Source organism: Perissodus microlepis, chromosome 7, assembly GCF_051167445.1.
Source record: "Perissodus microlepis isolate ML-2025 ecotype Zambia chromosome 7, ASM5116744v1, whole genome shotgun sequence".
NCBI lineage: Eukaryota > Metazoa > Chordata > Actinopteri > Cichliformes > Cichlidae > Perissodus > Perissodus microlepis.
This window is the reverse complement of record NC_140467.1, coordinates 61,034,741-61,178,919: the sequence shown is the minus strand read 5'-3', so window position 1 is coordinate 61,178,919 and position 144,179 is coordinate 61,034,741. Positions and strand designations below refer to the sequence as shown.

The 144,179-nt window shown below is 41.2% G+C and overlaps 2 protein-coding genes across 6 annotated transcripts; one reads left to right on the top strand and one right to left on the bottom strand.

Moving 5' to 3' along the window:
• Positions 1-60,665: 60,665 nt before the first annotated feature.
• Positions 60,666-142,766, top strand: LOC146384448 (voltage-dependent calcium channel subunit alpha-2/delta-4-like). Of its 5 annotated transcripts, XM_084936405.1 has the most exons (40): positions 60,669-61,671; positions 71,028-71,109; positions 76,603-76,719; positions 78,163-78,222; positions 79,340-79,502; positions 79,594-79,725; positions 80,728-80,788; positions 83,834-83,984; positions 84,761-84,835; positions 85,253-85,342; positions 86,241-86,354; positions 86,824-86,902; positions 86,976-87,109; positions 87,312-87,329; positions 88,621-88,698; positions 89,131-89,211; positions 89,303-89,377; positions 89,609-89,695; positions 90,604-90,675; positions 90,773-90,834; positions 91,443-91,510; positions 91,660-91,705; positions 91,890-91,987; positions 92,106-92,196; positions 92,416-92,508; positions 96,622-96,743; positions 96,859-96,927; positions 118,961-119,022; positions 122,782-122,796; positions 122,920-122,964; positions 123,069-123,131; positions 137,405-137,475; positions 137,601-137,676; positions 137,862-137,914; positions 138,659-138,714; positions 139,983-140,003; positions 140,124-140,241; positions 140,396-140,516; positions 140,886-140,963; positions 141,961-142,766. In XM_084936405.1, the coding sequence occupies exons 1-40, from the start codon at positions 61,544-61,546 to the stop codon at positions 142,054-142,056; spliced, it is 3,321 nt and encodes a 1,106-aa protein (XP_084792531.1). In that variant the 5' UTR covers positions 60,669-61,543; the 3' UTR covers positions 142,057-142,766. The 5 variants fall into 5 exon arrangements, with proteins under 5 accessions (XP_084792526.1, XP_084792527.1, XP_084792529.1 ...); XM_084936400.1 differs by having other exon boundaries at positions 60,666-61,671; positions 140,396-140,963; XM_084936404.1 differs by lacking the exon at positions 60,669-61,671 and adding an exon at positions 61,680-62,407 and having other exon boundaries at positions 140,396-140,963.
• Positions 97,822-108,577, bottom strand: LOC146384449 (leucine-rich repeat-containing protein 52-like). The gene is made up of 4 exons (XM_084936407.1): positions 108,087-108,577; positions 100,489-100,628; positions 99,364-100,029; positions 97,822-99,115 (listed from the first exon to the last, which is right to left on the bottom strand). The coding sequence occupies exons 2-4, from the start codon at positions 100,532-100,534 to the stop codon at positions 98,646-98,648; spliced, it is 1,182 nt and encodes a 393-aa protein (XP_084792533.1). The 5' UTR covers positions 100,535-100,628; positions 108,087-108,577; the 3' UTR covers positions 97,822-98,645.
• Positions 142,767-144,179: the final 1,413 nt, after the last annotated feature.

Below are 144,179 nucleotides of genomic sequence, written 5' to 3'. Positions count from 1 at the left end.
TACCTGGGGATCCCACAGGTGAATGGGAACCATGAAGAGGCCGCTAGGAAAGCTGCAACCAGCAAGTACCTGCAGAGGGTCAGGTAAGTCCTGAGGAGTCAGCTGAATGGTAAGAACAAGATCCAGGCTATCAACACCTACGCCCTGCCCGTGATCAGGTACCCTGCTGGGGTAATAGGCTGGTCAAAGGAGGAGATAGAAGCCACTGACATCAAGACAAGAAAGCTCCTTACCATGCATGGAGGGTTTCACCCCAAGTCCAGCACCCTGAGGCTGTACGCTAAGCGGAAGGAAGGAGGCCGGGGACTGGTGAGTGTCAGCACCACAGTCCAGGATGAGACAAAAAACATCCACGAATACATCACGAAGATGGCCCCAACTGACAGCGTGCTCAGTGAATACCTCAGGCAGCAGAAACCCAAGAAAGTGGAGGAAGGCGAGGAACCATCATGGAAGGACAGGCCCCTGCAGATGGCAGATGGCAGATAGTGGAGGTGGCTGATATCCAGAAATCCTACCAGTGGCTGGACAAAGCTGGACTGAAAGACAGCACAGAGGCCCTAATCATGGCACCACAGGAACAAGCTCTGTGTACAAGATCCATAGAGGCTGGGGTCTATCACACCAGGCAAGACCCCAGGTGCAGGCTGTGTAAAGATGCCCCTGAGACAATCCAGCACATAACAGCAGGGTGTAAGATGCTAGCAGGCAAGGCATACATGGAACGCCATAACCAAGTGGCCGGCATAGTGTACAGGAACATCTGTGCCGAGTATAACCTGGAAGTCCAGAGGTCAAAATGGGAGATGCCCCCAAGGGTGGTGGTCATTCTCCACCACCCTTGGGGGCATCTCCTGTGATCCTGTGGGACTTCCAAATACAGACAGACAAAATGGTGGTGGCTAACCAACCGGATACAGTGGTGGTAGACAAACAGAAGAAGATGGCCGTAGTGATCAATGTAGTGGTCAGCAACATCAGGAAGAAGGAACGCGAGAAGCTCGAGAAATACCAAGGGCTCCGAGAAGAGCTCGAGAAGATGTGGAGGGTGAAGGTAAGACTGGAAATGCAGTTTTACCAGAAGTTAGAGTACTGAAACTTGAAATAAACCAATAATGAAATGAAAACTGATTGTAATTTTTTTTAAAAAATGTTTTTTTTGTTTAAACAAAAAAAAAACAACAGAAAGTTAGAGGTCATCCAGGTCTTTATGTCTTTAAGACATTCCTGTAGTGTTATAGAGAGCTTTATAGATACATTTACAGATAAAGGATAGATAAAGCTGGGTATCATCTGCATAGCATTGAAAATGTGCTTTGTATGTATGTTTCTTCTAATGATTCTGGCTAGGGGAGGTATGCATAATGTAAACACGATTGTTCCTAGCATGGAACCCTTTAGAACTCGAACTTGTGAGAGTGAATGAATAGTGGAATTGTAAAGCGCTTTGAGGGTCTCGAAAAGCGCTATATAAATGCAATCCATTATTATTATTTATTATTAACTCCATAATTAGCTTGGTCTATGCTCCGGGGAGTCTCCGTTTACATGAACAAACTGGAGTTATAAGATGGATATGATTCAAACCACTGCAGCGCAGTATTGTTAATGCCTATGACATGCTCTAAAGGCTGTAGTAAAATATTATCAACAAATAAAATTGAATTGGACAGATTACTTCCAGGCTGGACTACTGTAATTCATTATTATCAGGATGTCCAAAAAACTCACTGAAAAGCCTTCAGCTAATCCAAAATGCTGCAGCAAGAGTACTGACAGGGACTAGAAGGAGAGAGCAGATTTCTCCTGTTTTGGCTTCCCTTCATTGGCTTCCTGTTAAGTCCAGAATTGAATTCAAAATCCTGCTCCTCACATACAAGGTCTTAAATAATCAGGCCCCATCTTATCTTAATGACCTTGTAGTACCATATCACCCTATTAGAGCACTTCGCTCTCGCTCTGCAGGCCTACTTGTTGTTCCTAGAGTATTTAAAAGTAGAATGGGAGGCAGAGCCTTCAGTTTTCAGGCCCCTCTTCTGTGGAACCAGCTTCCAGTTTGGATTCGGGAGACAGACACTATCTCTACTTTTAAGTTTAGGCTTAAAACTTTCCTTTTTGCTAAAGCATATAGTTAGGGCTGGACCAGGTGACCCTGAATCCTCCCTTAGTTATGCTGCAATAGACGTAGGCTGCCAGGGGATTCCCATGATGCATTGAGTTTTTCCTTTCCAGTCACCTTTCTCACTCACTATGTATTAATAGACCTCTCTGCATTGAATCATATCTGTTATTAACCTCTGTCTCTCTTCCACAGCATGTCTTTTATCCTGTCTTCCTTCTCTCACCCCAACCGGTCGCAGCAGATGGCCGCCCCTCCCTGAGCCTGGTTCTGCCGGAGGTTTCTTCCTGTTAAAAGGGAGTTTTTCCTTCCCACTGTCGCCAAAGTGCTTGCTCATAGGGGGTCATATGATTGTTGGGTTTTTCTCTGTATCTATGAAGCGCCTTGAGGCGACTTTTGTTGTGATTTGGCGCTATATAAATAAAATTGAATTGAATTGAATTGAATTGAATCAACAAATACATATTGTAACAGTTGCTACTGTTGCTGTTGCAATACAGTGTATCGCCACATGGTGGCGCCACTTGTCTTATGACCATTAGGTCACCTTTTTTTCACTCTTCCTCATTGTTAACCCTCATGTAATGGATTCCTCCACCTGTAGTCGCACTAGTGTGCTCTCCAGTGTGGTAAAGCTGGCACTTTTACTTTTGATATGTAAAAATAAATAAGTGCTTGTGGAAAGTTACAAGTCGTTGCTCGATGCACCCGCACACCTCAGTGGCTAGCTTCATCTCCACGTTATAATATGTATTGCATACATAATTGTATTGTATTACATAATTACATAATTATGTATTATATTAATTTGTTCGTGTTTTTATTATATATTTTTTTCCACTGAAAAATGACACATTCCCACAGAAACATCATTTACTTTATCCATAGCACTCCTCTTTTAAAAACACTAATTTTATGGTTACCTCCATGTTTTTCTTTTAAGGAAGATCTGTAAACTGTAGCATCAAAAAATAACTTGTCAAAAACAACAGTAGTCCCATTCTCTGAAGATAAGAGTGAATATGTGATGATATGAATATGTAACATTACATAACATTAAAAACATTACCTTGGACTTAAAACGACCAAAGTTCAGGGATTTCATGTTATTGAATAAATAATTGTAACATTTGATCAGTGTATTGGCTTTGGCTGAGGTTTCTATATATAGTGTTTCTGCTTTTATTTTTTATTCATCATAACCAGGTCAGATTTCAGTTCATTCATACATTCAACTGTTTATATCATTAAAATGTTTGAATTTCAGCCTCATAAAGCTCCACCTGCTGCAGTCAGTGCCCATCGCTCTGCTCTCTCCCCAGCTGAATACCTCAAATGTTCTGTAATGGTGTTTCTGGCTCTTAATCAGACACCAGCCGCAGAAAAAACACAGTGAGAGCTTTGCTTTTCCCCCAGTCAGTGGATTTAGACAAACCGCAGGACATAATCCCATTTTCCACTCGCAGACAGAGCTCTGAACCTGGTGAATTTCGTTCTCTAAGTAGTGAAGGCGCCGTACTGCCCTCCGCAGTCCGGCACTCAGCCAGGGGCAGGGTGGGGGGTCCCCAGTTTGAACCAACCAGGGACAGCAGGAACACACCCACCCGACAGGCTATCTGGGAGTGCAGTGTGGGGTCCAGATGATGATAGAGATGAAGAAGCTGTGAGAACTGGTTCAGGAAAACTTTTGTTTTCCTGAACCAGCGTTTGTGGTCAGAACTTTCCCCTCAGTGAACCGGATCATTTTGATATAAATATGTGTGATTCTCACCATGGCTCAAAGAAAGGGGATTTTGAAGAAGGAAGCTCAGTTGTTTAAAAAACATATATGCCAAATCAAACTGGAATCCCACCTGCTCTAAAACCCTCTCTGTTAACAGGTGGACTCTGAGGAACTTGATTTCTTTCTCAGACTTTGCATTAGCACTGGACGGCAGGACCACCAGTCGGCTTCGGGTTTAACATCAAACCTACTGAAGCTCACAGAATCAGTCGATCGAGCAGTGCTGCAGGGTCTGAGGGTGTAACCTGAGCAGGCATGGAGAATTAGACTGCAGCCTCAGGTGTGTTTTGACTCAAACTTCCTCTTTAATGTGAGGAGACAGAGGGCAGCACTTGTTTCATCCAAATGTCGCAGCAGAAAAAAAAAACCCTCAATCCCATTTTTCCGGTTTTCAATAGTTTTAGTCAGCCTGTGTGAACCTCAAGCCTCAGTTTCCTTTTCTTCGGAGACAGGAGTGGCGCCTGGTGTGGTCTTCTGCTGCAGTGATGCTCTTCTGCACACCTTGGTTGTAACAGGTGGTTATTTGAGTTACTGTTGCCTTCCTATCAGCTGGAAACTGTTTGGCCATTCTACTATTTCAATTCAACTTTATTTATATAGCGCCAAATCACAACAACAGTCGCCTCTGACCTCTGACATCAACAAGACATTTTTATTTCCTGGAGTCCAGATACAGTGAGTCAAAAAGCATCAGTACTGAAACTTAACAAATAAACCTATAAATGAAAGCTGATTGTAATTAAAAATACTGATCAGTGTCAGGAGGATTTTATTCATTGCATTATAGCACATATAGCACTACTTTTAAAGTCTTTGCACTGGCTTCCTGTCAACTTCAGAATAGATTTCAAGATTGTTTTATTGGTTTCTATTGTTTCATGATTACAGCAGAAAGGATGCTTGAATTAATTTTACCCTTTTACTTCTGCTCACACCTTTGACCTTGTTTAAATTCTTTATTTATTTTTGGTGCTTTGTTATCTCAAGCATATATATATATATATATTTAAAAAAAATTTGCCTGGTCTCTGCTTTTCACTCACTGATAGCGCTTCATGAAGTTCAGTTTTAAGTGTTTTATACAGTGGGTCCAGTAGGAATATATGTGTCTCTGTGTGTGTGTGTTTCATTGTTATTTCTTCTTTAGTACTTTTTGTACTTTATTTGAACCTTTTATTAAATTACTGTTCATTTTCTTACTGGCATTAAATGAAAAAATAAAATAAATTGCAGTCATTTCTGTGCTGTGTCCAGTTTTTCCCCCTGTAGGATCCCTACTTTCTCTCGTGCTTTGCTGATGTTTTGGGTTCCCAGGCTGGTTGTGGAGAGAGTGGTCTACCATATTGAGTCTGATGTAGAAAACAAGACTTCCAGGTCACGTCACCCTGATTGGTAACATGGCACGATCGTTTGGCCTCCCATGGGAGTTTCCTCCTTGCACACTTCCCTCGGGTCCTCAAGCTTACTGTTGTCCCCTTCCCTCCCTGTAGGTTCTCAACCTGCGGCCTTCAGCCTGTAAAGGGGGTGGTGGGTGTTTGCAGGCTGGCAGCAGTGTCAGAGGTGGAAGTGGATGAAGTTTCCAGATGCTCCACCAGTGTTTGGACTGCTGACACTGCAGCTTTGGTCTGTTTGTGTACACTTAATCCTCAGTTTAGGGTTTTATATTGTTGGTCTGACACAATCTCCGTCGTTCACACTGTGCAACAAGTGACAAGCTGAGGCTGATTGTTCTATTTATTTGTCATAAATCAGTTATTTACTTTGAGATATCCATATTCCTTGTGCATATGCAAGAATGTATAATAAGAATGCCTCCAGACAAAAATCTGAAAGTTCCCAAGTTAATGTGGACAAAAGTGCAGTGACATCATAAAAGATGATTTCCTCTAGCAGCCCCATTATTTTATTCTGTGCAAATATACAGTATCTAGCACTATCCAGTATATGTCTAACATATATATGACATATAATATTCTCTGTGTTGTTTCTGAGTTCTTAATTCAGTAAAGATGAATTATATTTGTATGCCTGTATTTCTGTCTGTTCAGAAGTCGTTCATAGTGTTTGCATTTCCTTATGACCTTTGACCTGCTAACAGTGGCTCCCTGTCTCGGTATAACAGGTGTCTGCCCATCTGTGAAACATATAACAGCTCTGATTCACTGTGAGCCGTTAACAGCCCTGACTGATCCTGATGGATAGACTCATGTAAATTATGTATATACGTAGTGAATTATCATCATATCTCTAGAGAATTTGATTTGAAAAAAATAATAACAGTGGCAAAGCTGTCTGTATAATTCATCTATAATTTTATTTAATGAGTGTTGTTTTGTCTTTTGTTTGTTTGTTTGTTTGTTTTGCTGGTGTGCAAGTGTATGGAAGCGGCAAGAGAACCTGTAGCCATAACTTCACCAAAGCACACAGAAAGAGCACAGTTACAGTGTTTCCCAGCATATTTCTGATTGGATTTTAGGATTTCACCTTTAGGGCCCTTCACCACCTTGCTTCTATAGTGAGACCTCTGGCCTCTGAGTACCACATGCATCTTCCTGCTGAGGTCTTTTGTCTGATTCAGCTGAAAACTAAACAGGTGTTTGTAGTCAGGCTCTGGAACCACAGAAATCAGGTTGGTGGAGTCACTGGAAAGTTTCAACTTTTCATTTAAGGCAACCGTGAAGGTACAGGGTTTGTGTAATCTTCTTCTAGTCACTTATTTTTGTGCTGTTAGAATCTTCTGTTCATGACAACTGTCGACAGGTATTTTAACCCTCTCAAGGCAGGCGTTGCAGATTTGCAACAGTTAAAAGCTAACAACCTGATTACCCCACATACATATTTCATGAGTTTTTTTTACTCAGAAGTACCACTGCAGGTATTCTTTTGTGCATTAGCAACTAAAACTTAATTTGAGCCTGAGAGGGTTAAAGTAGATTATACAGTTGATTGTAAGAAATAAAAAAAATAAAAACTCTGGGGAGAAAGACTCCATACTCACACGCATCTGTATCCTGAGCAGCACAGAATGGTAACTGGTTGACCAGGTTTCCCCTCTTTTGCATCTCATGCAGCATTCGAATGGTTTGAACTCGTGGGGTGTATTAGAATGAACGTAAGGTGTCCCTGGTTTAGACAGCATTACTGTCCTTTACAGGCAGCTAATCAGACGAAGTACAGGAGAGCAGATCAAACCAAATATCAGATCAGTACTAGAATCCATATCCATATTTTTGTTTCTATCCTCTAAGTTCAGTATGTAGTCTGCTAAACTGTGTTAAATATAAGAATATACCTCAAACATGCACTGTGAAAAATATCTGAACCGTTTTGAGGAGGAACTGAGAGAAAAAATGATAGTTTTCAGATGTGCATAATGTGACGCAACTCTATAAGAATAAAAATATAAAATGTTAACCCTGCACCACATATTCTTTTTTTCTTCCCTTTTTCAGTTATTAGAAGTGACTTTTAGGCCTTTAGAGCTTCTCAGTCCACTTTTAAGGTGACATTTCCCACACTGGCTCATTCATCTTTATTGCTGAGACACCTAGCAAAAGCCTACATCATATACGCTGAGTGTTTTGTCTCTGTAGTTTGAGAGTAACCAATGAGAGGATAACTTTAAGTTGCAGGTTGCTTCCTGTGGCCCCTGGATCTCCAGTGTAGGCTGCTTTGTGTGACTAACAGCCTCATAGTCTTCACAGGCTTCATGAAAGCAGAGGTATTACAGCTAAAGAGGATTTAAATGAGCTGGATACAGATGTAGAGTGTGGTCATGTGCTTTGTTTGTTTCATGGAAAGTTGTTATTAACCAATGTTAGACATGTCCAAAATCTTTACTTAATTTACAATATAGAAGATAAAATATATCCCACTTATTTCTGCTGTTTTTGCAAAAACAACATGTGCAAAAGCTGGTCAAAGTTTAAAGTCTCACTGCTCACAAATATTCTCGGGTCCACCAAAGCTATGAAGTAGTGTAAAGTGTAAATACCTTCAGAGAACACCTCTCCCTCCTCAGAACGTCTCTCTTCACCCAATACGCTATTTTAAGGAGGAATCTGGTCCCAGGCTTAGAGGGTGTCCATAGTGCACATTCCCAACTGAAGACATTCAGACCTTTGGGGTTTATTTTGGGATCATGCAACTATTCCGGTTCTCTGCTGCAGAGCCATGACTCCTATTTCAACACAGAGCTTCCTGTTATGTCATTTACTGTAGTTAATATTAAGGATTTTGCTTTACAGACTATAAATAATAGCTTGGCTAACATTTCAGATTTTAATTAAACTTTTTTTTAATCAATGAATTGGTATAAAGCTTTCAATATTCCAGTATGGGCTTCCTTTAACACAAAGCCCAGTTGAGGTGCCCAAATCACCTCAACTGGCTCCTTCATATCAGTCGAGGTGATTTGGGGAACTGATTAAAGTGCATCCTGAGCACATCCCTTTCTAGGTTTTCCAGACACACCCAACCGGAAGGAGGTCCTGGGGTAGACCCAGAACCCACCGGAGAGATTATATCTGTCATCTGGCCTGGGAATGCCTTGAGATCTATTATTAGGAAGTGTTGCTGGGAAGGAGAACTGCAATACCTGCTTACCCTGTTTCCACTGCAACCCGACTTTGGAACGGCAGAATATGATGGATGGATTCCAGTTTTGTGTTTTACTTTTCATCTGGAGATGCCATCTCAGTTAGATCACTTCACATCTCTCACTAACGGCGGTGATTGTTCATCTCAGTTTCACAACTTAACAGTTTCATCACTAAATTAATTAACTTTCCCAAAAAAAGCATGTAGCACAAAACCTATGGTCAGTACTTTATTATTAACAAAGCTGCTGCTGCTGCTGCTGCTGCTGCTCTCTCTCGCTTTGCTCTCCTCTGTGAAAACATCCAGATGGAGGACATTCTGCTGCTTTGAGCTTTCTCGCAGCCTTTAACTCTAACTATGCTGCATGGAGATTTTTGCCAGTTTTAAAAATGTGGTGTCACTACGTCTACAGAATTTGGATGAGTGAAAATGTTGGTAAAATCCTGTCTTTGGGTAGTCAGTAAGATTATTCTTCAAGGGACCCATTTCTAGAAAATGTCATGGTGGTCCATGTGTTAGTTTGAGATATTAACATTGCCATCCACAGAGACATGCCTCTGTCATGGCTGGGCAACAGCTGGGCTGTTCAAACTTCAGGAACAAATTGTACCAGATGTTTGATTTCCGAAAACATTTAAGAAAAAACATTTGTGGCAGATCCTTAAAAGGATTGGGGCTTTTAGAGTTTTGTTTTCCAGCTTTAAAAAACTGTCTGAATTATGTGAAGCTCACAGGTTTTTTCTGTATAAAGTTATAAGTTCAGCTTCAGTTGTCTTGGAATGGTGTAAATATGAGGTGTCTTCTATATTTCCTAATGGTGCTTTCTTCTGGGATAAGTTCAAACTATTAAATACAGCAATATTTAGTGTGAGTGTGCTTGGAGGATTTGCTGCTGGCTCATTTTTAAATGTACACATGCAGAGAAATGCAGGTTTCTGTACTTACCTTCACCCAATAGCTTGCTCTGCCTTGAGCAGCTGCAGTCAACACTCAGCACTGAAAGAGCCCGAATGCAAAATACAGTTTCTGAAAGATAACCTGATAAAGATAAAGATAACCTAATAACTGCTTTTGCCAGCCTTGGCAGCAAGAACTGCAGACTGTGATAGCTGTACTTCCTGGTTCTTTTATGTTCATTTGAAGAATTGAGTAGAGCAGAAGCACCAGGAGGCAGGGCCTGAGGAAGAGAAGGGCAGACGTGACTCCCTGGAGTGGCTGATGCAGCAACAAGCTCCTGTAATTGAACTGAGGCTGGGAACTGGATTAATATTGGCAGCTGAGAGGATTTATCATAGCACAGTGGTTCTCAAACTTTTCTTGCTAGCCCCCCCCCCCTTTTGTTTTACAAGAAAATCAAAAAGTTACAGGTTACAGCAATAAAAGAAACCACTACCTCTTTTAAATAACAGAAAAACAAATCATCTTTATGGTGTAATTATTGTACGTGTAGTTGGGTTTTTTTGTGTAATAATATTCAACACTGCTATCAACATTTCTTAAAAAATGCCTCTCTGTGCAAAATGGGTTTAAAAACATAAACAACTGTGGGATACTGTTTGTGTGTGATTTGGACAGCCCAGTGCGTGCTCCCGACACGGCGGAAACAAATTCTGTCGGGGAGACCTTGGCACTGGGGCAGGGCATCGTCACTGATTTCCATAATCAATTGGATTCTGATTCGATTCCATTTTGACTCAGACAGTCAGAAATATTATAATTCTGATCATTTATCATGACTGACACTTGTGAGATTTCATCAGAGGTATAAGTGTCACAGCAGATGTCTTTGTGTCACAGTAACTGAGGATAAAACAGAAAAACATGAAGCAGATTTTCTTGGCCTGGCTTTTTATAGCAGATGACCTTAAACATTTTCTGCAGTAGATGAAAAACTGAAGAAAACAATGAATCAACACATGAACATTACCTGATGCTGCTGAAGTGAAGCAGAGCAAAGTTTTATTAGAGACACAGCTCAGTGTTTTGTTGTTTGGCACAATTTTAAAAAGTTTACATTTCTTCAGTATTGAACAGCAGAAATGAGGCTTTCTCGTCGGAGGTCATTCTTGAAAAAAAAAAAAAAATACAGCGGCCGACAGCGCTGTACACAACGGTAGACTCGTGCATAATAAGCACGCAAATAATGGAAAAAACTGAGATTTTTAGATGGGAAACTGTTTTTGAATTACACAGAGAGAGAGAGCTGTGCAGGAAGTGTGATTTTTATCGTGGTGGAAGCAAAATAGCAAAAGTAAGAGGGAATTAATGATGTTTATCAAATGTGAAGCGTAGTTCGGATCTTCTTTTGCTGCTGGTTCAGTGAATTTTGATTGGAGAGTGACAAACCCTGCAGCAACAGAATCAGTGAGATGTCGGCTTTCAGCACCGACGGCGTGTCCGTGCGCGTGTCGTCGGGTAAGAAAGCCGACATCGCACTGATTCTGATGCGTCGGGTTCGCGCTTGTGTTTACGTCTGTGTGGAATCCGTGTACCTGCTCTCATTTACTGTTTTAGCTGTTTGGTGGTTGTTGAAAAAGTTTTGTGAGCTTTGACCTGAGATTCTGAAGTTTCGGGCAAAATTCATTATATTCAAAAGTCGATTCAGTTTTTAATAAATCGATTGGAAAATTGATTATTGAAACCCACACTTGGTACCACCGTTTTGCAGGTGAAGCCAAAGGCAACATATGCTTAATCATATTTTCTAGACTTTGGCTTGAAAGGAAGTTGGTTTGGAAGCATATTTAGCAATGCTTCATCTTCTGCTTTGCGTTTGTGTGGGAGCCCCGTCAAAAAACCTGTCCATTATGCTTTTTTTTATTCATACTGCCTCCCCCCACCGCAATGGCACTGCACCCCCCTAGGGGGCGCGCTCCCCACTTTCGGAACCACTGTCATAGCAGATTGTTGATGGGAAGCAATGAAAAAGCTCCTCCTCCTGGAAAGGGAACCTGTAAAGGAGGTATCCTCGAACATGTCAGCAGCAGATTCAGACATGATCGATAAGAGGAAAGACAGCCCTAGAACTGAAAGCAACCAACACACCATTGCACGAAGGCGTCTGCAAAGTAGAATGACCGATGTGCAGATTTAAAGTACGTGGCATGACTGCTGATTGGCCTGAAGAAGGCTGGGAGAAATATGATTGGACAAGACCAGTGATGTCACAAACAGCTTGACAGCATGGGAAGGTGGAAGCGATGTGAAGCTTGGATTCAGCCAGCAACACCTAGGAGACCATCGATTTTCCTTACTGAACTTACGCATAAGCTTCATTTAATAAGTTCAAACTCATAAATGAAATTTGGGAATTCCTTGAGAATAAATGTATACAGAATATACACCTGTACCATTATTACTGTTTGCAATTTTACACATTTTGGTCAATAATTTTGAAACTCTACTTCTTTTACTGCTAGTGTTTGCAACAACACGGCAACGGCCATTCAGAATGTGGAGTCCAAAACCATCTTTTATATACAGTCTATGTAAGAATATCATTATTTTGAATTTGTCACATCTAGTTTTCACCAGTTTTGATCTTATTTTCAAATCTTTTTCAAATTCTTGAAAACCAGTTTTTAAACTTTTTTTTTAATCTTATGATTTATAATCTCGTCGTTTGTGATACACAAACTCCGGCAGTGGATCAGTGCTCTCCACTGAATGTCACACATCACCACAGGAGAAATCCTCGAGGATAGCTGACCTGTCAGCAGGTGGCCGGCCTTGGTTCTGAGTGCTTTTGGATGTAAGGAGAGAAAAGTTGACCCCCATCTCGATGAAAGCTCATTTAAAGCTCTGAGCCGGCGTACATGGCTGCACCATTTTTAAGAACCCCTCTTTTAACACTTGCAGAGAAGTGCAGGAGAATATGTGCTGCCCTGCGAGGCCTGGGTTGGGGTTATAAATGGATCTCAGGGGACCGCTTCTGACTGACGAGGGCCAAACTGCGGAGGACGCTGATGCTCCTGTGGCCACTGCCTCACGGGACGCCAGAGAGAAAGCTGCTGGATTCAGACCGGAGAAGAACTGAAACCCAAGCATCATTGAATATTTCATCGGCCATGTGGAGAGTCACTGCTGTTTTGGAAACGTGATAGTTTAGTGTCAAACAGTGAGTCACAGACATGCAGGAGGATGCCAAGTTCAATGCCAAATTAGAACAGCAACAAACAATGTGACGTATCAAGTTTCATCAAGTTATTTATGAAAAGCAGCTCATCTTGGCCTTTTTGATCCCAATTGGAAGACGGTAAAGTTGTAGCACTGAAACAAATTTTGAAATTCTGAAACTAATAAAACTATTGTGTGGGATTAAAGTAATACAATTGTACAAATACAGTTGCTCACCTTCTTAGTTGTGGAAATTTTTTTAACAAGCATTAATGTATATATGCATTACTGTGTATTATCAATGAGGACAACATGCATCCGTCACTGGATTTCTGTATCAGTCTCTCGCTGGCCCACTCTCCTTTATAACAATGCTTTAGTTCGCTGAAGCTTCCAGACTTTGTCTATGCACAGCTCTCTTATGGTCCTGCCACAGAATGTCAGGACACAGCATTCTGTTGGAGATGTGCTGTTGTGCTTGGGGTCATTGTTGTGTTGCACGACCCTTCAATTTGTTCAGATGCAGCTTTGTAAACCTAATTCATGCTGCCTTGCTCTTTATAGAGAAACAAGGTTTTCTCCTGGCAACCCTTCCAAACAAGTGATACTCATTCAGTCTTGTTCTGATTGTATTTTCATGAAATTTAACATTTAACAGTTTTCTGAGGTCTGAGGTTATTTGCAACTTAAGCACGATATAACTTTGGGACAAATTTACTGACAAGTCCAAACCTTAAAAGATTGTGGCATTGTGTTAATATACACGTGAATATTTAAGACCAACAAAGTGCCAAAACATCTGCTTTTATAGATGTGGTTACAGAAGCTGATGATCAGTTAATCATCTGTGATTAGCAGCAGTGGGCTAATTTTCAAATTCCACAGCACTGCATAGAGTCCTTTTGAAATCTGAAAATCGCTCAAAACAACACAGGGAAGTCTGCATTGTTTGGAGTGAAGTTGTTTTCCCCTGAGTGTTTTAGGTCCTGACAAGATTGGATTAACTCGCTGATTCAATGACAGACTCAGAACTGCAAAAGGATGGTCGCAACAAGGTCATGACCTTTCTGTTCATTTTCTCTTTTTAGCTTTAAAGAGTGGATAGGGAATTCAGAAACACAACTAGGATACATTTTCTTTGATTGACTCATTGAATAGGAAAAACATTTTAAGATTGCTGGATCTTTAGCCACAGATCTGACATCAAATCATGATTTTGTACCAGTACCAGACTTTCCAAGTATATATTTTTTCTGAATGTCAGGTTTGGAAAGTTGGCTTTTGGTTTGCTTTTGTTGTACTTTGAATGACTAGAGTTGTGCTCACATCCTTGGATACAGTTTTTGGATATTGAACACTGAATTATATCATTTAACACTTCCTGCTGCAGTGTTTTAGCCTCACTAAAGTCATTTTAGTTGTGTTTTAATGGAACCCAATGCCAGTATTTTAATTAGACAAACATGTAAATCTTTCTTGTCTGTGGTTTAAGTTTGGGGGGAACTTTCATGTCCAGCAGGTCACAGGTTGACCTGCAGTGAAGCCTCCACTCAGACAGGATCCTAGAGGAGACATAAACACCCCAGCCACGATCTGTCTACTCTACAGTCAGTGGCACAAGTGAGAAGGTTTTTTTCTCTTTTTTTCCTTTTTTTGCACATTCGTATGTCAGTTTGATACGTGACAGCAGAACTCAGATGCTGCCTGTGTTTACTCTGAGGTGAGGCCAGCAGCCAGACTGAAAGCGATACCCCAACTGATGTTTACTCAACTGCTGTGTCCTAACCTTGGTACCTACGGTGGCTCCTGACATGATCCACCTTAATACTGACAAATGACTTTCTGACCAGGAAGATCCAGAAGCAGAGAGGGGAGGACTGGTTGATCAGTCTGTGAAGATGTTAAAGAATTTCATTGGTAAGGTGAAGCCTAGCTGTGCATCACTGATCATAAAGACTGTGATCAGGTTGAACAGCAAAATCATTCTGATGATAAAAGATGAACAAAAACAGTTTTAAGGTTCTCTCACATTAGTTTATTTCGGTTAAAGTCATCACTCACTTTTTTGGTCCTGTAGCCAGAAAATGGTCCCTGCAACATTTTTGTTTCTGTAACGACTGGCAGAAACTGACAGGAGTGTGTTTTAAGAGATAAACCGTGTAAAAGTGAGCACTTTATTAGTGTTTCTATAAAAATGTAGCCTGGTCGTAAGAACTTTGGTTTCTCGCGATGGCCTTACATGTCAGATACGTGTGAATAAATGAATTTAAGAGTTTTCTTGGTAAGATTAATGACAATGCCAATCAATCATGCTCTAAATCTGGTAGGAGTGTTCCTACTGACCGTCCAAATTTAGACATTATGGATTTAGTTATATTTTAATATAGCCGATTGTACCAGGAAGTTTGGAAGCAGCTTGGTGCTCTGTGCAACCATTAAATAACTCTGTCATCAGCATACAGCTGGATCTCGGGTCAGGATAGAGCAAAGGATGGTTCCTGTTCTTTTAGATTAGACTGTTTACGGCCAAGACACAAGTCTTTGTGTCCATTGAAAAATCTATTTTAAAAAAGTCTATTTAATCTTTACTGAGATGGTGAGAAGAGAAAACAATGATACCATGGCAAACAAATGTGTTTCGTCAACATCAATTCAGAAAACATCAAATTGGGACTAACCTGGGTTTGAATCGTTTTATCTTTTTCATACTGAAACACACGTGCTGAGGAATGTTTGGGGCTTTCTTTTTAGATTAAATGCTGGTTTCTTGCCATCGTTGAACACTTGATTGCTTTCTGTAACAGAACATGTTTGTATTCAGAGTGCGAAGCCTCATTGTCCAAGGTTGTGAGCACAACTCTAGTCATCCAAATTACAACAATAGCAAACCAAAAGCCAACTTTGTCAAACCTGACATTCAGAAAAAAATATATACTTAGAAAGTCTGGTACTGGTACAAAATCATGATTGATGTCAGACACTAGTAAATTTTGGGGGTCAAACTCTTCAACTGCAACACCTTGAGCTTGTTAATCAGCTGCTCCTGATATTTGGACATTGGCCTTGACCTCTGTGTGACCTCTCCTAACTGAATCCTTAGTGTCAGGTTTCTCTGTCCAGCTACTTGGAATGAAGCCTGGGATGATGTGGCAGTGCAGAAAAACCAGATGGAGTGACTCACACTGCAGAAAAGATTCAATTTGATGAGTGATTACATGTAATATTAACTGCACTTAAAACCCTTTCAGTGAAATTCAGCTGGGTTCATGTGTTTATCTTAAATCAGGTGATGATGCTGGAGACTCACATGTTAGCAGTTGTTGCTGAAAACCCCAAGGTGAACTTGAGCTGTTCTAATGACCAGCAGTCATGAACAGTGCTCTCCCTGTCCCAATTAAACGTGATAGCTAAAAGCAAATGTGAGCTAAGTGAGCTGAAATGGATTGTTCAGCTCAGAAAAGGAAAAGCTGAACATTATAAAGTTTCAATCATGTTGCTTGGCAGTGATCACAAGGATTGACAATGGTGGTCAAACGTATAAACTATTGTATAAACTGTTAATAATGTTAAACTGATTTCAAATGTAGCAATTGTCTTTTTTTAATATTATATTTCTTACTTCATGGCTCCTGCATTTCTGTCACATGGTAGAGAAGAAGGCCGTTTGTCTCCATTCAGTAACTTTGTGTCATTGTGTCTGTGTTTGTTGGTCAAACACAGTTCCGTGTGTGCGGGGATGCCACAGAGTGGGAAGGGACAGGTGAACAGAGTAGTTTGAGAGCTGATGACAACATGCTGTGCTACTGTAAACGCAGTGAAAGCTTCTCAGCAATTTTTGATAAATCTAAAACGGTCTCACAGGGGAAACTATGGAGCAGAGTACGCAGCCCTGGGATGTCAGAGTTGAATGCTGTAAAGGCTTTTGGAAATCAGGAGTGACACGTTTGGAACTGGTTAGAAAAGTGACTTTAGAAGAGAGCGATGATGCAGTTTATATATGGTCAATCTAATGTAAAATATCTGCAGCAGTTGGTTGCAGTTACCATGTAAGCTTTCAAAACATATGTATTTTTTGGCTTTTGTTCAAATTATTTCCTGTCCATGTTTGTTGCTGTCACAAAGTTCTGTTTTAGTAGATTCTGATACACAATCTAATGAACTGTGTGCCAAATAAATGCCAAATACCTGACCTGTTTAAATCCTGATACAAATACTTGAATCAGGGGTCTGGAACTGAAAGCCTTAACCAGACTTGAAATACACTTCCATTTTTCTCCTTTTTTTGTTTTTTAGTTTGCTGTAAATGAGAAATCTGTGAATTTGTATTTAAATACAAGACAGTTTGTTCACACACTCACACACACACACACTTACACCTGTCTTTCTCTACTGAAGCTGTGTCTTGAGAACATATTAGTGTTTTACCCTAACCCCCGTCCGACCACATCAGCACTTTTTGCTGAAAGAGGTTATTATGAGTTCACTGGACACCATGTTAGAGGTGTTGGGTCACTTCCTAAGAAGCAAATGTCACACGCTGTCCCTACATCATTGTTTGGCCAATCACTTTTCAGCTTTCTCTGCATTTGTTCCCTTGGTTATTGTTGGGGTTTTGTCAAATCTCTAACCAGCACCTGTCTCCTCAGCCTGCGGACATTTCAACACCAAATGTCTGCTTTGAGTTTTCTCTCTTGTGTCTAAAAGGGTCTTTACCAGGAGGAAAAGCTGTAAAACGTAGAGAAATATCGTTAAAATTCCCAAAATTTGTGCCCCCTTCATATCTGTCAAAGATGTCTAGCAGGCAACTCTTTTTCAGGCTGGATTCTGGCCCCCAGACCTTATGTTTGACACACCTTTTTGTGCAAGCAGTATCTATTCACATAACCAAAAACATTTAAGAGCTTGTAAACAGAGTTATTTCTGCTGTAAAGTTGGACATTTTGATCTGGAACTCTACAGGGGCTGGGATACTTTGGAGGCAGCATCAACTCCCTGCTGGAGGAAGTTTGGCCCTTCAGGCTTAAATACTTAGTCCAGAAAGTTGCTTCATGTGTTCTTGTGAACTAAATTATTCCAGAGCTACTATAAGGGACCGTTTGAATTTTAAATGACTGTTTTAGACGAGCAGACACAACCTTTGAATATTATACCGGGCAGACACGTTTTGTTGATACGTGCATGTGGCAAATGGCACGGTGCAGTCGTGGTGGGGCCTGTGAGCTGGGTGTAAGTGAAGCCTTTGTCTGGTCCCAGCAGGCTCTTTACACGTCCAGCTGCTAACTGCAGGATCAGACCCAGAATTATGTTTCCTTGTTGTTGAATGTATGTAGAGTCTTTTCTTGTGCCACAGTGGGACTGAAGGAATGGTGTTTACTGCACAGAGCCAACTGGATTGCACCACTTGCACACACACTGTAACACACACATCCATTCACACACGTTTCCTGAAGTTCGTGTGTGAATCTGGATCTACATTTCACTTCAACATTTAATTATTTTCTGTCTGCATTTATTTATATTTACAAAAACAAAAGAACCGTACTGGAATGTTGTCACTCAATATGAGCGCCATTAGCTGCACAACATGCACACATACGACACACACACACACACATAAATCCACAAATGTACACGGCGACACCCCCCTCCATCCACCGCCTCCTCACCCACTCCCTCATTGGCTGAACGTGTCGTCACGGAGACAACAGCTGTCTCCAGGATGAAGAAGCTACTTTGAGGGTGCCAGCCAGTCTGCAGGCCTGCAACTGGAGAGTCCCATGGGTCCCTCATGGCCTTCAAAGACACACACGTACACGCACGCACTGGCAGTGCAACAGGATTAGCGCCCTCTGGAGACGAAAGGGCTTTTTTCGCCTCTGTGCAGAACAGTTTGCTCATGCTTCATGTTTGTCCTCAGTGCAGTGAAGGCCTGAATAATTTGGACTGCTGACAGTCATAGCATTAGTATATATGCTTGATGTAAAGTGATCATATGAAGGTAAACAAGTTCATGCACAGATTGTGTAATAACTGCAATCACGCAGCAGAAAGAACTTGTGTGCTTTTTTTAATTAAAATAATTGTGGCTGATTTCATGCACAATAAGTGCAAATTGAGCATCAAATAAAACTGCTGCTGCATCTTTCTAATGGAGTTCTCAGAGTTTTCAAGTCTGAACTCTGGGCAAACTTGTGTTTCTTTTTTTTTCTCCTCTAAGCATAAGATGAAAAAAAGATTTCCTTCATGGCCTGCAGAACTTTAAAACAAAGATTAAACTTAATTAGAAGATGAGCTGAGCTGCCCTGCCTCTGCAGGAAAAAGGAAAAAGGAAAATAGATTTTTCCACCAAAATTCTCTAAAGGGGATTGAATCCGTTTATTTTGCACTGACGGGCTGTTTCCTGTGATGATATCAAACTGTACAATTACTCAAAGATTTTATCAGTGGACACAAAAGAATTCAAGGACACCACAGATATTTTCAGGATGGGGATTAAAGCTTGGATTCTTGGAATTATAACTTGAAAGATTTTTTAATTTGTTCTTAACTGAAAATTTTAGTTTAACGTGATTAACAACGTAACATACATTTGCTTTATTCTGGTAGGTGATTGCATGAAGAATTACATGAAAAATCCTTTTAGGATGACACTTTGATTTTTCATAACTAAAACGTTATCATGCTAATGACGAGTGAAAAACAAAGGCTTGTTTGAAGGAGACCACTGTTACCTTGAATTATATATTGTTGTCTTTGAAATCAAAATGAAAGCTGTGTAATACTGAAAGTGTACTTTTGACATGACACACACACGCACACTGCTGACTCACCAAAGGGTGGATGTGTGTGTGTTGCATGTGTTGTTTGGGGTCGACTGCAACTGTCAGGACAACGGCCCATCTAATCTGCACCTGCCACTGACACAGCAAATGTATCTACACACACACACGCGCGCACACACTCACACAACCAGCCTTTAGAAGAGACAGACGGAGCCGGTTGCAGGGCATTCTGGGAAATAGTGCTTGGATAACTGGGATCATCTGTACTGATACACACTACTTTTACTGCTTCTTATTTTCCTCCCTCGTCTCCTTCATTTCTGTTGTCTGCTTTTGTCTTTTATCAGCCAGAAACTGATTTTAGTGCCTTTATTGTGTTTGTCATTGAATTATTACAGCAACTTTTTAGTGGATTATTTTGTAATAGTAAGGTGGGAAACTTCCCACAGATTCATTTCTTCATTTAATTTCCTGGTTTGTGCTGTCAGATTCAGTATAAGTAGAATAAACTGAAGATTGAAGCTCATTTCCTTCTGTTTTGTGTGCCGTTGCACTTCATTCATGTTTCTTTTTTTCTGTTTTTAATGTTTGCTAATGTTTTTTAGCTCTGAACAACCCCTTGAGTCAGAAAGATTATGCAACAGCTTGTCTTAAAATTTTGAGAGGCAGAAACATTGTGGATGAAACATATGAGATATAAGAAGCTTTACAGTTAAGCTGCAAATTCATGTGTCACGTATACCAGTTGTTGCATTAGGTTCTAAGAGTTTGTATAAGCAGAAGGATGTAGATTAGTTCAAAAATCAACCCTGGTCAGATGTCAGGAAAAACAGCTGTCATGTTGTTTAAATCTTCAGAGCAATAATCTGATCACACTCATCCTTTTTATAGTGTTCATGTTCTTTCTACATTTCCTCTTAAAGTATAAAGTCAGAGTGACTTCTCAACTCAGGATCAAAGATTTACTTATTGCACCTAAAATCTGTAGTGTCAAACCTCATGTTTACCTAAAAACCTAATTTTAAAAAAATCTGTATATTTTTTTGTTTTTTTGGTCTTCTTGTCATGTTGAAAAAAGCTCAGAATGTTCATAAAATACTCAAGTTCTGATTCTAACATAACTGCTCATAAAATCTTAAACCTTAAATGTATCTTATGTATCACTCATCTCTGGAAACTGACAATATCTCTGCGTTTGGTGCGCCTCTAAAACCAAACCCAGGTTGTTGCTGTTAGAAGTGAAAGAAGTCTAAACTATAGTTTGGTCCATCTGTCTAACTCAACTTCTCTAATCTCATTCAGAAAAACAGACACACGCACACACACGTGCGCGCTCACTCACTGTAACTGCACACTCGTGGCTGGATGCTGATTGACAGGCGGGGCAGGTGTGGCCAGTCTGCAGCGGCGTCGTCCCACCTGTCAGTTCGACCCCCTCCGTGCCCACAAACACACACACACACACACCCCGCCACCCTTCTTACCCCTTTACCCACCCCCTTGACCCTTGGCCCCGTGACCAACTACCTATCCCTGTGGGCAAGATAACGACCCCCTTGTCGCCCCTGGCAACCATGACCCAGGCCGCGGCTGTAGCTTCATAAATAAAACTCAGGCTGTACCTGCCTGCTAGAGCCCACCAAAACTGTTTACAGCCGCCCCATCTCCTATGATCTTTAACCTCTGCACTCACCACACACCCCATTCTGACACCACTGGGGGACCACAGCCTTCATTACAGTGCAGTTCAATCTTTATTTCACCCTGGAAGGACAAATTATTGAAACTTTACCTGAGCAGTCTGAAGTCCTACCAGAGATTAGTTGTTCATGTGTGACTCAAAAAGCTTTTTATCCAGTTTATATGCTTAGATCACATTTGTTTCAGGTTAATTGAAGTGGAGTTTGTGCAGGCACCAAGCTTCTTTTAGTATGACTGTTTCCTGGACATATTATCACTGCAAAGCAGCAGGTAACCTGCTGACTGGAGGATGATCATCGCAGCAGATGGCAGAGATCTGTGTTAAACCTTCAGTTTCTGGCTCTTGCCAGTGATGTTTCATGTTGTTCTGATATTCCAATATGCACAAACTACAATGAAACGTCTACTTCAGTTTTCAGCACAAAAAAACTGAAAATAGCACTTATAAATGTGGGAGCATGATTCAGCTAAGATTTTTATTTTGAAAACTTGGATTTTATGGCTTTAAGTGAATCCTGGTAAAGGTAACCACTGGGCGTCGGTAGTCATGTTTATATCCTGTGATGAATTTAAACATCTGTACTTTTGTATTCTGTTCATTTTTTCTAGTGGGATGCTGAGTGTCTCAGTATTTCGGTTGGATCTCAGTGGATGTTTTCACAAAAAATTGTCTTTCTTCAAGTTCTTTGAGAGGAAAAAGTGTGGTTTTCTTCCAGCTGACAACTGACCTTAAAACAGAGGTTCTGATATAATAACTCCAGAAAAAATACATTGTTAGTTAATTGTTAATGGTTCAGATACACTGGAGATACACAGATACACTCAATCCCATGATGCATTGAGTATTTCTTCTTCAGTCACCTTTCTCACTCCCTATGTGTTAATAGCCTCTCTGCATTGAATCATACTTGCTATTAATCTCTGTCTCTCTTCCACAGCATGTCTTTTATCCTGTCTTCCTTCTCTCTCCCCAACTGGTCGCAGCAGATGGCCCCGCCCCTCCCTGAGCCTGGTTCTGCCGGAGTTTTCTTCCTGTTAAAAGGGAGTTTTTCTTTCCCACTGTCGCCAAAGTTCTTGCTCATAGGGGGTCATATGATTGTTGGGTTTTTCTCTGTATGCATTCTTGTAGGATCTACGTTACAATATAAAGCGCCTTGAGGAAACTGTTGTTGTGATTTGGTGCTGTGTAAATAAAATTGATTTAATTGGAGTATAAGTATTCTATGTGACTAGGGAAATTTGTGGCTTTCCAGTTATTGCATTGATTTTTTTTCTGCTAGGGACTGACTGCAAGTAGTTGCAGTGACTTAGTTAAAGATTTGTTAAAGACAGCTCCACTCAGTAATGTGTGGAAAAGTTCAGGAGTACATGAATGAAAATAGCTTAATGGCTTTTGCAACTCAGTGGCGAACACAGAAGCAGGCATGGTTTTATTACTGGAGACAATGGCGTTACTAACATGGAGTTCAGAAGGCATTCTTTTCTTCGTGTTCTGGCTTCATGTCAGAGATGGTGGGTTCATTACCGTCCCAACAGTAAAGTGGAAAGAATGTCTATGTTGGAGCGTTCAGCCTCTTTACCGTGCAGAATCGGTGAGGTAATCCTGGTTTTTAACAAGCACTGACTCTACTCTCGAAGCACGAGGGTGTTTCACAGCGATGACTTGTAACTGCAGAGAGGAGACAAATTGCTGGAACAGATTATTCTCTAGAGTCCCACTCACTGGAGGTTTTTACCGTGAGTCATGTGTTGAAACCGATGGATATATACAGTACATACACTAAACACACAGGCGTGCTTTCAATCTGTAACACGGGGGTGGTGGCTTAAGGGGGGGGAGTATCATCAGGCAGATTAAAGTTGAACAAGTAATCTGTAAGTGGAATCAAAGCTCTCTAGACGTCTCAGTTCCAAGACATTTAATGTCTTTAAAATTAAATGTTAGGATGTTGGTGTGTTTGAAATTGAGGAACATGTGTCTTTAAACCAACGTCAGTTTATTTTATATTGTGAACTTCTGTTGTTTACTTGCTTGTACACTTATTTCCTTAGGACTTGTATCAATCTACTTTGGCTGGTATCAACTCCGATGTCGTCTCTGTCAGCTGAAAACTGATCACCACTCAACATGACTCAACATGCCACAGAGGGCCAGGACTGTGAACAAGGAGAGTGTGCCCAAAGCTGTCACCTGACACAATAAGTATAACATTAGTCTGTATTTGGAACTCAAATAAGTTCATATAATGTCATAGAGTGAACTAGTTATATTATTTTAGTATTTTCCTTTGATCCCAGTGAACATCATCCCTTGGATGTTCTCCTTGGATTTTCCAGAAAAGAGGAAGTTTATATGAATCAGAATCAGAATACTTTATTAATGACGTGGTTACAGTTGCTCTAAGATGGTAAGACCAGTAACCAACTAAACTAAATTAAATAATACATTACTTAACAAAGTTGCAAAATATAACAAAATGGCTCTGATATGAATTTTTTCATATTACCATTCAGATGATAATGGTGATGGTACCGTGTCAGATGATCCAGACACTCTCACTTGTGGGATGAACAAGAAACTGATGAAAAGATCCAGGTTTGTTGTGTTTACAGGTGAGATTTGCTCCATGAAGTTTACAAAGTGTCTTATTTTCCTTAGCATCAGATGTGAAATGAGTTCATATGTCTGCTGTTTTCTTCCTCCCAACCACTGACATGTTGTTGTATTTTCACGAGAAACTGCAAGCTAGGCAGATCAAACCTGGAATTGTAACTGGATCACTTCCAAACACGTCCTGCCTTTTCTACAAACCTTAATTACACTGATCGGCTCTCATCTCTCCAGAATATTTCCTTCTTGTTTTTATTTGTTGACCAAAGTGTTAATACATATTTAGTTATTGTCTTGTTTTCGTGAGACGAAAAAGGTCCTTGACAAAAACTATTGGTCAATGAGATTAACAATGCAGTCCACACAAAGTTCACCATGAAAAAAATGAGACAAAGTGTAGATGTATGTAAATGGTATAAACATGGTGTAATAGTATGTATACATTGAGTGGATGCTGTGTGGCCTTTCGCAACCACCCAATGACCAAATTAGTTTCGTCCTTTGCTCCAGTGGGGGTGCACTATTGTACTTGGAAGTATCTTAAACATCTGTCCATTTAAGGTCCAGTTTCAGCCACCAAACCTGCAAAGCTCCCCCAGTAAAACAACTGTACTGTATAAAGTGCAGTATATGGCCTCAGCAGGAGGTTCTGTGATCTTATTGGATGGGGTTTGCCTCTCTCTGCAGCTCCCCATTTGTGATGATACCTAGACATGCGATTTCTTTATATGTATATTTTTATACAGTACATTTGCTATTTATTTAGTGATGCCTACTTAACAAGGTGAGGACCTCTTTCTGTACTGCATTGTATGTTTCATTAAAATTCTCTCTTTGTAATTTGAATTACTTGCACAGCAAGAAAATCTAAAGTGCGTTGTGTGTTTTTTCCAAACAGACGGTGACTTTTTAAAAAGCATTTTTAAGACTTTGCATCTCAGTCTCTGATTCTAACGCGGCTGCTTCACCATGAAGGTTCAAGATTTAAGTTTGGGATCTAATGAGAGGCTAACCTAAATGCTAAAAACAATACATTAAAAATAAAACCATGATGTATGATCATAGCTGGAGTTATGAGATTCTCTGGATCTGAAATCGCAACAGATGTGCAATTAAAATCAAAGAGGTCAGGTGGAAAAATAAAGCTCTTTATCAAACTTTTTTTTAAAGGCCTTTATAACTAAATTTAAATAGAAACATTGAAGCGAAGCATTAACTGTACTGTAAATTAAAACAGTTCCCTCTTAAAAAGAAGCAAAAAGAAGTAAAGAAATTCCTTAAAAGTTGGATAGTGTTTCATTGTCCAACCAAGCCCTCTTACCTCAGCCTTCATCTTTTTTGGGGGTCATGACGGCCTTGGCCCAGCAAGCCGTGGCTCTGCCGACCCGCAGGCGTTTGCCCCGCGAGGGATTATCCAACCACACCCGGAAAAGACGTGTGAAATTGTGACGGGCACGAAAATAAAATGACAAAGTTTGCGAGGCAGTACATAAAGAAGCGTGTTAGCTGTTGGCACGCACGCTGCTGTGTAAGCCGATATGTATCCGTGTGTGTGTAGATGCCCCGTTGGTGGTTGGGCCAACTGTGAGGCCGGTGTGAGTCAGTGGGTTTTCAGCTGCAAAGAGCTGTGATCACAGCTAATAGCAGGTGCTCTGAGTGGGAAACGTGATCAGATCAGCACGCTGCAGCTGTATGCTGTAATTGATTAGAGTGAGTTTTACGACAGTAAGACCTCAGGCATGCAATCAGTCGGTAGCTCTTAATACCAAGACTTCACCCTGTAAATACCTTGGACCTACTTTTAACTCATTGTGAAATGTAAATGATTCAAGACAGACTGAGAGGTTGCTGACTGACGAGCGTGTGAGCCATGGCGAGACCTTGTTAGATTTTATTCATGTTTAGGAAAGAATTGTGGCAGAGGTTATGGATTTTGATATGACTCGTATCTTATGGTTAACGTGTGTGTGTGTGTGTGTGTGTGGGTGTGTCTAGATGTTTACATGCAGTTTCAGTTCAAGGTTTAAAATTTCCCCCACAGCATCACAACATCTCTTTGATCACAGACTGAAAAGCTGTCCGAAGTTTTTACTTTTGTATTGTAAAAGTAGAGACGCACTGACACCATTTTATTTTCTAATTTTTAATAACTCAGACATGCTGATTGTGATTTCTTTTTTCTTTTTATTAGGATGGGGGTTAGTTGCTAGCAGAAACATTAAAGCAAATCAAACACTGAGCAACTTCCTGAAGCCTTTCTCTAGAGTCATTTTTGAAGTTCTGGATTTGGCAATGATTGTGATGTACACATCTATAACTAAGGTCTTCCAGCTTTCAAGTGACAGCTGTGTTTATACAAATACAATCCAGCTTAAAATCACTGAAGTACATTCAAAACACCAGTTGTAGTGGGAATGCTGTGCTGTGGTCGGCTTCTTGAACAATGTTGAACAACACTTACTTTAAGAGAAATTTGTCATGATTCGACTGTGAGCAGCAGGTAGAAAAAGTCCCAAACGCAGACTCATAGGCCGTGAACTCAAAACACAGATTTATTTGCCGAGAATGGAAAATAATACAAACTATACTGAGAAAATAATATCAACTAAACACAGGGCGAAGAACACAAGGAAATGCACAACCATCAGGAAGATCACGACACAGGACCGAGGGAGACGCTGACATAAATACACAGAAGGATAATGAGGAACGTGAGAACACACGGGGAACACAGCTGACACGAATTAACAAGACGCCATAGGGGAAGTACACCGAACATGAAAACCTGAGACTTTCACAATAAAACAGGAAACGGTGGAACATTACACAGGAGTGGGGGAAAAGGCAGATGAGAGGCAGTGAGGGGACACGAGGGAGCATGAGAGGGAGGACGGGAGAGAGACATGACACGGGGACTGGGAGGACAGAACACTCGGGAAAACAAGAAGGTCTAGGGAGATAAACATAGAAGGAATGACACACACAAGGACGGGAACATGGGCACAGGAAAGGCACACACCTAAACACATACACACAGAAGGGGACACAGAGGGCAAAGACACATGGGGAGCCTCAATGTACAAAAGTTAACATGGAAACAACTCAGGATTACCAATGTAAACCATAACACAAGAGGTCATAAAAACACAAGAAACACAAAATGCTGTGTCAAAATGATCCAGAACGATGACAAAATTACCACAAAATGCAGATTTTTATACAGAGTTTATCCAACGACTGGCAGAGCTGTTGGCTGCTCTGCTTTTCATGTACTGAAAGGCTCTGACAAATCAGTTCCACCATCATTGTCCCCGGAGTAGAGGGTCACAGAGACACGAAGCTATGATGAGTTTATCCTCAGGGATCAGGGAAATCACTTTGATATCAACATGATGACTCACAACACTGCAAAATACCAGTCAAGTTTCTGGCACTTTACATTGTCACCACATCACTATGTGTCATCATGCATTCATGGATCTCATTTCAGTGTCTGTGTTAGTCATTTTTCTTTGCTTCCCTATGACAGCCTTTGATTTTTTTTTCTTTCTCCAACTGTTCTCATGAAGGTCAGGTGGCATGTGCTCAGAGATGACCACGAGTGCGTGGAAGTCGGTCCTGAAGTATAGTTGCAGTTCCTCTAATGGCCACTACTCCAAAGAAACTCTTGGGTGTTCTGACATGAGCTGGAAAAGAACTATGTTTTCCAGTGAAATTTAAATACATGGCATTAACCGACATGGACTTTTTTTATCTGGCCTACGATGCCGATCCATTTTTTTTCCCAGTCCTTATTTATTTATGAACCTTATTTATGTTAGTGATCCGTGTCACCATGCATTTGTTTTTGTAGAAAGAGCTCAACTCTATTGGAATTTTGTTTTTGAAGATTTCTATAAATACTTGTGAATTGTGGATGTTGGCATACTAACAGACTGAACTATGATGATAAATGTGTGAATTACAGCGTCTAAACACCACTGTGTCCAAGCACAGTTAAACAGCTAGCACGCCTGAGTGTTGATATAGTTGAATACTGATGCTAAATTGGATCAGGTGGGGAATGCTTTGATATACCTGGCTTTCTAAGGCAGATGCAACTTGTAACCTTTGTGATAAGACTTATGTCCTAATCCTGCTAATGCACATTACACAATGCACAGACCAAAACTCCAACTGACTTCTTTTATTATGCTAGTACATCTGGATTTTTGCATAACGACCAAAACTAGCACCATTAACCAACAATGCACCGTGAGGTCAGTTTCATAATAATTAATATGTAAACTGTGACAACAACATTACCATCCTTCCAGCAGACAAGGGTAGGTGCACAGTTTTGCTAAACCAGGAAGACTATCATGAGAATACTTTGTTACTGCTCGGTGACAAAAACACTTATGAGCCCCTGAATCAGACCCAGGTAGCGGTTACCTGAAAAGAGCGATAGATTATCTAAAGCGGTTAGAACAGGACAGCGCTGTTGACCGGCCCTCGTACCACAGATTGTACCCAGGCGAATCTACATGAAGTCTGTACGGTTTTGACTTTGAGGTTTGAACCACGATGAAGCTTAACTGCGATGGTGTCAGTCCTGGAATATTTTCTCAGGTTTTCAAATCACTTCTCCCGTGGCGGTGCATCAGTCTGCCAAACTTCACTAAGAGGTTTTAAATCACAAATCATGGGAAACACGTCAGCTACAAAGCATTTAGGGGGGGGGGAAGTAATATGCACTGACCTACCCATTTAGCTGCCATTAGAGTTAGAAAATACCTTCAATGCTATTAGTTTTGTGACAGTAAAAGGAAAAAAGCCTTTCTTGGCCCATTTCTCTACAAAAAACAAACCTAATTACTACTACTTTTTTTTTAACTTATAGTGAATTTGTGGTGTTGAAGCTGGAATTCATGTTCACAACTTGACCCTGCAGGTGTTTCGTTTTTTACACATCATCCCTCACCTTTGACCCAACACGCAGACTCTGTTTATCCCCTCCTAATGAAGCTATACTTGTCACAGCAGATGACAGTTAACAGCCACTAGAAGATTTAGTGCGACAGGTCTTTCCTCCTGCTCTCGTCTCTCTGTAGAACATATTTTTCGTCTCAGTAAGCCAATTACAGGAGCAGAAGAGGACAAGCTGTGTTCTGGGACTTGCCTGGAAGTGTCAACAGGTCTGTTTTGATCAGGGGATGAGAGCATCTTGGTTGCTGAGCTTAAAGGATTGGTGAAGAATGTAAATTCAGCTCTGGTCCCAGGAGGGATCACGAAGGACAAAATGGGAGGGGTCAGCCAGGGTAAGGTTACTGAGATGCAAAAGCACCCAAGCAGGCAGTGAATGCAGCACGAAGATACTGAAGGTTTCCAAAGGAACATGCCATGGCCATTTTGGCACACGGTTATGGGCACAGTTAACAAGTTGGCATCGTTTTTGGGGGGGTTTTGTCAGATATGAGAGCTACCCTCCACACCCTGGGCAGGTTGCTAGTCTATCACAGGGATAGCAGGGACAAAGGGAACCCTGTCCAGTTCAGAATTTCCAAATTGATCTAACTTTCTGTTGGCTAACGTAGTATCCAAAAGAAAGTTACAAATAAATATCTAATACGAAAATGAGACAAATTAACTTTGGCGACCCCCAACATGCCTGTGTGACCCAACCAAGTAATAAATTACGCTTAACCTATAGGACCTGGCATCCACATATGTGGACATCACATTTTGGGTTATTTAGACCAAAATACTCAATTTTGCTCTACAGGGGCCTGATATCCACTTACGAGGACGTTATACTGCTGCTGTTCTATCAAAACTTTAAACGAATATCCTCATATGTGGATCTCATTTTTCTTAAAAACAAAAATCTGGTTATTCTTTGTTTTTACATTCATCAGGTCCCAATCAGCCCAAATATCAAAGAGAAATTAAAAATGCTGCCGTGGAAGAGTTCGGGTCTTAAATAAATGTAATGTCATGATTAACTGTAATATTTTTTCACACAGTTGTGGATGAAACCTGGCTTCAAAGCCGATAGTTCTATTGCATTGTGCAATAAACAGAAAAGCCCTATTCTGAGCTCCAACACGGTGCATCTACTCTTTAACAACTCAGTCGGCCTGTTGAACTGTTGATATTTCGTCTCAGAGAGCCTTTCAGCAGCTTCAGCTTATCCTGCAGAACATCTGCAGTTTATCAAAAGTACTCATTCCTCTGTCTCTGTCTTCAGCCTCCCTCTGCTCTGGTCTCAGCAGTAGATGGTGAAATATGCACCCTACTCTACAGCTGGAGCTGAGGACTTGACTTTGAAACCTTAGATGCTTGCGTGGTTGTTTGTTTTACGTTTTATGAGTGGTTGGCAGAGGAACATGGAGGCCGTTAATTATGGGACAGGTTCTGTCTGTGTCCCCGGAGAACAGGACTTTCTTTCCTGTCCAGCAGCAGCTTCTGTTGTCCGTCTTCTCAGCAAACCTTTAAAGTGGTTCAGCCTCTGCTCTGCTGGGCACGTGTCTTTCAAACACTCAACTGACCAGTACAAGTACTCACTGGGTCCCAATGCATGCTGAGGAAGTGAACACACTGTTATACAAATTTCCACTATGAGAACTGATGGGAGGAGGTTTCTGGAAAAGTTTGAGAAACTTTTGAGTCTTTGATAAGTGTGGTGTTGTTGTTTTTTCCTTGTTACATTTCCACTATGAGTTACAATATTTCAGACATTCAGTATTAAACCAAAATTCAAGGCTACTTTCAGCCTGTTCCTTATTCACTACAGGTGTCGCAACAGCAGATCGCTTGAGAGAGGCGTCTGTCATCCCACCATCGCCATCACCCATACTGTCAAGGTCGGGCAATAACCTTTGAACTGTGATTAATCATTAATAATTACCAATTAATGTCAGTCATTCTCGATACTACTGCAGGTGAGTACTGTAGTTCTTTTGGATACAATGGCAGGTTTTCATGGTATTTTATGTCCATGAGTTTGTCCTTAAAGTTCCTCTTATCTCCTTTTCCTAACCTGTTTTTCTTCAACTCGGTGAGATTTTCATGGAGGTCAAGGGTAGAAGAATTGATAACAACTTGGGAAAAGAGAAGAGAGTTGCGCTGAGAGTCCTTTACACCAGATGACTGCTACAAAGTGCAGAAAATAGACAACAAAATTATTTAAGGAAGTAACTTAGAGGTGAATTACAAAGTCTGTGGCACAAAACTTACTGCAAAATGTTTATTTCATCAGTGTGATGTTCAGAATTGAGCTGTGTGTTTAACATGCACTTATTGGAACATAAAGATATATCATGAAAAAGGGTGTCCCCAGTGTATCCTATGCTAAAGGACGTGTTCAACCCCAGCAGAGGCAAGAGCTGACTGAAAAGATTAATTCTAATCACTCTGTTCTTGTTAACATAAAGCCCACCCGACACACGATGCTTTCCTAGATACAGAATAAAACATTGCCAGTTATCAAACACAGAGGTCAGCGTATGTCCAATTAACCTTTTGTTTGCTATTCATGAACTGCGCCAAGGTCCTGCAGATAAATAAAGAACTGCGTATCATCAAAAGTTACTCTAGGAATGAGCAGATAAATCCAGCTTGAAAAGGTCTGATGAAGTAACCTCACAAAAATTTAGTAGGATTGGTAGAATCTGCATTTGCAAGGTTAAACGTTACACTTGGGTTGCAACCAAAGCTAAAGAAGCAAAAGAGCTAATATTCACCTGCTCACCAGAAATGAACCTCTGAGGGTTTTTTTTCCTGGTGACGGCTGGTAGAAGTAGTTCTGTCCTTTCAGCCTCTCAGCATCTTGTTAACATCCAGCTGAAAGACGTTAACCAGCAGGGTGTCAACAGATGACACACGGCTGCACGTCATCACCGACAGATCAGACTGTTAGCATCACCGCAAAACAGTTGAGCCCCCCTCAGTGTTACAAAAACAAAAAAATCACAGTATCTGTTCATTTTAAACACATGAAAATCCATAAAGTAATGGTAAATTTCCTTCAATTCGCTTAGATATTAATGGTGGAAAATACTTCTGAAACTAAGAATAATGGCATTTTTAAGTTGGCGTCACGGTAATCACAGTAATCCTGTTAGAAACATGAGCTGCTCATGGATGAGTCCACATCCTGTCAGTTGTGATATTTGTGCAGGAGTGGTCACATCCAACAGGTCTGATTTTAATGTGTACATTCTGTGTGTGCAGGAAGAAAACTTGCAGAAGAAGCCCTCGTGCAAACCATGCTTCAGTTAGAGTGCATCCAACCACAGCACTGGTTACTTTCTTTGGGGGCAACTCAAAGACATCACGTATTACCACACTGGTGACCAGCTGGCAGGGAAAAGAGAAAACGGAACACTGTTGATTTGCAATAACTTAACTTTCAAAATAAGAGCAAAGGATTTTTCACTGACTGCATTCTTCTCTGATATGATAAAAATGCATTGCAAAACGTACTTGGGAAGTCATTAATAGACCTGGATTACTTGCCTAGTGAAGTGTGTGTGGAAAACAGTGACTTGAAAATAATCAGGATTATTATTATTACGTTATTCATGGAAATGCTTTAATAAAGGGTCTAATGGTGTTTTTATTTGCAGCCCTGTGAGAAAAGATGTTGCCTCTCTGTGAATGTATTTCATCAGTCTTGGCTGATGTTTCATGTGTGTTCCAGCAGTGCCAAGGTACCACTGCAGAGTTACAGGCCCCCCTCCTCCTCCTCCTCTCATTATCCCATGCAGATGTTCAGCACCGGACCCTCGCCATATCAGGTGACCACAAATCTAATTGATATCAAAACTCTGGCTGGGGAAGCCTAAGCCCCTCTGCACTCTCAGGTTACGGCCTGTTATAAACCCGGCCCGACTTCTGACAGCCACTTTCAGCGTGAAACATGCACTGTCCTCACTTCAAAGGAGGCGGGCACTGAGGGGGAAAAGAAACAGCCTGCTGCCACCTATGAAGAGCCTCACCAAGGGCCCCGTTCTGCCTGTTTCCATATTGTTCTGACCCACTTGAGACTAAATTGGATTCATCATGCTCAGGAGTTTTTATCTGCCTGAGCTGAGAGTGCTTGTTTCAGCACGGCAAAACAAAAGCATTAATAAGCTCATTGGCAAACAGTGAGTTTAATATGGGAAAGTGATCCGCAGTCGGGTATTACAATGCAGCTGAGAGGGGGAATTGGAAGCTTAAGGAGAGGATGTGATGGTAATGACTTTAAGGCGACATAATCCTCTCCATCTGGGCCCTGCGATTGTTTGATATTTATGGTTGATGATCAGCCCTAATAGGTTTGTTGTTTTCTTATGGGATGAATATGAATGGAGGGGAGCATGGGAAGAGGGTTGTGATTTGTTTTGTTTTCATTTTGTTTTGGGTTCAGACCAGAGATCAGTTTCAGACGGAGCCGTGTCTGCTCTTTGTTTCGCTGTACAGACGCGGGGAGGGAGGGTTTTCTCAGACTGGATGGACTTTCAGACTGAAGTTTTGCACCTTCTGTCTGTCTGTGTGATGTCAGATTATGGTGGATGCCGCGCCTGATTCTCACACTGAGTGAAGCTGAGTGGAAGCAGATGGAGTTCTGTGCTGCATGTAATCCCATTTGGCTTTCAGTGTTGATGTGGTTTATGTGCAGCAGCACTCTTTGAACTGCTACTGATAGACTTAAAGGGGACCTGTTAGGCATTTCACAAAATTCTGTCATATACACTGACCTGCCACTTCATTAGGTACACCTGTTCGACTGCTCATTAATGCCGATGTATAACCAGCCAATCGCATGGCAGCAATTGACTGCATTTAGACATGCAGATGTGGCCAGGAACACCTGCTGAAGTTCAAAACGAGCATCAGAATGGAGAAGAAAGGTGACGTAATTGACTCTGATTGCAACATTTCAGTTAGTGTCAGTGAAAGTATTTTGAGAATATTTAAACAAGTCACAAACGTGTGAATTACAAAGACTGTGGCACACAATGCACTGTGAATTGCATGAACTCTAATGCTGAAAAAATCATGTTTTATGCCTGTTGCGGTTGTAATAGTTGCTGCTGGCAGTGTTTATTTTTACTGTCATGTGTACTTTGCGTGTTTAATTACAAAGAGCAATGGGAATAGTGACATGAATGGAACAAAAGAAGAACAAAAGACAATGCCAGAGGTTTGAGAATACCTGTAGATGGGAAGAATGGGAGTTCAGGTAAGTGGGAAATGGGGGACTGGTTGTTTTGATAACTTTTTGCTTGCCTTAGTTGTTGTCCAGAGACAGACAATGATGGGATGCTTTCAAGAGGACAGCCTGAGTTGGGCAGGTGAGCTTTCAGAGAAAGGAAAGTTTCCCAGTGCAACACTGGGAAGGTGCAAGCAGAAGGACTGAACTTGGCTAGTGAATGGAAAATTCAAGAGGTGGAATAGGTAAGGTTTTCATACACATTATCTGGATACGACGCTCTGCAGACAGGAAGCTGCCCCATCCAAAGGCAGGGCCAGAAATGAAGCTACTCAGAGCCACCTAAAGAGAGAAGATGGAAAACAACCAGCCAGCCTGCCCCAAACCTTGACCCTGAAGGCAAAAAGGGTTACTAGTAAGGTGTAACTACAAAAATCCTGAGTTTAGTATGAACGCTTGAGATTTTGATTGTGGGCTCCTGTTTTTGGGGCCTTCTTTTGGCTGGTAAGAAAAAAAACATGAAGATTGGTGCATTTTTTAAATCTTATTTTATTTTTAATGTACCAATACTCTTGGTTGGTAAGTCAAATGCTAACTTCATACAGTAGGGACATTAAATGGCCATTGTTTATCTGTTACTGCACAGATTAGCATAGCTGTTGGTTGATGGAGCCAACAGTTTGATCAAGCTTCGATAACAACATCAAGTTTGCAAAAGGACAAAATAATTTAGACTGGTATATTCCCCAGTTCTGCGGTCACTGAACCTAACCCTTGTTCCTAAACTTTAATGATGATCAGAAATGTTTTTAATTCAAGAAAGTAATTATAATGTTCCTTTAACAACCAGAAGGCTTTTATGTCTGTTTTTGTGATTTTTATATTGTGATGCTATGTTGCCTTTAAATGATCAGTACACTACCTGCCAGGCTTTTCAAAATGCTCTCTGTATAGTGGGGCATTACAAAATAATTTTACCAGAAGTATAAATGTGTGTTGATGGCAACAGATTCTCTGGTCTGCCATCATGGCCTGGAAGAAAGTAAATCAATCTAGAGGAATTTGTAATTTGGAAATGTTCAGTTTGAGTTCCAGAGTATACCAGTATTTTCCTATTTTATCACTGAGGTTACTCTCAGCTGCCAGCTCATTCCTGACCCCTGTCCCACTTGTTTGATGGATGACTTTATGACACTATTTCAGTCCGATCGTCACCGAGGGCCCGGGCATGAGTATGTGACCTTTCTCTGGGTATGTCTTGTCAGGGAAAGATGCATCAGGCCCTAGAGTTCAGTGAATGTGCAAGATCATGTTGAGCATGCAGGGTTTTTATTGGAGGACGGGGGATTGGATATTCCACCAGCCTAGAGCTGCGTCAATGAGAAACTGCTGTTGGGAAAACAAAGAAATACTTGCTACCTTCTTTCCGTGGTTTTATTTCTGTCCCAAACACTTGAATATGAGTATGAAGGCCAACTGCAGCAATCCACTTGGGTTTCATTCTGATTTCCTAACGTGGTCGCCAGAGGACTGTGGCATGGCCTTTATGAGCATCTTTTCCCCTGAGCGTCCCAGTGCTGAGATGGTATCTGCTCTTGATACTGTAAGATATATCTGGGATAAACTCATCTGGCATTCAGAGTAAAACATGACATGTGTTTTTATCATTTTCCTGTTGACTCCTAGCGGGAGTCATTTTGTGTGAAGAGTGTCAGCAAAATGCCTGAAATGTAAGATGAGAGAGCAGATCAGAGCCAAGTGGCAGCATCACAAATCATCTTTCCGAGAGTCGCTTACGTGCCGTTCGTTTAGCACGACGCACACATGTTTGTGGTGGATGATTTGCTGAGTGCATTTTCCAAAACATCTCATTTGGCAAAGAGGTTATTTAAACTGAAAAGATGCTAGAAGGTACCAACTGGCAAATAGTAGAGTCTGTTTTCTTTTTTTTCTTTGAAATTTTCTTCATGAAGCTACATTTTTAAAGGGTCTTTAAACTTTTTATAATTTTTCATAAAGATATAACATTACAATGGTGGCTCATTGGTGTTTGGCAAAAACTTCAGTCTTGGAAGTTAAAAGCTGTTGCAGATCAAATTTGACCCAACACATTCATCAGCACCTTAACACGGGTTCTTGGTGTTCCCTGTCATTGGAGCATGTTCATTTGGACCTTGCCACTGCTGACCAGGACTACCCAACATGCTTTGCTGTTTTCAGTGGTGCTCTCGCCCAAATCTGACACACAGACTAAAAAATCTGTTTACTTACCTTCTCATATAACACAGATCCTGATACTTATAAGGCAGGCAAGCTGCAACCTCACATCTGGGATCAAAAGTTTAAGCCAATGCTGAACTGGTAAAAACTGCAGTTCCTTTAATGACCATTAGGGGCTCCAAAGTGAGTCGACCCCAATAGATGCCTGTGTTAATATGTCCGAGATGACAGCAGAAATAGGCAGGTTTACAGCTGTTGCTGTACAAAAAAGGTCTCGGCTGCTAAAACCAATTAATTCATTTATAACAACTATAAAATCAAATTAAATCCAATTTTATTTCTATAGCACATAAAATACAACAAAGTTGACCAAAGTGCTTCACAGTCAGTCAGAGCAATAGCATAAGACAGAATTTAAAAAAAAGAAACAGTTAAAAGGAGGGCAGGAAACAATGTGACAATTTTTTTTTTGAAACAAAAGCTAGCCACGAAATAACATACTAGTTTGAATCACAAGCCAGACTAAAATAATAAGTTTTAAGACGCAATTTAAAAGACTGGATGGACTCGGAGGAACGAATATAAGGAGGGAGGTTATTCCAGAGTCTGGGAGCTACGACAGCAAAGGCCCAATCACCTCTGGACTTCAGACGAGACCTCGGTTGCGTCAGGAGCATTTGATTGGAAGATCTAAGTATGAAGCTGGGAGCCAAATTATATAGAAGTTTAAAGGTAAGCAAAAGAATTTTGAAATTGATACGATAATCATGGCTATATGGGTGTTAATGTTTATATAACTAATTTATGGTAAATGGTAAATGGACTGATTCCTATACAACGCTTTTCTCACTGCACTTCTGCCTTTCATTACTTGCATTAAAACAAATTTAATTTTTGTTTGATCAAATTTTATTTTTCAAATATGCGAAATGAGCCATTACGTAATTAAAAGTGCACACATTTTGCTTACATAACGAGAAAAGGAATTTCAATATAACAAGCAGCTTCTATTTATATTATTTAAAAGTTACATTTTGTTTTAAGTCTGATTTCTGCTGTCCAAACTTATGTATCTTATTACATATTAAATATATCAGAAGATTACAGATGCTAACCACCACCACTACACAGTTCAGTGGTTGCCCAAATATGGTCATGGCTGGCTTAAAGAAAACACCAAGATTGCAGCAGTGAAAATCTTCCTAACTGTAATTCACAAACCAGTAGGTGACTTCAGAGTGACTATATCCAACAGTTTATTGTTATAATCTGTAAAGTGGGAGCCAGTCTATGAAAAGGAGACTTTTCATGGACTACTACGTGCTACTGAGCATGCAAAGCTTTGGAGAATTTGGATATTGAAGATGGAGTTTCCAGGCTTTCTTAGATTGCACAGATGGAACACGGACTGCAGACAGGTTGGATAAATGGTGATTATTCTTTATTGGGTGGGGGGGGGATCTAATTCGATCACTTCCATCTGAAATCTTCATCAGGTTTAATTTTTTTCATTTGTTTCCTCTCTGTATTCCTAACCTTTCTCTGTGTTTCTCTGGCTGAATACACCTGCAGCAATCAACCACCTGTTCCAGATGAGCTCATCATCAGGCCAGTACTTAAGGTGGTGGCTAAGGTTCATTCTTTGCTGGGTTGTTGCGTTATGCTGATAGTAAAGCCCTGGCTCTCTAGTCTAATCTAGTCTGTGCTCCTTGCAGCTAATTGTTCTTTCCTTTGTGTAAGATCCTCCTTGGATTTTCCCCTCGCTGGATTGCTGGAGCCCCTGTTTCCTCCATCACAACCCATATATATCATCTGGTGTTTCACTGTAAATAAATGTAGTAAAGCTGACCTCTGCCATTGAGTCCATGCCACCCAGTCTTCCTGACATAGAGGACCTTCTACAACTCTCTCCACAAGCTGGCTTACATTAGCAGTGTGAGGTAAACTACCTCTCATGTAAAAGAGGTTTAGCTCTTCTCTGAAAACCTGAGTTGGACATTTAAAACCTATTTTAAAAACTATTTTAAAGATGTTTAGACTTTGTTGTATCCTTTATTTAACCCAGTTGACTGAAGCGACGAGAAACGTATCAGTGCATTTCCTGAGTTGTCTGGCATGTTGGTAAATGCGTCCACTAATGCTCAGTAAGATCACAGACATGCTGGGAATGTATCTCACATACACACACGCACACACTGCAGTCTTCACTCTGGGATGAGGAGACTTAGATGCACAGAGGAAAGATATTCAGTCAAATGTGAAACCGGTAGAGTGGAACATTTGTCTCCTCCTACTGGTAGTGAGCATTATCGCACAAACACACTACTGACCCGCTTATGTTTGTGTCTAACAAAGAAAAGCTACACCAACAATGTGACTGCTAATTTTTTTTTCTTCTTTTTTAAAAATCTGGAGTGAACAGACTGTATAGAGAGACACCACTGTGCCATCATGTAGTGTTTCTGGACTTTTTGAAGTAACAAACTCATCAAATATTAACGATTCATTCATCAAAACTGACAATAAAGTTCTCTCTTTTACAATTTAACTGCTTACACAATGTTGTTTTTAGAAAATGGAATTCTTTGACAAGTAATACGCTGGTTCGTCACCCTGTCTTCCATCGAGATTAAAGCTCAGCCATTCAGGATGGGCTCAGAGTAGAGCTGCTTCACAGTTGAGGTGGTTTCAGAGAAGGATGACTCCGAGGGACCTTCTAGCTGAGATGTTTCAGGTGTGTCATACTGGGAGGAAAAACCCTGGACACACTGGAGACCCCACTATTCCTCCTGCCCCCACAGAGGAATTGGAAGAGGCTGAGAAGTGGGAGGTCTCTTACTGCTTCAATTTCTGCCCCCTCAGTCTATGCCAAGATAAGCAGCAGAGAGAGAATGGATGGGTGGATAATTCCATTCAGAAGTAGTACTTTCAAAAGTGCTTCAAACAGCATTACAGCCCAAACATGGTTGGGATTTAAAGTTCCAGTTAACGGAGACGGTGATCAGGTAGAATTGCCTTAGCTTTAGGCCTTAATATAGGTTACATATCTAATTTTATTTATAAAGTTTTTCAAGTTTGATAGAGTGCTGTGAAAGCATCAAAATACCACATGACATGACATGTAATACGCCAGTAGACGGAGATCAGGAAATGTCCTGCAGCCCAGTTTGACACCAAGGTTGGTCACCGTGGGTTTAACATACAGCTGCAGAGTGCCCGGGCCCAAGAGAGGAGCAGACATTACTGCATCTGAACACAATAACATAAGTTTTACTTTCATTGAAATGTAAATTTTTTAATGCTTTGCTTTGATATCCTTCAGACACTCCAATAGTGGTTTAGCTGATCGGACATTATTTATTTTACGGGCATGGGTTTTTTTATGTTTCAGCACCAGTGGAAGAAGGCAAAGAGGAACAACGATGTGTCGATGGCCAGTGGTACCCCTCACCCTCCTAGTGGTAGATACACCTATTATGTCAATTTGAAAATCCTGCCTTGTTCTCAAATCATCATGTTCACAAGACTTAACCTCTGACCTTGAGATCAAGGTCACTGAGATTCAAACTCTTCTCAGATTTTTAGTAGATACACCCATGGTATCAATTTGAAACACCTACATCACTTCATTCACTCACAAACTTTTTTCATTCACTAACTTGGATGTATACGTCACCTACCTTGCAGAGTGATGACCCCATCAGCCTTTTATAGCTGAAGGTAAAACAGGATTGGCCAAAGAATTGATCCTCGTGGGAATTCCACTTGACAGAAGGACTGAGGGAGATGCAGAGTCACCAAGGTGGACTGAGGTCGTAGCGTCAAATCACAACAACAGCCACCTTTGCTTTAAATTTTTTAACTCTAATACAGAGGTGACAATGATTTAAGATTCAGTGCATCTTGGGATCAGTAACCAACCAAAATGAAGCAAATGAGCATAAAATCACCCATAAAATATTAACAGCAATCATTTCTAATGTTTTGATCTAATTAAATGTCATGAGCACTGACAGATGCATCTTTGTTTTGGCTTTAAATTCTCTCTTAGATCCCAACTTTTCTCCACATCAGTTATACATTATGCCATCACTGACATGCTTGTGTTTCTGCTGTACGTGTGTGAGTGTGTACTTGGAGGAGGTAGAAGTGTGTCTCTGTGGAGGTGGACGGGCGTCTTGGTTTTTTTTCCATTTGCCCTGATCTCCAACATTTGTTCCTGCAGCTGAACATGTGCAGGACAATTTCTCGATTCTTCCAGCAGTGGACAGCTGCAGCATGAATTACACTAAAGCTGCTGCTTTGGGAGGGATTAGGTTGTGCACACTGTGTGTGTTTGTGCGTGTGTGTGTGTGTGTCTCCTGGGACGTGTTAACTGTGTGTAGTCGGAGCTTCTCCAGGCCAGGACCAGGCCCAGGATCGCTGTGTTTACTGTTACTTTTATCATTTTCTTTTCTTTTTTTTCAAAATAAGGGCCTGTTCAATATAAAAATATTTCATTGTTTATAACTGCAGAGTTTATTCTTGAAACTTGTGAATGAGAGGTGCAACTTTCACACAGACGGGAGACTTCAGAACAACTTTATCTTTTTCTATTTACTGCTGCAATGATTTTGCTTCCTCTTTGGGATTAGTTTGATACATTGTGACAAATCACAGATAATATCATGGTTATGCAAATAGACGGTGGAAGCTGGCTGCCTGCTAGTTGAGTGTTTCAGTTTAATCTGAAAGTCTATGGATGACGACTTTGAAGTATGGCCTTTCAGCAGCAGCAGCGGGCTGCCACTGAGCTCAGAATTCGCTTTGGTCGGACGTTCACTATGCATCTTCTTTTTTTTGCTACAGAGAATATATTGATCTCCACAGGAAGACTCTAAACCCCCTGAAAATCGTGCTGGGTAACAGGACACTGTGCGGCAGAGAAGGGATTTCTGCCACTCTGAGAGCCTCTTGTGCGTTAATGGTCTGCTCAATCTGTAGAATCTAAGTGTTGTGCCAAGTTGGAATCCTTTTATTGATAGTTTGAAGAGGCAGAGCGGGAGGCCATGCCTGCGCCAGAGGTTTAAAGTTCAAGCTTGGTCTGAAGCCAAGATCGCTATACTGGAAAAGACCTCTGACCTCTGAGGGGGACAATGTAGGGTTGAATCGGACTTTCCTGAGTTTGTGTATATTTATCTGTGAACTGCTTTGTGTATAGTTGTTTTCATCACAGAGTCTTATTTGTTACTGTTGAACAACAAGGAGGTTTATTAAGTCAAGTGGTAACATCATAAGCAAGGCGCATACAGAACATCCCACCGAAGCAGGTTCTTGGAATGAGGCAACTCTTTGCCATCATTGGGTTGAGGTCATTTAAAAACTCTTTGCTGGCTGGTTGCTTATGATGGATGAGATTCAACCAGAGTGAATCTGAATGTTGTGGTTTGTGGACTTGGAAAAGTTACTTCGCCGGTCGGTTATAGGCACAGCCGTGGCTTTGTAATGCCAGCAGTAACCCGGACTCATTCCCTGTGAGCGCTGAGCGGCACCACGGCCGCCCTTGATCAGAGATTCTGTTCGTGTGGACAGAAGCGTCGGCAAAGCCTCATGTTTGGTGCTGTCAGGATCACATCGATGTTAGTAAAGATTGATAGAAGTTAAAGGTCAAAATGCATGTATGAGAAAAGACATCTTGGGGGTTTTTCAGGTGTGTACAAAGATACAAATTATACTTTGAAATAGCATTGATAATTCTCCCCCAAAAAACCTTCAACAAACTGGCATCAAACAGGCTCTACTGCATTGAAAACGTTAATGTAAACATGGTGGTGATATGTCCTGCTCTAATGTATCACAAACTTTTTTCAGTAGTTGCATAATCAGACAATAAATGATTGTACGGCACAAGACAAAAAGACAAAAAGCTGAGTAAAGCATCAACTGTTACATGGCTCTGTTTGAAATACATTAGTTAAAGAGAAATGTTATTCCATCTGCAGTATTTTTATTGTCTCTGTGGCTCTGTTTTTGGACCTTCCCATCCAAAAGTGCACATACATGTAGAAAAAAAAGGAAAAAAAGGTGCAGATGGCAGCAGGAACGGGACCCATTCACAGCAGAGGACAGAGCCTGACATATCAGAAACTGCATGGAATAAATTAAGTGGGTTGCAAAATAGCTTGCACAGTAGCAGCCACCAAATGCAGATTGAAGCAGTTTAATTAAGAAGTATGGCACATATGAGACTGTCAATAGGATAAGCAGCAGGATGATCCAATACCAGCTTTCACTGAGATCTGCAAGGATGAGCCTGACCCAATGGCCAGAAGAACTAATGTGATGCTTAATTTACAGCCATATTTTTTGCTCATAGCATGACAAGTTTGCTGATAAAGTGCCGTGTTCAGATGGATAAAAAAAAAGAGAAAGTCCAGAGTTAGCTTCAGCTGTCACCTCTAAAAATACTTTAACATACTGAAGAGGCAAAGCTTCTCTGCCCTGATTCTAACATCACTTTTACAGTAAAATGGCACAAATGTTGCCCAGAATTTTGCAGTTTTCTTAACCTCCTGACTACCAGGGGAAAAAATGTTGTCCAATCAAAAAAATTTTTAAATCCCCCAATGTTTGTAAGGTAATTAGAAGACTGAAATAACTTTTTGGGAAAAAAAAGTTTACATTTTTTAGATATCACATGTCCACTGTAGAGGACATTGGAAGGCCAAACGTGTAAAAATGAACTTTGATGGCAAACATTTGCTTCAACTCTTCACCAAGGAGAAGTTTGAACTCAAGGAACTGTAGTGGTTTCTTCCCCCAAAACTGCAAGTCACTGCTATACTGAAGCCACGAGTTGGTGATTGCCAGATCTAGGGTTGCCAACCGTCCCTTAAAAAACGGAATCGTCCCGTATTTAGAAACAAAAGTACACGTCCCGTAATACAGTGAGAATCAAAAGTAGTCTATAAATGTTTATGGAATTAACGCTTTGTTTGAAAACATAATTCCCAGCCCCTCTCCTGCTTTGTGACCAATGAGCTGACAGCACACTTATGACAATTCGCGTATGACAATTCAGATTACCGCTCATCTCATTGGTCGAGGAAAGGCTTGCGGAGAAAATACCGGAAGACAACAGATGACCACAACAAGAAGCATGGCCAACAGGGAAACAAACGCCGACACTGCGGTGCAAGTCTCGGATGACAGTACACCTAAAGCTGGGCAAACATTGTGCGATTTTTTCAGTCACGTTATTCAGCTCCTGCTCAAACTGTACGGTTGACTCGCAGGGGTTAGAAGTTGGTAGGTCACGATGCAGGGTCTCACACTATACCGCCCGATGCTCTGATGCGACCTGAGTGCTCACACTGTGCCTCCATAAAATGAAGGTTATAACAGAAAATCTGTCGCTCTCTCTCTCTGTCTTTCACTCACACAGACACACCACCACCATCAACTTTGCTAAATTGCTAATGAAAAACATTGATCAGGCAGCTGTGATTGAGCAGCAATGTAAATCCAACTATTTTCACGGTTGTTGTGGTCGTGATAATTTTGTGATGCCACATCGAAAAGGCTCGGATGAGCTTTCCAAAGTTCTACAAGTTGTGCCTCCATCGCTTGTGTCCAGATCACAGGCTGCACAGCCGTGCTGCTCCGTCTTTTTCACCGACGTTTACGTGTTTGCGCGTGAGCAGTGTGAGCGGCTCACGAGCGATTGACGATCGGGAGCTGGTCGTGAGGTGTTAATCGCTTCTCGTTACCCCACGTATACTACACGATGCACGATGAAGGCCAAAATCGGGCCGATCACCAAATCGGTCGCACGACTCAAAAAATCGCCTCAAAATGGGCCAAAAATCGCACAGTGTAAGCCCGGCATTAGAGCAGCAATGTTTGTTCGCTCAGAGAAAGAAAAAAAAGGCTGCAAAAGTACAGGGAGGAATGGGAAAAGGAAAACACCTGGCTGGAAAAGTGCACGATAACACCTTTAAAGCGCACTGCACTGTGTGCCGGCGCACTTTTTCCATAGGCATGCTTCTAGTGGTGGGCACATGAAGAACATGACGGGCGGGAAAGCTCGGGGAACCCTTAACCAATTTTTTGTCCACCAGGCCACGGCAGAAGCAGATATGGTATGTAAACACTGGTTTGTTTTTTTTAAACCCTCTGGTTAAGGTTAATATGGGCATGTGCAGTGAATATCAGCGCCATGTGGCCAGAAGTGTGATAATATAATTTATTTTGTGTAATAAACAACTGCAAGGATAGATGATTACAACAAATAGATCACTAATACATAAAAGTAATACATAGATGAATAATGATGATGAGTTATGATGCGTAGTCATGGGAACAAGCAGGTTTACAAACGGGAGCAGCTGATTAGCATTAGAAAAGCTGAAATAATACCTCAACTGAAGCCAATTGTACTAAAAGCACTATATGTGCACTGTTACAAGAATATTTTTTGTTCTATTGTTTTCTATTAATTTATATAATTTTAAGTTAAGCAGGACAGAGTTCTTTTAAAGAAAGATTTACTTATATTCTCAAAAGTTAAGCATGACAGGCTTCTGTTTAAGAAAGAGACCTGTTTTACTGTGTTAATGTTGTCATTTTGAGCTAAAAATAAATGGCTAAATGATCATTTGTTTCCCATATGGTCATATCACAAAGAATATGCATATACTTAAATCAAATTCAAGTCAAATGGTTAAAAAATAATTTCACACACAAAAAAAAGAGCTACCACACTGGGAAAGGTGAAGACAACTGGGTTGCCCGGCCCTGGCCACGAGGTGTCCCTTATTTATTTTTCAGGGAGTTGGCAACCCTAGCCAGATCAAAAAGTAGAAAACTGCACATACTGTCAATTTTTGAGTGCGAGAGACCATCCTGTAGAAACTCAACATTCGGCAACAAGGTCCACGTCACCTATATTGGTAGTGTACTCAGCAATTGCCAGTGTACTTGGCACATGGACAAACCTTTTGTTTTTCTTAGACCATCTTGTGCGTCTGTCCTGAGGTTGATTGCCATAGGCAGAGGATGCCATGACAACTGTCCAACCACTTAATGACAGCAAGTTCAGGTCTGAGTACCATCCCTGATGCTCCTCCTTCTTTCTTCTTCAAGGGCTTATTCCCTATGATCTTCTTCATCAGACAACTCAAGATCTGGGTTTCCCTCATCAAACTGCAATAAATTTCTTTCTGCTTCTAAAAAGGACTCATTTTCTGGTCATTTAAAAAAACAGAACAAAATGGAGGAAATGACTACAAATGTCCACTATGGAGGACATTTTTTAAACACTTCAATACTATACTAAAATGAAGTTAGAATTAAGCATACGATATTTTAATGTGTTATTAAGAGACTTATTTAAAATATGTTAACAACATTTATAGCTAAAAATTGCTCAATAAGAAGTTTTATGCACTTACTTTTCTTCTTCCCATAAAATGTGCTTGCAGCGATGGCCGCCATGTTCCTTAATGAAAAAACTAAAGTTCCCAAAGCTCCACCCCTTCACATTTGGTATCATTGGAAAGCCCTAAATGTCCTCTGTAGATACCAAAAGGAGGCAATTCTGTAGTATGCAGTGCATGGGAGATATTCAGGTTTAGAAAGGTGCTCTACAGAGGACAAATTTGCATTGCTGGTAGTCAGGAGGTTAAAGCAGTTTGTTTCCTTGTGGAGAATAACTGCATTGGGCCCACAGCACTTTTATCAATCCTCTTCTCTAACCAGGCCCCCACTGAAAATAATACCATCCATCTTAAGTGACACTATAAAAGAAATGTTTATGGTAAACATAAACATTAGCCTGATTGAGACACAGTATGACTGTTTGTTTCCTTTAACAGGTGAGCAAAATGGTATTGATCAGCAGTGAAAGCTTTGTCTTGGGGCTAATTTGTCTTTCGAAGTTCAAAACCATCTCTGTGTGTCACCAACACACACATATTGTCCCACTCTTTAACAAGGTGTTTTTATGCATTGGGCAAGTGGTAGCCTCGTGTGCCGCCACGAGGCTGAGTTTACAAGTGACCACACAAGCAAGCCACGGAGGGGCCCCAGTCTTTACTGAAAGCCTCTTGGGGGGGCCTTTATACGGCCTCTGAAAACACAGAGAGGATAGGTAGATACGAGGATTAAGTAGACCAGGTTGAGTAGTGTTGGTGCCTTTAGGTAAAGGTTAAAGTTTAACAGATGAACAACTGCCACAATTTTACATGTTTAAACTCAGCAGATCATCATTGCTGTAATGACCTTTCCTCCTTTGTTGAGAGAAGTATATGTGACCCTTTTTCCAGCATAGACCAGCGTAAATGTTTTCTGATAAATATCTATTTCAAATTGTCAAAACCTACAAAAATAAGTGTGCCGCACACAAAGGTTTATATAATAAAACTGCAAAGGGTAACTTGTTGCATAATCAATTTCAGTCAGCTTAAAATTGAATACCCCATATGACTCCAGTATTTCACCACAGTCATAACCCATTGTGAATATAGCAGTGTATCAGTAGCAGTGTATATGCTAATATAATATGTCAGTATATTAAAATTATTTCAGTTTTATTTATTTGTAAAGTGCCAAATAACAACACCTGTCGCCTCAAGGTAATTTACATTGTAAGGTAAAGGCCCTGCAATAATACAGAGAAAATCCCAACACTCAAATAACCCTCTGAGGGTTATCTATGGAGGAACACAGCCTCAAGACCAGACAATACTTCAAACCAGGCATTTGCATTGCACACCAAAATCATGTCTACCACTGGCGAGTGGAGCTTTTTACTCGAAAATCCTTTGAACTGAATGCACTTTCTGTTTCTGCTGTATAACAGCTTCAGTGTTAGACTAAACAGGAAGAAAGTTTAAAGAAAAGCCTTCTTAATATTAATAAAGCCTCTGTGGATTTGAAACGGGTATAGCCAGCATCTGAGGGAGTTCCAGCTGTAACTTATACATTAGCATGATAGGAGGAGCAATTACAAAATAACTGGAGCAAGTTTATAAAAAACCTTGCCTGGTTTAAATTTGTCTGAACTCCTACTCAAGGTTGTCTTCTTGGGCATGCCCAGACAGCTTCCAGTGTGGCTGCTATATTCAGATCACTTTGTGGAAGTCTAACATTTACTCTGTGGTTTCAGCACAGATCCCAAACTCATGCAGAGAGCAAACCAACTTCTGCTCCATTTCCAAGCCTGAAGTCATGTCAGTTGAGACCAGGACCATACACACAGTGTTTCCTGATATGGATCCCACGTTTCCAGAGGCTGGGATCAGATAGTTAATCAAACTTTAGTATTGTTTACAATTTTGGCTTCAGGTGATTATTTAGTGGATAATTCTGATCAATGTTTATAACTGAGTATCCATACCAGATGGTTTTGTTAAATACCAAATCAAGTTAAAATTGATTTATCTTCTTAGAAATTAAGATTACCAGAATTTTAAAGATTGTGTTTGGGAGCATGTGACATGAGACTGCATATATACTCCTAAACATTTAAATTCCATTCATATTGCTGAAGATAGTTTGCTCCAGGTTTTGGATTTTGACTTTTAATGTAAAATCAGTGGCTAAACTTCAAAACCTGCATCAAGTTTGAATCAAATTCATTGTGTTTTTGCGCTAAAGTGGCTCTCTGCAGACTATCTCTGAACAGCACAAGCAGAAGCAGCAGCAGAAGTGAAGTGACAGCTCCAGGTGGTCATGGGGGGCTACAGAGAGGACAAGAGGCAGAACAGCAACTGTTGGCCCAAGGCCGGCAGATAAATAATAAACCAACTGTGAGCTGAGTGTTGCTTGTCAAGACGAACAGAGAACAAGAAGCGATGCAGACGGAGGAGGAGGGCAGCAGCTTAAACCTCTGCATTTGCGGTTTGGCACAGATTGATCAGGCCGGGATTTTTGATTAAACAGATGTCACCATGAATATATCAACTTTTGAGTAACACGATATGGATGTTGGTGGTGTAATCTTTGGATCAGCCACAGTCACACTACTGCAGAAATTCTACACATAGAGAGATCTTTCCCTTTGGTGGTGCATTTGGTGCACCAATTCAATTTGCCCTGGGTCCTCAAGGTTTGCTTTCTCCAGTGGACAATATCATGTGACTACAGTTAGACCATTTCTGTGACTTTAAACAGTATAAAAAAAACGAAGTGTTTCATTAGTACAGAAGATGGAAAAATAAAATCTGTTTCTTTGAGATTCACAGCGATAAGATGCAATCTAATCCAGATGAGCTCTGTCCTCATAGGAAAACTGGGACCTTCTCTTATACAGCAGTGTGCCAAATAAGCAAGAGACACAGTGATGGAGTGAGATGTAGTAAGAATGACATTCAGCAACAGCCAACAAGAAAAGGTGCATCTTATTATCTTTTATCAACTCTGAGGTCAGGAATTGAGTCAGCTATCAACTGGATCAAAGGATACCACCGACTGACATATGACTGTGTGCGTTACCAATGCAACGAGGTGCTGGAACCTCTACTGACGACCAGCCTGCCGTCACAGAGTGATGGCTGATGAGCAAATCCCTTTATATGTGTGTGGAACAATAGGCGCAGGTGCTAGGACCAAGCAGACCTGGGGACCGTGCCAGAAACTTTAGAGCTCTCATGGTATCAGTATCGTGACTCGTGAGTACTTTCAGTTTTAGATAGATCTACTGTGCAAAAAGGACAAAACATAATGATGAAAACAGAAATAGTTGTAATATCATAAACTTTTAATAAATATTAAAACACTTATTACATCTCTCGCAGTTAGTGGGCTTTATGCAGAACTGTTGCTCAGAGAGAGATGACCAGGAAGGCCAAGCTTCTGGTTTACTGGTTGAAACGTTTTCTGGCCTCTTTTTAGAGACCAAAACAATTACACTGAGGGCAGAACAGGAGTTTAATTCATAGTTTAGCTGAGCTCATCGTCAGAGAAAGGGAAGAACTTAGAGATCCACTGGAGCAGATGTGCTGCTCTATAAGGAGAAGGTTTAAGTTGTTTTAGGCATCAGGATGCATCCTTGGCCTTCATTTAGAGGATTTCTGGGCCACGGCCAGCTTAGAGGAGACCTCAAGTAGTAGGAAAACTGTCTGCAGAGGTTACACACTTGCTGACCACAATTTAACGTGCATCTCTTCAACTGCGAATCAAGGCAAATATTCAGTCAACCAATCACATGGCAGCAACTCAATGCATTTAGATGTCAAGGTGACCTGCTGAGGTTTAAATCAAGCATCAGAATGGGGAAGAAAGGTGATTTAAGTGACTTTGAACATGGTGTGGTTGTTTGTTGTTGTGGCAGAAAGGCAGGTCTGAGTGTTTCAGAAACTGCTGATCTTCTAGGATTTTCCCTCGCAGCCATCTGTGTTTACAGAGAGTGGTCCAAAAAAGAGAAAATGCCAGAAAATAAGAAAAAAGAAATCTCTGGGAAATCTGTGACATTCGAATGGTAGGGTTATAATTCGGTTTTGTGTTTGTTAAATGATCTCTGCGCTGCTGTGTCACTGTGTGAGACGCATCCTATAAATATACAACTTGGATTTCCAGTTATTTTTATCCAGAACATCATCAAAAGTGTGTGTGTGCGTGCGTGCGCGTGCGCGTGTGTGTGTGTGTGTGTGTGCGTGTGCGTGTGTGTGTGTCAGCTGGACAAATCCAGTCAGGAACCAGTCTGGACAGGACGGTGTCCACACAGAGATCATGTTTATTCATCAGGCATATTTGCTCATGTATCTTGTCATCTCTTTTTGCACACATTAAATGCAGCACATGTTTTTTAGTTAAAGCATTTACTTTTATTTAGCAGGAAGTGAATAACTTAAGATTGTCAGCACCTAATACACTCACGCTGTCACAGCTTCAGTAGACGCTCACATTGTACAGCAAACTGTAGTTACTATGGAACAAACAGAACACGTTCCTACAGAAAACCTGGACTTTTCTCTGGGAAACCTGCCATTTACAATATCTGTCTACAGTAGAAACTTCCTACTCCCCATAACGTTCAAATTAATAACCCTAGCATTAGTTCACGAGGCTTTTACTGTGAAACATTAGCAAACTGCTCGACTACCCCCTCACCCCCAAAGATTTGTCATTATATGAATATTCTTTTTTTTTTTGGAGGGGGGGGGGGCATCCACTGCATGAGATGAGGCTTTTTTTAGCTGACCGCTTTGTTTTAGTTCAGGAAATATAGTGTGTATATATTTTTGAAGTAATACGCTGAGAAAAGCAACCTTCTATAAAAACGAGAATCATCAACTAAAGAAGCATATCATATTTTCTCTTTCTTTGTGGCTCAGAGAAGGAGCTGTGAATCTAGGCTTCATTTTTATTGATTTGTCCTGTTTATTTACCTGCTGTTACAAAGAGAGTTTATATCCCTGAATTATACAAAGTATTCCCTATAAACTGGCAGGCATGAGTCCCCTCATTTGCAAGAGAGATTGACAGCTGCTGCTTTTGAAGCTTTGATTTGACAGCCGATCACGTGTTGGTGATATAAAAGGCTTGACGCTCAAATTGTGACACGTTCCATTGAAGCAGCTGGGTGACGTGGAGCCCAGGGGTTACAGGGGAGCGGGGGGTTCGGGCAGCTCTGTTGGTGTTATAGAGGTTGTTACCCCCACACCACCTTCCACTTTACCCCCCTTCCTCCAGATGCCCTATGATGACAGAGGCCCCCGCCATCGGCCGCACCAGGACACTTGGCATTGCTGTGAGTTGTCGGTTCTCCCCGAGACCGGAGCGTGCCAGGCGACAGCTGCAGGGCTCAGGGTCTCAGTGCATAACAACCCCCTCAACCAAAAAACATCCCCGCCATCCCCCCAAACTCCTCCATAACACTCCATCCATGCCAGGCCACGTGGGGCAATGTCCTCCTCAATGCAGCCATTGTTGTGCTCAGGGCTGGCTAAGCCCTCCATATCACAGGGATGAAACCCCCTCCTCACATGCACACACACATAGTGTTGGTCATGAGTGTGCTGGTGTGTTAACACGAGGCCAAAGATGATGGACTGGACTTTGATAGCTCAACAGCTGCCGGGGTGGGGGGCAGGCAATTCACTATTCAAAATACACAAAATTGTGCAGAACGATAATATGTTGACTTTAAAGTGCAGACGTTTACATGTGGAAGTCTTACATAAAGTAGAGTGCGCTCTATAATGACTCATCTCAGACTACTCTAGCTCATCATCTCTACCCCCACCTGGTAGAGGTTTATGGTTACCCATCCCTAAACCTGGTTCTGATGCTCTTTTCCTGTTAAAAAGGAGTTCTTCTTCCCAACTTTCACCAAGTGTTTGCTCATAGTAGATCATCTGATAGTTCGTATCTTTTGGCGTTTTATTTCATTTTCAAGCTTTGTCACTTGAAAATCCATTAGCTAATGATCATAGCTTGTAATATACTTGAGAAGGCTGCTTTTTAATAATACAGCTTCTGCCCTTGAAGAATTGGACAATAAGACAGCTTTTGTATCCACAAAAGATGATACTGTATACTGGCCAGGATATAGTTGGACAGCTGCGTGTGGAGAAAGCCAGCCAGCAACAACGGCCTGAAAAGGCAAAAGCACAAATAACCGAACTCTGAACCACTGTGTGTGTGTGTACCATGTTTACATATCTTTTTGGGGACCAAAAATTGGAAGTTTACTATACCTGTGGGGACCAACAGCCCTTATGGGGACAAACTCTCCATCCCCACGAGTTTGAAGACAGTTTTGAGGCTCAAAATGTGCTTTTGGTGTCAGGGTTATTAGGTTAGGCATTCATTTTTGATGGTTAGGGTTAGGGTAAGCAGCTAGGGAAAGCATTATGTCAATTAGATGTCCCCACAAAGATATGAAAACATGAGTGTGTGCGTGGATGGGTTCGCGCAGCATGCTGGGCAGAACCAGCGACCAGCTCATGTTACAGGGATAAACAGAGCTTTTAATCATAGCACCTGTGCATTTTCTGCACGGAGAAGTAGGCTGAATTTTACGAAAGTTTTTAACAAAGCTTTGGTACTATATCTAATTTTTTTCCTTTTTAAAAAGGGATTTTACCAAAGCGGAATAAAATGAATGAATGGATGGGACTTCATCTTGGCACAGGATGTGCTTTTCTCGTGCCCCAGCCAACATTTTTGAGGAATATGTTGGCTGGGGAGAGAAACGAGAACCCGTAACTTCGTTAAGTGGCAAAAACTGCAGTTCCTCTAATATCCACCAACCTGTCCTTTGGTTTTTAATGTTTTATTGGGGGGGGGAGGGGGGGGGGGTCTATTGTTGCACTCTGGAGCATTTTAAAAGAATTATATGACAAATGATTATGGCTTAATGTTAAGATAACTATGAGTCATGAGCCTTTCCAACACAAACCAGTGGATGATGTCAGAATGGTTATGTTCCATGTTCGGTCAGTAATCCTCTACAGACGTTTGGAGCAAACTGCTGTTTCTTAAGTGAATGAAACTCACACAAAGAATCTTGACTGATCAGCACTGATCTTAAGTATGTGGGAAGGTTGTTACGCAACTGCCCTCTTTCTGAGGACACCACCTGACCTCTGACCCCAGGATAGGATTTGATGAGCCCAGTGACGCTGTGGCATGTCACACTATGTGTCACATATCTCAGGTATCACATGTCCAACTGCTGCTGGGGGGAGCACGGTTACTCTGAGCATGTGCAGATCTCTGAAATATGTCTACAGGTTTCCTTCACTGGATCCTTTATGATGTGTTTAAATTCATCAGGCATGATGAAAATGTAGGTCTCACTGTAAATTATTCAATGCCACGAAGACAGGAAAGAGTGTAGAGGTAGTTGGTCCAGATCGCTTACTTTACTAGGCTGTTTAGCACAGTCTTGGAACGTGAGAGGAAGTCTGGGGAACTGAGAAGTGTACTGGCACTGATTTTCAAGGAAAAGGTTAATGTGCAGAGCTTTAATAACAGCAAAGGGTTACACTGAATGAGCCAAACCATCGAGATACAGGAAAGAGTTGTTGAAACTAGGTTAAGGAGAGAGGTGATGATCAGTGAGCAGCAGTATATCTTTATGCCGAAACTTCACTTCCTGTTTGCGGCTCGAGAAAAAGCATGTGACAGTACCAAGCGAGCAACAGTGGCACTGCGTGAGGAAGAGAATTATGTGAAGGTGGTGTAAGTGAGCACAGCGGGACAGTGGTACAAGTGACAGATGGGTTCAAAGTCTCCTACATTTATCACTTAAAGCATTTATGACAAAGCTAACGGTAGCGAGGACCTGATGTTGTGCATTTTTTCTTGTTCTGAAGTGAATCTTTTCAACTCTGAGATGGCCGAGTGGAGGGCATCTGATGAACTGACACGGAATGTGCTGAAGTAAATTTAATGTGCATTCTTTTTAATGACCAGCAGGGGGCTGTGATTTACTCTCTGCTCTGACACTGAGAACACACTGTTACCAGATCCTCAACGCCACCCAGAGGACCTGAAACCCACCTCATCAGCACCTTTACACACACACACACACACACACACACACACTTGCAGAGTGCTGAGGCAAGTCCCAGTGAAGAATGTGCTTATGTGAGGAATCAGTTGTTAGCCATAAAAAATGATGAAGGCAGTTTGTGTTTTAAAACCTGATCCACATCTTCATGACACCTTCATACTCTTAATTTTTTGATCAGAAAATCCTCCACAAAATGAATTCACATATGCTCAGAGGCGATCACCAGCATTCACACATGTCGATTACTTTGAGGAAGGATACACTTCCCCTCATGCTGGTTACACATGTTTCTTAAATAATCACACAGTTGTGTTTCTGTTTGTTGTGCTTGGTCTCTCAATCTTCATCTTTACTTTACTACTTTACTTTAACAAGCTTATGATGAAGGTCCTGAGGATGATTGCAATGCAAACAGGGTATCATACAGCTGATCATGCTGTTTTCCTTTCTGGAGGCTCCACATCATCACTTTGGTTGAAACTCAGTCGTCCTCTTTACTTTCCTCTCTGTCCCCTCATGCTCCAGCTGAGCCCAACAAAAAGCTGGACCTCCCTGGGCTTGGTGCTGCAGATCTCTTCCTTTTAGAAAGGACTTCCTCCTCACTTTCACCATACTTTCTCATAGTGGATCATTTGATTGTTGGAGTTCTGTCTTTAGTATTGTAGAGGTTTTACCTTGTAAAATATACATTTCTTTATCTTAATACATAATAAAGGTATTTCTTTCATTTTTGGAGTTTGTTTTAGCCATTAAAATATAATACGATGAATATACTGTCAGAATTTGCTGTCACTTCCCAGGAGAAGCACTTTCTTTTAACACCAGTGTAAACTGTCCAGCAGATGACAACACTGAGTGAGAACTGGACCTAAAAAGTCTTCTATCTTTCTAGTGCTGCGGTTCTTACACTAGAGGGAGCTGCTGGCTCATTATTATTTTTTCTTCTTCTTAGGGTCGTGTACGTGCATAAGAAGAAAAACTATCTCTTGAAAATGCTGAGGCCATTTTACATGCCTTGACCTTCTTTCAGGTTGTTTATTTCAGCAGTCTCTTACACTGCCCCAACCAAAATTTCATTCTTTTGCTTCATTTTGTTCAGACTCTGCCACCAGGGTTTGAGAAGTGACCTTGTGACCTCTTTTAGCCTCCTGTGTTGGCTCACAGCATTTTTCAGAATTGAATTTAAGACTTAATATCAACTTTAAGGCTTTTATGAGCCAGCCTGTGTGATCTGTTCCTGAGGTGAGCCCCAAAACTATGAAATTACCTGCCTGAGCAAATCCAAAACACAGTCTCAGTGACCCCTTTAAAAACTCTTCAGGAAAACGCACTTCAATCCGTCAGCCAGATTCTTGATTTTTTTTCATCTAGTTACATTTCCATCGTTTCTGTATTTAAATACCTGCTTGTGTTTATGTGTTTATCTGTTTTTGTAGTGGTTGCCCTGAGCTTATTTAAACATGAGACTGTGATGGGGAAAAAAATTACATCCAATAACCGGCAACTATTTTTAATAGTTAATTAATTTTAATTAATTTTAATTGTGTGGAGACAGCAAAATGTGGATTGTGAAGTTGTTTTAACAGAATTACCCTCCATTATTTTTATCTTCCCTCTGAAAAGTTTTTACCTACAGTAAGTTGAGTCATGACGGATGCTTTAGAGACACGATCAGTGTCGTTTCCTAATGGGTTAAAAGGGTAAGACGGCGCTGGCAGCCTTAACCCAATTTCCCTCGGAATGAATAAAGTATGATCAATCAATAATAATGGATTGCATTTATATAGCGCACCCAAAGCGCTTTACAATTCCACTATTCATTCACTCTCACATTCACACACTGATGCAGGCAAACTACAGTTGTAGCCACAGCTGCCCTGGGGCAGACTGACAGATGGGAGGCAGCCATATCGCGTCATCGGCCCCTCTGGCTAACACAAGTAGGCGGTAGATGAAGTGTCTTGCCCAAGGACACAACAACCAGGACAGAGAGAGCTGGGGGATCGAACCGGCAACCTTGCGGTTACAGATGAGCTTCCCAACCACCTGAACCACAGTCGCCCTCAACACAGAGTGGATGTGATGCGGTCACAGCAGTGAAGGTTTAGCTCTTCTCTGACACTCTGATCTATTGATCACTCTGTGGTTATTCTTGTGACTCTGATCAATAATTAATGGGCGTCTGGAAACTGTGAAACCACCAAACTGCTGCCAACAGACCTGCGCTTACAGTTCACTTTGATTTCTCCACCTGAGCACCTGACAATTTTGCTCCTGAGGGGTTTTTAGATGAACCGAGATGACGTCTCAATGTTGTCAGGAGTATAAAACTTTTGAAGTGGAGACACTCGCCCAGAAGGGAAGTAAAAACAATTGCAGGACTCTTAATGTGAAAGTCAGGATGGGACAGAAGTGTGCAGCAGGATGAACTGTGACTTCAGACTGACTCAAATTTCAGATTGATACGAGGCAGACAAACTATTTAGAGAGCCAACATGATGTGATATTTTTTGCCTCCCCCAAAAGTTATTTTTACTTCATGTCACCTTTCACAGGCAGGGGCACAAAATGAGTCAGGAGTTTTATTCTTAAAATAGTTTAGCAGTGTTTAATAGGAACGTCTAGCAGAGGCCCCAGTCCGCGAGATCTTCAACGCACACCTCCGGCAGAGCTTCAACAGCATTCCGAGGGAGACTGGGGACATTGAGTCCGAATGGACCATGTTCAGCGTCTCCATTGCCGAAGCTGCTGCATTGAGCTGCGGCCGCAAGGTGGTTGGTGCCTGCCGTGGTGGTAATCCCCGAACCAAATGGTGGACACCAGAGGTGAAGGGAGCCACCAGGCTGAAGAAGGAGTCCTATCGGGCTTGGTTAGCCTGTGGGACTCCGGAGGCAGCCGACAGGTATCGACAGGCCAAGCGGAATGCAGCTCGGGCAGTGGCTGAAGCAAAAACTCGGGTGTGGGAGGAGTTCGGAGAGGCCATGGAAAAAGACTTTCGGACTGCCTCGAAGAGATTCTGGCAAACCGTCAGGCGTCTCGGGAGGGGAAAGCGGTGCTCTACCTGCACTGTGTATAGTGCTGGCGGAGCGCTGCTGACGTCGACTGAGAAAATTGTCAGGCGGTGGAAGGAATACTTTGAGGACCTCCTTAATCCCACTGACACGTCTTCCGAGGAGGAAGCAGAGTCTGGGGATGAGGGGAATGACCCGCCAATTTCCGGGGGCGAGGTCACTGAGGCAGTTAAACAACTCCTTGGTGGCAGAGCCCCTGGTGTTGATGAGGTCCGCCCCGAGTTCCTGAAGGCTCTGGACGTTGTAGGGCTGTCCTGGTTGACACGCCTCTGCAATGTTGCGTGGAGATCAGGGGCAGTACCCGTGGACTGGCAGACCGGGGTGGTGGTCCCCATCTTTAAGAAGGGGGACCGGAGGATGTGTTCCAACTACAGGGGGATCACACTCCTCAGCCTCCCTGGGAAAATCTATGCCAGGGTGCTGGAAAGGAGAGTTCGTCCGCTAGTCGAACCTCGGATACAGGAGGAACAATGCGGTTTTCGTCCTGGTCGTGGAACACTGGACCAGCTCTTTATCCTCTCGAGGATACTTGAGGGTGCATGGGAGTTTGCCGAACCAGTCTACATGTGTTTTGTGGACTTGGAGAAGGCATTTGACCGTGTCCCTCGGGGTGTCCTGTGGGAGGTGTTGCGGGAGTATGGGGTGTCTGGCCCATTGCTACGGGCCATTCGATCCCTATACAACCGTTGCAAGAGCTTGGTTCGCATTGCCGGCAATAAGTCGGACTCGTTCCCGGTGGGTGATGGGCTCCGCCAGGGCTGCCCTTTGTCACCGGTTCTGTTCATAATTTTTATGGACAGGATTTCTAGGCGCAGCCAAGTGGCGGAGGGCTTTCGCTTTGGTGGCCTCAGAATCTCATCTCTGATTTTTGCGGATGATGTGGTTCTGTTGGCTTCATCGGGTGAGGGCCTCCAGCTCGCACTGGAATGGTTCACAGCCGAGTGTGAAGCAGCGGGAATGAGGATCAGCACCTCCAAATCTGAGGCCATGGTTCTCAGCCGGAAAAGGGTGGAGTGCCCACTCCGGGTCGGGGATGAGTTCCTGCCCCAAGTGGAGGAGTTCAAGTATCTCGGGGTCTTGTTCGCGAGTGATGGGAGAAGGGAGCCGGAGATCGACAGACGGATTGGGGCTGCAGCTGCAGTAATGCGGACGCTGCACCGGTCCGTCGTGGTGAAGAGGGAGCTGAGTGTAAAAGCGAAGCTCTCAATTTACCGGTCGATCTATGTCCCTACCCTCACCTATGGCCACGAGCTGTGGGTAGTGACCGAAAGAACAAGATCGCGGATACAAGCGGCAGAAATGAGCTTCCTCCGAAGGGTGGCTGGCCTCTCCCTTAGAGATAGGGTGAGAAGTTCGGCCATCCGGGAGGGGCTCAGAGTAGAGCCGCTGCTGCTCCACATCGAAGGGAGCCAGCTAAGGTGGTTCGGGCATCTGACAAGGATGCCCCCTGGGCGCCTCCTGGGTGAGGTGTTCCAGGCATGTCCCACCGGGAGGAGGCCCCGGGGCAGACCCAGGACACGCTGGAGAGATTATATCTCTCGGCTGGCCTGGGAACGCCTTGGTGTTCCCCCGGATAAGCTGGAGGAGGTGGCTGGGGAGAGGGAGGTCTGGGCCTCTCTGCTTAGGCTGCTGCCCCCGCGACCCGGCCTCGGATAAAGCGGATGAAGATGGATGGATGGATGGATGTTTAATAGTGTGTGTGTAACATAGATAATATTTTAGTTTAATCCTTAAGCATTAAGGGTCTTTGATGTAGTCTGTGTTTTTAAAAAATAAGGTTCAGGCTGAAGAGTTTCCTGAGAAAACCAAACTAAATGAGCTTCACTTGAAAATAACAAATCTTACATGGAAACCGTCTGGAGCTGGTGTCTGACTGTTGCCCTAAAATCAAACTAGCATGTTTTTCATCAGGTCTTTAGCGCTCTTTATTCAGGGTGGTGGAGCTTACACATAGCATAGCATTGCACATATCCATCGATCCGTCCATTCATTTTCTTCCGCTTGTCGAATTCAGCCTACCCCAGCTGTCATAGTGTGAGCGGCAGGGCACATTCTGGACAGGTCACCAGTCTATCGCAGGGTTAACACAAAGAGACGAAATGTTCACATTCACTGCTCTGGGCAATTGACCTAATCCCACTAACTGCATGTCTTTGGACTGTGGGAGGAAGGAGAGAACACAATGTGTACAACAGATCAGCTTTCTAAGAATTTTGTGTGATAGGTTGAAGGATTACTGAATATAAAAAGGTTCAGTTAATACTAACTCATATCAGTTGATATAAGGACAAAAATAACGTAAATATGGTAAGAAAAAGGTTAAGAGGTTATTATTTTTCACGTTATATTAATTGCTTTCATGTTATTTAAGAGAACTGTAATCTATACATCACTGATCGCCTAGTAAGCCTTTTCTGGGATCGATTAGTAGTGTCTCTATTCTCCACTAGGGGGCTTTCGCGCGCCGCGTTCGCCTCACTGCAATAAACGACTGCATGAGAGATGCAAGTCATAATCACTCTCGTGATTCTTTTCCCCCTTGTTTCAGGTAAAAGTGATTAAAAGTTTATGCATTTTCAGTTTGTATAGTGTTAAGGTATTTAAGAGGTAACCCTTCATTGTTTTGTAAGCTTTAGAAGCATTATATTACAGTTTTGTGCACATAGACGTGGCAGTTTTGAGCCTGAGTTTTATACTGTGTAATGGCCATCAAGATAAGGCAAGGCAAGTTTATTTATATAGCACAATTCAACAACAAGGTGATTCAAAGTGCTTTACAGAGACATTAAAAAACAAATAAAAAGCATGATTTAAAATTGATTAAAAAAACAGTAGATAAAATCAGAACAGTAGATAAAATCAGTAGTTAAAATGTAAGTTTTGAAATTTAAGCTTAAAAGTGTGGATTTGGTGTTTTATTCAAATGCAGCTGAGAACAGGTGAGTCTTCAACCTGGATTTAAATAAACTGAGTGTTTCAGCTGATCTGAGGCTTTCTGGGAGTTTGTTCCAGATATATGGAGCATAAAAGCTGAATGCAGCTTCTCCGTGTCTGGTTCTGACTCTGGGAACTGATAAAAAAATGGATCCAGATGACCTGAGGGATCTGGAAGGTTCATACTGGGTCAGGAGGTCACTGATGTATTTTGGTCCTAAACCATTCAGAGCTTTATAGACCAGCATCAGAACTTTAAAGTCTATCCTCCGACAGACAGGCAGCCAGTGTAAAGACCTCAGAGCTGGACTGATGTGGTCCACTATTTTGGTCTTAGTGAGGACTCGAGCAGCAGAGTTCTGAGTGAGCTGTAGTTGTCTGACTGATTTTTTAGGTAGACCTGTACAGATGCTGTTACAGTAATCAAGCCTACTAAAGATGAATGCATGGACTAGTTTTTCCAGGTCCTGTTGAGACATCAGATCTTTTATCCTTGATATATTCTTGAGGTGATAGTAAGCTGATTTTGTTATTGTCTTAATGTGTTTTTCTAAGTTTAGGTCTGCATCCATCACTACACCCAAATTTCTCGCCTGGTTAACGTCAGGAGCTAAAAACGCCGCTATTGTCAGCCATTTTGTCAGAAAACCTGTTCAGGTATATGTAATAGTAAGCACTTTATTATTTTGGTTTATTATTTAGCTTTTCCTTCCACCATGTGACATTAAGCAGTACAAAATGTGAAACATTTCTGTTCATTTTCACTGCAATAAACGACTGCATGAGAAACGCAAGTCATAATCACTCTCGTGATTCTTTTCCCCTGTTTTCAGGGGTGTAACATTTGCACCTCTTTTTGTCTTTTCCAGTTGTGGAGATAATGTTGTTGATGGGTTGGGATGACGATGGTGAGATAATGGTGAGCCGTAATTGGTCAGCAGCTTTACCTCTAAGTGGGTTTTTATCAGCTTACTGAAGGTTTAAAGTCTTGGTGGATCTGGATCAGACAGTAGAGTGAAACCTTGGACTGTGTGTCTCTTTGTGTGTGTCTGGTTTAGCTTCATGACTTTAAAGAGTGTCAGTAAAATGTAATTTATGTGAATGCTTGAGTGTGGGGTTTTTTGTCAATCAGCTGATTATCTGAGTGTGTGTGTGTTGGGGCATTATGTCTTGTTAGCTGCTCTCTCTCTCCCTTTCTCTCTTTGAGCAGCCAAACTGAGCCTGTGCTTTTTTTTTTTTCTTCTTTTTTTCTCTCTACAGCAGCTGTGATTGGTTGCTGGGGAGTCTGTCTCCAGAAATTGCTCTAATCCTCTCTGATAAAACAGAGCCTGCATCCAATCCCCTGCTCCAATCCCTCCCCACTCATCTCTCTCTCTCTCTCTCTCTCTCTCTCTCTCTGTGACGCTCTCTTCCACGAGGAAGAGGAGTTTTTAATCCAAGTGGATTACACCACAAATTGGGCGACAGGGAAGGCAAGTGGCCGCAGTGTCTACTGCAGACAACCAGCTTTATGTTTTCTTTAATATCTGCAAGGTGGTGTAATGAGCCCACTCACTGTTCCTGGTTCCATAAGGAGTAACCTGGAGGAACTTGCTACAGTAGTCTTTCCTGTGGACAGTAGGATGGATTTTTAACTCTTTGTCTGGGTGTGCAATGATTTTGAGTCTCTCTGGATCTTTTAGAAGTTGCTCTGATGAAGATGAGAGGCTGAAGCAAACAGAGAAGATGCTGGCAGCAGGACCAGTTTATTCAGACGTGATGGAAAGAGTTCAGGGTCAAAAGTCTGTAACTATAAATGTCACCGTTTCCTGTCTTTAGCCAACATGAGGAAACCGTTTCCTACAAACTCTTTATCATCTTCTTGAACATTCAGAGCTTCTCCCAGTTTGAGAATCTTCCTTTAAAGTCTCTTTAAAGGAGCTCCATGTCCGGACTTCAGGGATACAGGATGGACAGCATTAATGTTGTTGGAATGAGGACCCTCTTGAGGCTAATGGCAATTTTTTGCCTTTTGATCACAGCTGAGGCTCAGATGAAGATCCCACCTGAGACGTAAGTGCACAATGTTTACGTCTCATAACCTCTGCAGAGGGTTAAAAATGTTTTTTTTAAAGACCTGCATTATTGTAAGACTGTAGATATCGTTAGAAACCCATGGATGGGAAAGTTGAATGTCATTCGCAGTTATGGTAACATGACTGACATGTTAATATGAACGCATATAGAATATAGTAAGCGTGTAGCTTGTAGAAAATAGTCCTGAATGGGCTTATTCCAGCTTCTGATAGTCAACTCCCAGAGTGCACTGCGCTTTCATGGAGGTCCCGAGAGAATAACTGTGTTTCAGCAGGCTGTTTTCCCTCAGGACTCCCTGAAATCTGCTCTCCACTGTCTTTGATTTTTGCAGGTGTGACAGTTAAAAGTGATGTAACACTTATAAAAACTCAGATTTAGGAAACCCAAAAGCTTATTTTAACTCAGCTGTTCAACATGGGTCACACAAACTGGAGTACAGCATCCAGTTTGGCCAAAAAAACAGTTACTTTGCTATTAGGTTCTAAGCTGTGTAGGTTTTTTGTGTGGTTTATAAAGTTTTTCTTTTGTTAAAATAAGAAATACATTGCATTGCACATTTTTGACTACATGTCCCTGCTCTCCTCTATGTGTGGGACCTGTGGGAGGCAACTGGAAAAATGAGCAAGGAGTGGAAATAACCTTCTTTGGAAAATGCCTGGTCTCACTCTTGGAGAGAGGTTGAGGAGCTCATAATAGAACTACTTTGAAAGAAGTGAGTGGAGAAGGTTCAGACATCTGACTAGGATGCTAATTGGGTGGGTCCTAGGTGAGAAGTTTCAGACATACCCAGGGCAGAACCAGGACTCTGCCTTTCAGCTGACTTTTCAGCAGCTTGAAAAGGTTTGGGAATTTCTGCATTGATTGTTGACCCTGCAACCCAGGTGAGCAGGACAATATGGATGAATCGAGGGTTTCCAGTACATTTCTATAGTTTTCATCATACGAATAATCTCCACTATAGCAGACTTCTATCCCCTGATATTTTTTTCTGATTTTGACTTTCTGGTTTAAATTATTGTTAATATGTGCAGAGGAGGTCAGGAGAGAACTGCAAGACTGAGTGTCTACATGTGTAAAACATGCTGGAGGCTTTGTTTGGTTTGGGGCCGCGTTTCAGTCAGTGGTATCTGAGATCTTTCCAGAATTTATGGAGAACACAGATTTTGATCGACCAACACAATCTGGAAAGTGTCTGATTGACAGTGGCTTCATTTTTTATTGTGACAATTATTCCAAACACCTGGATAGAAAAACACACTGGAATACTTTAAGCCAGCCATGGATTGGCCTCCGCAGAGTCTGGACCTCAAGAGAGCCTGAAAAAAGGCAGCCAACATCCAAAGAGCTTTGAACACCCTTCAGAGAACAATTCCTAAAGACTGCCTAAGAGAGTTCAGGCTGTTGAAGAATAAAGCTGGTCGTACCAAATATTGATTTTCAAGCTCATTAAAATTGTAGCATCTTTGCTTTTCTCTTATGTACTGTTTGTGACATGCAAAGCTCTTGCAGTGTGTTTATCTACCCAACATGTTTGTGGTTTTGTGTTGTCTGTTTTGCTGCCGTTGAAGCTCATTATCATGAATCTGTGAGGCAGTTAGAGAGCAGCAGCTCCCTGCAGCTGCAGTCCTGCACGGCTACAGCTTCCTCACACGCTCCCTCTGCATCACCATCTGTGGGCCAGCATGGCTCGCTGGCCACGGTCACCTTTCCAAGCCTGACCCACATTCTCCACCAAACCGCCATAGGCCTGGACAAACAGGGCCACGTCACCTGGCTACAAATGCACCTAAACCCCTGCAAATCCACCTCAGCTGCTGTGACATGCAGAGCTAAAGAGGCAGGACTTTGTACCAGTGACACTCAGTGAGCAGTAACTGAGGTAACGCGATACTGTCAGACTATCTGGCAGGCCGTCACAGATGGCAGCACCAACAAAATGAAATAAGCTGCAGAATTCACCTTCACTGGCAGTTCTGATGTAGAAGATCAGGCATGTATTTCACACACAATAATAATATTTCTAGGATTTACTTTTTTTATTTTGCAAGGTTCATGTAAAGTATCGATCTATTGAATGTTTTGTTTTTCATCCAGATAGTTGTAGTTGTCACCTTTTACCAGCTTGCTGCTGCTTGGTTGCGTGCTCATGCACCCATGCATGGATCAAAGTAGGAAGATGCTGTGCTGATGTAGTGACCAGTTCTGCCTCATTACTGGTCACATTACCACTTGACCAAAAGTGCTTCACTAGATTAAACTGACTGTTTTTTGCCCCTTTTGTAAAGTTTGTGTTTCATCTGTGGGAGCGGCTCGTTTGTTGATGTTGGTGATTAATGGTGTCTGTTGGCTGATATGAGCTAGTGTTGCTAACTGTGATTCTATAAGATGGCAGATGAGGTTCACAGAGGCAGGAGCGAGTATAAAAGTCTTGTGCCTTGAAGCCAACCTGCACACAGTCTACAGGCTGTTAGAAGCAGCCAAGAAACTAGAGGAAAGTCTTATTTTTTGGTTGTGTTATAAACACTTAATATAAAGCAATAAAACAAGTATTTAATGCAAGTGCTGCATAGTGCACAGTTAACTGCAGCTTGTCTCCAGGCTTAATCATAAAGCTGTCTTATCGGCTGTATTAGACAGTACATTAACCCGATTTTTTGCCATACATCACCACGATGAGTTAGATAAGCAGTTAAAAAAAAACTTTGACATCGCTCCAGGTCGCTGTCTGGACTGCTGACCTTTGACCTGGTTGTGAAATGAAATGATGGCTGTGTATTTTCTGTCAGTCAGTCTGCTGGGCAGATCACCCTCGGCACAGGGGATTAGCTGAATAGACTTCAGAGGTGATCTTGATGGAGGATTTATTTTGGGAGCATTTTTAGATTGAATTGGAGACGGATGGGAGACCGTTGCTTTCATATATGCTGCAGCATTTTAGGACTGTTAAACCTAACAGTGAATATAAAGTGATCAGCTGGTACTGTTAGAACTCTAAATGTGAGAAAATAAATTGCTTTATAGGGCTCTGCCCCCTCAGACTTATACTGGAAGCTGTTTTCACAGGTGGACTGCAGCCCAGAACATTTCTACACGTTACCCAACATCGACGCAGGCGAGAACAAGTAACTGTCCAGTAACTGCACAGCGGTATGGCGTGGACAGACCTGAACTGAAGAGCGTGCTTCTAGTTCTTTTTTGGACCGACCTGGTTTTGCCAACATTGCCTGGAGTTCATGACCCATACAATTAGACTTTCAGTAGCAGGAATACCAACCCAGTATCTCAGTTGCTTCCATTCATACCTCTGAACACATGAAATACACTTTAACATTCTTATTTAGATTTTAAAGGCTCCCATGCCTGGCAGTACTTATTTTAATGTATTTTTACATTTTTATTTTATTTATTTATTTTTTTTTTTGGAAAAGGCTAGTAAGTAAAATTACGATGTTTTAAACAATGTGTCAGAAAAACAAAGAAACTCAGAGCAGATGAGTTTACAGGGATATAATGAGCACTACCCATTCTTTGTTATTGACAACTCCCAGATGTTTGACATGTGACATTTTACGTTTATAGGCAGTGTAGGTGATTCATTTATTATTTATTTTTTCAGGCCTGGCACAATTTATATTGAAAATGAAAATTTTTTTTATGTTATTACTAGAGATGGCACGATACCACTTTTTTATGTCCGATACCGATACCGATATCATAAATTTGGATATCTGCCGATACCGATATGAATCCGATATAGTGTGTTTTTTTAATATCTTGCTGCATTTTGTATAAGTTCATACTCAAGTTTAAATAAACAACAACACTAAAGCTATTCTGTTATACTTGTATGTAAAAAATACACTGCACCCAAAATATTTCATAGTTCAGCAATACTGATCAATCTAATAAACTTAAACCTGCACCTCCCTATTCTGGTATTTTAAAGAGTACTTAGCAGAAATATTAAGCAACCTAACTAATAGGGTTGCAAACTCCCAGCAAAAAAAAAATAGGGAACCACCCTTCACCTCATGATTCTTAATCGAAGTAATCAACTTTAATTTGATGCAGTGTGAAAAAAAATGCACAAAATTAAATTCTTTTTCAAGAATAATTAAATAGTTTCAACATCTTTCTTCAAAAGAATTGCAGACTGCACAGATGGTACCTTCCCAAAGGAAAAAGTACTATAGCTTACTAGGGTATATTAGACTTAACAGTTACTATATACAGTAATGGACTTCTATACATTTTACATCAGATTAAAACTTTGGGTGTAAGATTCAGATAATTATTTATTAAAAGCTCGACATTTTAAATGAGAATAAGAAAGAAAAGTGTGTCTTTGTGCCCCCTTTTCCCTGTTAATGCCCTATCAGCCCCCCTGGCTAAACTTTGCTAGATCCGCCCCTGCACAGTTACCAGCCGTCAGCTGCGTAGAAAAGGATCCTGGTGTAGAAAGTAATATTAAATAAATTCTAACAACAGCTTATCAAGCTTAAACGTGCTGCTGTTGTTCAGCCGCTGGTTTCCTCTTTCTGGTGCAAAGTGGGCCAAAAACAAACAAGAGAAACGGGAGTCGCGACAGAAAATACATCAGCTGATCATTGATCAGTTTCATGATTATGAAGTAGCAGCAGGAGAGAGAGAGAGGCAGTCGCTCCTTATATCGGTTGTTAAGCTTAACGCGGGAATGCTTTACAAACATTCAGAGATGAACTTACACATTTGCTTTACTTCTCTGTGGGATAACTTCCAGGGAGATGAAATGCTGGATTGGTAGGCTCCAAATACACACAGCCGCTCTATCAGGTGAGCACACTGCTCCGACGTGCTACGGTTATGAGCCGAGTTACGCCGTTTTGTGAGGTGCTTTTTTGATATTTAATGGATCGATTACATTTTTTATTTCTCTCCGATATCCGATCCAGTAATTTAGGTCAGTATCGGACCGATACCAATACGTAATATCGGATCGGTCCATCTCTAGTTATTACAGGTAGAAAAATGTCAGAGTAATCATTGCTACCTGTTCAGTGCGAAGCTCTGGTAGGAGTGTTGAATAAATGAAGTTTATAGTTTCAATCAATTATATCAGTCAAATGATTTGGAACACAAGGGTGCTGACAAAAACACAGAAGGTGGAGATAGAGGGGGCAGAGATGAAATGGTAAGATTTTTCTTGGGAGTCACTTGGCTTAGAAATGAGTATATCTGCGGGACAGCTCAGGTTAGAGACAAAGTTGAAGAGTTGGGGCTGAGATGGTTTGGATATGTGCAGAGGAGGGATAGTGGATACGATGGAAAAAGGATGATGTAGATAAAGCTGCCAGGCAGGAGGAAAAGGGAAAGACCTCAGAAGATTCAAGCATGTGTTGAAGGAGGACAGGATGAGCGACTGAAGTGTTTCAAAGGCAGCAAATAAAGGATTAAATACAGCAACTAAAGTAAAACGTAAATCTGCAGAGAGCTGAAGGACAGAGAGATTCATCAAAGATTGCTGCTTTAAGTTAAACAGTTTGGAAAACTAAAGGCAGACGCTTATCAAGGCATGAACACCAAAGGCATAGTGGACTCTAATGCACAACCAGAAAGAGGCTGAACTGATCAAACTCAAACCTTTATTGTTTACAAGAAGCACTGATTTTAAAACACAGAATAACGTCCATGGGGGAATTTCTCTAGGATAGAGACACTGGCAAAAGCGAAATTCCTGAGTTTCCGGAGATGCAGTTAGACGAAGGTTCACTGGGAGAGAGGAGAGCAGTATTAGATCCAGAAGGCTGGGTTCGGGAGAAGTAAGGACTGAAGGTGCAGGCTTACACGTGAGGGTTGTTGGTAAGGTCCAGGAGGGGTGCCAAACACACAGGGAAGGTCACAAGGAAGGGTTTGAATACCACACTGAAAAACAGACAATTGGGCAAAGACTGGATGTGTGAGCTGGTTTTTAAATACTTGGAGACAGGAAAATAAGCAACAGGTGTGGAGGCTGGTGTGCAGGAGATGGTGGCAACTCCACACAAAGGTAGAGCTCCACCTGCCCAACCCAGCCAAGGCCTGAGTAAGAAAACAGGAGCGAGACAGAAACACAAGCAAACCAGTGCCTACCATGACTCCAGCTCAGTCTTCCAGCAGTGTTCATCATCTCTCTGAGCTCAGATTGAATTATTTGGGTTGTTCTGCTGAATGTTACATTTTAAAATACGTAACTATAAGATGTTATCCAGCCAGCCTACTGATAACATGTTCCGGGGTCAAATTTCTATTCTATTCATGGTGGTCAAAATCTGCCATTTGTGATGTGTAAAAGAGTAAAGAGAAAATGGAGAGAAGAGTTCCTTACACAGGTAAATATGATTCAAACAAAATTATTGTTATTTTTAAAATTTTATACTGTCAAGAGTTCCGGGATTAAAGAAAAAACATAAAAATCTAAGAAAAAAGGGCAAAGCATCGAGCACTTAAATCACATGATCACTGATGGCATCGGGAGTTTTAACAAACTACAGTTTTGGCAGCTCTTTGCCGCTGAGAGTTGCTCATATATAATAAGACATGTGCATGATGGTACATAGCATTTCATAGTTTAAATGATTCATCAAAGGAATCTAGCACCCAGAATTTAAATGAACAGTAATTAGTTACATCTATAGCAGAGCAGTGTGTCTTACATGGGTTATTGTCAAACCTGTTACAAGCCCACAGTGTATTTACTGTGTGTGTGTGTCTGCACTGAACTTAGAGGATTAATGTCCAGAACAGATGGAGCGTTACCCTCCTTTTCAACACATGCTGGGTAAACTCTCTCTCTCCTCTCTGTCTGTCTGTGTGAAGTGCTGTGACTGAAGCACTTCACTATGTGTAATTATTCATCACCTGGACCTGGAATATTCTGATGATGTTTTCCCTCAGAATGGTTTAGGTGAATGTTATTCTCCTAATCTCCAGATTGATGTTTTTACTTTCCAATTCCAGGGGTAACTTTGAATAATTCATAGTTCAAAATGGGCCTTCAGGTCATCCTGTGTCTGAAACAAACTGTTTAGGCAGTGTTTCTGGATCATGTGCATCTATGACATGATGGAGCTTTAACCAGCCTGTGTGCATGGCCTTAGTTCACAATCAGTGATCATCAGCTTTGAGACATGGCTGAAATGCAGAAACCATGACAAAGCTTTCACTGGTTTTTACAGATGGTTATAGTACTTCACTCTTCTACATCTCTCCTGACCTCCTCTGTACATATTTTATTATATTATATTTCTATATCATATGATAGAAACATTATAGTGTCTGTTGTGTTAATTGTCCGTTTTGCTGTTGCGACACAAACCAAAACTTTAACTTGCAGCTTTGTTGCATTGCTGTGGGTCTGTGCTGAGTGGACCCCTGCAGCTCTCTGCTGTGACCCAGATGAGGAGCAGATTATCTAAATCTCTTTCATCACTATCATATTTAAGGGCCTTTTTCTGCTGTAATGCACCGCTGCTGAGCCAAGCGTTGTCATGGAAACACATGGTCAAGCTTACGCTAAACACCTGACAGCGCAAGAACTTAACAACAGAACTTTTCATCCTGAGGTAAAGTGGTGGTATAGTATCAACAAAGGGTCCCTGCCTTTCTGCTACATAGACCATTGATGAGAAGTGCTCCAAGCTCAGTACGAGTCCAGTTTGTCTGAGTGCACCAATGATTTTTAGCATGCAGTGGCTAACAGCAAATTTTAAACATGGGCTTCTTTCATGACCGTTTTGCTGCGATGCTTTCCTCAACTAATATTTTAATGTTTAATCAAAGAAGTTAGAGGAGACCGTGTATGTAACAGATGGAGATCAAAAGGTCCAGCACACTGCGTTATTCAAACCCAGCTGGCATCGATAGCAGCTCAGACAGGTGCTACAAATCAGGCCAGCCAACCCAGGTGGTCAAACGCAATCCACATGAATCAGGAAACCAAGCAGGATGAATCATATTAAACCTCATATATTCAAATCGGTAAGTACACAGAGTGAAACACAGAGTGAAACTTAACACAAAATAATATGTGGCATGACACTATATACACACTGCTCCGACAAATTGAAAGAACACTGGAAAAAAAAATCATGCTGCATATCGATACAGATATGGACTGCATAATGTGTTGGGAATAAAAGGATGTTACATCGTTTCAGTAGTTTCTACGGCCTGCATGCTTGTATGCATGCCTGACCCGGGCCGTGCTCGTAATGATATGATGGATGGTGTCCTAGAGGATCTCCTCCCTAATTTTGATGGCAGCCACACGTCTCAAAAAGTTGGAATAGGGCCATGTTTCCCACTGTGTAGTATCCACTCTACTTTTAACTCTACTTCTGGGAGAGGACAGTTTTCCCATTCTTGTCTGATAGAGGATCCTAGCTCCCAGCAGCCCTGGCTCGTCTTTGTTCTATTTTTGCTTTCTTGATGCTCCAAATGTTCTCACACAGTGAAAGGTCTGGACTGCAGGCAGGAAAGTTCAGCAACCAAACTCTTCTACTATGAAGACATGCTGTTCGAGTAGATGAAGTATGCGATATAAGATTATCTTTCTTAAATATATACAAGGCATCTCTGACAAAGACATCATCTGTAAAAAAGTGTATATTTCTGTCAGCATTGATTTCACCTTTCCAGATTTTCGAGCTGCCAGTTCCAGACACTGACGCACCTCATCATCATCATCATCAGAGAGGCGGACTGAGCTGAATACTGATAATGAGCCGGCTGGTCCGTGTCCTTGTTGCCTGCAGTGTTCTTGTTTTCAGCTAACGTTTGGCTTAATTGTTCTAAAATTCACGCTTTCCCTTGATAAACAGTTTGATTACATTCTCACATTGTATGAAAGTTTCAGAGTCCAACAACGTTGGTGAAACTTTCTTTGAAGTGGATGTAACAGTGGCTAATAGCAAAAACAACAGAACTTAGCAGGAGAAATCGCAGATATCCTCAACAACTCACCGATGGCTGTCATCAGACAGAAATGAGCTTCTCGGAGTCATTGGCTTGTATCAAACTCGTTTCACAATGTTTTACAGTCCAAATAGACATGGACACATTGACAGCTGAGATAAACAACAGCCTAAGAGCCTACACTCACTTTACAGCCAGTGCTGTTTGTCTTACAGCAGCCATCTTAGTTAGGATAATACATGAAGTTCATTTAACTGCAATCTACTGATATCTAGTGGTGAGATTTTCTTTTCTTTTTGCTTGTTTGTTTTATTTTGTTTCCATATCTTTTGTTTGTGTCTCTTCTTGTGGTTTTCTAACAGCCAGTCCTTGATATTGTCTGTTGTCTTTCTGTCTTGCAGGGTGCAGCAGTGGGCGTTGACATTCTCTGCAGAACTTCGAGAGTTTGCAACCAAATACTCTGGATCGCTGCTGCTGCAGAAGGTAAATGAAGCCAGAACTGGTAAAAGCAAATTTCAAATTCAAAAGTCGTCCTAAAAAAATGTTCCAGGATTTGTCATTTCGACAAGCCTCAGACTTTTACCAAACATTTGCACAAGGCTGCAAGAAAGCATAAATACTGACTGAGCAATGGTTTGGCCAATGTGTCCAAAACTGAGAGGTTCTATTTCAGCCTTTCATACTTCTGGAGCGTTCACTCTGTAGGTTCTACAAAGAAGTCTCATAAACCATTGAGGTTTGTATTTGTCTTTTCTGGTGTTGTATTCATTTGGGTTGAATTTTCTTTTAATAATTAAAACATGGCCAAAGTGTACTTTAGATGTGAGTTTCTTACCCTCTAACTGGTCCTGAGGCTTCTGACTGTTTGAACTGGAAACAAAGAGCAATTGGAAGAGTTCGGATGTGCATTCGTGTATGTTGGTGAGTGTGCCTATCATTGTGTGTGTGTGTGAGTCTGTGTGCACATTTATGCTTGTTTGCCAGGACAAACACACACCCAGGGATCATGATAATGCCCAGATTGAGGACTGAGCCCTCTTTACCAGCGTCAGGATTTGTGGCCTGTTCTGATTTTAGACATTCATCCATTTATCTGTCAGATTTAGAGCCGTCAGAGGCAGTCAGCAGTTTGTATGCTGTTAAACACACATCCACCTCCTGCAGAATAAACAACATGCGTGTATAGGAACCAAAATAACCCCCAGATAACATTGTTTTCTGCCTTGCGGGTTTCATGTTGTTTTCATGTGCGTTTTCTCTGGCCAGGAATGAGAGATAAAATACAGCAATCGTTGGAGGATAGCTATATGAGCAAATCTATGAATGTATCAGTGCTAAAATGAATGTTAAATGATGTTAAAAGGCTGACCCTCAAGATCATCCTGTATAATAACCATCCCATAAACTCTATGGCATTACTTTATGTGCCTCCTTATCCTTCTCACCTCAGTGACATCTGAAAGATAACACAAAGAAATAAAAATAATTAAACAAAGATTCAAACCACATTTTATCCACCATAAATTAAAAAAACCAATGAAATGCCAATTTCAGCAATAGTAGTGCTAAGCACATTAATAATGGTGAGTTGTGTTTGTGTGTTGTTCACACTTAAAGTCTGGTTCACTTGCAGAGACGAGCAGGGTAGAGCTACTTGAAAGGATTCAGGCCACGACTGGGACCAAAAAATGATTGAAACATCCCCAACTGGCTGATCAAGAAACCTTTTTTTCAGGGAGTTTAAGCCCACATTACATCATCAGCATCACTCTGTGTATTTCAGCAGTGTGGGGGGGAGACAGGAAGCCAGAATATCCTGAAATAAATCCAGTTTTGGAAACTAGCATTTAAAACTAAGAGCACATGCAGCTCAGTGCCCTAGCACAGATTTATTAGGAGAAGAATGATGCTACGGGTAATTACGGTAATTACAAGGATGTTTTTGGTAGTGTTTGCATCCATGTGTCATCATTTTGTAAACATCACAGCTTAAAAAGGTTTGAATGATCTTGTGATAAAAGTGTAGGGGTGTAGAGTGGGGTCATGTTAGCAGTCCATTAAAATCTGGCTTACATCCATCGAGGTTTTCAAAGTCAACTTAATGATTTATTGGTCACAATTTAACAAAACCAATTTATGAAACACTGCAATAAGTGTCATACATGTAATATATCCACATAAATGATAGAAAATAACTGCACTTAAAATGATGTCAAGTATATTTAATTTGTTTTTAAGAAGGCACATTTTAATAAAGCCTGCACTTTGCACTTGTTTTTACTGCACTACAAACTTCTTAAAGTACATTTGGTTGGCACTCTCTGAATGCTTCTACTTTTCAACATTGTTTTAATTTTTGCGTTGGATCCCTGTTTTGTAAAGCTCGGTGCTAGGACCAGTTCTGTTAGGGGTGGGCTACTCCAGGCCTCGAGGGCCTGTGTCCTGCAGGTTTTAGATCTCACCCTGGGTCAGCACACCTGAATCAAATGATTAATTCAATACCAGGCCTCTGGAGAACTTCAAGACATGTTGAGGATGTCATTTAGCTGTTTGAATCAGCTGTGTTGGATCAAGGACACATCTAAAACTTGCAGGACACCGGCCCTCGAGGCCTGGAGTTGCCCACCCATGTTATACATGGTTTCCCTTGGCAGTATCTTCAGAAGGCATAGCATACATGTGGCAGTATAATGTCCTCGTAAGTGGATATCAGGCCCTTGTAGAGCAAAATTTAGTATTTTGGTCTAGACAACCCAAAATGGGATGTCCACATATGTGGACACCAGGTCCTAGGAGGTTAAAGACCTCATAGTACCGTATCACACCAAAGGAAAGTACTGTTGCCGCACAGCAAGAAGGTCCTGAGTTCAATCCCACCATCAGGCCAGGGTCTTTCTGTGTGGAGTTTGCATGTTTTCCCTGTGTACTCTGGCGTAATGGTGCGAATGGTTGAATGGTTGTCTGTCTCTGTGTGTTAGCTCTGCGACAGACTGGCGACCTGTCCAGGGTGTACCCCGCCTCTCGCCCTATGACAGCTGGGATAGGCTCCAGCGCCCCCCGCGACCCTCTGGATAAGCGGACGTGAATGGATGGATGGATGGATATCATTAATCTCTGGCTCTCTTCCACAGCATGTCTTTTGTCTTGTCTTCCTCCCCTCACCTCTAACCGGTCGTGGCAGATGGCTGCCCTTCTCTAGCCTGGCTCTGCTGCATGTTTCTTCCTGTTAAAAGGGTTTTTTTCCTTCCCACTGTTGCAGAGTGCTTGTTCATAGGAGGTCATATGATTGTTGGGGTTTTCTCTGTATTATTGTAGGGTCTTTACCTCACAATATAAAGTGCTTTGAGATGATTGTTGTTGAGATTTGGTGCTATAGAAATAAAATTAAATTGAATTGACCTCTCAGTGATGGGTCACTCTGCAGCAACCCATCATAATTGAAGGTACACTAGGTTACATTTCCACTGAGACCCCTTCCTCTAAGATGCAAAACAACCACTGAGAAATCCTTTTTGTGACTCCATAGAGCTCTGTGCTCATTATACAGGGTGGGTCATTTATATGGATACACCGTAATAAAATGGGAATGGTTGGTGATATTAAAGTCCTGTTTGTGGCACATTAGTATATGTGAGGGGGCAAACTGCTCAAGATGGGTGGTGACCATGGTGGCCGTTTAGAAGTCGGCCATCTTGGATACAACTTTTGTTTTTTTTCAATAGGAAGAGGCCCATGTGACACATCAAACTTATTGGTAATGTCACAAGAAAAACAATGGTGTGCTTGGTTTCAACGTAACTTTATTCTTTCATGAGTTATTTACAAGTTTCTGACCACTTATAAAATGTGTTCAATGTGCTACCCATTGTGTTGGATTGTCAATGCAACCCTCTTCTCCCACTCTTCACACACTGATAGCAACACTGCAGGAGAAATGCCAGCACAGGCATCCAGTATCCGTAGTTTCAGGTGCTGCACATCTCGTATCTTCACACCATAGACAATTGCCTTCAGATGACCCCAAAGATAAAAGTCTAAGGGGGTCAGATCGGGAGACCTTGGGGGCCATTCAACTGGCCCACGACGACCAATCCACTTTCCAGGAAACTGTTCATCTAGGAATGCTCGGACCTGCACCCATAATGTGGTGGTGCACCATCTTGCTGGAAAAACTCAGGGAACGTGCCAGCTTCAGTGCATAAAGAGGGAAACACATCATCATGTAGCAATTTCAAATATCCAGTGGCCTTGAGGTTTCCATTGATGAAGAATGGACCCACTATCGTTGTACCCCATATACCACACCAAACCATCACTTTTGTTGTTCCAACAGTCTTGGAGGATCCATCCAATGTGGGTTAGTGTCAGACCAATAGCGGTGGTTTTGTTTGTTAACTTCACCATTCACATAAAAGTTTGCCTCATCACTGAACAAAATCTTCTGTGTGAACTGAGGGTCCTGTTCCAATTTTTGTTTTGCCCATTCTGCAAATTCTGTGTGCCGATCTGGGTCATCCTCGTTGAGATGCTGCAGTAGCTGGAGTTTGTAAGGGTGCCATTTGTGAGTAGTTAATATCCGCCGAAGGGATGTTCGACTAATGCCACTCTCCAGTGACATGCGGCGAGTGCTACGCTGTGGGCTCTTGCTGAATGAAGCTAGGACAGCCACTGATGTTTCTTCATCAGTGACAGTTTTCTTGCGTCCACATTTTGGCAAATCCAACACTGAACCAGTTTCACGAAACTTAGCAAGCAGTTTGCTAACTGTAGCATGGGAGATGGGTGGTGTCGTAGGGTGTCTTGCATTGAAATCTGCTGCAATGACCCGGTTACTGCGTTCACCAGATATCAACACGATTTCGATCCGCTCCTCACGTGTTAACCTCTTCGACATGTCAATGGCTGTGAACAAAGAGAAACTTGTAAATAACTCATGAAAGAATAAAGTTACGTTGAAACCAAGCACACCGTTGTTTTTCTTGTGACATTACCAATAAGTTTGATGTGTCACATGGCCCTCTTCCTATTGAAAAAACAAAAGTTGTATCCAAGATGGCCGACTTCTAAATGGCCACCATGGTCACCACCCATCTTGAGGAGTTTGGCCCCTCACATATACTAATGTGCCACAAACAGGACTTTAATATCACCAACCATTCCCATTTTATTATGGTGTATCCATATAAATGGCCCACCCTGTACAGCAAGTGTGCAGGACTGAGATAGAAGATTTTCACAGAGGTTGGACTCAATGTTTGGCTCTGCTTGTGTATTTGCTTCAGTTTGGGCAGCTTGAACTAATTGGAATTAGGGAGTGACTTAATGAAGAGATTCAGAGTGTAAATACCCAGACTGGGCTGACCCTCCGCACACTCAGCTGGTTGATCCACCTCGAGCTTCTTGATCCAAAGAAAGTGACCCAATAACCTCAGATATCCCCTCAGTATAAGAATACAGGCAAGCACACACACATACAGAGAGAGAGAGACGCCTCCACTGCAGTTGATTTGATCTGAATTATCTCATAAAAAAGGCAGCCGCATTTTATTTATACTGTAAACACAGGATAAGACATCAGACCTTGTTGGGAATATGCTGAAATGTCGTAATAACTGATGACACACCGCAAGTTTGTCTTTCTAGAGTTAATGTTTATTTAATATACAGATTCAATGCTTTTCTTTGTTGTTACCAGAACGGTATGGGTATTTTGGTGGCTGCAGCTCAGGAGTTGGAGCCTTGGCTGCTCCAAGGTGCTCTCTGATGCATTCATCTAAGCGCGGATGAGTTTAAATGTTAGATAGAAAAGCAGTTAGATGTTGAAGAAAGTGCTTGTAGGAATGTATGTGCGTGGGTGAATGGGGGATGATGTATAAAGTGCTTTGAAATAAATATTAAATATGTTATATGTGTTGTTATTGTATATTTAAAAAAAAACTTCTGGTGTTCTTGACTCTGTCTTTGTTTTTCTCTCAGAAATTGAAGGATGTGGAGCCAATCATTAAGATCGTAGAGGTGGATGGACAAGACCTGGTGAAGGACTACTCTGATGAAATCGAACGAATGTTGGGAAGTAAGATGAAGTCGGTGAAGGTGAGGATCATTAAAAGGAGGTTTTTCAGGACTATTCCTGGGAGACCAAACTAATTTGAACCCATGATTTTTAAAATAATGTGATTCCTGCTTTTGCATCTTCATTACAAGATTGTGTTTTTTAGTACATGCTGTTATAATTTATGTCATTAGTTTGCTGCCTAACAAAATACAGCAGAATGATCTGTTAGACAGTTTTCTTTGGGCTTTGTGGGATGAACAATATCACTGTGATCACTTTGTATAAAGTGCTGCACACTTCGTATAAAGTGTGCAGCTGGAGCAGTTGAAGTAGAAGTAGTTGGGTCTGACTGGTCTCATGGAAAAATGTGTGATGGTCCTAAATGTATTTCAACTGGAAGAATGTTTCATGGCTGTGCATCAAGCTGGAAGCTCAGAAAACCGAGCTTTAAAAAAGCCTCTGTTATTTATGCATTCAAATCATGATCTGTTTCTAACTGTCATGATAGGCTGTGTGGCAGGCAGGAAGGAAAAAGGACCCAAAATGCAGGACTTTCAAAGACGGGACTGGAACTGAAAACACAGCTTTAATGCTGGAAAAATCTCCTTATAAATAACTCCCACAAAAACAAAACAAAACTCAGAACAGAGGAATTGCACCACTGGAACACTTCAAACACACAGCATGTAGAACGTATGACGCAACAAAGGCCAAAGGCCAACACAGGGCTTAAATACGCAGTGGAGTAATCAGGGAATGGAAAACAGGAGGGAGACACAGCTGGGAGAAATTAGGGCTAACGAGACAGGGGGAAGTAAAACTGAATACGCTGAGATAGGACTGGAACTATCAAAATAAAACAGGAAACAATTTACAAAGACGCAGACTTGACAGAGAGAGACAGACTTGACAGAAAATATAATACAAAATCAAACCAGCGCAACTCAAGAATCAGAACATAAATCATAATCTAGAAAAACACCAAAATATAAGAAACAGAAAAAGCTGGGTCAAAATGACAGAACTGTGACACTAGCCTTGATAAAAATCATTTTGGTGCTTAAATGTTGCCTTTGTTGATGAATTCCTTTGTGTTGAGCTCTGCGCTACAGTAACTAATTCACTTTTTCCCAATGCAGCTAAATCCAGCTGTGCATATTCCTTTAAAGCCAGTCATATCTGAATTTTTCTTAAAGGAAGTGCTTCTCATATTGTTGTGGCTCTAAGGAGTCCTGATAATATTGATAATAAAAACGAAAAGAATCTGCTCACCGAAGTCCTTTTCTTTCTATACTCTTTTGAGACTGTATTATAATAATAATACTAATACTAATAATAATTTCTTAGCTCACTGTAGCTAATGAACCTTTAAAATGTGGATTTTGCACGTTTCATAATTTTTCACTGGTTTGCTTTTCTGTGCATGTGCGGTGCAGTCTTTTAGTCTCAGTTTTATTTCTCTCCTCTTTTTTTTGTGCCAGAGGTTAGCAGAATCTGCAGAAGACTCGGATTTGTACCATGAATTCAATGCAACATTAAAGGTCAGTGCAACTCTTTGGTTTTGATGATAACTGATTCACTGGCTGGTTTGGAATCACCCAGGACGTATTCTGCATGTTTAAATTAATGCTGATGGACGATAAAACCTCCAAGTCTGTCATGTGTCAGTGTCGGGTGCATTTGTACTTTCCTTGTCTTTAGCTGAATGCTATCATTAGCTGACTGTGCGTGGACCAGAGTTGACAGCGGGCTGTGAGGCCGGAGCAGATTGGAGGTTTAAACCTCAGTTGACACCTGAAATTAGATTAGGTCAAACTTCACTGATCCTATAGGAAACTGGGTCGCAAAGAAACGCACAATAAGCATCAGGGAAGTTAAGTATTTCTGGATTCTTCCATCTGTGGGTTTGTATTTCTGGTATTTTGCCGTAAACTTGTGTGAATGAAACAAATGTAATTTGTTCTGTACACATTTTCATATTGTGAAGCCAGAGATGTTTAAACAGTATATTCAAACACAAGCACCTAATGATAGAGTTTGTGATGTTGTACATGGTAGAAGTCCTAAGTCAATTCAGCTTCATTTAAGCAACACTAAATAAAAGTTATATCAGAGCACCTTATATCATAAGGTCCAAATAATAACCCAACAGTACCATTACCATCACTTGGTGACAGAAGAGGGGAAAAACTCATTTTTGACAGGAAGAGATGCAGGAAGGTCCTGTACAAGGAGAGAGAGGACAGAAAGAAAAACCATGAGATAAAAGCTTAATGATATACAGTATTGGTGAGAGAGTACACAAGAGGCACTCATGCATTATGGGACGTTTAGGACCTTAATGAGCCCATAGTGGCAGAGGCTCCCTGATCCAGTCAAACCTTATTAAAAAGGAAATGTGAGATGCAACATGTTTTTATAGCTACTGTCAACATCAAAAACTTTTTCTCAGCCTTTGTTGCCAAAAATCTGACAGTTTTCAAGCTCTGCATGCTTATGGTGGCCCTGAGGGGTCAAAAACACTGCAGACTAAGAAAACTTGATTTACCTGATAGATTAGACCAGATTCTAACTCCTCAATAATCAGAATGAACTGAAAATCAGGATTTCTGTGTGAAAAACAAAACAAACTGAATTTCCTGTTGCTGCCTCTCCCAGTTTGATTACTACAATTCGATGATGATCAACACCGCGGATGAGGATGGGAACTATGTGGATCTGGGTGGAGAATTTCCCCTCGAGGAGAATGAACATTTTAATAAACTGCCTGTCAACACTCAGATGAGCAACATCCAGGTTCCCACCAATGTGTACAACAAAGGTCAGACGTGCTTCATGGCTGACTCCCTCAACATAGGCCATGGCTCTTTAAAAGAAAGCTCTAAATCAGCATGTTTTTCCACTGTGTGCAGATCCTGACATCCTCAATGCCATCTACAACACAGAGGCTTTAAACGACATCTTCATCGGTAACTTCCAGAAGGATCCCACACTCACCTGGCAGTACTTTGGCAGCTCCACGGGTTTCTTCAGGATCTACCCTGGTGAGTTCAGCCATAAAGTGGGTCTGTCCTGCTCGTTTCCAGCTCCATGATTTTATTTTTGGCTCTAATAGAGTAGCTTTGCATTATTTCACAATTCAAAATAATCCTTATGGTATAATTTACTCTTTTTCATGCATCTGTTGCCACTGATGGTGCCTCTGTTCTGTTCTGGGCTCTTGCTGTGGAAATACCAGTCTTTGTTTGACCCTAATGGTCCTGACTGAAATAAAACAAGTGGAATTAGACAGTTTGACATCATTTTGGAATGATCATATAATACAATTCCATACAATCAATCAATCAATCAATCAATCAATCAATCTTTATTTATAAAGCACTTTTCATACAAAAAATGTAGCACAAAGTGCTTTACATGGTTAAAAGGAGCCCACCCCACCCCCGCCCTCCAACTCACTCCCCACACTCTCATTAACATAAACGATCATGAATACACACATTCCCCCCGTCTGCACCGGGAGCCTCCAGGCTGGGCACACAGCAGGAGGGAGGCAAAGAAGCCTCCCAGCCAGGCTGAGAGGACCCCCAGAGCCCCAGCAGCCACGGTCGATCACAGCCCCGGTGCAGAGAGCGCCCTCCGAGGAAACACTGGAGATATGACCCAATAGGATATATACAGGGTAAAAAGATAAAATAAATAAGAACAGAATACAATATAAATATAAATATAAATAGAGTAAGAAGATAAAAAATGAATAAGAATAAAATCAATAAATATTAGGTAAAACCTAAATTAATAAATAGAATAACAGGATAGAATAAATAAGCATAAAATAAATAAACGTTAAGTAAAAGCTAAATTAAAAAGGTGGTCTTGAGCCTGTTCTTAAAAACATGTACGTTCTCTGCGGCCCTGAGCTCCTCCGGCACACAAACTTCCCTGTTTGTCTTTCAATATTTCTTATATCCTTGTATCCATGTACGTTTTTTCTTATTGATATCACAGGTGTCACTCTGTGAACTGACTCCTTGTCTTTTGTTCAGGTATTAAATGGACTCCAGACTCCAACGGTGTTGTAGCCTTCGACTGCAGGAACAGAAACTGGTGAGTTTGTTCTACCAATCATTTGTCATTGCCTTCTGAGGTACAGCTCATTTGAATGTTTTTGTATTTATGGTAAATGGTAAAGTTCAGTGGTGATAATCATGTGGGGGACACATTACTCCAGAACCCGAGAACCTCAAAAGCTTAATGGGCTCAGGTTTTCCTGCTTTTTATCTCTGAGAGGCTTTGAAGTGACAAAGTCACACTACTCACTGGGGCTCTGCTATTTTTGGAACAGTAAAATAATCATTTCTGGGGTTATGTGCTTAAGCATAACAAGGGCTATATTTCACCTTGGCTGTTTGGTTTGATGACCCACTGAAGCCTGCTTGATTAGGGTTGTGTCTCACTCGAATGATATTAAATACTTAAATGTCCTGCAGGCAAACACTGAGGCAGCTGGGTTGCTAAGTTTAGCATGTTAATTTAGAAGGTGTCAACTCACCAGCAGCAGAGAAAGAGAAACACAGAATCCACTAATGAAAGAGGCTGGAAGCACCTCAGTCAAAGTGTGAATTTAATCTTTTTACAGATGCAAGAAGAAGAAGACTTCATTATATTTCACTGCCTTCAGCTCCCCACACAAATAAAGCTGCTTCAGTTAAATACATAAATGCTTCTGCCTGAAAGTAAACCAACCAAACATGGTGCTTACTCTTCCAGTGGGAGATAGAAAAGCTTCCAAAATTCGGAACACTTGTAGAATCATCATCTTTAAGAGTAAAACCTCATTATCAGGGATGTACCAACTGTGCTACTGTGTATAGACTTATCTATATAACAGCAGGAATTAGTACAATGCAAAAATGGAATAAATCCCTCCATGAGGCTGAATTTGAGTCAGTGTAAGTGGCCACTCCGCTGGCTTTGCATTGGTTGAGCAGAGGCCAGCCAGACACTGATCCTCTGGAAAAGACGATAAGCTGCTCCTTAGCCGGGTCACTGCAGCCCACATGGCACCATATGTGACTGCTCATGCATTTCTAAATAATACCAGAGAACTGCATATGTCCCTGAATGCCTCATCACTCCACATTACTGCAGCTGTGCTGCCATACATCTGCAGGGACTTATATTGAGAGAGACTGTGAAACATGCAGATTGAGTTTGTGATGATAGATGATTACGTTTTTATCTGCAGGGGCAATTCCTGGATTTTCTAAAAGCAGCTCATAAAGAACCTGTTGAGAATGTTCGCTGGATATCAGACATTTCTGCCAGAAATGAATAACAAACTACTTACGTTGATTAGAATTCACCAAACTATAAAGATTTGATTTTTACACAAATCCCCAGTTCCCCTGTATGAAGCTAACAATCTGTTAAACCATAAACATATTTTATTCTGTTCAGTGCTGGACAGTCACAGTCTAAAAGTTTAAATTCACCTTTGCAAAGTAAAGGAGTACAGGAGAACCAGATTTCTGTGAGTTATATGATGGGTCCACTTTTCTTTTCTTTCTTTCTTTTTTTTTTTCTTCAAAAATTGGCCCAGGAGCATCCACACAGTTTTCTAATATCTCTGTCCATGTTTGAGAGTGACAGCTTAAAGTATGATTTACTGCTCAGCTTTTAATTGTTATGTGTTATCATAATTAGTTAAGTTGGACATTTTGCAGCCAGCTTAAAGTGGCCATTAGGGGAAGTGCAGTTTTTGGTTCTTCTATATTGGCTGTACTTTGCAGGCTCGGAGGTTGCCTGATGCTCCTTTTCACATTTGACGTTTGGCTGCTGAAACTGTTGCAGTTAGATTTTTTTAATGGATGTTGAAGGACAATCCAAGATTCCTCACAGTGTTACTGGAGGCCAGTGTAATCCAGAGTAAGTATCGGGTTAGACATCATGTCTCCAAGGTTTATGGGCCGACTACAATAATTTCAATTTTGTCTGAATTTAGAAGCAGGAAATTCAAGGTCAACCACTCCTTTGTCTTTAAGACATTCTTGTGGTTTGAGTAATTGGTGTGTGTCATCTGGCTTGGTGGATCGATACAGCTAGGTATCATCTGCATAGCAATGGTAATGTACACTCAAAAAAATCTGTTGTTGGATGAACACAATTTAATCGTGGCACCTTTTTCCACGTGATTTAACCAAGTACAATAACCCATTTTTGACCATGTCAAACCAACACATTTGGCATTTGGTGGTTTAATGTAATCACATTACGTTGGATCAACGTAGTATACTTACATTGACTTGAAGTGATTTATTGAAGTATGTAAAGTGAAATTTGTTTTAATTCATTCAACACAAGTTAAAAACTTTAGGAGAACACAATGAAATCTTGTTGTTTGAACAACAACTTTGTTAATCAAGGCAATTACTGCTAGTCTTGCTTAATGAACCAATATGGGGGTTGATGATTTCATAGAGACAAACAACCATTTGCACTTACATTCATGGATAATTTAGAATCATCAATTAACCGGGCTCTAATTACACAGTGCAAACCAGCCAGATTGTGGATTTGAACCCAGGCCCTTCTTGCTGTGAGGCAACAGCAGTAACCATCACACCACCAAGCTGTCACTCCAGGCTTAACAAAAGTAGGAAAGCTATGATTACAAGGCTTGATGCAGAATTTTCTGTACGTTTTTGTCCTTGACAGGTTAAACCACAATAAATAGCGATAGCATACACGTGGTGTGGGTGTAGCTGTCTGCCTCCTAAAACTCCAGCGATTTTCCTGCAGTTTGACTTCTAACATGATCTTGTGAATTTCGTGATTCCAGACAACTAACCACTCTTACTAGATCGTATCATGTCATCTCAACAAGAACAATTTAAGTTGCTGAATTTCATGCAGATGCTACATGATTTAATTACGTTCACCATAGAAACATGAAATTATTTAGTTCAAATTACAAGTTTGAATATTGTACATGTAACAACCACCCAATTTCATTTTTTTGAGTGTATGCTAATAATATATAATATATGTATACAGGTATAATGTCAATGGCACTGCTCCACTACTCTGTGGAGTTTGGACCAATGTTATTGATCCTAACAGCCATTGGCTGTCTCCACTTCCTGTGTACAGGTACATCCAGGCTGCCACGTCTCCCAAAGACATCATCATCATGGTGGACATTAGCGGCAGTATGAAGGGACTGAAGATGACCATTGCCAAACACACCATCAACACCATTCTGGATACACTGGGAGAGAATGACTTTGTCAACGTCATTGCTGTGAGACATGCGCACATCTACTTAAAAACTATTACAGTGTTGTGACTCTGAGCAGTGTTTAAGTGAAAAATGGCAGGAAAACAACAGTCATAACCAAAAGTTTCACAAGTGGCATAAATTTGGAGTTTCATACATTTTAACTATTTACATTTAAATTATTTTTACTGGTATCTAGAGTTAAAAAATAACCATAATTATTTCCTTTCTTTTTAAGACTTATTGGATAATAAATCACATTTATGCAAAGAGATGGTATTTACAGTGATGGTAATCCATGCCTGCTTCATTAGCGCTACAAGCTCATAAGTTATCATATCGTGCATATCCTGAAGCCCTGAAAGGATTCAGATGCAGTACTCAGAAAACTAAATATAAAGTACCAGAGACAAACGCTGAAAGGAAATGGAAAGGAACTAAACAAGAACAAGGAAGAACTCCTAACATAGAAATGTCACAAGTTATAACCAAATAACTATAAGATCATCAAATTAACGTGTTGGAACCAACATGTTAATTTGATGATGGATTAAGACCTGGCTGGTCAGGAAACCCCTCAGATCTTAAAAACTGTAATCACTTCTCAGTTTCATTATGAAAAGCATGTGTTGTGCTGGTGTGAGTACTTTTTAAGTCTGGGTAACATCAACATCATTGTGAATTCATAGCTTTATCACTAAAACAATAAAGGTTCAATTACTGGATTAGTTAATGGAACCACTGACTGCCTTTTTTTGCTCATGAGCCTGCCTCGTCTGTGTTTCTTTCCCTGTCTGCAGTACACAGACTACGTTCGCTACGTGGAGCCGTGTTTCAGAGGAACTCTGGTCCAGGCCGACTTGGACAACAGAGAGGTGAGACCATTATCTGCTTCATGGAAGCCTAAAGAGCCCAGGAGGCATCTTAGCAGCCATCACACAGACGCAAACACAGAGGAAAACCCCGAGTGTCATTATCAGATCAGCCTCTTAGCCTAATTCTTAAAGTGGCATCAGAAACCACAGCAGGTCAAGCTGGAGCTAGAGAGCCTCTGTGCTTGTGCTTTCAGTGTTAAGGCTGAAGGTACCGTATTTTTCAAAACTACCTCAAACATAAGATCAAAATTAGTCACCTAAGTAATAAATGATTGAAACTTGGTTGTAGTTGACTGACAGGATAAAGGGAGGCACATATATTCAAATTAAATTAAATCAGAATTTCTTTGAATCTGGGCAATAAAAATGAATGTCTGTCTGTATACAAAGCCTCTTTGCATTCGTTTCCTGTCTCAGCACTTTAAGGTGTTGGTGGAGGAGCTGCATGTCAAAGGCGAAGCAAAGATCAAGAATGCCATGAAGGAGTCCTTCAAAATCCTGAACGAGGTTAGTGTCCGCTCAGCCCTCTTTTTACCACTCTCCTAACTTATATTGATTTTATCTGCTCCATCTTGGCCTGATTTCTAAATAACATGGCCGTGTCTACCATTTTTTTTAACAACACTTACATTTACCTACCAATGAAAATATCAACTCCCCTAAACCACAGGTGGAGTTTCTAAAGAACATCAAAGTAAACATTCCCATCATTTTTTATCCCTCAACCGTCAAAGGCTCGTGGGGTATTTTTGTCACCCCGCCGAGTAATTCTGAGTGACCTCGACAACAAAGTCAAGGTCAGAGGTCAAGTCTTCTGAAAATCACCTTGGATTTTTCACATTTTTACCTTTGGTGCATTGAGTAACACTGCTGGCTGCTGCTGTTTGTTTTTATTATTTCACTGAGAGTAACCTGAGGTGTTCAGACCCAGCAGAAAACTGTGGTGTCAAACTGGACTGTGAATCTAAGATAAGGAGATAAATTCTCTTATTAAAACTAGTTTTTTAATAGTTGAGGCTTTTAGTGAGTCTACTTTATCTTTTTATGTTTTTGAACATCTTGTCCATGCTTTTATGACAAGATGTTTGGACTACTGTAATGCACTTATTGTTTTCTCTGTTGGGTGTTTTTGCTGCTCTGTACAATACTTTGTTAAACTGTTGTTTGGATATTCATGGTTTAAAACAATTTTAAGCAGGTTTAATGTTCACAACAAGCTTCCCGGAGAGCGGAAAGACTCAAAAAGATTTTTTTTACAGTAAAGTTGTTGTTTCCTTGGCTTAAAAGGGGCTTAAATCTAAAAAAATGATATCTAGCATCACAAAGTGCTTTTTTATTCTCTTTTCAAAGAGTAGAGATTGATGATGGAGTTGTTGCTGTGTCTAAGTTGTGCATTTGTGTGCAGGCGAGGGCAAACGGTCAGGGCAGCATGTGTAACCAGGCCATCATGCTGATCACAGACGGCGCCATGGAGGACTTTGAGTCCGTCTTTGAGGAGTTCAACTGGCCTGAGCGCAGGGTGAGGACCGCGAGCTGAGAGCTTTTTCCATATTAGAAATGAATTAACTCTACATCATAGCCTGTTTCACCTCATTACTTACTATTATTACACCATTAATATCACCATATTACAATAATATGTAAATATATGAATATATTTTATAGTGACGTCACTTAAATGTCACTATATACTATAACCTTTGAATGTATTTTGTCTGTTGTTAGACAGTTCTATATACAATTGTTGTATCAGCGTATTACTTGTGTATTACTTTGGTAATTTATTGATTATTACCTCTTTATTGTCAAAGTATCACCTCATTCTTACTCAAACTGAGTAAAAGTGAGGTGCTCTAAACCCGACTTCCTGTGTTTAACTACAGTTGCCTGCACAAAAACATTAGCAGGTAACTTTGAAAAGCCAATCAGAAGCTGAATTTTTGTAAAGAGGCAAACACGGACATAAACAGGTGTGCCACTGTGTTCAGGTGCGAGTCTTCACCTACCTGATTGGCAGAGAGATGACCTTTGCTCAAAACACCAAGTGGATCGCCTGCAACAACAAAGGTCGGTCCTGTGTGTGATACTTTCCTGCTTTTTCTTCATGCAGACACTAATATGCTCACGTGTGTTTTTTCAGGTTATTACACACACATCTCCACACTGGCAGATGTGCAGGAGAACGTCATGGAGTACCTGCACGTGCTCAGTCGGCCAATGGTCATCAACCATGACCACGATATCATCTGGACAGAGGCCTACATGGACACTGTGGTGAGCCTGCCTGGCCAATCAAAGGGCTTAAAGAAGCCATTAAACATATTTACAGTATACACTACTATTCTATTTAAATCTGTTGTGAAGGGCTCATTTAAATCAGAACAATGTCATTATTGTCATGTGTGTTTTTTCTCCTCGTCTCCATGAACCCATTATCCCATGATCCTCTGGGCCTTCATCTCCATCACCCCAACAGCTTCCAAACACAGAGGAGGTAAAAAAGTTGCAGTTTTAGATTAATAGTTAGTTCTTCATCTGTTGGACTTGTGTGAAGCTCCTACAGGTTCTACCATCAGTATATAACATGGAGTTTATTTTTGGCATTTCTTTTATCAGAAGATCCAAAGGATCAGCGCAAAGTTCAGCTTTTTAAGCTGCAATGGTTCAGAGCTGCAGAAACACAGCTTACAAATACTACGACACACCTGTGTGAAGATATCTGAGAACTGCATGGACATGTTTGGATCTCAGGTTTTAGGCCATGTTCTTCCTCCTGTGCAACAGGAGAAGCCTTTCAAATAGCCATTAGCTGCCATGCCTGAGCATGAAATGCTCTGTAGGTAAGGGTGAGGATTTTAAATAGCATTGTAAGTGCTACAGGGAGCTTGTGAAGTGTCATCAAAGTGGAGTTATATGAGACGGTCTGTTTGATGTAGTAAATTAGCATTTTTAAAATTGCGTCCAGGCAACCCAGGGTGTAGACTTACTGAGTGCAGAAAAAGAGAGTTACAAAAGTCTATACAAGAAGAGACAATACACAAACAAGCACCTTTCCTTGATGATTTTAGTGAGTCGGAAAAAACAGCATTTGGAGAACTCTGGGTGTCGAAGGACAAGGACTGATCAACACGAAGTCTTAGATTAGGTACACTAACAGGAACAGTTGAGGGCAAAGGCCTAGATTATTCTAGATCAGGACGGGCATATTTTCTGGTGCTGAAACTAGAACCTCTGTCTTATCAGCTCTGAGCTTCAGAAAATTAGACTTTTTAGATTCTTTTATCTTTATTTTGTTCATGTAGAAGATCATCCATTCATCCATCCATCCCATATTCCCACATTCAAATAAATAGATATATGGGTTGACTTTTAAAAAGGTGGCTTTTTCTCATAGTTTCCTGAAAGTTGCTTGATGACTCCCTGAAGTGTTCTCAAACTGATTGTAGTGCTCATATCATCATGGCAGGTCCGCATCAGGACCACACCACCACCTGGAGTTCAACCTCAGATGTGCACATAATGTGAAATCAACACACCGACAAATAACATTGTCTGCAAAACACCTTTAAAATTAAGAAATGACCCAAAATGCCAACATACTATATAAAAACAAAAATTTAAAACCTGTACGGTCCCGTCTGTCAGAGTCTATCCAGCGACACGTTGTGTAATGTGGACAGTAATACTGTGTGCACCTGTTACAGATTTGTTGTTCATTATATTGAGTGTTTGTCTGTGTACTTCAGATAATCACACTTTGTGCCCAATGTTCTCCTGTCTCTCAGCTTTTCGCCACCAAGGCTCAGAGTCTGCTGCTCATGACCTCAGTGGCCATGCCGGTCTTCAGCAAGAAGAAGGAGACGGTCAGTGTCAGCTCTGATACACATCAGCCTGACGATGAAGAGCAGCACGTCTGTACAGTCAATGAAAACAGAAATAAATCGATAAATAGTTCAGATGACTTGTCATGCCGTCTGATATCTTCAGTACTTTTACTATGACATTTTAAATTCTGCTTTGCTTTGGAAAATGTGAAAGGGAGCAAATATTTTGTACTTTTGAACACTAAAAACTGCTGCAGAAATAGCCTGCTGTTGAAAATGCATATCTTTTGTTATATTAAAATTGCACAGGCATTAAAAGTGTAGTTAAACTTCTTTACAGTGACAGAAAAGGAAGTTTCACTGGGACACGCCACTGAAGTCAAAGTGGGCTGAATGTGTCTGAAAGAAGCACAAACCAAAAGGCTGGTGCTTGATTATAACTCTGAGTTTTGACTGTGCGTCTGTCTCCAGCTGTCCCATGGCATCCTGCTCGGTGTGGTCGGCTCCGACATCCCGCTGATGGAGGTGATGAAGCTGGCACCCCGATACATGGTGAGCTCTGGGCGGTTTACTCTGTCCGGCTGTTTCTGCTTTATTTTATTTCCAAAATAAACGCTTTAAATATTTTCTGCTCTCCTCTCAGCTGGGAGCTCACGGCTACGCCTTCCTCATCAACAACAACGGCTACATCCTGTCTCACCCCGACCTTCGACCTCTGGTGAGCTGTGTTTCAAGGCCACTTTGGAAAACACATTTAGCTCACGGGCTCCGTGGCAGCTGCTCTGATTTACTTGAGCTAAATTTAAAGTAATAAAAGTTTAGCAAATCTCCTGAAGGGTGCATTAAGAGGGAACGGTATCAAATATGTATGAGAAGGGTTGTACAGTATTACACATTTACACACACACACACACACACACTCAGTAACAGGGCCTCTTCTGTCCTGCAGTACAAAGACGGAAAGAAACTGAAGCCGAAGCCAAACTACAACAGTGTGGATCTGTCAGAGGTGGAGTGGGAGGACACAGACGAGCTGGTAAACACAAACAGATTATTTCAGGACACAATTATTGATGGGTTTGTTCGGATATCATCATGTGAATGTCAGAAGTTCCAAAAGCAGGAAAAGGGAAACATATCAATAATGTCACACGTGCAGCATATTTTCAACTCCGTAACATCAATCGCCTCCACCCTTTCCTCACTCCTCATGCCACTGCCATTCTCGTCCATAATCTCATTATCTCTCGAATTGATTATTGTAATTCACTATTATTTGGCCTTACACAAAAATCCATTAACAAGCTCCAGCGTGTCCAGAATTCTGCTGCCCGTATTATTACTAGGACTACCCACCACATCTCCCCAATCCTGAATCAGCTTCACTGGCTCCCGGTTAAATTTCACATTCATTTAAAAATAATTCTTTATACATTTAAGGCTATTCATTCTCTCTCTCCACCATACCTTTCTGATTTAGTACAGATGAACTTCCCATCCTGCCTCAGATCTTCATCTTCTCTTTCTCTCTCTGTTCCTTCCGCTCGTCTGATTACAGTGGGGGGCGGGGCTTTTAGTTGCTCTGCCCCTCGACTTTCTTACCCCCTGACCTCAGAAACATTACTTCATTCCCTCTTTTTAAGTCCAGCCTCAAAACTCACCTGTTTAAAATTGCTTATGTTTAAACCTCTGCATGCTTTTAACTTTTATCTGTTACTCTTATTATTTTGTATTTGTTGTACAGTGTCCTTAGGAGCTCTGAAAGGCGCTATTTTTAAATAAAATGTATTATTATTATTATTATTATTATTATTATTAATAAATCCCCTCACGTTTAGTAATCCCTGATTTCTAGAGTGGTTCAGCAGCATCAGTGTCTTTTTTTTCTTTAGGCAGAAAAACATTTAAAATATATCTCAGAGTTTATTCTTTCTCTACATTCAGCTGAGGACAGCCATGGTGAAAGGAGAGACGGGCACTCTCAGCCTGAACATCAGAGCGTCGGTGGATAAAGGGGTAATACTGATGTCTCAGTCAGTCGATCGTAGAGTTTGTTTATTAAATGTGCCGATAAAATGCAGCATCACTGATAAAATGATTCTTTGTGCCACAGAAAAGGCCGCTGTACCTCACCAACGAATATTTCTACACCAACATTGACGACACGCCTTTCAGGTAAACGCGCAGTGCTTTGTGCTTTGTCCATCAGTGCTCTCGTGCCCTGTCTGACAGTTTGTTCTTCCGGTTGTTCACGCGTAGCACAGTGACATCGTCACTCGCTGAATTTTCAGTCAAACTTGTCAGTCAGCTGTGAAAGCATGTAGGGTCTAGCTGTACGCTGTTCATACATCCTGACTTAATGTTTAGTCAGGGTAAAAGAAGGAAAACTTATCATAATATACACAACATAAAATTTAGGTCGTCACATGTTGAATGTTAATCCCTGCTCCTTAATTTTGGATTTTATTCTACTGGAACATTAATAAAGGGCACACAACTCCAACTTTTACGAAGGAATGGTCATAGTCGGACCCCCTGAAGAAGATAGCAGCATAAATTCATCTCACAAGCCTGTAGTATGTGCTTATGGTCTTTAAAGAAAAGAAGAGATAATCAAAAATACAGAGGGATGGATCAAAAAGTTTTTTATTGTATATTAGTACAGAAAATATAATGTCCTGAAATGTTTGAGCTTCATCCAGGAGGCCTCTAGAGGGCAGCATGGCACACTGTACGGTGCAGAAATCAAATTAGTGTCACCGTCTCCCCACCTGTCTCCGCAGCTTCGGCATGGCACTGACCAAGGGTCACGGGAAGCTCATGTTTATGGGAAATGTATCTGTGGAAGAAGGTGAGGTTTCCCACAACTGCCCTCAGTACAGACTGAGCTGTGTGGAGACTGTTAACTACATGCTCTGCAACACATTTCTTAAACTAAAGTGAAGTAAACTTCTGTGTTTTCATTTGAACCGACTAAACTTTTTCTACCTTCCTTCTCAGGGCTGCATGATCTGACCTCACCAGATCTCACCATCGCCTCTGAGTGGTAAAAACCGTCCTTGATGATGATTTAAGACAAACGTTTTCAGCCATTTCATTTAACTGTTCTGACACTGACACTGATCAGACAGCCTACAAATATATTAATGTTATTGGCCTGAAACCCTGTCAAACGTCCTGCAGAATACGGAGGTTCTGTGAACCTGGTTTAATAGATCTGTTTTCCTCAGGACTTACTGTGAGACGGACATCGACCCTGCTCACCGAAAGTACTCACAGCTGCAGGCCGCCATCCGCTACCTGCTGGGGAAGGAGCCTGACCTCGAGTGTAGGTTTTTGACACTCAAGCTTTAGTTTGTTCCCCTTTTCTGCATTTCAGTTAGAAGCTTTGGTCCAGGTTGACCTTGAATCTGCTTTCATTCAACTGAAGCTTTCCCATTAACCAGGTGATGAGGTGCTGCTGTCGCAGACGCTGTTCGACGCCGTGGTCACAGCTCCGCTTGAGGCCTACTGGAACACCCTGATGCTGAACGACAGGTCAGGCAGGAGACATGACATGCCCTGACGTTTTATTGGTTATGAGATGTCCTAAAACCTAAACAGATAAAACCAAAAATATCTGGAAGATCAATTGAGGTGTTTTACTTGTAAAAACTTTTGGGGCTTTTCTTGGAACGTGTGACGTTTGTCGGATTTTTGCTCCTGATAAAGAGCTGATTTCCCTTTTAATCTTGTGTTACTGTTGTTTGTATGCAGGGTGGAGCCAGGGGTTGAGACGGCTTTCCTCGGTACTCGATCCGGCCTGATGAGGGTTGTGAGATATGCAGGAGTGGAGACCAGAGTGGCAAAGTAAGACCCAAAATGAACAGAAGCACAAAAAATACCTGAATACTGGAAAACATGATGGCAATTTACTTTATTTTTTAATGGCAGCAACTCAGTTATGTAATGTGCAAGCATAGGGTTTACCTAAACACAGATTCCCTGCTTTTCCTGCTCCCAGGAGTTTTGAGCAACAGATTATTTGCTGCAGAGATGAGCCGTTCCCAAAATCATGAACAGAATACTAATGTCTCCCCATTTGCCCTACCAGAAAGGAAAAAGAAAAATATTGAGATTTCTGTGACCAAGAATATGAGAAAAAGGTGTTCAGCAAATAGGGCTTCTCACTCCCACTAACCTGACACTAAGTGCTCTTATTTACAGTGTATGATCACATGTTTAATTTGCTATTTACAGAATATTTACAAGTGGCTCACAGCTATATAGAAGCCTGATACCAGCATCTACAAACTCCAGTTCTGATTTCCACTCAGTCTATTTCCTCCAAACTCGCAGTTTAAACAGGAAACTTGATGCTGGCTGATTGTTGGGTGCAGATAGGGGTGAAGAGAGGAAAGAGGTGGATGTGACCCGTGTCACCATCAAACACACACACACAAACTCTGCTAGGAGGAGCCAGAACCTGCAGCAGTTAAATATACAGGAAGTGTTTTCTTAGCTGATGCAATCTTCTGCGTAATATTAAAGGATTAGACAATCAGTCAAGTCAGTCAAGCTCTGTGTTCAGGCAGGGCCTGAGCTTCATAAACACTGATTATGTTACCGCAGTGCTGCAGTCCACAGCTTCAGATGTTCCCATGCAGGTTATAACTGTATATTTCTCTCCTTTTCCACAGTGGGACGTTTTTAGGTTTTTAGAGCACTTTTATCCTAACTCAGACAGCAGACATGAAACTAATATCCCCGCCTGAACACTCACATTATCTTTATGTGAGTGTCTTTTACTCTTAGGCCGCTATGTGGACTCTTTCCTTCTGTCTGCATGGTTCTGTTCGTGCAGATATTCCAGCGATTTTCCTGTTTTAAGCAGCCGTGTTTGTATTACAGTTCAAACTTATCTTGCATCTGCAGTTTTACTGTGGCCTGAGCACGCACTTGTGGCTCATTCGGATGCTTTATAGCTGTACTCAAACCTGCATCTAACCTCCTGTGCCATCACTCATTTTAAATTGGTCGTATAGCTCATCTCACTGCACAGCTGCTATCATTAACCTGTACGTTTGCACAGTTTGTTAGAACGTATATTGATCGACTTTATCTGCAATAACTCGAATGATAATAACTGTAAGGTTAATCAGAGCCTTTTTTAGAAGCTCTGTAATGATCACAGTTATCTCCAACAAGAGAAACAAAAGTAAAATAAATAAAAACAAAACAAAGCATTATAACATCTTCAAGGTAATATTGCTTTTCTGCAGGTGTGCTGCATCGGTGCCTTTTGAGAAACAGCCAACATCTCCACATTTCCAGTATTTGCTCTTAATTATTTAAATCTATTAAAATTCAGTTGTCACTTTAAGAGTATTTCATGCAAGAAAGTCAATAAAGATAAACTGAGTGGACCAGATTATTAACGTCTACGTCATCAAACCTTCTCCTGGTGTCAAAAAGCTGCTGTTGGGTTTACCAAAGAGGCTCAGGGGCAGTTTTGGAACTGATAGCCCACGACAAATGGAAGCCTGATGCATGCTCATTCATATACGAAGATGCAGTCGTTCATTTCAATAATTAGCACAGCGCAGTGAGGGACTCAGATTATTGAGGGACTCAGATTATTGAGGGACTCAGATTGTTGAGGGAGTGATTGATATCCTAACAAAAATATTCCAGTGTAGGTTTGACTCGTGCTTCTCTCTGAAAACAGTGCAGCAGTTCAGATACATGAGAGGAAGCTGAAGAAGAATCAGTTTGGTTTTCTGTGAGGATGAACTCGTTTAATAAAAACTGCTGTGCGAGGTCCTGAGGACTGCGCTTCAGAAGGAGGACTGGATTTATCTAGAGGAGAGCTGCGTTACTACAAACTATTCTCCCGGATGAACCTGAAATCTGTGTGGAACAGCTGTGTGACGTGTAGAAGAACACCAAACATTATTTACCGCCAGATTTGAGATACAAGTGGGGCAGGCCAGGAAAGTCCTTTATAGTGTGTTAACTGAAGCTAGAGGTTTGGGATTATCTGTTAAAGTTGTTTGACCGTGTGGTTTCACTAGAATTGCTGTAACAGTCAGAGGTGTGAGGCCATGAAGAAATGTCATGTATTGAATCTTTTCATGCTTTATTTCTAAAGGAAGCTGCTTAAATTGAATACAAATGCTGCTGTTTATTTGCTGCATATGGAGAAGTGGGCTGATAAAGAGAGATGTAGGATGATTGGCTTCTGGTGTAGATCATGGAATGGCAGTAGGAATAAATGATCCTTTCGATAAAGATATTTTTGAATCACAGTGGATTGTGAAGCTGAAGCAAATGTTTGGTTATACAGGATTTTCTCATTTGTGGGGACAAACCAGAGTGGTGAATGGCAGGTACATAAAAACAGCAGTTGAGATGAGATCCACTGATATCCTGAGGCAATTAGAAATCTGACATGCCTCACAAAATCATAGAATATTTAAGTAAGAGCGCCAACTGAAAAATTACTTGTGTTGTTTAGATTTTTTCATTTGGTGTTACTTCGAAAGGTGTAGATGTGGGGCTATAGGTATTCCCATGTTATGGGCAGATTTTATGTGTTCAACATGCTAATCATTTATGCAGACTCTGCAGATAAGTGTCACTGTTTATGTGAATGTAAGTAAATTAAGCTGAAAAGACAGAAATATCTCACTGTGTAGTTTAGGTTGAGACCAAATGCATATAAGATGTAGAATCTGTTTAACTCAAACCATTATAATTAAATTCATTCAATTCAATTTTATTTACACAGCACCAAATCACAACAACAGTTTCCTCAAGGTGCTTTATATTGTAAGGGAGACCCTACAATAATGCAGAGAAAACCCAAACAGTCATATGACCCCCTATGAACAAGTGCTTTGGCCACAGTGGGAAGGAAAAACTCCCTTTTAACAGGAAGAAACCTGCAGCAAAACCAGGCTCAGGGAGGGGCAGGGCCATCTGCCATGACCGGTTAGGGGTGAGGGGAGAAAGACGGGACAAAAGACATGCTGTGGAAGAGAGACAGAGATTAATAACAACTAATGATTAAATACAGAGAGGTGTGTAAACACACTGTAAGTGGAAAAGGGGACTGAAGAAGAAAAATCTAGAAGCCCAGACCTGTTGTAGTGTAACTAAGGGAGCATTCAGAGTCACCTGATTAAAACCTAACAGGTCCTAGCAGGTCATAAGGTTGGTGGTTCGATTCCTGTCTGCTCTAGTGCTTGTGCAATGGATGAATGAGGCAAGTTGTGTAAATCTTTGAGTGCTCATATAGAGAAGAAAAATCCAATATAAAAATCAGTCCATTTACCTTTTACATGGTATAAATAATTTAAAAAAATGGCAATGTGCACATTTACTCACGTGACACAGTTACGGTGTAACTCCAACAGGTGGTCTGGACCTGACAGCAAATATATCTTATGTGCTTCTGCAAAGAGTTCAGGTTTATGTGGCGAAATACTTTGTAATCAAGCAGTTCTGCTTTCAGAACAGCACCTTTTGTGTTGCTCTCCTAGCTGCAGCTTTTCAACACTGTTTGTGCTCATTATTAGCTAGACAATTCATCTGTACTATTAGCATAAAGAAAATTGTGTTATAACACTAACTGCTGGAACCATATCTTCTCCCTCCCTCCTTCTTTCTTTAAAAATAATAATGTCACACTTCAGCGCACGATCCCAGCTGATACACTCCAGCTGGTTTAAGAATTGTTGTTATAGCTGCTTCCTGCTGTGGACTATCAGAGTTTGTAACCTTTGTGAGTTCTTTGAAGTGAGTGAAGTAAAAAAATGTTCATCAGTAGCACGAAGAACAGGTTTGTGTTTGAAACAGTAGCTGATTAGAAATAAATAATAAAATTAGAGCTTCCAGTTGCACACTGACCAGTTCAGTCAATGAGCCTAGGAGTGAATTTCAAAGTAAAATGTTATCTGAGGATGATTGCTCACTTTGCAGGAAGTTCCTGACTCCAGCTGATAAAGATAATCTGTTCACCATCGATCACTTCCCGCTGTGGTATCGCCTGGCTGTAGAAAACACTCCTGGAAAATTCTACTACTACCCAGTGAATGACAAAGGTTTGTTTGGGACGAACCCCTGAACACGTCTGCAGAACAAAAAGTAACTCGTTATCATTGAATAACTGATAAGGTGCTCTGTAGTTAATGTTGGGCGAAATGTTTTGCCCCTCAGGAGTGAAGTACATCATAGCGACGACATCGGTGACCGTGTCAACCGAAGGAAAGACGGCCATGGCTGGAGGTGAGTTTCAAACAAGTGGTGGAAGAGCTATGATGTTCACCTTCTTCATCTTCATCACAAAAACGCAGCATGCACTGTCATTATCGCGTTTTCCTCTTGCTTTAGTTGCTTACTGTTTCCTTTATTAATCCGTGACAGCCAAAGCAGATCAGCGTCTAACAGGGAGCTGGAGTTAGCTGTGGAGACCAAACATGTTTATTTCTGTTGGAAAATAAGACATTTTAACATGGGAGTCTATGTGGGCGGAGTCACTTTAGAAGCCAGCTGCGAGTGGCACTTTGAGGAACAGCAGTGGCCATATGCTGACCATTTTCAGTTGTTCTTCTTGAGTCGGGCAAGAGCAAAAGATAATGATGAAGACATTGAAGGTCATACAGTACGTACAGTACACCACGTGACATGAAGCATGTGGTGAAGCTGCCTGCAACAGCAGCAGCTATCGTCTAATTAAACTGTAACATGCAGTGGAAATGAAGTTCAAGGTAACTTCTCCTCCCCGGTCAAAAGCAAAGGAGAACACGACTCTCAGGACTCTGTAAGGAAGTAGTCCTCTCACTCACATTTAAGAACAGCGATTTAGAGGTTGTGAAATGGACCAAAAACACTCCAAGGATTATTCGCAGAATAATGCAAGGTTAACCACCATGAGGATGCTTGCCTAAAGGGCATACCATCATGTTTGCAAGTTTGAGGGTAGAACCTACACTAGACGCCACATTTCTTAAATACTTTCAGATGAAACAAGAAAAGTGACTGATTCAAGTATCATAACACTTAGGTGTGTAATAATGAATGTGATGAATAAGGCTGTTTGTCACTGGTTAACTTTGTCATCATGTTAGATTCTGTCTTGTTTTGTGGTTACAAGGGAATTTAAAAAGAAAAAATACCCAGTTTAGATAAATAAAGAGTTTATTACCTTCAGCATGATTAACAGTCCTTGAGTTCAATTACACTTCAATTTATTTCATGTGCTTATCACATGTGAGCTGATCTCCTCACGCTCTTTCTTTACTTCACAATGTTGGAGATAATAGTCATCGCTGTTTCGTTGTGCTGGATTAGAAGCTGTTGTAGCTCTAAGCTTGCCCTCTAGGTGGCAGTACAGCTCTAGTATTGTTTGAATGCAGTTAACCTGTGATGAAGCTTAAAGCAGCGTTTACCTGACAGCAGCAGAATTCTGATGTGGTTCAAAGTGTTTGTTATTCTGAGGAGATTCAGCGGGGGCATCCACCTAACACAGGTACAAAGAATTATTCTGCAGAATGGGGAATGTAAAACACGCACAGCTGATTAAGAGAAAAGTAATTTTTTGCAGCTCACATCAAGAGAAATGTCACACATTCACAGACGTTTGTACTTTTTGACTTTGTGCTTCTTGGGCTCAGATCCAAAGACGGGAACTAAACGTAGATTGATATTTCTAAAGAAGAAACACACATGAAGGGAAAGTCAAGGTGCAGAAGTGCCAAACAGCAGCTTGAGAGAAGTTTCAAAGCTGGCTGAGGGATGCAGCGCAGGGAATAACAATTCACAGAGCATCCATACATTAAAAGAAGTACTGCAGAATCACAGCTTCACTGGATTTAGTCCGCTCCATTAAGCTGCACAATCAGTCCCCACCCGGAGAGTTTCGCCCAGTGAGCTGCAGGGTTTCTCTCTGCAGACCTCGTCTCATCAGTGATGAGAGCTGAAGTACAGAGGCAGAAATCAGTGTGTTAGAAACTGCTGATTCGATAACTGTGCACGAAGCCGCAGGCCTCTTTGGGTGGCATTTCCTCCAGTGAGGTCGGGGATGACGTCTGCCCGTCTTCCAGGTCGGTGTCAGCTCCAGACTCAGCCATCAGGGGCTGCCCGCGGCTCTTCATCTCTTTCTGGTAGCGGGCTACCAGCGAGGCGTAGACACACCCGTAAGTCGCTGCCACCACCATCATGACGCACACTGTGCCGCACACAACGGCCGCAACTACCTGCGTGCCCTGTGCCCGGCGGACGCTCACGGGTCTGTAGCGCTGACGGATGCAATCATCGGCACCTCCGACCCGGCCGGGCGGGCAAGGAGGCCGGGTGGCGCCTTCCTTGGTTGAAGTCTGGAGGCAGTAGCTGAACATCTCTGCTGGCACGCTGCGGATGTCCCTGCCCTTCAAATCCTCCGGGAGGCTGCACTGCATCACATCTACCTGCCCATCTATAAAACAGATGGAGAGGGGACACAAAAACAAGGGGAAAGAAGGAGGAAGGGAGAAAGAAGGGAACCAGGAGAGACAGGGAAGGATTGAAAGATATAGAGGTCATTGTACTCTTGGATGTCTTTGCTCAGCATACATCCATCCTGCAGAGCGGAGATTAATTGCTTAGATTATACACCCCAGACTCGCTCCGGTACAGTCTTAAAGTATTTGAGATATGGAGAGGCCTGCTAACAGCCCTGCTCACCCCTGTAAATCAACCACTCCATCCAGTGCTTGAAGTCTCTCAGCTTGCAATCGCATTTCCAAGGGTTTCCTACCAGCAGGAGGTGCTGTAGCCCCACCAGGGGTTCAAATGTGACTCTGTCCAGGGTGACAAGCCGGTTGCTGGCCAGAGACAGCCAGGTGAGTCTCTGAAGCCCATCCAGCAGGCCCTTGGGCAGCCACAGGAGGCCGTTGGAGGACAGATCGAGTTCCTGCAGCTGCCATAGCCCCTTGAAAACCTCCTTGCTCAATCCAATACTCCCCTGACTTCCATTGAAGGCCTCGACTGTCACTGTGCTGCTATTGAGTTTACTGAGGTAGTTGGTGGACAGGTTTAAGCGACGCAGGCTGTTCAGGCCTAGGAAAGCTCCTGGCTGCACGGTTGAAAAGTGGTTCTGGGAAAGATCCAGTACCTCCAGGCTGCTGAGGTTGGACAGCTCAGCTTTGCCCAGGAAGGTGAGATTGTTCTGGGGTAGGTGGAGTGCCAGAGAGTCCTGGGCGAGCAGCCCAAGGATAGGCGTCAGAGAGAGGAGTCCAACAGCAGTGCAGTCAGTCGTATTGCCATAGCAGGTGCAGACACCAGGACAGCCTGTGACGGAACCCAGAAGTCCCAGCAGAACCAACACCAGAGTGGACAGAGCCACGCAGACTGGAAGACACGAGAAACGAACAGAATAACAGCGTCTTTTACACTGCCAAAACTAATCAGTACATATTTTAGAAACATTTAAACCTCATGCATTAACTCTGTGAAGCTATATTCAGTTTAATGTTGTAAACTTGCAAGCCTACTTCCCTCAGTTCACCTAAATTTGCTTTTTAATGAATCATAGTAGATTTTCCTCTGTTATAAGCAGATCACTTGATCACTGAAGCTCAGAAAGAGAGCGATGTAGAGAACAGTGTGCTCCACATCTCTTCATAAGAACAGGAGCATAAATGAAGGCATCAGATTAATTCCTGCAGTGATTCATGTTGACGTCTCAGTCACCAGTGCTGGAGTCTCTCAGGTTTGTCGGCACACTTAATTTTAGCTTTCTGGTAGGTAAACTATACATTATATTTAGGTGAAGATATAGGTTTTGTATAGTATATGAATTGGACTCACCCAGTCTCTCCAGATGACTTCGTCCATACTGGTGCTGGTTCTTCATGTCTGCCACATCAAATCCACTGAAACCTCAGGCTGCCATCCAGCTGTTCTCTCTCTCGGCCGGGTCACGCAAACTTTCAGCTTTGGAGAGTGTCCTGAAAAAAAATGTACATGCAGAGCTAAACATGAATGTGTCAAACGCTGACGCGGAGTTGCAAATTGTTCCCCAATGTGAACTATTATTGAGATCTTTTACAAAAAATAGTTGCAAATATTATTAATCAGCACGAGACTGTAGCCTAAAGGATAAGGTACATAATTAGTTTCATAAACACAAACAAATATTTTATGATATGAGTAAAAGAGTATAAGTAAAAGTTATAATACTACCATTAATACTGTATAATGTTTAGTTTCAAAATGTACTTAAAGAACTTAACGTAACTTAAGTTCATAAGAATGTATATTTCTTTAATGCTGAAACATGAAGATGAACTAAATCTTTACAACAAATAGTTTAACAAGTCTGATATTTCCATCCAAAAGTAAGGTAAAAGTGCAAAGAAATACTGGAGTATAAGTATTGTATGTATATAGTATATGGGCATTGTAATAGTACCATTACTAAGGCTACTGAAACAAATGTAGGGTTCAGAGTGAAAGGAAAAGGTTCATGTATCCTGTATGCACCCCTCCCCCTACACACAGAGTGGAGAACAAATTTTATCCAAAATATGAAAATCACTCATTCAAATGACTTCAAACTCAGCACTCCACTTACTCGGGCTCCCAGCTGCACACACAGATAGTTTGAAGAGGATTGATGAGTGTTTTTGGAACTAGATAAAGAAAAAATGAAACTACATACAGAGATTTGTGTGCAGACTCATAGCATCCAGTGACCGTCCTAGCCATGTCTGTTAGGTAAGACGAGAAGGTGAACTGGACTTTAATTTGGGAATTTTGGACGACTGGGGAAAAAAGCCGCCCTTTTAGAATAACAGGTCATCTTTGTGATGCTTTATCTTTATTCAGGTTTACATTTATCCACTCACTGCTGTCTTTTCCTTCTGGTCCAGGGCTTCAAACTGATTGTTTTCTTTCTACAAGCCTGTTTTTAATTTAAACCACAAAGAGTGCAGCTCAGTATGGAAGATTAAGTGGAGTATGTCAGATTAAAAACTGCAGACTTGTGCTGTAATGGGCAGCTTTTTTGCACGCCCTCAATCCTTTTCATTCTTCTCCTTTCTTGCTCAGAGAAAACACACAATGCGCTTCATGCTGAAGTGGAATAATCCTCTGTGTTTTCATCCACCAACATCAGAGGAAAAGTCATTGCCAACTTTTGTCTTCTTAACGCCCACTCGCAGTTCATGTACGCTGTGGATACAGTACAGCATTGTTTCACACATGCAATCAAGAAAACTGTTTACATTTTTTGACGATTCTCTCTTTTTTATAAAAAAATAAATAAATCATTGACTTTACTTCTCTTGATATCTTTGGATGTTTGGGGCACTTCTGATATGCAGAGGAAAGTGTGCAGGGGGAGATAAAGCTGCAGTGGAAAAAGAAAAGTGCTGTCACTCCACCATCCATCTTTAACTGCTGTAAAGAGCTGGAGAAACGCTGCCTCAAGGTCTTTCTTTTGTTGCAGGTCCTTCTTTTGTTAACTTGGCACAAAGATGTCCGTCACTCTGCTGTGAACTGTGTGAGGCAGAAAGTCGCCTTCGGGGTACAACTGACATTAGAAAACAGGGGAAATTACAATGCAGGTATAGAAGCGAGATAATGGCTCCCTCAAAGAATATTTGACGTCACTTTACATCATCAAGAGACCAGGGGAAAAAAAATCAGGGCCTTCATCCCAGGATGATATTGACAGGCACATCCTCTGTGTATGAATAGAAGATAATGTACTGTAAGTACTGGTGCTCAGAGTGTCTGCAGGATTAGACTGTCCTCATCAGAAGCCATCACCTCAACAAAACCAAAGCAGAGGCAGAGTAACCCCAGTGTGTTGGCTTTTGTGTTCTGCACACTGTGAAGGGGAGTGAAATGAGAATCCTGCAACCAGACTTTGAGGGACAGCTGTCATTTGCATTTGATCTTCAGAGTTGCCCTTAAGAGGATGAGCATGCAGAAAAAATCACCTCTGATGCTTTCTGATGTTGGTGCTGGATCCGAAGTATTTGTAGAAAGAACAAAATCTCACATTGTATAAATCCTTCAGGCAGAGCTGAACTCGATGTCTTTATCCAGATCCCTTTACTTTGGGATTAAAGTACCAGTGAGCACCCTCGGTGCTCTACACTCGCCCGCCGCTGCACACTCAAACACATGCGCAGCTGCGAGCCGAGGACCAAAAACAAACGTAGGGGCTGGTGTGTCATCTTCTGTTTATCAATCTGTGAAGTTGCTCCTGGCTGCTTTTCTGCTGTTTCTCTCCTCAGTCGTTCGCTCCTTGTAGCTCGCCCTCCTCTCTGCCCTACTCGGCGTCTCCTTCTTTGGACTTTTAAGGACACCCCTGAGAGCGCAGAGGCTGCTGGGTGTAGGTCGAGGACGCTAGGTCCAAAATCAAATTTTCCCAGTGGGTTTATTCATAAAAAAATACAGTCTGTGAGACAGTCAAGGAAAGACTGCTGGGGTTTTTTCTGATGGAGGCTTTTGATGCTAGCTCTGGTAAATACCTGAGTTAGTCTATTGTATGAATCAAAATGGAAGCAAATATTTAAAATATAAATAGGATAAAGCTTTAGTTGCATGTTATTTTGCAGATTTTAAACTCCAAATCAGCGGTCCCCAACCTTTTTTGCGCCACGGGCCGGTTTATGTCGAACGATATATTCACGGACCGGCCTTTAAGGTGTCACAGATAAATACAACAAATGAAACCGGTATTGGTACCAAAAAAGGAAGATTTATTCATAACACACGGGAAAAGACCCAGGGAAACCGAGTTAACGATAAAAACGATTAAAAAATAACGATAAAAACGATTAAAAAATAACGATCAAAACTTTACACCCGAGCCTCAAATCTTGCAGCCCGGTACCAAACGACTCATGGTCCAGTACTGGTCCATGGCCCAGGGGTTGGAGACCGCTGCTCTAAATTAAAAAATAAATAAATAAATACTAATCAGCAGTGTACAATGAGTTAAAGTCATCTATAGCTACAATGCTAAACCAATGAATATATTAATGGATCGAAATTGATGTTCCAGGAATGTGTTATAAAGTCCACCCTTATTTCTTCCATGGGAAGTGAGAGGGTAAGTAGCAGCAAGGTGCTGCTAATCAAATTACTTGATTAACTGATCATCAGCAAGTGTGAGCAGCTCTATTAAAGCACAAGTTTTGTCAGTTTGCTGATTTAAAGTATTTAAGTATTCTGTGTTAACACATTCTCAGCAAATTCACCCGGTGCAATGGTCAGAGAACAACCCAAAAGCTCCATCTCAGACTCTACAGGTTAGTTCAGTGAGCATGTTAAATGTCGAAGTTCATGGCAGTACAGTTAGAAAGAGACTGAACAAGTATGGCTTGTTTGGAAAGGTTGCCAGGAGAAAACCTCTTCTCTCTAAAAAGGACAGCACAGCTTAGGTTTGCAAAGCTGCATCTCAACAAACGAAAAGACTTTGGGAAAGATGTTCTTTGGACCAAAGTGGAGCTGTTTGGCAGTAATGCACAAACAGCTTATACTAACTGTCCACACGGTGATAAGGGCCTGATGATTTGGGTTTGTTGTGCAGCCACAGGATCCACGCACCTTGACTGAGTCAGGTGTTCTCAAGCTAAACGTGAGGCCAACTGTCCAACAGCTAAAGCTTTGTCCAAAATGGATCACACTACAGGGCAATAATCTCTGATGCTGTGGTGGGCCCTTCAGAGAGCTGTGCATAAATAAATGTGGCAAACCTCAGTGAACTGAAGAGTGGACCAAATTCCTCCACAGGGATGTGAGAGATTGATAAAGTCGTACAGAAAACAGTTTCTGCAACTTGTTGCTGCTAAAGTACGGAGTCCTGTGAAATCCTCCTTTTCACATGATTACTACTGATTCTATCAGGATGCTAAGACATCTTCCTTATTAAGAATTATTATGACTTTTTCTTAAGTACAGAGTAAATATTTGTTTCCCCACTTTGTTTGGCATTGAAACCATATTTTACAATCTTTAGTCTCTGGGGTAGTGCTACTTCTATGCCAATTTTCTACACTGCATTTATTTCAGAGCAAATATTCTGATTTCCTGTGGGACATCTCTGCCTTGTTCTTGGTCTCCTTCTCTTTTCCGCACCATTTAAAAAATCCTGGAGACGCCCCAGAGACTGAGACTTGCAGTGCCAGTATGGCCTCTGAGGATCTGCAGAGAAAGTATTTCATCCTATCCTGTGCTTTCCTACGTTCTGATAGGTTAGAAGTGTAAAAGTGCACTTTGCATGCTCTTCTACACCGAGCCCGGAGAAGCATGTTTTTGATATATATGTGTATATATTTTCTGGGGCCATAAAGTATTAAAGTTTAATATCCAGCTCTACTAATCACACAATATTGGGTTATAGAACTCTTTGAAATAATTGCGCTCCTGTGGTTTGAGCTATACTGTAATATTCTTTGTGGGTTTTATGTCTCTTCAATGTTCAAATGTTTCCCACTCCAGAAGCCCATATTCCTCCTCATTCTGCAGGACACAGCATGGATCCTCCCACAGTAACGTCCCAGTAAAAGCTTTCCCAGTTATAAAAACTGAAGCAAAATGTTCCTCCGTTCCTCCTGTGTTTCAACTTTATGGAGGTTTTGTGAGTAAACGGCTGTTGAGTTGAAGCAGCTTGTCAAATGCACCATCAGCCAGATTAGACGCCACCCACACAGCTGCGAGGGGTTGCAGATTAAAACCCCAGTTTCAATCCCTGAGCAGGACAGATGCCTGTGCAGGAGTCCAGATGTTGTTTAAACATCTGATCCCAGAAAACACTTCCTCCCGCCCCGCCCGCCCCGACCAGCCTCTGACCCGCGCTGTCTCGGTTTTTATTATCGTACTATTACCACACACACATCTGCTGTTTTGTTTGGCCTGTCAGTTAAATCGCTTTCACAGCGGTAAACAATATACAGCCGATCTGCTCATACACACTGAGCCACTCTGGTAACAGCTAGCATCATGCAGCCATGATTTTCTTTTTGGAGAATGTCACCTTGTTGGTTGTTTCTCTGCAGCAGTCTAAGTTCCACACTGAGTGTGTCTTCCTATGTGTATATCAAGGAAGTGAGTTCCTTGGTTTATTCAAGTTGATGTACGAGCTCAGTCATTATAATATTAAATGGTTGCTTTGTAGTTGGGTTAGTTTAATCAGACATACTGGCGATTGGTAGCTGTAATACAACCAGTTTTATACCCATTTATTACTATAAAATTGCTTGTTGTGAACAATGACACAAAAATCCAAATACTTACTTAATGTTGGTGAATAACAGTGTAATGCTTGATAGGATTTGTCTTTATTTCAGTACCATGGTTAGCTCCTGGGGTAGATTAGCAACAAGCACTGTAGCCTCTGCCGGTCTTTTGCTGTGAATCGCTGCTCGCTAACACATTCAAATAAGTTTAGCATTGTTTTAACCCATGTGCTGTCCTGGGGTCATTTCTGACCCCTGAGGACAACAGGTGTATGGCAATCGGGAGGACATTATCAGGGTTAATTAACTGCTTTTTATCACTAGTTTAAACAAGAAACAGACAAATAGTGACTAGTAAACACCCTGGAGTTCTACCTGGGCTTTAATAGGTTAATTCCAGTGTGTCAAAATAAATATTTCCTCATCATTTAGCAGGTTACATTTGTATTAATGGACTGACCTTAAAACCATTCCCCCCGACTCTGAGATTAACGGGGTTCAAGAAGCGAGCGTCAGTGAGGTTTGAATTAGGCCGCGATGTTTTCACAATGCAGGTGACGTCTCTGAATTATTGGGGATAATTCAGAGGATTTTGCTTTGTTTCAACCATTACTGAATGAAAGTCACTTGAATGAGTGACTGAAAGCATTATGTTATATGCATGTGCTAAATTACTGGGTGAAATTGATGTTTCAGTTATCCTTCCTGACATCTGCTGAAGGTAAAAGGCTACAGGGATCTGTGACATTTTACCTTTAGTTATTAACTTATCCCCAAGCTGTAACACCACAGTGTTTCTTACACAGTGCTCCAAAAATCTGTTGTTGAATTGAGGTGAACTGGAGTTTCCCCCTCAGCTCCACGTCTCTCTGATCAAATTAGGTTTTTGTCCCGCTGTAACTGCCAGCAGTGGTTCTGGTCATTAAATCAGACCTTGAGGCTTCAAAAACATTTCCTCAAAAACCTCTTGATCGTTAATGCTGCTCTTATTTCTTTATATCATCTTTTTATTGACTGTGCAGCGATTCTAACAACAGCCTTCTCACTTAAAGTTCTCTCTTTAAGCCTTTCATTATCTGCTCAGGCTGAAATGGTGTAAGACAAATCAGCAAACAGCTTTCCACTTATGTGGAAAAGTGGAGGGTTATTATCTCGATTTAAAACTCCACTGTTCGGATTTTGTCATTGAAGTGCTGCCATGTGACGTTCCCCGCTTCATCTGCAGTGCATCGCCATGCTTTTCTGGGCTCTAACTTGGCATCCGGCGAGCTGCTTAATGGCCTCTGACAGGCAGTCTCTCCCCCACCCCCCCACCCCCCCGTGGCTGCACTTTTCCTCCAAACAGCCTGAGAATGAGGCATCCGAGCGTTGGGTCCAAAAGGCCGAGAGCACAAACACACTGCAGCATCCACACTGAGGCGGGCAGGGAGACAACAGGGAGCAAGTAAACAACACGCACACATACACACACTGAATACATGCCAAAAGCGCGCACACACACACACACAAGCTCACTCCCACACGCTTTTAGACTCTCTTTCTATTAAAAGCATCAGCTTGTACTCTGCATGGCCTGAAGTATGTGGACACCCAAAGATTTCAGCCGTGTGTGTTGGATGAACGGGGGACTCCAAAGTCTGGACATTAACGGGCGTCACTAACAGCCCGGTTTCCCATTCAAGCTCATAAAAATTTGTGAAGTCAAACACTGATCCATGGTGATGAGGTCTGGCTCACAGGCATGATTCTGTGCAGATCTCCACACCACACTGGAAAAATCATTCCTTTATGGCAATTTCCCGGTGCATGGGGGGAGATGTATAGGGGCAAACTGTGGAAACCCAAAGTACTCATTACATGCCCTACAGCTGCAACAGTAAGTCAAGGTGCTATTTTAATCTGTGGGATACGGGACACGTTTGTCCAGTTTCACAATGGATTAAAAATGGAAATAATCATCATGAATGAAATGAAAAGTTGCAGGTCTGGCAGAGAGATGAAACAGGCTGAAACAAACACTAAGTTAAAGTTACAGTGGACAAGAGTGTCCACTTATTTCTGCTCACCTATTGTTCACCCTCATGCACAGGTGTATAGACAAAAACACACACTTTCAAAGGCATGTTACTGAGCATACACCCCCCCCCCACCCCACCCCACCCCCCACCACACACACACACACACACACACACACACACAAGAGCCGCTCACCATCTGCTGCAGTTTCAGCCTCCAAAGAGAGAAAGAGGAGAGGAACTGTTCTTCTTCTCCTTCATATGCAGCATTCGGTAAAGGAGCAGCTCTAAAGGCAGCGATTTCTGGATTCTGATTGAACCAGCTTTCTCTCTTCAAGGGCACAAAGTGGTTTCGGTTTAAAAGCCAGAGGCTCGAGTCTTTGTTCAAACCAGAATCTGGAGTTTTATTCCGGATCAAACACGGCTCACATTCGTTCTCCTCGTCTTCGTTCACGTTGCTCGCTGTCTTGGCTTCCTCTGATCGTTGTGCGCTCTGTCCAGCACACACCCAGCCCACCGACTGAGGACGGGCGAGCCTCTGTGTGTAAAAAAAGAGGGAGAGAGAGAGGGCTAGGGAAGCCACATGCTGCTGCTAATGCTGCGTGTGTGCGCGTGGGTGTATGCGTGTTGGTGCGCTGGAGCACCCGTCCTCTCTGTGTTGCATCGAGTGTGTAATGTGCATTAAAGCTGTTTGACAGAAATAGTAACAGCAGAGTGCGTTGCAGCTGCAGGCTGAGCTCTGAATGAAGAGAGTCGGAGAGAAAGTAATCGGTAGTATTTCTTCACAGTACCTTAACTACTGCATGTGCCAGGGCAGCAAATTTACAACGTGCTAGAGAGACTAAAACGATCTAATTTGTCAGAAGTATTAGTGTTTATATGAGACATCATAAGATGGATTTATGAAGACGATACAAAAACTTTGACTTCAGGTAACTGCTGATGCAGAGCACTGATCCCATATCAGTGTTAAATTAATAAGGCAGACCCCAATCTGGTCCACTGGACGGCTTTGGAAATGTGTGTGAGGGCATAAACTTTTAACTGTTTTATGGCCATTCCTGCTGATAAGGAGCTCCCCCACTGACACTAAAGTAAATAAGAACTAGATGAATAATTAAATGACAGAAAATTCTTGTTTTTCACAATCTACAAGATAAATTTCTGATTTTAACAGTGTGGTTTCAGTAAAAAATGGACAATGGACTGTGAAAAAAACCAAACTGTTCCATTTTATAATTACAAGAAAGTATGTGCAATGAGCTAACAGGACCTTGTCTGTAATTTTACACATTCATTTCTTACAATTTATGCCCAAAGAGTCATGCTTGGCAGACTTTTAATGTACTACAGCAGCATTTCTTTGTCATGTAGGGAAAAAATGAGATTTATTATTGAAATTGCACTTTTTTTCCTTCAATTTAAATATATCAGGGATTTACTGTGCAGTGAGTTTGACATCCCTGGAATAAACTTTATTTATCACTTTGAGGAAAATGCTGGGACTCATCCTTATGTTTGAGGCAACGTTAGGCTCGACTTAAACACTTCTCTCCTCACTTAGCAACAAAGTATACCAAACGTGTATCACATTCAAGAATATAAATGTACTGAATTTCTCTTTGTTAGTAAAATAAAAAAGAAAAGAAAGGAAAATTACTTAATAATTAGACAATCATACACAGAGTGGAGCAGAGAGACACAGGTGGCATAAAATAATGTGTCGATGACAACTTGTTACATCAGCTTAATTAAAGTTTCCACCCACAGACTGTCTGTGGTTACATGGGACATAATGAGTTAACAAGCTAAGTCAAAACCTTTTGTACACAGTCAGAGAGAAGCTCTTGATGTATGTGACGATGTGGAATACCTCCAAACTGTTGATCCTTGCAGTTAGCATCCTCCGTGCTATGTTAGCTCTCCGATGCCAGATGCTGAAATTTGCATTTCTAAAAATATGTCAGTTTTCTGTTAATCTCCAACCTCTGCGAGGGAAAATATGTATGACCCGACCAGTTGGTGCTGGTGATTGCACTTGTCTAAATGCACTTGCGAGAATGTCTCATGACAGTGACGTAAGCAAGTGCGACGTTCGTGACAACAGCTGTGTGCAGATCAACAATGGATAATATATCAAGTGCGAGAGAGTATGAGCGTGCAGCGTTTAAAGTGTGGAAGTACTGACCTTATTTTAAGTTTGATTCCATAAAAAGTGACAAAAACAGCGTCCGTTGTGCGTGGAAAGAAAACATCTTTTTACAGCGAAAAAAAAACCCTAAACTTCCAAGCAAGCACCAAGTGCGCTATGAGGTAATGGGAAACTCACAGAGAAACTCGCGGATTCTTCAACTGACCGCTGCGGCACACCTGCACCAGGGTAAACCTCCGCCTAACCCACTCCTGCTTTACAGGTGAAAATAGAGCAACAGGACCGCTAGTTGGATGTTATTTATTTTCTGCTGTGTTTTACTTGCATCTATTTGAAAGACTGAGTGTAAACACAAAAAAATATTTTATTTTATGTGCTGGAATGTGCAGAAAATAGGTTTAAATGTTAAACAAATTTCTTCCAGTCAGAGAATGGTGCTTATAATTAAATTTTTGCTTGATGCATAAAATTAAAAGATTAAAACTAATAAAACAAGTTTTAAAAAGAGACTTTTCCATTTGATTACATTTTGTATGATGGATTGTGCAGAAAAAGTAGAATTGGGCTGAAAGATCTATCGCTTTATCACCTATTCAGGTTGTAAATCGTGTTTTTAAAAAGTAACTAAGTAATTAATTACTTTTGAAAATAAGTAATCAGTAAAGTAACGGGATTACTTTTTTGGGGAAGTAATCGGTAATTAGTTACTGATTACTTTTTTCAAGTAACTTGACCAACACTGCTAACCACCAAGGATTAACTTTAAAAACAGTGATACCAACCAAAAATTGAGAATGTTCACCTTGTAATATAAAATTTTAAGCTGAAACTAGTGCATTTTAAATGGAACAACTTTTACTTTCAAAGTCAGAGTCTTTAATACAAACTACAATCAACCACGGCAACCTGTTAACAATAAAAGCAATCACAAGGAGCAGCACCATATACCTCTTTTCCACCAATTTCACCCCGCAAGCAACCTTCTGGAACCACCTGTCAGGCACTCGGGTCTCACCTCTGATTGGTTGTCTCTGTTTGTCTCGGGCCATAGCCTGACTGTTAATGGGGCTCTGCAGCCTGCTTTGCAACCCAGCTCCCCCTTTTCAAGCTGTGTGACTTCATCAGTGTTATATCTGCTGCTGCTATCAGTGCCTGCTGTGGTCTGTGTTGGGGGGTTTGCCTCTCTGCTCGTGTATGTGTGTGGAAGAGCAGGGAGGTCTCTGAACAGACACATGCTGACAAGTATAAATTAGTGAAATGGAAAGAGAAGGAAATAACCACCATCTTTGTACTAACGTGGTCCTGACTGAACTAAAAATAATGAGTCTTACTGAAGCACAGTGAAAGTTGAAATAGCAGATGTACAGAGGCTGAACTACACAAGCATCGGATAAAGAGTAAGTAAAGATAAAGAAAGAAAACAGAGCAGGCCACTCAGGGCTCTTACTGCATCGTCAGATTTGCATTTCACATTCATAAAAATGGGTTAGATAAACTATATTGATCACTGTGGTGAAATCATCTTACCTCAGCAACACTGTAGCACGATCCAGAAACTACAAATGCAGTTATCAAAAACAATAAGAGGAATTTTCAAAGATTGCTACTGTAGGTAGAAATTCATATGTACAGGCCAGTAAAGGTATGCATAAGTATATGGAATATTAAAGAATAAGATTAACACTATAAACAGAGCTGACAATAAATTGGATCATAAAATTTTTATGTTCTGAGTGGTGCTCTCACTTTTTCAGCACACTCAACACAAATGAGAAGTTGGTGGTCTATTAAAATAAAATGCAGGCTTCAGCTACAGATTAAAATACTCAGAGACAAAGGGAGAATAACTGTTACATGAGTCCCTCAGTATTTGTGTGTATTTTTACTTTATGTCAAGAAGCATGAATAAATGTGGTGCTTGTTTTGTCCCGTCCTTGCAGACTGCAGCAGAAACAGTTCAGCTGCAGTTCTGAAGGGCGGCGATAAGGACGCTGCTGACAGGAAAGGAGAAAAAAACTGAGAAATGAAATCAAACGGCAGAGCAAAGCCGCAGACCAGTGAGTCTGCAGAGAGGCTATTTTAGAGGAATGACTGAGAGTGATGCCTTAAGAGGTTTAAAAGACCCAAAGGTCAGGACACTCCCCAAACACAAATGCAGTGTCACATTTCCCCCTTCTGCTACGAGCCTGCTATTACACACTGAGCTCGGGGGGGGGTGTCCCAGTACTGTACTCTCTTAAAGTACAGACAGAATTTCCTTGCTGTCCAAAGGCTGCATCATCAACCTGCAGCCAGCAACCTTTGAACTGAACTGGCAGAAGCTGATTGTTTTTGTGGGACTAGCAGAAACAAATTTTAGGCACAATATTGATGTGACATCATCTTTTAATCCCTTAAGATTACAGTTATGTTCACATCTGTGCCTTTATATGGATACTTTCACATATTTGTCTACCCAAATGTGACATTTTAGTGTAAAATGCATGTAAGAAATATGATCTTGTTCCTATTAGGAGCTGTTGTTGTTTAGCCTGTGGCTAAATGAAGTCTAACATTACGCCTATCTGCAATTTTCTCTTTATCAGCAGGGCTCTGTTCATTATTAGCTTGCTGGTGCCTGTTTCCCCATCCAACAGTGACAGATCAACTTCATCCGTCCAATAATTCTTCTCTTTTGCCACTGTTTTTGGATGGATGTTCACATTTAGGACAGAGAAGACAGATGGTTTGAAAGAGGAGTGAAAGAAGCCATCTATGTCCACTGTGAGCGACCATCTTTGAACAGAGGCAGTGGTTTACGACACCAACTGTCTGCCATCTATAATCCGCCCACTCAGATCCTGGGCTATCTGACCTCAGTAAGTCACATGATAGAGGGGGGCTAGGTCTCACAATGGGTTCACCCGAAACCTTGACTGATTGTGACCTACACCCGTTTTCACACCTTGGCTTGTTTGATTAGGCAGAGGATCAATAGGGGGTCCGTGACCCTCTTGGGGACACTCCCATAGGGCTTAAAATCTGGGACTGTCCACCATTTGACCTTAGAACTGAAGAAGCTTCTCGGATGAGAGGTGAAACGTCTTCAAGCTACTTAAAGAAGTCCAGACGCTTTTTTCCCCAAGCTCTTTAGCAGTGTAGGGACTAACGTGTTATTAAGTAACGCGTTACAGTAACTACGTTATTATTGTGGTAACGAGCACGGTAACTAGTTATTATGTCAAAATCAGGAACGCGTTAGTTGTTACTGAGATTTAGATAGGCTCGTTATTCGTTACTTCGTGTGGTGGTTATCGCAGAGCTTCCACAGATTCAGTAACATTAGCAAGTGGTGGAGGCCAGCAGGTGGATGAGGGAAAGTGGAGGCAAGAGGAGAGACCTGAGGCGGCCGCCAGTCCGAGTGTGAACTGAACTTCAGGAAAGAAGTTATGACCTGCAGTCTATCTGGGTCAGATATAAACCAAGTTTAGGTGGAGTTTATTTTCGTTATGCTGACTTTTTCCTACTACCTACTAGCTAGCATGACGGAGTTTCTATACAGCTGGGTGGGAGCTATGATGTTACTGATGTTGAACTTTATTTTGTTCATAAGGTTAATTATTATGATGCCAACCATCCCCTAAAAAACGGAATCGTCTCGTACTCAGAGAAAATATTAGGCGTTTCTTATTGAGGTGAAAAGAAACACAGTTTGTCCCGTAATTCAGCTACAATGAAAAAGACACAAAGCTGCAGTTATTCTGTCTTTTATGCTGTCAGCTGCCTCTTCTTCTCTCATTCTCTCCCCCTCCCTCTCCTGTTTCTACTTCAATCATGAAACTGATCAATGATCAGCTGATCAGCTTTTCTCTCTTGTTTGTTTATCGCCCACTTTGCGCCAGAAAGAGGAAACCAGCCGATGTCGCGCTAAACAACAGCAGCACGTTTAAGCTTGATCAGCTGTTGTTAGAATTTATTTAATATTACTTTCTAGTATCAGCTGATGTTTGCTGGAGCCACAGCTGTAAAGCTGCTGGTCATGATGTCGGTTTGTATATCTGGTGAGTGGGAAACATGAAGATGAAACCAGGAGATGTCCTTACTGAATCATCAGAGCTGAATAGGTGATGGAGAAACAGGTTTACCTTTTAGGTGACATGAATGAGTTGAAGGGAAGTTATGAACTGTTTCTGAGAGACAAATAACACCAGGATCCTTTTTTATGTAGCTGACAGCTGGTAACTGTGCAGGGGCGGGTCTAGCAAAGTTTTGCCAGGGGGGCCAGGTAGGGCATTAACAGGGAGAGGGGGGCACAAAGAAATACTTTTCTTTCTTATTTTCATTTAAAATGTCTAGCTTTTAAAAAATAATTATCTGAATCTTACAACAAACGACTGATAGATTGATACATATATACCATCAGAACAGTGAACATCACTGTCACAACAGTGTTTGTTTTCATTCAAAGGCTTTATGATTTTTGCTATAATGGTGGGCCGGTCTCTAGTCAAAATGCCCGGGCCGATTTTTTGTCCCAGTCCAGCCCTGTATGCAGCTCATCTGCAGTCTGGTGTTACCTACATCTTCCTATTCAGGAGGCAGAATTTCCGAGTTCTGAGTACAATCGAAAGCACCACGACTGCAGTTTTTGTGTTGGATGTAAAAGGCGCACATGACGCTGTGACGTAGGCTAGAATCATGGCAGCAGTCAATGACGGTCCAGGCGTGGGATTTCTCTCATGGAAATATGCACATTATCTTTTCCTTTCTATTGGTAGGTGGCACAGTGCACTTGTGGCAAGTAAGCAAGCTAGAAGACTGGCAAAGTTATGGAAGCAACACATTAACAAGAGAATTCTGAGTAAAACCAAAGTTACTTTCCCTAGTAACTTGTTACTTTGAAAGTAACGAGTAACTTGAAGTAACTGAGTTACTTTTGATAGAAGTAACTAGTAACGTAACTAAGTTACTAATTTAAAGTAACTTACCCAACACTGCTCTTTAGACTACGATGACCTGGATGACTGAGAATCTTCACAGACATACTACCAAAGATACTTCTGTCAGTCAAATTATTCTGAAGAGGTCAATGATTCATTTGCCAGCAGCTGCAGAGTCTGGAGTTAAGATACTTAGCAAGTCCACTGGCAACGTTACCTGTAACATGAAAAACCAAACAGCCTTCCTGCACATGACTTCTTTGCGCTCTGTTTTCAGTCTCCACCACTCTCTGTGGGGAATATCTAAATTAGCTTTTTATCTGCAAAATACTCTACAAGTTCCGTCCTAGTCTTTCCATTTCTGGCTGCCAAGAGAGTGTAAAGGGGCTTTTTATGCCTCTTACTCTGGAAACTAATAAGAGCAAAAATGAGGGTAAAATGGTGTCCAGACAGCTAATCAATGTGCTCACTATAGCATGCCTTAAAACTGAGCAGAACCACCAAATGAGCTGAAAACACTTTGTCAGGTCCAATGCTGCCAGAGACAGTTTCCACTTAGGTTTATACAGATATTTCTTGAATTGTTAGGAAGCTCTTAGAGTACTTTATGCTGGGTATTTGTATTGAACGAGGTGAGAATGAATGAACAAACAATCTGTTCCTGTGAGGGAGGCAAATGCATTTCTTCCCACAGGATGGACTAGCATCTTTCAGCTTGAAGACATCAAAAGCTCAAAGTTGAAAGATCTTTAATCTACCCAAACAAAACTGAGAGAGTCTCTGGATCACAAACTGCACAGTTCTCAGCAGCACAGCAGAACCAGGAGCAAAAATGTGGCTCAAAGTAAAAAGTTGGAGGTCAGTGTGTCAGAGATCGTTAATGATGAGTTGCGGTTCTGTATTAAAAGCGCGGCGAGGTGCCTCATTGCCTCTGCACAGCCAATTAGTACTGAGTATTCTCTGTTCTTCAGAAACTAGACTAAAATTTAGTCTAAAGTGCAGGAATGGAGATGAAACTCTCTGCAGCAACCAAACGGACAAAAGTGTATTATTTTTTCTTCATACTGCAGCATCAGAGCAGAGTCTGCAGTCGGTGGAAGGCTCAATAACTAGCAGCTCGATAACAAGCAATGACCACAAATAAAAGGTTTTACGGCTGCTCGGCTTTTCCAATAATACCAGAACACAAGAGGCTTGACGTGCCGCCTCGTATCTCTCATCTGTAGGCTGCAGACCAGCTGCCTGCGTGAAGAAGAGTTTTCATTATGAAAGTGACAAAAACAGTTTCAGATATTAAGTTGCTGTGAGGTGAAACGACTCCCACAGGTCCTGTAACGGGGAGGTTACCAAGTAATATACAGGGCGGAGATGCCAGGTCTGACTGGATGTTGGAGTCTTGCTTCAATTTTTGTCAAAATCCAGTATTGACTGGGCTCATTTATCAGAATAAATAAGGGAGGGTTCAGGACCACCTATCCAGCCCTAAATGTATCAAAAAGGAAAACTTTGATCTTATGAGTAGAGAGGGTGTGTGTCTCCTGAAAGCAAGCTGGGAGCTGGCCCCACAGGAGAGGTGTCTGCCTCCCATTCTACTTTGAAATGCCCCGTGGTGGCACGAATGGTAACGAGATCATTCACTCTGACAACAAAGCAGAAGTTGTTCCAGTTTTCTTTTCCTAATTTTCGATGTTGTTGTTTTGATTGATTTCCTTTGTTTCCCGTGTCCATCTGTTCCCGTCAACTATAACGTGTTCCTCCTGTCCACCTTGTAGACACTCATTCATTACTGCTCATTAAAGGCCTTCAGCAGTGCCTCTCTCGGCGCCTCCGGTGAACTTGAATGTTGAATGTTAGACTTTGTTTGAAATGTCTTCACAATAACCCAGCATGTGAGCTTAAATCCATTCAGATCTGTGCACACTTACTGACTCTCATTTATGGTGACGGTAACATCTTCGATTGTCCTTGTTGTTAGTTATAGAGCACTAAGAAGAATATTTTGCAGGTTGATAGTGTTTTTGTTCTAGTCTTATTCTCACTTTCCTTGTCCATTAGCTGTGTAATTGTTCTCATCCATCAAGCTTTTTCTTCTCACACAGCACTTTTACCTTTGAAATGGATGGTGGTAATTAAAACATAGACCAAGAGTTTAAGACAGATGAAAGCAGCTTTTTAATTAGTTATCAGCTTTTACTTTCACCATAAAAATGACGACTTCTGGAAAAGTATTTTAAAAAAAATACCCTATAGTTAAAGCACTGAAAGAATGATGGGTAAAGCAATATGAAATGTCATGACTCACAAAAAGTAATTTTTCAAAAGAAGGGTTTAAAAGTGTTTTCAGTGATGGCAGGGTTTGAAACTTTCATCTCTTCAGTCATAACAAAGGAACCCTTTCAGATCAGTTTCTACCAGTTTTAACCTCAAAACAAAAAGTCATCCTGGAGACTTGTGCTGAGAGAGGAGGCAGATCTGATTAATAACTTTGGGTTAGAAATCTCTGGGCTTAATTAATAATATTTGAAATCAATTCTGCAGGGAACAAACAATCAGCGCAGTGTCGTCCAAAATGCGTTCATTGCCTCATACTTTTAGATTAGCTGAAGGCCTTAGAGGGATGTTTTACTGATGCCAAAGAACAAGAAATTACCTCAGACTACCTACAATTTAGCATGTGACATACACCATGTAAGGCTTTACCTGCTTTAGATGCTTTGGTTTGGTTCTACAGCGTGACAGAAATGAAAAAACATCAGCTTAAACCAGCTCAAAAGCAAACAAACACAAACTAAATTACAGTGCATTATATGACTTCTGTACTTATATGTACTTACAGGGATGGCTACAGTGTCCTGATCTTGTCAAACCAAGATCAGTGATTGGCTGTCAGGTTGGCACATTTTTAACTCACTCACACTTCTGTAGGCTTCATTCACTGAACACAGCCAATCCAGTGTGAGCATGATCATCTTGAATGTTATATTATATCCACAGAAGAGGGGCCTGAAAACTGAAGGCTCTGCCTCCCATTCTACTTTTAAATACTCTAGGAACAACAAGTAGGCCTGCAGAGCGAGAGCGAAGTGCTCTAATAGGGTGATATGGTACTACAAGGTCATTAAGATAAGATGGGGCCTGATTATTTAAGACCTTGTATGTGAGGAGCAGGATTTTGAATTCTGGATTTAACAGGAAGCCAATGAAGGGAAGCCAAAACAGGAGAAATCTGCTCTCTCTTTCTAGTCCCTGTCAGGACTCTTGCTGCAGCATTTTGGATTAACTGAAGGCTTTTCAGGGAGTTTTTAGGACTTCCTGATAATAATGAATTACAGTCGTCCAGCGTAGAAGTAATAAATAAATGAAATATTTTTTCAGCATCACTCTGAGACAGGATGCTTCTAATTTTAGCAATACTGCAAAAATTAAAGAAAGCAGTCCCGCATATTTGTTTAATATACATGTTGAAATATAAAGGATTCATTTAAACTATGAATCATGTAGAGCTACTCTAGAAAAGCACTAGATGAATCTGCTTTGAGTTACAGTTTGTACACACTAATTGAACCAATGTTTTTCAGGCGAAGGTTTCAGCAAGTGGTCAACTGGGTTTTAGTGAAGTCTTTAGACACATCAGCCCAGATTTAACTTGACACGGATTCTCAGCAGAATATAAACTGTTCTCCATTCAACTTGCTCCTAAATGCTTGCTGTGTACTACAGTCTGATGCTCACAGTAATGAAGCTGCTACAGAGCATTACCGAGAGATGTGTCATTACCCAGCCTGCAGGGAGCACACACACCATCAGGCTCATCAGTGTTTACATCCCTTCATTGGTGTCAGGACACGACAGAGGTGAACCGAGGGTCGAATTGATTTCCTGTCCACCTCCCTTTCCTCCACAAACACAGCAAAATGTTCAGCACCACCTCTGCAGAGTCCATCTTACCCTGTGTCTGTCTTAATGCTGCGCGTGTCTCTGTGTGTTTTCTATTTTTAGCTGTCGGGCTGCAGATGTCCTTGGATTGGCTGGAAAAGCGGTTCTGGGCCATCGCCAAGCAGGTGACCGCAGGACTCACTTTCACACAAACACACATTGTCTGATTTCTTTCATTTTTGGGGTCATTTCATTGACCTGTGTTTATTGTCTAGAGGTTGGCAGGAAGTTTAAGTGACTTTTCCCTTAAAAGGTGGGCTGAAGCTGACTACAGAAACACAAACCAGTTAAAGGTGTTGGTGGAGATTGTGTTTTAAGTGTACCTTTATGGGCCATCACAGCCAGGCATTTGCTTATTTACCAAAACCTTTGAAATGTTTCTAATTCCTTATTTTGTAACCTTTGCTGTTTACATGTAGAGATTTTCTCTCATAATCTCTCAGTTAGGGGTCACCATATGAATTTGTCAGAATAATGTGACAGGCAGCAGCATCTGTTCAAATCAAGCACTTTAAGTTACGAGTTAATTTCAAACCAAATGCAGGGTCCGCTTAGAGAGACCATCCACCTTGCAGTGGTTCTTCCGAGCAGAAATAGAAGCTGCAACAGTTCAAGATAGTGGATTTGATGTCTGTCAGACTGCAGGATGACAAATGCCACACCGGGGCTGAGGATTTCTTAATATCAGAGATGGAACTTTCAAAATAAGAGCATGGAGGACAGCAGAGCGTATTGGAGGAGTGAAAAAGACAAAGAAAAAAGACACTAAAATCAGTTGCTAAATATATTTGAGTTTCATGCCAGCCCACATCCTACCACACATTTAACTGGTATATCTGATATACTGTAGTTGGTATAGTTAGCTGCTTTATTTGTTGCACATGTACAACCCTCTTTGCAACCCACTTTTTCCTTTTGTGCAGTTTCTAAATAAAGGGTTAAGTGCTCTAGCTCTGTTTTTAATTTATATTTAACATAGCATTCTGACTTCGAATGGGCTTTGTATTTGACTTTTATTAATTAATTAAATATCTCTAAAAAAAGAAAACAGTTGGCTTATGAAACTGGTATTTGTAAATTTGTGTATATGAGAAAGATGAACTAGAGCAACAAACTGCAAAGACAAACACCTGCCAGTCAAGACTAAGGGCCCTGCAGCTCAACTCAACTCACTGACGTTAACATTAGCGCAAAGGCTTTAATTGCCTTTTTTCTAAAATGAATAAAATATGCGGATGTATTTTAATTTCTTTGTTTCTTTCTTATTTCCTGCCCTGATTTGGTGAAATGAAACATGCACTTCCTGTTACTGAACTCTCATTCACACCATCATTTTCAATGGATGGAGCAGCTGGGATTTTAAAGACCACGGCACTAGTTTTTGTCAAATTCTGCTAAATTGACCCTGAACACAGAGACTTCCTCAACATGCACCTGGTGGGAGTCTGGCATTGATCAGATATTGATGTTACAGCACTGATAACTTCATTGCAGAATAGAATTGAAGAGTAACCGTGTTACTTTTCTATGTCCTCTGATATAAAAACTAAGATCTGACTGAATATACAGTATCAGAGGACAAACAGAGGCTTGTTTTTAGCATCCTAATTCCCTGCTGAACTGTATTCTGGCTGTGACCTTGTACAAACTGTCTGCTGTTGCAGGTTTGATCTGAAACAGTGCAGACTTTTGAGAATATTTTAAGCCAGAGGTGCTAAAATGTAAATAAGCTATCAAGCCATCCAAGTTTTATATCTCCGCCCCCTGTGGGATCATAAACGTCTTTGTGGTGGAGATGCAGCTCCGTCTGCAGTTGGGCCAGTCTTCCAGGTAGTTAACAAGCAGCACCAAATGTCACCAAGTTTCCAAGGACACAGAAGAGATTCTTGCTTGTTCAGTTATAATCCTCCAGATTCAGAGGTCATTTTTTCAATTTTCCTTTTTGTTCATTAGAGAGCAGAAATCATTAAGTGTAGGCGATAATTCTCTCAGACCTTTCATTAAGATTAAAGCAAAATGTGCATATAGAATAAAGTCAAGATCAGAAGCAAGTGGATTTCATTCTTAATAATACATCAGAAATGGATTGAGCTCTTTAGTTTGTCCTGTTGGGTCATTTAGTCTAAAAAGGTCCCATTTTTGCTCATTTCCTTCTCCATGTGTCTCTTCTTGGACTTATTAAGCTTTTGCACAGAAATATCAGAAAGTGGGTGATGTTGGTACTACAGCAGACCACCATCGTAAATCACGTCTGTTTATCCCAACACAAAACAGAGTGTTGATTTCTTTTCAAGAAAGACCCTTAAGTAAATTATAACAATGAGCTTTGGTTGTAATGAACTGTGGTGCCGATGATCCCTCAGATGGTTGAACCAAACAAGAGATTAAGGCCCAACTTCAGTCTGGCCCTCCAACCTCTCCCTGAGCTGTGAAAAGGACTGAACATTAAATGTTTCAAAGCAACCAGCATTGTGGAAATGGGCTGTAAAGCGCTCCAACACCAAGTCTGCTTCTTGCCAACCACACTCTGAAGGTGCTGCAGCCTTTTCATGTAAAATATCGAGGTGTGATTAGTTCAGGATTGTGACAGAAGTAAATAAAAGTGGCTTTCTTTTCAACTTGATTATTCATCTGGTTTCTGACTGTATTTATCCTGTAGCTTTGAGAAAAATCCCCACAAAAAATGGACCTGACAGCACCTGGCATGGTGAGGAATAGTGTCTCCAATCAGAGGAACAGGAGCTACATGAGATAACAGGACCAAATCCCAGCCACACATTATCTAATAGTTAATGGTTTTGATCTTGATCGTCTCTGTAATAGATGTAAGAAGGTGCTAATTACAAAACCTTTTCCCCCATCTGATAAAGAGAAGGAAAGATTGCTGCTGTATTTCTACCTAGTGACTCCAAGCAGAAGTATTTTTGTCATGGACTGGAACGACTGCAGAGCCCAAGAAGAGCCCCTTATAATTTAGGAAACAGACTTTTTTTTTTTCCCCCTGATGGTGAAGATCTAATAGAAGCAAACTGAGCTCTGCAGTTTTCCTTCCTGCTGTGTAATAAGCTGAAAATTGGCTACAAACTTTTGATCCTGTTGAAAAAGTTGTCCCCAGAAGGCCGGCTGGTATTACACTCTCTCCGCAGGTCTTTGACCTTGCAAACGTCCCCCCCTGCAGTTAAGTGAAGCAGAAGCAGAACTGCAGATGTCCCGTGGAGGTTGATGGTGTAGATAATGTTATTAATAGGAGCTGACAGCTGTGACGGGCTGGATTAATGTATTTACAGGATAGCTTCAGTGCCGACACCAACTCATCCGACCGACTCAACACATTTACATTCTCTTGCAGCTGATTTACAGTTTCTGAGCTTCGTAACGTGTCATTCCCTTTCAGTAAAAACCTATAAGCCTCGTTGGAGTTTAAAGTTTGGGGATTAGAGGTTCTCGCCTTCAAAACAGGATGTAAAAGTATGCCTTCTTGCATTTTTATAGCAGAAAACTGATCCTGGCGAGTGGAAACTGAAGCTGTCGGTGCTCTTAAACCAAATTATGGTGTGTGACCCAAAATAAAACCACATCTTATGCAAGTAGATGCTCTTTGTGACAGTTTAAGCAGATTAAAGGGATCATTTAAGGAAGCTCGATTCAAAAATCTGAATTTAAAAACTGCAGCAGCGTGAGGGTGAAAGCTGCTGTCATCCGTCCTCACCTGCATCTTATAAATTTTCTGTGTTTATCACAGAAACTGATTCACAGCCGAGCTTTAGTTTTCTGCAGGATGCCAACATAAATGTTGCTTAATGTTTCTTATTATCTCTAATTTGTTATAATAATTACATTTTAATTTATGCATCACTCTTTTCACTGTCTGTTTCATCTTGCAGCCCAACGACACAGATGTAAGTAAACATTAATTATATTAATTATGTTGTTTTTACTGGTTTATTACTTTCCATAAAAAGAAGCATTCAGACTAAATTCTCTCAAATCTCCACACTTTCCTTTTCCTTCCCTTCCTCCAGTGTTCAGACATTGAAGGTGTGTGTCCTCTCAGCTGTGACAGTGCTGTAAGTATACAGCAGTTGTTTCTTGTTTGTTGCTCATCACCAAAAATCATCCTGTGTTAGAAGAGCCTAAAGAGACCCGTTTCTTTCTGCTTCTTCCTGTTCAGGATCTGAGCTGTTACCTGGTCGACAACAACGGCTTTGTCATGCTGTCCAAAGAGAGGAGAGAGGTAAGATCCACCACTCTTTACCACTATGCTTGTGGGGCAGTTCATTTTAAAGGGACACTTCACCTCTGAATCAAATCTCTGTATTCTTCCTCTGGCCCTTTGGACTATTTATCCATCTGGATCATTTTGTTCTGGAGCCATCAGTCTGCTTTGTGATGCTCAAAGTCCACCAAAGAAATACACAGACTAAAACGTCAGCAGCAGAAACTATAATCCAAATAAAATAAACCTTCTTGTGAGGAATTTCATGGCTCGAACTTTTCTCTGATTGCTCTGTCAACCAAACTTTACATCCTTTCACAAAGTCACATCCACACTTCAGTTTACTTCAGCAGAAAAAGATGGAAAATATCAAATGACCGCATCAGTTCCCTGTTTTCTAAATGACTGTTACACATTGTTTGGATATATAAAAATTGTTGGTGGGTATTTTGAAGTCAGAATTTTGTCTGCTTAAAATTTAAATATACCCAGCAACTGTATCTGTGCCCTTGCCTACAGTTTTAGATCTGCACTGCAGAGTCATTTTGGCCTGCGATGATTTCGAGCAGTGACTTTATAATAGCAGGGATGCGTTGACAAACATCTGAGGATGCACTGTCACTCTCTCCTATAGACTGTGTGCTTTCACAATGACGTTTGGAGCACGAGTACTCTCTCTCTCTCTCTCTCTGTCTCTCTCTCAGTAATAGTGCCTACCTGCTTCTCAACACGTAGCATTAGACAAATCGTCCGGGTTAACAGACAGTTAAAGGGAAGGTGAAAGACAGGACGCTGGGGGCAGCTAAATGCTGCATTGCCTGAGAAGCCTGAGTGTACGATATTCAGTAATAGTATAGTGTTGGTTTGTTTGTTTTTTTAACCTCCTAAGCCCCAAGCTCTTTCATGGCATGCATTTTTCATTTTTCTTTGCTATTTGGGCTGATTGGGACTTAAAGAATGTAAAAACAAAGAATTACAAGATTTGTTTTTTACCTAATTTTTGTTTTTGAGAAAAATGTGATGTCCAATATGTGGACACAAGGTCCTAGGAGGTAAAATACCACCAAATCACAACATTTGCTCCAAGGCACTTTATACTTTAAGGTAAAGACCCTACAGTAATACAGAGAAAACCCCAATAATGCCCCCCCTGTGAGCAAGTGCTTGGCAACAGTGGGAAGGAAAAACTCCTTTTTAACAGGAAGGAAACTCCAGCAGACAGCTTGAAGGTTTGGGGAGGAAGATGAGTATGTGAAAAAAGTATCAAAAAGTATCTTTACACCGAATTTATCGAGGCTGTAAATATGTAGTGTGTTTGGTATAAGAGTATTTGAAATAATCCCCAAGGACATTTTTTGAAACAGATTTTTGTTTGTTTGTTTGTTTGTTTGTTCTAAACCTTGTTTCCTATTAGAGCAGGGTGATATGGCCAAAAATATTTATCACGATATATATTTGAAAATTTGCGATAACGATATAACTGACGATATAATTGATGCAAGACAAAATACAACTCCACAACATTACTAGCGCAAAAAGACAACCTTCCATTTATTTTCACTTAAACAAGAAGCTGGTTTTTATGTACATTAAAGCTTTATAAAAATGTAACAGTGCAAATGCAAATTCCTTGCTTAAAGTTTAACCAAAAGGCATTTCCAGTAGAAATGGGCTGACATATCCTGAGCATAACCATGTATAATATCCACTGAAGTTAAAAAGAGGTGCTTTGCAACATTAAACTGCAGTGTGCAGTACGTATTTTTCGGACCATAAGGCGCACGGGATTATAAGGCACATTAAGCGAAACAAAGCAGTCAGATAAATCAAACTTTATTAAACTCATTCTTCTTGCTTCTTCCACTTCTGTACCATTGATTCATTAATGTTGAATTCTCTGGCAGCTGCTCTATTCCCATGTTGTTGCAGTATATTAATGACTAACCTTGTATTGTGGATGGATTATCTCAGTTGTTCTCCTGACTGACGTTTGGTCCGTTTACAGCATCCTGCCATGCGATTGCATTTGTCTCTAACTATCAGGAACCTTAACGTTAACTTTTATAACTGGAAAAGTGTTAGTGTTCGTCCTCCAGCCAGTGTTGCCAACTTAGCGACTTTGTCGCTATATTTAGCGAGTTTTCAGACCCCCTTAGCGACTTTTTTTCTAAAAAGCGACTAGCGACAAATCTGGCGACTTTTTCTGGTGTTATTGGAGACTAATTTATGACGACTTTTTGACGTGAAAGCGGGTATCGCTTTTACTCTCAACAAGCAGCGGGTGCTGCCGTGGGTACCTCGCCCGTTCCAAAGCGCTCACGGGCGGAGAATAGCCCTCCCCAGCTTCTATCAGGGCAGAAGATGTTCACACCTATGCGTCCGAACTGCAAATGAATCGCGCATGAGCGAAGCCGCTGCTCTCGCACTGACTGTAACGCAGTCAATTCTTCTTTTACTGTTATGCTGTTTTGTGGATCACGAGGTTTAAAACTACCTATACACACACACACACACACACACACACACACAGTAACTCCACCAGAGTGCCTATTTCGGGTCACTTTTGCCGGTCCAAGCCCGGATAAAGGAGCAGGGTTGGAATTGTGACATTAAAAAAAACAATAATTGCTAAAATAAATTTAATTTGTAGTTATAAATAAATTCTAAATGCATTTAGAACGTTCTTTACTCACTTTATGTCTCTTCCATGATGTTATTTCTCTCTCCAACAACGTAGGTTACAATTACATTAGCATGACCAATTATGCAAATTAGGCGATGACGTCATTTAGCGACTTCTAGCGACTTTTAGGACAGCCAATAGCGATTTTCCTTACTGAGGAGTTGGCAACACTGCCTCCAGCTTCACTGTTTATGTTATGCTAACATAGCTGTGTCGCTAGCGATCAGGTAGCACATCATTATATACCAGCTAGCCCAACTTCAGTAACCCTACAAACGTCACTGCTGTTTAGTTTCCTGTCTTCATTTATGTTGGACGTGATAGCAGAGCTGTACGTTTGAATTTTTTCAGAAATCTCAGTCAGAACATGCAATATCATGCTTAGGTAACTAGCGAAACTAGCGAGCTAACTTCCGCTAGCTTCCTGCTAACTTCTAACTCCGTTAAATGTAATAAATTTTGTTTTCATGGATGCCTGGAAGTTAAACGTCATAGTTACACCTGGTAAAGCAGCAATGCTGATCGTTTTATTAAAGATGAAAGAATTGAGACAGTTTTTAACTCTCAGTGATGCTGCAGTGTTCGTTTGACCTGAAGCATACGGAGTTTAGGACCCAGATTACTCCCAGATTTAAGAGCATCTTAGTCCGACAAATACGACAATAACGACGGCCGCTTGCATGTTCTGCAAAAAAATGTGCTTTGTCGTGTATCTGACGGACAAACACCAAACCAGTTCCACATCACTTAAGTTGCACCATTTTTACAAACCAATTCTGGTTCATCTGTTTCACTCAACAATCGGCCATGTGCATATGAAAACAAAGGCACTGCGCATGCGCGTTTTACTCATATTCTATCGCGATATTTCATTTTCCTATCGTTGCCTAACATTATACCGGTATTACCGTGAACGGTATAATATGGCCCAGCCCTATTTCCTATCTTGTTTTTCTAATGTTGACTTTAAATCCTGATGTTGTGTATGAAGGGAAAATATGAAAAAAAAACAAGGCTCTGGCTCTTCAAGGGGTTTCTTGCTGTTAAATGGGAGTTTTTCCTTCCCACTGTCACCAAGTGCTTGCTAATATTGAGTCGTTTGATTGTTGGACTTTCTCTCTATTTTTGTAGTGTCTTTATTTTACAATACAAAGCACCTTGAGGTGACCATTATTATAGATTTGGAGTTATATAAATAAAATTGAATTGAACTGATCAAGAAAAACTGGGTTTTGAATCCTCTGTTTAACCTGTTTGGAGTCAAGAAGTTGTGTTTATTTTTTATTTTAAAATTTTTAAAATGCGATTATTGTCATGGATGTGTTGTCCGTCTGTCAGGCCTGCAGTCAGAGTCAGGAGGTGATTTCTCAGTCTGACGCAGCTCTCTGGACCATTTAATGTGCTCATAAACAACATCTGGACGCCTCACAGGATTTGAGGACAGTTTGGGTCTTAATCTGTGTGCGTGTGTGATGCATTAACAGTAAACATCACAGCTGCTGCGCCTGCCTCCTTCGTCTGACCGACTGTGAAGCAGGATAGATCTGACTTCACCAGGCTGAGATCACACTTGTGTTTACGTCTGGGTTTAAGTCCATCACATCTCTTCTCAGAGAAAAGCCCTGCAAGTAGAATTTTCTTGCAAACAAGGAAAACTTGCTTACTTCCCTGAAGCATGCTCGCTGTGTTTTCTCTGTCCTAAGTCATTAAAATTCACAGGGGCACAAACCTCCACTTCCATCAAGGCCAGTGTTAAAGTAAGTGGGAAAAACTCTTGGATCAGCCCTTTATGGTTGCACCATGAGTGCGCACTTGCATCATCACAAACTTGCAGAAGAGGAACAGTAAGCCACTCACACATATTTACAGTACTGATGAAAAACATTAGAGGAAAAGGGAGGGTTGGAAATTGTACTTCATGTTTCTCAAATGAGAATGACTGCAATCTTTGCCTTGAGTGATTGTGCTGCAGATATTTCAGCTCCAGTTGTGTTTTAAGGACAACACTTTAATTAAACACAAAGGATTTATTTTTTAATGTTGACAGTTTAGTTTTAAAAGGAAGTTTTGCCACTCGACAGGCCTATGGCCAGTCATTTTAATATCTCTGTCTAAATCAGTGGGGATTCTTAACTTATGTATGGAATTGCTTTTCAAATCTGATATTTTTTAAACTGCATCAAGACTTTTGAGTTTGTCCTAAAATAAGTTTTAAAAGTTGTTTGGTTTTTTTTCCACAAGCCACAAGACTTGGCGGCATCATGACGTCATTAATGGTACAACCCAGAGTGCTAATGCAGTCGGCATCTCTACTAATCCCACAAGAAAACATAACAGTCGCTCTGCTAATTCACACAAAGAATGCAGCAAATTAAGAAATGCAAAAAGAGTAGATTCGTCTGCAACCACACAGCTGAAAGTCTCATGGACCTCTGCAGTGTTACTGCATCAGCACAGCTGCCTTTTTTAGCTTTTTCAAAATTACTCCACAGATTGATGGCAGAGCCAGACAGCAGACATTTATTATATTTTTTATATAGTTTTTGGTTGTGTTTCAGTTTTAAAATCTGTAGCGGTATTTTTTCCATTAATATTTATTTATATAACAGAACCAAAACATTAGAACTGTTACATAATGATGTGATGTGGTAATTTGCAGACCTCATCTTGGTGCAACTTCATTACAGCTTGGAAAATCTGGTGGTTGCTCGTTGATTGCAACGAATTTTTGTTGTTTTTATAAACTGATTGCAAGTAGTTGCAATGCCCAGAAGTTGAATGTGCAGCAGCCTCAACCTCTGGGTGATCACTTTTAATCAATCAGCAATTTCACAGGTTGAGGGCAATAACCTTTCTTCAGACAATCACAGTCCAGCTCGAACTGACTGCAATCAGTCTCAGATAGATTGGCAACAAATAATTGCTGTCTTCATTATAAATGCAATCATATTGACACGACTTGTTTGTGTTGTGTCTCTTTGCAACTGGGGATTTCACTCTGGTTGTATTTTGGTTATACAGTATTGTGTGAAACATATGTCTGCGAAGGTTCTCAGTCATCTAGGTCATCGTAGTCTAAGGAGCTTGGAAAGAAAAGCGTCTGGACTCTTTTAATTTTCTTAAAGACGTTTCATCCGAGAAGCTTCAGGTCTAAGAGCAAATGGTGGCAAGTCCCAGATTTTTAAGCCCCATGGGAGTGTCCTCCAAGGGGGTCATGTACCCCCTATTGATCCTCTACCTAATCACATGAGCCAAGGTGTGAAAACGGGTGTGGGTCACAATCAGCCAAGGTTTCAGGTGAGCCCACTGGGCCATTTCCTGAGGTCAAATGACCCAAGATGTGAGTGGGCGTTACTGTTAAGCCACTCCTCATTTCTTTATATTTTCCTGGGAAAATGGGAACTAGGAATTAGGTTTATTGCTCCCTGAAATGGTGACCAGTTTGGGCAGCATGGTTGGTAGCCCTGTTACCTCACAGTAAGGTCCTGGGTGTAAATCCATCACCTGGCTGAAGCCTTTCTGTTTGGAGTTTGCATGTTCTCCACATGTCTGTGTTGGTTCTCTCTCCTGCTTCCTCCTCGGAGAGTTATTGCTTAAGACCATTTCAAAAATGTACCAAGAAGTCTGGATCCTTGGAAGCAAAATATAAAGAAATGAGGGGCAAGACTTTTGCACAGCACTGTATTGCTATGTGAAAGTGAAGTTTTAAAACTTGTTTAGAAAGAACAAGGAGCTGAGCCTCACTCCTGAAAAACAACCCCACACTTTGCATTGCACTTGGTGATGTATGGCTTGGATGCAGCTGCTCAGCCATGGAAAGGTATTCCATAAAGCTCTATCCACACTATTCTTAAACTAATCTCATGAAGTTTGGAGGGTTGTAGTGACTGGCTCTGCAGAAAGTTGGCGACCGCTGAGCACTATACACTTCAGCACCACTTTGTTATAATACCACTAGAAGTTGACTGTGAAATATTTAGCATCAAGGAAATTTCCCAGCTGAACTCGTTGCACAGGTGGCATCCTATCACGGCACCACCCTGGAATTCAATGACAGCAACCAGTTCTTTCATAAATGTTTGTAAAGGAAGTCTGCCTAGGTACTTGATTTTAAAAACCTGTGGCCATGGAAGATATTGGAACACCTGAATTTAATTATTTGGAGTGAGTCAATACTTTTGGCAATATAGTGCATGTCACCATAAGGTGATGTTATCCAGTAAAGAAATGTGAGGACTGCTGTCCATCTGACAGCTGCTCGTTAACTCTGGATTAACCCAGCCTGTTAAGAGCCACATTACTGAGGATTAATCCTGAACCTACCAAACTTCCATACATGCACAAACTCAACATATACACAATCTGGTACAGAGCGGCCATGTTCCAATCCCACATCTGCTGCTTCGCTTAAAGTATTTCAGCTTTTTAACTTGCCTCCAGTACAGCTGTACATGCGCACGCCTGATGTTTGTGTTACATGACAGTCTTAGTGATCTTAAGGCCAGATGATCCATACTTAATGTATGCTGACCTTCTGGCTGCCAGAAGCACTTTGAGTTTGAGGTTACAAGGGACAAAATTTTCTATGTGTGCTGCAATAAGAGAAATAATTTAAGGTTACCTTTAGCGCCTTGACTTAAATGAGATCAGTCAGCTTGCAGTGTCTTTGGATCACTTCAGTAACTTAGTCAGCAGTCCAACTGATGTTAAAAGGATTTCATAACCCATGTTTATTTAGTCTCTACTCCAAACAAGCTTCACCCTAGCTCCCTCTTTAGAAACACCAGTTCTCAGATCGGTCTTATTAAGTATAAGAAATTTAAACTCATTTTCATAAATTCAAATCATAAAATTGATTTTTATTTTTTTTTTCATTAAATATTTCTATTTTAAAAATTACATTAATCAATGTATAAACTGAAAGGTGACACTTTAAGTAATCACCAGACCCTGAGTCCCTGCTGCAAGACATTCCCTACTGATAAATTCAAACGAACCATATTTCAATAATAAAAACCCAATCCAGCCTTCAGCTTTTCCCCTAATTTCTCAATATTCACTCAAAATACCCAAATATTTGTAAGATTATACTCTTGAACATAACATCTATTTAAAGGGTATGAAAACCTGAGATCTAAGATCTGGGAGTGATTTGTGGAAAACAACATAAATTTGGTTTAGTCAGCATTGCGTAGATATGTCTGTGTAGGTCAGGGGTGGGCAACTCCAGGCCTCGAGGGCCGGTGTCCTGCAGGTTTTAGATGTGTCCTTGATCCAACACAGCTGATTTAAATGGCTAAATTACCTCCTCAACATGTCTTGAAGTTCTCCAGGAGCCTGGTAATGAACTAATAATTTCATTCAGGTGTGTTGACCCAGGGTGAGATCTAAAACCTGCAGGACAACGGTTCTTGAGGCCTGGACTTCGACACTCCTGGAAAGGCTTGAAAAAAGAAGGCGACTGGATGTCTTTAGGTTTGGAAAGATGTTACATTTCTCATTTAAAAGGCTTCAGAAGTCCAGACACCTACTTTTTTCAAGCTCTTAAGATTACCATTAAGAACCCATTTTAAATTTCAAAATAATACCCTCAGCTGCTGAAAGGCAACTTGTAGCTCCTCAGCAGTTTCATTCAGAGAAGAGCCAACTAAGCAACGTATGGTGTCATCAGCATAAAGGTGCTCTTTTTATCTGTAGGCGTATTATTTCCTATTTTATTAATAAAAAAAAATTAAATGGGGCCTAAAATTAAGCCTTGGGACACTCTATTTAAAATCTTCAGGAAACTTGATTTAAATACATCTGTGAGTTACTTTATCGTAAATTATCAAAATTAATTTCTTCAAACTGGCCATGAAGGCAGGGATGAGAGTTTTAGGGCTGCTTCTAATGTTTCATGTTTCAGCAGTCTGTAGTTGTGTAGCAGTTGCATTGCATTTCTATTCACCATGTATGAACACATATCTGATTTCATAAATGGTGTCCGGGGGACAGGAAATGGGAAGTCTTGACCCAGATATCTGTGACTGACGTAGCCACCGTGAGATCACGATTGGTCAGTGAAGTCTCTTAATGAAGCAAGATGTCTACAAATAGAGCCTGTAATCTCACAGACGTAAGTCTTCTTGCAGCCAGAGTAGTCGGCCACTGCTGGTCATTAGAAAGAATGCAGATTTAATGCCTTTTCCACCTTGGCTGCACTTTTCAGACCTGAAAGGTGTGTCACTCCCTTATACTATCTTTATAAAGCCTGTACAAAGAATAAAGGTGGTATCTCGGTCATGCTGCAGGAGATCTTTGAAAGCAAAATGGAGATGCAGAGCGAGTGTGAGGGCAGAAGCATGTGCCTTGTTGTTTAATTCTAAACCTCTAAAAATGGTTATATCACACAGCCCTATGATGTTTGGATTCAGGACAGTGATGGAGAAATTGTCTTGTTATGTTTATTAAAGTGTGCTGTTAGGCTAATTATTACATCATTCTATTTGTGTTTAATGCCCTCTGTATATGTATATGTGTGTATTTGTATTATACTGTTCTACATTCCTGTCCAGGAAGTGCAGATGGAAGCTGACTACTAGCTAAACATGAGATTAATGTTTTTGTGGATTGTCCCTCACAAAAAGAACGGAACTAAAACACATAATGAACAAGTGCCCATGGAGGTGAGAAGCTTTTAGGTTGAACTGTTGCAGATGCAATGCCACTGGATGTTTTTGTTCAACTGGTGCAATATCTGATGAGTAGCAGTGAGATATTTGCTGTTAAATGAAAACTAGACGTTCTTGTAGAGCTGTGTTCAAGTATGATTAAAAGGAGAAACATCAGCTACATGCAGCAGCAAAATATTCTGTAACCCTAAAGCCAGAATCAGCTCATTCTTCATTATTTGCATGCCTCCTGCATTCCCAGTGGTCTTACTAAGCAGATATTATGATGAAGCACTTCCTCGATGTTTTGCTGAGCTCTGGGATTTGCAGGAAGTTTGTGGAAACGCCCCGAATCCACCCCGATGCCGAAGCCGCTGTGCAGGGCATGGTAAATATTTAATCAGCAGAGAAATTAAGTCAGTGCTGACTATAAGAAATGGGTCAGCAAGAGAAGGTGTAGTGAGCAGGGTGACAAAGCAAAACAGAAGGCTTGTTTTGGGTGGTGCTGGCCATGTGTGGAGGAAACGTCCGAGTGATGATCAATGATCCTGTCTGAGAACCTGCTGTGAGAGTAAAGTGTTCAACCTCAGGGCTGAAAGCAGGTTAGACTGAAAAGTACAACTATAAGGTGTGATAATGTGATGAAATGAACACGTCTTGGAGTCTGTAGCCTGCTAGCGACCCTGTAAGGGGAAACATAATTACTGGAAACTACTTACAACTAAAAAAGTAGAAACTGACTGAATGAAACTGTTGGACTGTACATACTTTGGACATTTTAGAACATTAGTCTCTCAGAATTAAACTTTATGACACCAAAACAGCCCAAATACCTCAGGACCTCAGAAGACCTCAAAGGTCCTGGGATATTAGTCACGCACGATCTGATATCCTCGTGTCGGTGTTGTTCCCACATCATCGTAATAAATGTTGTTCCAGGTTCAACATTGCAAGTGACCAATCACATTGTTGTGATGTCATGCTTTTGCGACCGGAAAAAAACGCCTTAAAAAATCTACATAAATTGCGAGAAACCGCCTCTGTCCACCGATCCAGCAATTTGAATTCTTTGCATTTCAGGATACTGTTCTTTAATAAACGTTAAGCATTATACATATTGTCCTTGCAACATCGAATTTCATAAATGAATGAATCGCTTGGCTTGCAAAAGTATGATGTCACAACAATGTGATTGGTCACTTGCAATGTTGAACCTGGAACAACATTTATTATGATGATGTGGGAACAACACCGACACAAGGATATCAGATCATCCTATTAGGTCACCAAGACATATGAGATATTGGATACTAGGCTTGTTTTTACAGTCCATCTCAAGCTGGATTGCATTGAATAAAGAATTAGATTAAGGAATTTGGAGGCCAAGTCATACACCTGTTGTTACATTTTGGCAGGTTTTGGTATTCCTAACTGCTTCCTGTGTTTTCCTCTCTTGGACCATGTTTGGAAGCTTCTCATATATCCGTACATTTTCTTCCAAATATCTGAGGCTAAGCATACATTTGAGATTATACTGTGTAACTATGAACTAAACTGTTTTTATGTGTTGATTTTTAATGCCATAAAGTTGGACAGTTTAACATGGGAGTCTGTGGGGACTGACTCAGTTTAGGTTCCAGCCTCTTGTGGACATTAGAGGAACTGCAGTTTTGACACTTTTCACATTGGGTTCATTTTCTTGTCATGTAGGTTGTTCCTTAGTTTTCACACCTTTTCAAATGTAATACCATGTTCTTATCTGACTTTTTTCATATATATATATATATATATATATTTATTAGGGGTGCAACGATACTCGTATCGATATTGAACCGTTCGATACAGTGCTTTCGGTACGCATATGTATCGAACAATACAAAATTTTTAATTTATTTTTATCAACTTTCCTTCTGACGATGCTGTCTGTGTTGAGCGCTCAGTGGATCTGCGCTCGACAGTGCAGCCTAGGCGGAGTAGTCGAACGCAGATTCACTGAGCGCAGGGCAAGCTAGCGAGACAGAAGTTAAGCTCTCCTTGCAACATGGCAAATTGAACCTCCCCCACCCTAATTCAGATGTGGCGTTTGGAAATATTTTGGTTTTCATGTGACGTATGACCCTGAAGGTAAGCGCATCATTAAAGTAAAGCAGTATGTTGGATGTGCCACGCAATGCTCAATTACATGGGTGGGAACTAGTGCGTTAGCACAGTAGTGATGGGATTTCCGGCTTTTTTTAGAGATCCGGCTCTTTCGGCTCGGCTCACTAAAAAGAGCCGGCTCTTTCGGCTCCGAACTGGCTCTTCAGGTTGTTTTGTTGCTTTAATTAATTTATCATTAACAATAATATAAAATTATGCAGAAAAGGAATTACTAATGTAAAAAAAAAGTGGTTTTATTTATATATGTTTATATATGGCCCCTAGAGACAAAGCACATACTAACTCTAAAGCATATACAAACTCCAAAAAGCACGTACAAACTCCAAAACACATTTCTAGCGTTAACTGAACTTCCAAAACAGAGCTACCCAGATCACTTAAATTACACAATTGAAAGCATGTGTGTATTGTTTGTGTATTTATAGACAAGCACTCATATTTATTCAAATAATTAAAAAAAAAAAGTTAATTTACCTGTTACTACCACACACCAAATCCGGTTGTTGATACTTCCTGGCTTGTGTAGCCACTAGGTAACAAAAGTTCAACACTGCGCCCTAGCATCCTGGAGCACTTCTGTTGTCTTTTGTACGTGATTCTGAGTTTTTACGTGCTTTGGAGTTTTTACGTGTTTTGGAGTTTGTACATGCTTTGGGGTTTGTAAGTCCGTCTGAGTTTTTACGCGTTTTGGAGTGCTTTGTCTCTAAGGGCCACCATAAATATACTTTATTTATTCACTCCACATAAAATGTAATAAATAAAATCATATAAATAAATCATATAATCCTTTTAGTCAAGTCAAGTTTAAACAAATTTTTAAACAACAACTTTTAAACAAATTTAACGTGAAACAACACAAAACACTGCAAACCACAACACAATTAAATATAAATTAAAATATTAAAACAAAAAGAAGATGCACATTCTCTGTCATATGGGCCTGCATGATTTCTGAATCCTTTATCATCTGCAACTGAAAATAGTGGATGTATTTATTTTCTTTATTACTTTGTTGTTTCAGCAACATTAAATTTAAAAACTGTACTTTTGAGTTAAAATATATATTTATAATTTTAATAAATGACAAATTAAAAAGGCATGAACATTTTTTTTTATCGAAAAAATATCGAAAAGAAAAAATTTTGTATTGTTCGATACATATACATATGTGTACCAAACCGAAAGCACTGTATCGAACGGTTCAATATCGATACGAGTATCGTTGCACCCCTAATATTTATATATATGCTTCCTACTGCAAAATTACTCTGCGTTCATGTACATAAACTGGAGCGCAAAGAGGAAACCTTTGAAAGCATTCAGGGTTCACACTTAGGATCCAAGCATGCTGTTGTTCTTCTAATAAACCTTACACCATGCCTGCTTTTAACTTATTGTGAACGCCTTACTTGTAACTCATAGATTTGCAGGTTGTCCAGAAAAAATTTTGTCTGAAAAACATTTAATTTTGCTTTAAATCAAAGTTTCTGCTTTTTTGTTTAGACAATGATTTCATGAATCCTGATCTTTACTGGTGGATGTTTTCTCAGCCTGTTAAATATAATGAGCCAGTTTTGGTTGAAGCCCTTCAGAGGCAGCATGGAAACCTGAACCTGCCTGGTTGACTTTGCTGCTGCGCGCCCGCCGAGCTCCTGGCACTCGTTGTGCTTTTGTTTAGTTCAGTGTGTTTACACTCTGCTGCAACTGCTGCTGCCAGGAAAACAGAGGGTCAACTTTGGTGTGTAAGCAGCATCCAACTGCTAACACTCAGCAACCTGTGAATCCTCCGAGGCTGCTGGGAGAATCCGTCCAGACAGAGATGAAGTGTGGGCAGAGAGCAGCTTGTAAACGTGAACAGAGCCGCTGAGACAAAATGCTCTGAATAATTCAGAGACTCTGGTCCTGCTGCTGCTGCTGAGGGCCGGAAAGAGCCGACACACTGCAGACTCTCAGGCTGAACGCAGCAGTGACTTTAAATCTGTCTGAAACATTCCTTATCTTCATGTAAACCTGCTGACTGATCATGTTCTATTTACATGCTATCTTAGAATAGAGGAGACTGCCAAGAGAGTAATGTTTTCCACAAACTCAGGAAAGTTGAGTGTAGGAAATTTAATTTGAGGCTACTTTTTAAGGATGTGCATGCACTTAGATTACCAGCTAAATGGTTACTGGTCGACATTTATGTAGAGTCATTTGGCCTGAGCACATGATTATGACCAAGAATTTCATTTTATGGCAACAGCGCCCTCTGGTGACTATAGTAATAATAACAGGAGTAACAGAGGAGGGAAGGGTGGATGGATGGGTCAGCATGATAACTTTACCGTTTAACACCCAAGTAAGTTATTGTGTAATTTTGGCTGCAAGATTACAAAATAATTCTCATTTTTAGGAACCATTTTTATTTTCTCTCCAGCCCACAGTGGTCTGGGAGTTATGGTACTATGAACTGCGCATGGCAAAATCTAAGAGGAGCTGATTTAGCTGAAGTTTTGCGATAAAGCAGAAACTGTATTTCTTGACCAATGGCAGCAAGATGAGCAGGCTCTGGCTGCTGTGGGTTTTACCTTTTAGTGTCCTTTGGGTCCTGCAGAGATGCCTCACAGGTATCACTGGTGCTCAGCAGAGGGGTGACAGTTTTATTACCATCCAGTTTTAGTCCATGAACACCCCATTCCAGTTTGCTGTTAGTTTTACAGCTCTGTAAAAGTACTCCACACCGTAAATGATCCTTAATTTTCATGTTGCTGAATTCTAATAACAAAAGCCTGCTGGCTTCATGTTGTCTTTCACAGATTGGTCGCTTCTTTGGCGAGGTAGACGGGTCCATCATGGCTTCGTTGCTCAAGATGGGAATGTTTAAAAAGTATGACTAACTCAAGAAATATTTTCCACTCATGTTTCTTTTTATTTTAAAATATGTTGGTAACTACGAAGAATAGAACACGCTTTTCTCCTGTCACAATTCAAACTGAGCTTTCTTTTTTCCAGAGTGTCGTTGTTCGACTACCAGGCAATGTGCAAGACCGGCCACCATCACGCCAGCAGTGCGCGACCTCTGCTCAGCGTGAGTCTCATTACTATTTAGCTACTGATGACAACAGAGGCTTGTCTCTTATATTATTGATATTATCTGTTGTAAATTTCTTATATACCAACACATGGTTAACATCCGAAGATTAAAGAAATCTTCTGATGGTTTTTAAGATTTTATTTTACCAAAGTTCTCATTTCTTGTTTTCCCTTTTGCAGCCATTCTACGTCATCATGGCTTTGATGAGATGGTTCTTCTCCAACGCGCTGATGTAAGTGCTAAAGAGCAACATCACATTATCACAATGTCCTACGCTGACGGGATTGTGCAAACAAATGTAAATCAATGCTTAGAATCAAATAAAGGATTATTTTGAACTTTTGATCATGCAAAGCTGCTCTGGTAGAGTACAAGAATAAAACAAGGAGCTGGAAATGGACAGAATAGGCACACAAATCTGTGGGGTCACTCAATCTGTGACAGACAAAAAAATATATTATCGTATATTTTGTACTGTATACAGTTTCCAACTTCATTGTAGTGTTGTAAAGGTATAACACAGGATAAAGTCTACATCTCTCAGTCACTATTAATGTGCTTCTGTTCTTATTATATTAGAAACGTCTTCATAATGATGTTAACAGCAAACACACTGTAAGTCCAGGGAGACTTCTGTCCGCTTCATGTCTTCAGGGTGTGAAATACAATGTGTGGATAATGAGCCAGTGTGCGTGGTTCACATTTTTAATATGCATGAATCATTTTAACTGCAAACTGAACCTCCACCACTGAGAGATTTTTAAAGCTTAAAAATAAATCAAATAGTGGTACTTAAAGACCGCTGGACTCAAACTTTTAAATCACCGAACCAAATGACTTTTACTGACTGAAACCTGCAGAGTTAAATTTTGCTTTGTGCCTCAGTTGTTTCACAGTTTCCCTCACAGCACTTACTGCTGCTGGATGTCAGGTGCTTTTTGTCGTCTTTAACAAGGTGTTTTTGTGTCTCTGTCAGGTTCCTGCTGGACTTTAACCTCTGTGGTCTCTGGCACTCTGATTATTTTGTGGATGGTAAGCTCAGACTGACCTGACTGGTCAAGTTCTCTGACAGTGCACTTAATCACCATCAAATCTGGGAAGTCTTTGTATCTCGGGAAGTTAAATCTTATGAGGAGCGCTGGTTTGGGATTGCCTCTTTTTTCGAGGCAGCCTCAAGAGGTCATTAGTGGAGCTGCACGTTTTAGCATATTGGTTTCATTTTCAGTCCCACAGGTCGATGCTTGCTCAGGACATTACAGTAGAGATCAGTCTGATTACAGTGGATCTAACACGGCACAACCCTGTGAAGGGGAACAACAACCACTCTCAATGTATCCCTACAACCAGTACTGGTAACTGGGGATCACAGCACCATGAGCTCCACCTCTGACTGCTGCCTGATCCTGAAAGTAACGGCAGACCATGGGAGCCAAAGGAAGGCAGGGCCATTTGGGTTAGGCCGGATACAGTCTGCTTGGTTAGAACAGGCCCCTTGTTTTTCTCTTCATAGGGAATCACATCCTGACCTCCTGCTCAATCGATAGTTTGGACCTTACTGGGGCCAAACTGCCTCAGACAGCATAGCTCATGGGGTTACTTGAGCAGAAAAAATCCTTTACCCACCCCGCCACCATAACGGCAAATCATCCTCTCACGTAGGACCATGACCTGACCAAAAGAGTAATCCATGTGATGGGTGTCTGGGCTCCGCCTTAGAGATGGGGTAAAGAGCTCTGTCTCCTCCCAATTAACCCGAGTCCATTCAGGTGGTTCAGCATCTGACCAGGATTTTCCTGGATGCCTCGTGGCTGAGGAAGCGTGTCCAGCTAAGTGGAGGAACTATGTCTCTCAGCTGGCTCAGCAGCACCTCAGCATTTACCCCAAAGAGCTACAGGAGGTGGCTGGATACATTTTCTGTTATTTATATAGAGTTATGTGCGTAACTTTATCATTGCACCTCATATTAGTGGAGCAATATTTGTAGGTGGCAGCATGCTGTAGCTGTCTGGATAAATATGTAGAGCAATTCAAGAGGTTTTCGTGCTCCTCTCAGGATGAACTCAGTATCTTTGGTGATCCTTTCCATCGTTATCACATTAGTGAGCACAGGTGTCGTGTCTCCAGAGGCTGAAACTTTACAAAAAAAAATTATGAAAGAAAACAATTAGAAAAGTTTTATTTTCTTTTGGTCTCATTAATAAATTACTCATCTTCATCATCATCTCTCCATCACCATCCTCACCTTCATCACCTCCGTGTGCCGTCTGTGTCGTCACTGTGATTCATCTTCATCTGTTCAGCCAAAGCTGGCTATCACACATGTGAGTACAGCACATCTGTGGGCATCTTGTGCTCATCAAAAAGTGGGACTAGCCATCTCAGGTGTAGCGATGCTGTGTAACGTGTGTGTGTGTGTGTGTGTGTGTGTGTGGTTTCCACAGCTCATAAGCAGAAGAAGTTGGACGCGCTGCAGCCCTGCGACACAGCTTACCCAGGCTTCATGTACGACCCGTCTGTCAGAGAGGCCAACAGCCTCAACAAGTGTGGACGCTGCCAGAAGTATGACACACACACACACACACACACACACACTTTAAAAATCAAAACAAGCTTCATTCATAGTTTGTTAATCTGGTCTTAAATCGAGGAAGTTTCAACTTAAGCATAATTGAATGATTGGCAGTGACTGACTGCGGCCTTCTTTGCGTTTCAGGATGTTTGTGGTGCAGCAGATTCCTGACACTAACCTGGTTCTGGTCGTGACTCAGGCCTACTGTGACTGCTCCCGTCAGTATGGAGCCATTCTGCTGGAGCCCAAAGAGATCAAATATATCCTTCACATACTCAGCAGCAAAATGCTGCCCCCTGCTGGATGCTTACAGCCACAAATACTGCAGGGAGGGCAAGACTGCATTCAGCCTGGAAAATCACATTTGTGCTGTAATCTCCTTATTTTCCCTCAGATCAGTGATGCAGTTCACTGCCACTCCACAGCCAATGATGAGAACATTAATAGATTATCTGAGCAGTCTCACAACATCTGTTTGCTCTTAGCTGAGGCTTTGAAACTTCAGATTTACGTCATGCTTTGTTTCTACAAAATTTCGTCCCCATTATATATTTATTCCCAGAAAGTCAGGCGTTGCCGATCGACGGTTGTTCACAGCGAGCTTCCAGCTTTCCTTAATATCTGTGAACATAACGCCACAGTGAAGTGCAACAGGATGAAATCCCAGAAGGTGCGGCGGCGCCCTGAGTCATGCCACGCCTACCACCCAAAGGTCAGTGCTGAGCCCCACTGCTGACTGTGAACGCAAAAGAACTGCAAGACTATTTAACAAACACAAACGTGGTGATTTTAAAGGCAAATAAAGAACCTCACACTGAAAACTAGCAACAACACATAAGGTGTGTGTGTCTGTGTGTGAAATAAATAAAGGCGAAGCAGGTCTCAGGGTCAATCGGGTACTGACGCACCTCTGTCCTGCAGCACATCCAACAGTCAGCTGAAAAGCAGAACATCACCTCTTTTGATAAGAGTGATTTTTTTAAGGGATTCAAATTCTTCACTTTAAAGGTTCCACTAATCATTTAACAGTCGTTGTTGCAGCTTGTGTATAATCTCTAACATCAGTCCCGTCACACTTGATGGCTGTTTAAAGCAGATGTTTTGGGCACATTTCCAGCTCCTTATTTTTATTCTTGGACTCCCCTAGAAGAGCTTTGCATGATGGGTCATAGCTTGTAATAATCTACTGCTTACACTGGACTGTGGTGCATCATTTATCAGGATGTCAGGATGATCTCCAAAGGAACACTCAGACTGTGGGTTAAATATCTCAGACTCTGCATCAGTTGGTTCAGAACTAAAGAAGCCAAACCAAAAATATGTTGCCTTATTTTCTAGCACTCAAGTCTGAAGTAAGCTGTTTTTAGCTCCTCCTCCCTTTAACCCAGCTGTCGTTTGATTGGCTGCCCCATGTAAACAGAAGGTTTGAGTGCATCTAAGAAAAGCAAAAAAAAAAAAGAGAAAAACTGTGATACTGTAGGTCTACTCGCTTTAAGTATGCACGCGTTAGAATATAATTTATGCTAAAATGAGTCCAGAGTACGGACAGAAAAATCAACTTCACTGACCGTTCATACATCAAGTCATCCATGATCTGCTGTTCATTCTGTAAAGCTAACTAATGATTGTGTGGTGAAACAGGTGAACGCTGATGTACTCAGAGAAACTGCTATGAAAGGACTGAGCATCACATTTGTTTCGTCCTACAGGAGAACGCTAAGGACTGCGGCGGGGCGGCAGCCATCTCCCTGTCGCTCTCTCTCTTCTCTGCCTCTCTGCTCGTCTCATTGGTCGCTGAGTTCTAAACCAAAATGAACCCACCAATCAAGATGAACATGACAGTGAGGCGGAGACTTAAACATCCAGCAGGTAGCCAAAGGATTTTTTTTTTTTTTTTTTTTTACTTGAATAAGAGACAAACTTGGACGGAGAAACTGTCTCAGCTGCTGATCGGCCTCACTTTGCAGCACAAATAAAGGGCTACACAAGGTTTTCTTTAAAACCTGTAATAGACTCTAAACTGACTCTGGATCAGCTTTGCAGTGGCTCTGCAGTTGGAGGAGAAATGATAAGGGGGGGGACCCCCTCCTGGACAGTGCAGCCTGTGCGTGGAGACGCGTTGCCATTACACCGGAACAAGAATGTAGCACCTTTGTAGCTTTTTGATACAGAACTGATGTGTAAATGTAGAGTTTTACAGCCTCGATTTACCAAAACTCTCAAATTCGGACAAAAAAAAAAAGCTGAACTTTAAACACTCAAAGACTTTCTCAGCAGCTTTAAGGGTCAAAGGTTAACAGAAGATGCCGCACGCCATATGCAAGGAAACGCTGTGACTCACTGAGGAGCGCGACGCCAGCCTGTTAAAGATGAAGATGGAGAGAAAGTCTCGATGATTTTGTTGGCTGAGACAGAAGTGGTGAAGCCACAGCATTCAGGGATTAGTTTTTATAGATAAAGATGTACTGGGACTGTTCGGAATGTCAACACAATAAAAAAAACATTTTTCACTTTACACAGCAGCATATTTGTGGTTTTTTCACATTTACAAAGAAAACTAAAGCGCCTTGAGGCGACTGTTGTTGTGATTTGGCTCTATAAATAAAATTGAATTGAACTTGTGTTTTCATCTTCAGGGGCTCGACTGTCTGAGCTCGTACAAACATTGTATTCTCAGAGTCACCGTCATTGTATATTTTCTGTCATTAACAGGAAATTCCAACCTTGATCTTCTTCCCAAAACTGGTGTAACACTGATTTGCTGATTAAAACAACACTGGTGACATGGAGACTAGGGCTGCCATGATTAGTCGACTAGTCACGATTACGTCGACTATCAAAATCGTCGACGACTGATTTAATAGTCGACACGTCGTTTGAAGCTTTGTAAGATCCCAAAAGACGCAGGAATTAGTAGGATTTAAGAGTGTAATAACGTACTGAAACAGAAGATGGCAGCACTGCATGTGCAAGGATGCCAGCTGCCGTTAAACGCCGAAGAAGAAGAAACTGTGTCCCAGAATTCATAGCGCGGCCCTGCTCAGTTTTCAACAATGGCGGCAGCTAGTTAGTTTTAATGTTACTCATATTATTCTTTCTGGGCCACAAAATAGACGTTTAACATATTTTCAGACTAGAATGTAACTGTAAATCTCAAATATCTGCTCAGTTTATCAAGACACCACATATTTTCAAAAGCGCTCCAACGTTTTCACAGACGTCTGTTACCCACTAGCTCGTTAGCTAGCCGGGGGCAAGGCTCACTAGAGCGTTTTCAAACCCACCGCCGTCTTTCGCTACTCAGGTTAAACATGATATATAAGTCACTTAGATAACTTAAAAATGTTATTGTTTGGCATTTTTCAGTATTTTATTTGTTCCTGAGTAAATCGGTTTCGGCTGAGATTAAAGTTATAGTTTTTACACAGCTGAATAAACGTTAAGCAGACAACTGATTATCAGAAGTGTGAAATGCTCGAGAATATACTCCGGTGTCCTGTTATATTTTAGATAGCAAGGAGCAGACGGCTGAGTTTATTAGACTCCACCCAAACAATCTGCAAACTTCATTAAAATTTAATAAACTATCATGTCTTTATTTTTAGTTAGCACATACTTTAAACACTTAAAGCTGTAAGCTAATGATAGTTATATAAGAGCAGATGCTGCTGGTGCAATAAGCTGTATGTTTTACGTTCAATGGATGCATGATCTGATTAGTCGACTAATCGCAAAAATAATCGGTGACTAGTCGACTATCAAAATAATCGTTTGTGGCAGCCCTAATGGAGACCTTCCTATTTTTCTTACAGAGCTCATGGGCTTCAGTGCTCTCTTACCTCTGCACCGCTGATCAGCTGCTATGTGAAGCAGGTGTAAATGCACAACAGCGCTGCAAGAGATCATGTTACGCTCATGTTAGCTTCTC

Coding starts and splice junctions, on each gene's coding strand:
- LOC146384448 (XM_084936400.1), top strand. CDS start 61,544: ATGTCCGGACTTCAGGGATACAGGATGGACAGCATTAATGTTGTTGGA. Junction 79,726..80,727: donor TTTCTTCAGGATCTACCCTG/GTGAGTTCAGCC, acceptor TCTTTTGTTCAG/GTATTAAATGGACTCCAGAC. Junction 140,964..141,960: donor GCCACGCCTACCACCCAAAG/GTCAGTGCTGAG, acceptor TTCGTCCTACAG/GAGAACGCTAAGGACTGCGG.
- LOC146384449 (XM_084936407.1), bottom strand. CDS start 100,534: ATGAAGAACCAGCACCAGTATGGACGAAGTCATCTGGAGAGACTGG. Junction 100,030..100,488: donor AAGTCATCTGGAGAGACTGG/GTGAGTCCAATT, acceptor CGTGTCTTCCAG/TCTGCGTGGCTCTGTCCACT. Junction 99,116..99,363: donor GGAGTGGTTGATTTACAGGG/GTGAGCAGGGCT, acceptor TCTGTTTTATAG/ATGGGCAGGTAGATGTGATG.